Below are 110,665 nucleotides of genomic sequence, written 5' to 3' on the forward strand. Positions count from 1 at the left end.
CAGTAAAGTTTCATAGGTCTTGTCCGATACTAGTCTTCCCAAAGTAAGTATCTATGCAAATGATTATGACATTTCCATGTCCACATAGTTCAAGAAACAGAACTACTAGTCATCTTGCATTCTAGTCGTCTAATGTTTTCTATGCGTCCAATTTTATAGAAAACTCCGACTAGGGACCATTTTCAACCTTTGACATTCAAGTTCACTTGATAGACATTTCTTAGTCACAGGACTGGTCCTGACAGTCTATCTTGAATATATATCGTCAAATTTGAAGGGACTCATCATTTAATACTAAACCAAGATTAAATGGAATATGAAAAATACATTTCATATATGATAAATGTTCAACCCCAACGTTTTACAACCATGGGCCTCTAACCCATCTTTAAAACATTTCATGGAATTCAAAGCTATGCTTGATTTCCAGTGCTACAACGTGAGTGTTGCTTCTCACTTGTTGCACAGGTTTAGTTATCACGCTTTGCCAATCTTAACATCCTTTTCATCGAATGTTCTTCGAGATATGATGATAATAACTTTTGAGTATGTTTATTTTGTGATCTAGTCTTTCTTGCTACATTAGTGGTTCTACGCATTTTGCAATGAAGAACCATTAAGTCAACAGACATGTGATCTTCCCAAGTTCAATGAAGAACTCATATAAACAACTCTATTTTATTGCTTCTTAGACAATAATTATTTTTACTTCAACTGTATAGGTTGCTAGTGATGCTTTGTTTGGATCTACTTATCCAAGCAGTTCACAGATATGTGGAAGACTCTCCAACTATATCTTAGAACATAGAAATTATTATTTTAATTTCCCACGCAACAACTCATGGTCTTCAATCCATGTTGCCATTTCAAAACACGATGCTCTTTAGCTCGTCCTTGTCAATGGTTAACTCCAAAGGGTCTTGCTTGATCCTTTGCCAGTGTTTATGCATGTAGCATCAATATTTAGCATATCTTTATTTCCTTGAATCAAGAACTATTCCTATGTACCTTTTCAAGTACCATAAGTGTTCTTGATCTCAATCTAGTTGATCTTCACTTAGATCAATAGAGATTGGTATATGTTCGTCATGCCTAAAGTCATATGATACGTTTTTGGCGATCCTCATATTATATTATATACATGATAAATTCTTTTGCAGAATAATTCCCAATTGAATTCTATTCATGTAACTTTAGCTCATTCAGTTACAGTAGATACTGAATCCAACTAAATTCTTTGACATATAATATAGGTGAAGAATCTCATTAGATTCTTTGATGTTTAACTTAGTAAATGCTTATACATAGTTCAAACATTCATTACTTAGATTTATTCATATGGATCGAATATCTCCAATGGAGTCTTTCGTGTTTGATTTAGTAAATGCCATTACTAAACAATATCATAAGATCTTTGTAAATAGATCTTAATACCCAGTATGTACTAAGTTTCGCCTTGGTCCATCATTGATGAATAATTTCAAACCTAAGTCATTAGCATTTGAATGTTATTTCACAATAGAGAGATATGTGTGATACACATAGGACCAAATAAGTTTTACGTACTCCCACTAAACTTCTTATATATCTATAAGAATCATGTATATTTTATGAAACTAAAATGCTTATTAGCTTCACTAAAATACAGTTCCAATTCCCAATTGCTTGCTTAAATCTGTACTTAGATTTCATAAGTTAGCATTCCTTTTCAAGCATTTATTTGGATCCACAAATCCTATGACATGCCATGTACATAGTTTTCTTCCAACATTTGATTGAGGAATACGTTTTGTCATCCAATTTTCATATGTACCAATATGCAATCATTGCTTGAGTTATAGACTTGAGCATTACGATTATGCATGAGGTTTCAACACAATCCATGCTATGAATTTGCTTGTAACCTTTAGCAACTAATCTAGCTTTGTGTGTGAACACAATTCCATGTTTGATGGTTTTTATCCTTAAAACAAACTTGCAACCAATAGGTGTGAAACTATTCTTGCAAATCAACAAAATTTCAATTTTGTCATCAAAACATTGGTTATGTTTTATGGCCTTTAACCATCTAAAACATTTGAGTCTATATATGGCCTCTAACCATTTTAGGGAATCTGGGTTTCGTCATAGCTTTCTTACAGGTCACAAACTCATTAATCTACATGATAATAGTTTGACTGCAAGTTGTAGGTTTCTTCACTATCTAATAGAAGAATTGCATAGTTTTAGTGACCCGAACTCCATGTTTCTTCACTATCTAATAGAAGAATCTCATAGTTTCAGTGATTTGAACTCTATGCCTACTTGGGTATAGAACATCAAACAATAGAATATCAATAGCCACTTGAAAGTCCTTTGAATATTCTGTTCTCCTTGAAGCACTTGTAAAGTCTTCTAAGAGATGTCTATTCTTTAAAGCCACTTCTAAAGTCCTTAAAGAATAAGTTCGGATTTTCTGAAGCACTTCGAAAAGCCTCCGGAATGTCCGTTTATGTTTGTTGTTCGCCTCGAAAACTTTCGAGGTCTATTTTCTCCCACTTGTTATTTTGGAAACGAATCTCCAAAAGGACATTATTTCGATCAAACAAACATTATGTTCTCAAAAATTCGTGGTAGAAACAATACCCTTGTGTCTCATTTGAATAAATCACAATGAAACATATATCTATACTTGGGCCTTAGTTTGTTGAATGACAAACACTAAGCTCCTACTGAGTCTAGCAACTCTCTAGATATATATATTTGAAAAGATATTCTGATATTACTTTTCAATAGCTTTGACGAATTTGGTTTAGTTGGTGGTAGTTGAGCATTTTGTTTTAGAAATTATAGGAAAAGTCTTTATGATTCATCATTGATCGAATCAATTACTAATCGACTTCGATCATTCTAACTTAGATATGCCATATCTTATGGAGTAGATTGTGAATTTTACTACACATAATCATTGATGATCATTCTTGACTTAAGTAATCATCAACATGATCTTAACCTAGATCTTTATGATTTCTTGTCAAGTGGGATTTATACTTCTGAATCTTTGAACTAGCCAAACAGATTCAAACTTATATCACATTGAGTAAATAAACCTATATTCACTCAAATCTGTGTGAAATAATAAAGTCATAAAACCTTTCTTTAGCTTTGAACTCTATTGTCTAGGCGTTCTAACAATAGTTCATATCTTTTGTTACTTTCAACAAGTAAGACTAGCTTGTCTTGAATGATCTAGAAATCAATCAACTTTCAAAAGTCCATCAAAACAGAGCTTTTGAATGTTAACTTGTTGACATGGTCTAAGTAACAATGCCAAAGATTAGTAGAACACAAATCAAGGGGTTGATTTGAACCTAGTAAAGTTCTTATTGTTAAAGAGTTATTTGTTTTAATCAAGCATATTGACTCAACCCGTAATTGACCATTTCATTCAAATAAACAAACAAACATTGTTTTTGTTTTTCTGAATGTGAGTCTTTCTGTGTTTGTAAACAGAAATTTAGGTATGCTGATTATGGAACAAAATAGCCGTTAAGTTCCAGCCTTTGAAAGGACTTAAAACAAACTAGATGACCCTACAACTAATGTAGCATTGCCATGCTTCATTTCCCACTTGTAGGTCATTAGTGTATCCTAGCTTCCATTGTTTGAGTTATTACCGAAGTAAGAACCTCAAGCGGTATATGATACCAAGGAAGTTTGATTGCTAGGTCACTTCTCTTTAAACATAAACTTATAGGTAGAAACGGAATCGTATATTCCTTTCATTTGTTCCTTGTTTTCCTATTTCTTGTACCCTTTCTTATAGTTTTAAGAATTGAATTCTCTAGTGTTGACTTTTATACTTTGTTAGACATGTCCAATGTCACCAACAAGGTTCTTTACCACTTTAATTTATGTTGAATATTTTGTTTCAACTAGATGATCTTACTAGAAGCTTCTAAAGTTCTCTAAGCATCGATCTACTCGAATGTCTAGGGACTAGACTCATTCGAGAATTAAATGGGAAAAATATTTTAGGTTGTTAACCATTGGTAAAGCTGAGCGTTTAAACTCAATGCTTTATGATCTCAAAACTACATTGTATTTTGAATTCACAAGCACCAATTGGTTCGCCATTCGACTTTGATACTCGAAAACAACCATAAAAGTCGCTAAAAGAAACGTACATTTTAAATTGCTCATTTTCTCTCATTTCCGTGAATCGTTCTTGAATTCACTACCAATCGAGGAAATTTACTGTTACCTTTCTAAAAGGATTTATTGCAGTGCAAGCTATTTAATTATAAACAATAATTAAAACATACATTGAAGCATGCAAAGTCTAAACATTTATCATGAGTAATAACTTTGAAAATTAAAGCAATCATGCAATTTCAACAAGTTATTAGCATTTTATTCGAATTTATTGTTCCGGCAGGTGTGAATAAAATGATTCCAAGACCCTAAAACCATTGAAGAATTAAGCACAGTTTGTCGACTCAATTCTAAAACATTTTAGGTAAGCAAAAGACTTTTGCTAATAGTCTAGAAACTACTCTTGGTTGATAGGTACGTCTAAGAACTTATTAGGTAAACCTATCGATTTTGCCACGACATAAAAGGACTCCTTACTTATATCGTTGAGTTTCACCAAAACTAACGTGTACTCACAATTATTTGTGTACCTTGCCCCTTTAGGACCAATAAGTAACACCTCGCTGAGCGAAAACTATTACTAGATTGATGTAAAGGATATCCAAGCAAGTGTATATTTTGGCATGGCACCTTTTAACTCAATTTTTAAGTTTGGAACTTAAGGCTCTTACTATGTTGGTTAGATTTTAAGTGAACTAAAATCCTTAATCATGCAACATAATCAAGCTTTGATCTCATGCATTTTAAGACATATTTAAAAGCAATAAATAACTTAAAACATGCATAAGATAAATGTGATCTAGTATGGCCCGACTTCATCTTGAAGCTTTAACTTCAAAGTCCGTCTCGAAAATCTCCGTGGAAGGCACCATTTTCTTCAAATAGGATAAGCTATAATTAAAACTAATTACAACTATTTGATGGTACGCAGACCATATTTGAATTGAAAAACAACTTTGGTACTTTAGACCAATTACATTCAAATTAATGGTACGCAGACCATATTTTCTATCCTATTTGGGCCATACTAGTCACTTCATAACCTGCAAAACAGTACATATACAATATATACCATTCACCCATTCATTATCATGAATGGCCCACATAGCTGGTTAGTAAAACACATTATGCATCACATAAACATTTGCAGCAATTATTCAAGGGCACCAATAATCTACAAATTATTCAGTCCTTATTAATTCTAATCAAGTTGTTTTAACCTTAAGGATTTGTAGACCTAATCAAGAGTATATGACTAAAAAGAGCTCCCACTTAAACCAATAAATTCATATGCTTTACTAATTTTAAACATAAAAATGTATTTCTAGTCTAACCGGAAACATACAAATTTAATTAAAATTTAAAGCTCATATAAATTTATAATTGAATTCATAAATTTAATTTAATTTCAGTCGTATTTAAATTAATTCATGATTTTAATTTTAGTAAAATAATTAGAATAAATAAAATTTATTATAATTACAATATTCAAAATTAAAATCCAAGAAAATAATTTAAATTATTAATTTTAAAATTAATTAAAATTACGTAAACTGAAAATTTCAAATTAAAATTTCAAAACGATCTAATCGCAACGCAACAATCCCACGCAACGCACGCCCATGGGCCACACGCACATAGCCATCGCTGGCCATGTGCGCGCAGCCCATGCGCTGCGTCGCATCGCTGTTGCTCAACATCGCAAGGCATCAATCGAACACGCGAGCCAGTGCTCGCTGCGCGCGCCAGCGCTCGATGCACGCGAGCCATCGCTTGCTGCGCGCCCCAGCGCTCGATACATGCGAGCCATCGCTCGCTGCGCTCGCTTGCCAGCGCTCGATCCATGCGAGCCATCGCTCGCTGCACGCCTGCCTTTATCGCAAGCGAGCTTGCGCTCATCGCACGAGGCAGCGGCATGCGAGCTGGCGCTCGCTGCGCGCGAGCGATCGACGCTGGGCGTAGCGCTCGTGGCACGCGAGCTTGCGCTCGCTGCTCGCGAGGCTCCGCACGCTTGCGCGAGGCAGTGCGTGCTGTGGCGCAGCTCGCTTGCTGCCCACACGCGACTGCTCGTGCCTTGCTTTCGCCCCTACCCACACGCCCATTGCTCACAGCCCACGACACAAGGCAGGGCTACTGCCTTGTGCTCGTGCACCATGCCCTTGCTCGCTGCATTCGTACCGCATGGGCGACGAGCTCCGTTGCTCGTCGTTGCATGCCCGCACTATACAACACCCCTTAAGGGTTACACGTAGCGTCCATTGCTTTGTGCGTGCAAGTTATATGAGCGAGTCGCATAAAAATTAAAAATTTATATTCAAAATTAATGACAAATTAATAAATAATATTAATTTCATAATTTTAGGGCGAAAAATCGAAAATTTATTATTTAATTGATTTCCGATTAACATGGATTCAAGTCTAGGTCATAAAAATTTAAAATTAAACATAAATTTACAATTTTTATGGTGGTTTTTAATCATAGGTATCTAATTAAATTATAACTAATTATGAAAATCAAATTAATTCTAAATTATTCCAATTTTCAACAAATTAATCATAATTACAAATTAGATTGCATAATTAACAAGGCTAGGCATTCAAACTTGTTAAACATATACAGTAGGTCAATCAAAAATTCAAGATTTATCAATAAGAATCGCAAATATTTAATTTAACATCTTAAATTTACGAAATTTTGCATTCGAAAAACTAAAACCTCCGAAAAGTCATAGTTAGGCTTCGAATTTGAGAATTCTGGGTTCGGCCGAAACTGCCGAAAAACTGCGTACGTATAATTAAATAAACGCAATTTGCAATTAATTAACAATTACGAAAATTAATCACCCCTTTTAATTCTTGCAAATTTGTAATATTTAACCATGTTTATGCAATTTAGATTATGAAAATAATAAGAGGCTCGTGATACCACTGTTAGGTTATGATACATATGACAATTCATAAATCATGCGGAAAAACCATAAAGCCAGGAAAGCATATTATTTACACATAATCATTTAGCATAGTTTAGATGCATACACTTTGTTGCGTGCCCTCCCTAGCTGCGCCCGAACCGAACAAGAACAAGTCTTTAGGACTCCAAGTGTCGTCCCTCCGTAGATAGTCCACAGCACGTCCGGATCCGCCTTAAGCTTGACCAACTAGGATCGCCCTTAAGGTACTTAGAATTTTCGGCTAATGTAGGCAATTATATGACTGAATTTTTGCTCTCAAAAATCACTTTGAATACTTGAATACTCTATACAAAATAATGACCCTAGGCCTTTATTTATAGAGGTATGGAAAGGGAATTGTAATCCTATTAGGATACGAATCAATTAAACTAGAATCCTAATAGAATTCTTATTTTAATTAATTCATCCTTTTAGGTTTAGGAATTTAATCATATGTCGAAACCTGATAGCTTTAGGATTCGTATAGCACATAAACACACACACGCACGCACAGCAGCCCACGAGGGGCGCCATGCGCGCGCACGCAGCCCGCGAGCTCGCAGCCCATTGCCACGAGGCCCACACGCTGCCGCAGCGTTGGCGCGCGCTGGGCCTGTCTTGCGGTGGGCCTGGCGCAGCCTTGGCTGGTGCGTTGTGGCGCGCTGGCTTGTTGGGCGATGGCCCGGCTTCGTGCTGGGCCTTCGTCTGGCAGGCCTCGTCCGATGCTAATTCGTACGATACGCTTCCGATTAATTTCCCGATTCCGGAATTCATTTCCGATACGAACAATATTTAATATTTCCGATTCCGGAATTAATTTCCGTTTCGAACAAATATTTAATATTTCCGTTTCCGGAATTATTTTCCGATTCCGACAATATTTCCGATTCTGACAATATTTCCGTTTCCGGCAATATTTCCGATTCCGGCAATATTTCCATTGCCGATAATATTTTCCGATACGTACCATGTTTCCGTTTCCGGCAACATCTACGACTTGGATAATATTTATATTTCCGATACGATCCATATTTCCGTTTCCGGCAATATCATCGTTTCCGGAGCATTCATTTCTTGCCTGTGACGATCTCAGCTCCCACTGAAACCAAGATCCGTCGATTCCGAATATCCATAGATGGAGTATTTAATGCCATTAAATACTTGATCCGTTTAAGTACTATTTGTGTGACCCTACGGGTTCAGTCAAGAGTAAGCTGTGGATTAATATCATTAATTCCACTTGAACTGAAGCGGCCTCTAGCTAGGCATTCAGCTCACTTGATCTCACTGAATTATTAACTTGTTAATTAATACTGAACCGCACTTATTAGACTTAACATAGAATGCATACTTGGACCAAGGGCATTATTTCCTTCACCAACTTCCTTGGAAATCAATGACGCATGCCCGAAGCATGTCCTCCAGGGTTTGGATAGTCCTTTCAGTTTGTCCATCCGTGGCTGGGTGGAAGGCTGTACTCATTTTCAATGTCGTACCAAAGCTCTTCTGCACACTTTTCCAGAAATTTGAAAGAAACCTTGAATCCCTATCTGATACGATATCCTTAGGAACTCCATGTAACCTCACAACATTCTTAATGTAGGCTTTAGCAAGTTGTTCCATTTTCCAGGTTTCCTTCATTGGTATAAACACTGCTGACTTAGTCAACCTATCTACCACAACCCAAATTGTATCATTCCCAGTCTTTTACTTAGGTAAACAAGTGACGAAGTCCATAGAAATACAGTCCCATTTACAGCTTGGAATCTCTAAAGGTTGGACCTTCCCTTGAGGTCTCCTATGCTCAATTTTAACCTTCTGACAAGTCAGACATCTAGCCACAAATTCAGCCACTTCGTTTTTCATCCTTGGCCACCAATAGACCTTTTTCAAGTCCTTATACAACTTGTCACCACCTGGGTGCACAGAATATGGCGTATTATGCCCTTCTTTCATCAATCTCTCTTTCAGTTCTCCACAATTTTGAGGCACGCACCACCTGCCTTTGTACCTCAAACTTCCATCATCATGGATTCGGAATTCTAACTCCTTCCCTTGCGAAATCTTTTCCTTGATTCGCTCTAGCTTCACATCACCAGCTTGATTCTCCCTAATCTCATCAAATATTGACGGCTGGATGGTTAAGGCATTCATCATTCCCTCAAGGCTTTCACCACTCATTATTTCAAGTTTCAAACGCTGCATGTCCTTACACAGCTCGTTAGCAACTACTAACGCATTAACACTATGACTTGATTTCCTACTCAAGGCATCCGCAACTACATTGGCTTTTCCTTCATGGTATTGGATATCCAAATCATAGTCCTTAATCAGCTCCAATCACCTTCGTCGGTGCATATTCAAATCCTTCTGTGTGAAGATGTATTTTAAACTTTTGTGATCCGTAAATATCCTACACTTCACACCATACAGATAATGTCTCCATATTTTCAATGCAAATACTATAGCCGCTAGCTCTAAATCATGGGTAGGGTAATTGGATTCATATGGCTTCAATTGCCTTGACGCATATGCAATAACCTTCCCGTTCTGCATCAATACACACCCTAAACCATTCTTAGAGGCATCACTATACACATCGTATGCACCACTCTCATCTGGTAAGGTTAATACTGGCGCGGTTGTCAATCGCGTCTTTAAGGCTTGGAATGCTTCTTCACACTGGCCACTCCATTCAAACTTGGTTTCCTTCTTCATCAAGGTAGTCATAGGCTTGGCTATCCTAGAGAAGTCTTGCACAAAGCGTCTATATTAGCCAGCTAATCCCAGAAAACTACGAATGTCAGTCACACTCTTGGGTGTAGGCCATTCACTAACAGCTTTGATCTTAGCAGGGTCAACTGCCACTCCTTCTTTTGACACAAAATGTACCAAAAATGCATCTCTTTCCAACCAAAACTCACACTTTGAGAACTTGGCATACAACTGGTTATCTCTCAAGGTACTCAACACCGATCTCAAGTGTTCCGCGTGATTCACTCTTTGAATACACTAGGATGTCATCTATGAAAACCACTACAAACTTGTCCAAATAGGCATGGAATACACGGTTCATTAAGTCTATAAATATTGTAGGGGCATTGGTTAACCCAAAAGGCATAACAGTGAACTCATAATATCTGTATCTAGTCCTGAATGCGGTCTTTGGTATGTCATGGTCAGCGATTCTCAATTGATGATAACCCGAACGCAAATCGATCTTTGAAAAGATTCCTGCTCCTTTTAGTTGGTCAAATAGGTCTTCTATCCTAGGTAATGGATACTTGTTCTTGATTGTGACCTTATTGAGCTCCCTGTAGTCTATACAGAGCCTCATACTTCCATCCTTTTTCTTCACAAACAACACTGGTGCTCCCCAAGGCGATGCACTTGGCCTAATATAACCTTTCTCCAATAGATCCTCTAGTTGGCCTTTTAACTCATTCATTTCTGCTGGAGCCATTCGGTAAGGTGCTTTTGAAATAGGGGCGGTTCCAGGCACTAAATCTATGGTAAAGTCAATATGTCAATTGGGAGGCATCCCCGGGATCTCTTTTGGAAATACATCAAGGAATTCATTGACTACTGCAATATCCTCAGGCTGATCCTTGATCACATGTTTTAGGTTTCTCACATTACATAAGAAGGTTGGGTTCCCTTTATTGACTAGCTTCACGAGTTCCATTGCCGTGATGATTCCTATGTTCTTAGGCTTACCAAAACGGCGATATGACACTACTTTGCCTAGGCTAGACCTCAAGTGAACCTTCTGCTTCTCACAATCTATTTTGGCTTTGAACTTGGCCAACCAATCCATCCCTATAATTACATCTAGCTCTCCTAACTCAAATTTGATTAGGTTAGATAAGAATACGGTCTTGGCTATGGTCAAAGGCACATCTCTATAGATTTTGGTACACTCCACTATACTATCAGTAGGTATGACTATAGGTACTTCAATTGATTCAGGCTCTTTCAACCCTAGTTTCCCCAAAGCATCTACTGATATAAAAGAATAAGTCACACCAGAATCAAATAGAACTTTAACTAGAACAGAATTAATAGAAAAAGTACCCGCTATGACGTCAGAGGAAGTCTCCGCTTCTTGCCTAGATATCACATTCAACTTTCCTTGGGCAACTCCTTTGTTATAGCCACCTCCATTGGTGTTCCCATTGTTGTTTCGGTTCCCATTCTGCTGTTGGTTCCCTCCAGGTTTTCCATGGTTCTGGTGATTGCCATTACTATTGCCATTGTTACCACCTTGGTAGTTCCTTTGGTTTCCACCTTCATTTCCCCCATTCCGGTTCTGATTATTCCGGTTATTGCGTTGGTGATTACCTTGGTTAGGTTTCCCATTCTTAGAATAACATTCATACTCCCTATGGCCTAAATTCTGACAAAACCTACAAGTCACCAAGTTTCCATCACAATCCTTTCCAGGGTGATTCATGTTACAGCGCCTACATTCGTAGGTCCGTACTCCATTCCTTCCAGACTGATTTCCACCACCTTGGTTGTTGGGATTACCACCATTGTTAGCCCTAAACTGGAAATTCCCATTTCCTTTGTGCTTCTTCAAATTCCCCTGATTCTGATGGTTATTCCCTTGATTCGAACTTCCACCATCTTTTCTCTTTTCGGCACTACCATTCTTCCTTTGCTGTAACCCATACAGGTGAGCAGCTTTTCCGTACAGGGTGTCTAATGAGGTAAAGGTCTCTCCAGACAACAACAGCTGTAAATCCATGGTTAAACCATTCTCAAATCTTTGAGCCCTGAGCTCCTCCGTTGCCACCACTTCAGGTGCAAACCTAGATAGCTCTATAAACTTAGAATAGTATTCCGTCACAGACAGACCTCCCATTTTGAGTTCAATGAACTCCTGCGCCTTTTGCTTCTTCAGGTAAGGTGGGTAAAACTTGTTCCTTAGTGCAGTTTTGAATGCTGCCCCATCCAAAGTTAGGTGTGGCTCTAAGGGTGTTTTCACATCGTTGCCACCATAAATCAGCTTCACCTCTTAGGTAGTACACAGCACTATTCACCCTAAGGTTTTCGGGATAATTCACAGCTACAATGAGTTTATCAAACTCTCTCAACCAGTTCTCAAGCACACTGGGTTCAATATCTCCGCTATAGAGTGGAGGCTTGCTTTGAGCTATTTTCTTAAATATTTCCCCAGCCGGATCATGCATTGGGTTGGCTCTGGTTTGAGCTAGGTCTCGAACTACCTCGGCTAGTTGTCTAACCACTTCAAAAATCTCTTGGCTAGCCATATCCCTTCTCCTGAATAAATAAAAAGGCTAACTTTAATATTGGTTGGACATGACATCACTAAGGCACTAGTTCGACAACGAACCTACTCACAACAAGAACACATTTACGCGCAACCTAGGGGAAGAGTTGGCGCCATTCTTGGGCCTTCTCACCCCACTATTCGATGCAAGTAAATTTAGATGGTTGCTACTAAACCACCTTGCACATAAAATTTCATTGAAGAAATAACAAATAATCCCTTTGCGATACCCACAAGACTTAGAATTGAGAATTAACTTAAAGGATAACGAAAAGGAAATTCTATTCTTTTATTAAAACTCCAATGAATAAGTCTTACATCCACCAATGCCATAGCATTTATTCTCCAACTATAAAAAAACTAAAACCATAAATAGTAGCTTTGCCACTTTATTAATCAACGAAAAAAAATAAAACTAAGGATTACATTTCTCTAGAGACTAACGTCATCACGACGATCATTTCTTTCTTTGTATTGCTCTGGAGTAAAGTCTTGATCATTAGGATCATCCAAGTCTTCTTCCGGATCTGAGTCTTCATCCATAGCCTCATCATTTTGCTGTGGCTCACTATCAACCACATTATTCTCTTCAAACTCATCTTCAGATCCACTGGATATCTCAATAGTGGGTTCAGGAACTATAGGGTTAGGATTTTCAATCTCTACTACATCATCATCACTATCCTCCTCAACCTCACTAGTTGGCTCGTCATGGATCATGCCATCCTCACCATCACTTTCTACTCCTCCATAGCCCATACCTAGACCCGCAGAATACTTCCCATCCTCATAGCTATTTTCTGTAACCTCTAAGATAGTAGCAAGAACCTCAGAGTCATACTTCCACCTACCATCACTAGTCCCATATTTGTACCAATTAGGGGTACCATCACCAAAATGCATGTCACTGGACTTGTTCTTGAGGTCTATGTAAGGGTTCTTATGGAGTAAACAATGTACAAGCATACTAGCCATCATATCTTTGTGCCTAAGGTGGGGCATATTCTTGGTCGAAGCCAAATAGTCACAAGCAAACACGATCTTCTGAACATACGTGCGAGGAGTCTCATTATCCATCTTCTCTAAGTATCCTAGACTGGTGAACTTAGAAGGTAGCATCCTTAATTCCTGAAAATTCACAAATCAAGAGTCTTACTAACGCGTTTCCATAGAAATTTCAACCCCAAAGGATACAATAAATAATTCGTGGAGCCATACAATTTCAATGCACAAATATATGCTCAACATGAAATATGATGCAATTAATCACATAAAGCAAGATAAAACATGGTTAGAACATATACATGGCACTTAATAAATCACATTGACACATAATATGCATTCTTAGACTAATATGCCCTTCTTAGTCTACCCATTTCTCACTGGAAAATAATATTAATTTTCGAAATTAATTAAGAAATAACTCCTAACTTTGTTGAAATTATTTAAATTAAAATCGAAAATTAATAAAAATTATTAATTAATTAAACAAATTAATTTCGGAAAAAAAAAGGTCCGAAAAAAAAATGTAAATTCGGAAAAAAAAATATTCGAATAAATAATAAATAAATAAATAAATAAAATAAAATGAAATAATTCGGATATTTAGGAAAATCCGAAAAAAATAATTCGAATTTATTTCGAAAATTTCAAATAATTAAAAATTTCGAAAAAATTTAATTTAATTAAATAATAATCCGACTTTTCAACTTATTTCAAACGACCCAAAATAATTGATATTTGACCATTAAAATATTGAGTACTCAAAATAATACGTTTTGACTTTAGGAAAATAATATTTAAAAATCCTAAAGTTCCGCATTAGTCTCCGATTACCACTTTGTAGTATTGCTTACTACAAAGAAGGAATGAAACTAAGCTCTAGTATACCACTTTCTGAGTGATAACCTAAAGCTTCTGATAACCACTTTGTAACACCCTAATAATTCCTTGCTTTTATAAAACCATTTTCCAACTTAAAATAAAGGAATTACGAAAGCATTACCGCCACCGTGATAACGGTTAAGGCTATTACCAGAATTACGCAGCGAAATTAAATGTCAACTAACTTTTAAAAACCATAATTAATGAAATATTGAGGCCTCCTACAATTTGGAACCATGATGGCCCAAAAACCAAAGTATAAAGTTCAACAAATTCAAACATAATTAAAGTATTAAATAAAATAGTTTCAAAGAACGAAAGCATGCAACTCTCTCAATCATCCCAAGCCACATGATTTCGATCGTACTTGATCTACCAACCTGCTATATTATTCTACTCCCCAACAATGCAAGTGCAAATGATGGATCATCATAGGGTCATTAAGGCAAAGGCCATGACCAGAAACACACAAAGCACTTAGTCAGCAAAAGCTGAGTACTTACAAGCATAGAGTGAATGAAACTAAAACATGCATCACTCACTAAGTGCTAATCAACATGCAAAAGCCATATAATAATAAACAATCAATCATGAATACAAGACTCGACCCTTGACTCGACTCTTGACTCATAATTTAATTAGAATAAGCTTCGAACGGGCCAAAAGAATAATCCACAAAGGGAAAAGGTGATGGGAGCCAACCATACACCAAATATATAATAATAAAATCGGGCCATACCGAGTGTCAGGCCATACCGACGGAATTCCTGCGCATAATATAAATGAAACAACGTCTCGTATCATTAGTAGGAGTACGAGCTTTCCGGCAAGACTCCCCCCATTGTTCATACTCAAGGTATATACGTTCCAATTAATAAGTTTTGAAGCTTGTTCTGGTTGTTCTTTGAAGTTTTGAAGCAAGAGTTTTGAAGCTTGTTCTGGTTGCACTTTACGTTTATTAATATTTTATTAAAGGCGAACTCAAGACTCGACAACATGCATACATACAATTAATAAACAACAACCAAAACAATCTTATTTTAATTGCTTTAGGACTTGTGATCAACAAGGCAAGACACTTGTGATATTACTACCATGTTCCTCCTCACCAAAGTGAGACTCCACATCATGCACATTAACATGAGGGTTGTGCCCTTGCACGACAAATCCTAATTCATTTCATACAAAATATTCCCAACTGAACCCTACATGTGCGGTGGCTTACGTGAGCTAACCCTTCACATGTGGTAAAATAAATGGTACAACGAAGTACGAATAATTGGCTCAAAGTATGCTAGACATCCCGTACAATAGCATACCAATAAATAATCCATCCCTTGCATGTGAAATAAACCATACATGCATAAATATTGAACAACATGATTGACAATGGAATCCATACTCATAATAATTTCAACATGCTTGTTCAACAATTAATCCAAATAAATCCAACATCACAAATCACATGCTCGTTCACCAAAATAAACATGATTCACATAATGTAATTCACATCATCAACAATCATGTAATGTCATTGACAAAAGGTGTGGTCGCCCTAGACTTGTACGTACCTTGAATACCTAAGCATAGGGGCCACTTTGCAATAACGAGCACTCAACTAGAAATCACCTCCTATCATCAAAATAATGAAACTTAAATTATTTCCATGTTCATTAAATTTCCAGCAACTTTATAAAATTTAAAACCTCCTTTAAACTTTAGAATTCAATCGTTTTTCAATAATAAAGTCGTCTCAATTTGCAAAATCAATCCCTAGTACGAAAACATACTTTTTCCGCCTTTAAAATAAATAAAAATCGACACTTTAAACTTTTATTCAAATCTGAAAATATAATTGATCATCATAATTAAAATCATCACCTAATTATGCTAATCAATTGACTCATTAGGTCTAGGTTAAAACCCTAACTTGAAAATCCCAATAAAACTAGTTTATTATCATAAAAATCAATGCTTTAATAAATAAACAAATCTGAAAATTCATCCTTTAATAGTTAAAACCAACCTAATGAATCACAACACACAAATCCTCAAACCACGGTATTCATAACCGGTTCCCAGCATTTTAATTACTCAAAACAATATTAATATAATAATTTAAAATACGGAATTTAAATAGAATAGGTAAGGAAGAAGAGAATTATACCAATCCGGCCTATAGCACGGAACAACCACGAATTAATTGTGATTGGGCGAAAAGAGATTGGAAAAACGAACACGAACAACACACACACACACACACACGAACGTGTGTGTGCGTGCAGCGACGAGGGGACGAGGCAACAGGGGCGCGCGCTGCGACGAGGGGACGAGGGCAGCAGGGGCGCACGCTGTGCGCGAGGGAAGGCGAGTGAAGCAGGGACGCGCTGTGCGTGAGGGAGATAGGAAAAGAGGGAGCGTGCGAGCAAAGGGCGCGAGGCACGCAGCTCTGGGCGTGAGGCCGAGTAGCACGAGCGCACGAACACTGCTGTGCGGGCGTGCGGTGTGCCGAGCAAAGAGGAGAGAGAAGGAGTGGGGTGCAAGCAAGCCAAAAAGGGTTTTATGAAATTTTAGGGGTTCATTTAATGATGAGGAGTCCTATTTATAGGCTCCTTATTGTTAATGGGCTAGGCTTAGGAAATTAGAATTGGGCTTAGGGAATTAAATGATTGGGCTAGCTTAGGACTTGAATTAAATTCTTTTGATTGGGCTCGTTTAATAAAACAAATTGAACTTTTCATTTAAAACCTGAAGCCTTAAAAAATCATTTGCAACTCATTTAATTTCCCGACTCAAGAATTAAATTCGTTTCGTAATTAATTAAAATAATAAATATTCTAATTAATTAAACTACATTAAATAAAATACATTTAAATATTATTTTAATGTTAATAAATCGTAAAATGCTTTATAAATATAATAAAATATACTTATAAATATTATAAAAATACGAGCTATTACACATAGTCCCAAACCCTCTTGTATTGCTCAACACCATCCTCGTACAACATCAACTTTGACCTTGCCCTAGCCTTCCATAACTTGTAGTATTCACAGAATGAACCCGTTTCTCTCAAGACTCTCTCACCAAACCCTTTGACAAGGTGCCAACCAGGGTCAGATCTCCAATCCTCAAGGTATCCGTGTGCTAAATGTTCTGAAGTCACCTTTCTATTCCGTACTTCAGTTCTACAAGTGTGTTTAAGTCTCAAGCTTCTAATATGGAAGGACTCCTCAACCTTAACCTTCTTTGCCAACACTTTAAAGTTACAAAGCACCTTTCCACAAGTGCATTTACTCCTCTTAGCCCTTTTAGGATCCCAAGGGCACATACACCTATATTTACAGTAAGCTTGTACTCTTTCCTTGCCATTGTGTAGAAAATAATAGTCATAATTATTTTCAATAGCATGATCCCTCAAAGCTCTTATGAATACCTGAACGGAAGGAAACTTCAACCCCACCCTCAACCTAATTGGATGGTCGAAATCAGTTTCTGCATTGAACACAGGGCTTTGATCTACCTCCCCATTTGATCCATCTAGGCTTCCAGGGTCCTCTGAATCATATTCGACCTCAACATCTAGGTTAAACCCCTCTCTCAGATCCTCATCAAGTCTAGCTTCACTTCTAGTCACTGTTGGGACTACCTCTACACCACCTACATCCCTCGAGTATATTCTCTAAGCCACCAGAAAATAAATCATCAAAAATTCCGTCTTCAATGTCCTCTTCTTGCAATGGACGCTTTGAATCACTCTCTTTTTCTTCTACAACATGGTTATAACTTGGACTAATTCCCTCGTCATCATCCTCATCATCATAAACCGTATATCTACCCTCCCACATATTCTTTCTCTTGTTCTTGCCGGTTTTGGAAGATGTAACAACCCCCTTTCCTTTACTGCAAGTTGTAGGCATTGTGTCTTTGTTACAAAACTCTTCTCCGGAAATGACATACTTCTTTGCAACCGTGTCAACAAGGCAAGAAGGAGCAGTGGACAACTTCCTCCTCACAGGAAGCTTTTGCTGTTGTTTTTCAGTGGGTGCTGCTGTGTTCTAGGGCAAAGTAGCTTTATGGATATTATATTTTGTGGCAGAAGTAGTTGCTGCCCTGTACTTTTCTTGTTCAACAAAGAGAGAGGTTGAAGGGTCTTTTGGGGAAGGGATTGGGATATATGGTTGGCATAAAGCAAGGGCATTAACAATGGGTGGTTTATGACTAGCTACCAATAATGAGTGAGATTTCTTAGGCCCCACATTATCCACACCCAATTTTAACATATTTTGCCAGCCATCACCTTCAAAAACAACATACACTCTCACAATATCAGCCTTATCAATGCTTTTAACCAAATCTTCTATGGCACTCTCATCAATCATCACCTTCCTCCCAGTGGTAAGATTCTTCCCGTACTTCTTTTACCAGATTTTATACTCTCCTACACTAACCTTTAACTTGTTCATCACAAACTGATTCAAGAGACTAATTGTAAATGTTCTACTGCTTATTTCACCCTCTACAATCACTCCCCCTCCTAACCAAAATGCATTGGAGTTCCTAATGTAGAAATTTCCACCAGAATACAAGCGCAAACCAACAAAGGCAGGGACTGGTTTTTCCACAACCCTGTGAAAAGAACTAGTAATTAATTAACAACACACAGCAATTACTATTATTTTCATGATTTTTAATCAACATAAAGTAATATAAAGTTTAAAGATTCGATTTTTAGGTTAACAACCAATATTCAATTCAACAACATGCGTTTCGAAATTAGCAATTACTTAATAATAATAATTTAATTAGTGTAACCAACCTCGATCCAATTAAGCGTGGAACCACCAACTTTTTCTTTGTTCCTCCACCAGTGACAATCGTTTTGTTGTCTTTCATGTTGCCACAAATCGTAGAGTTAAGGATTATTGTGTAGACTTGCAGAACTCGAGCAGAGAGGAAGAAGAGGAAAAAAATCAAGCAACTGTTCAGCAAAATAAAAAAGCTCCATTAAAGAAGAAGCGTCGAGTTCTTCATCACGACGAGGAAGATGATGAACGTACTACAGTGTAATACCCCAAAATTTTTAAACTTGATTTATTAAAATTAAAAATATTTATTAGCTTGATTTCGTTTTAAATAATTACGAATTATCGAATTCCGTTAATTTAAACGTTTTTACGATTTATTTTAAACGATAAATTTATAAACGAAAATTTATTTATTTTTCGTTAACAATATTTTTATTAAGAATTATTTTAACTAAACATTTCTATTTTTAGTAGTTTCCAAAAATAGCAACAAATTTCAGAATTTTGGCCTAATCTTGTGAAATGACCAAAATGCCCTAAAGAAACAAAACTCCATTTTTCTTTCTCCTTTTCCTGCTTTTCACGTGAACCAGAAGAGGAAGAAGTTAACTTCTCCTCTCCTTCTCATTCTCCCTGAAATTGAGCCACGTAAATGGCAAACTCCAAGTTTTCTTTCTCTTCTTCTTCATTTACAAAACCCATCTCAATTCAGAAAATAGATTGAATCACCAAGAAACCCAAAATCAATTTCACTCACTTCTCTTTCCTGATTTGAAACACCACCACCACAGCAAAACCACCTTCGACCACCACCACCACAGCGAACCACCTTCGACCACCACCACCACAACAATCACCTTCGACCACCACACCTCCCTCATCCTCTCCCTTCCCCGCACGCGTCCCCCACCCCCTCCCCTATTTCTTCCCCTCTCAGCGCCTCGCCGCACCACCCCCATCACACTCCACCACCGCACACTATCACCACCCTGCACCCTAACCTCCGCCGCCCACTTTCACCGGTGATCCATCCCCTACCTCCGCCCAGGACCACCGCAAAACACCACGCAAATCTCCCCTGTTTCTCCTCTCCTTCGCGCTTCATTTTCTCGCCCCCTCGCCGCTCCGCCGCCACCAAACCACCGCCATCACCGTCGCCCTCATCGTCGAGCCACCCCAGCCAACCCCCTTTCCTCTTTCCTCTTCCCTCCTCCTCGACCGTTTTCTTTCCCCCTCCCCTGTTCGTTCGCGTCTGTTCCCAGCCAAAACCAAAAATAATTTTTGGTTTTGATCTTTATTCCCCTTAAAACCCACAAAATAAAATTGGGCCAAATTGATTTGGGCTTTTGGGTAAGAAACCCACTTATGATTTCAGATTTTCCTAATTTATTAGTTTCATGTTTTAATTTATTTCTATGATATAAATATTTACTAATAAAATTATTTAATATTTTTCAGGTTTAATTATCGAATTTAATAAAATAACTTTCTAAGCTTTACTTAACACAAAACCGAATTTGTATATTATTTTTATGTAAATCGATTTACATAAATATAATTTGATAAAAATTTCGTTTAAATCTATTTTCATTAAATTATGAAATTATATTAATAAAACCATTATTATAAAAATTATTATTTATAAAATGTTGATTTTAAATTATTTTTCGATCTAGTACTAATTCAATTATTTAATATTTTGAAAGAAATTGGACTCGGAGCTCAGGACGAACGAACCAACGAAAATCCCTTAGCAAAATCGCGGAATCAAGGTAACGGCTATTGCTAGTACCCGCAATTCCCTTATAAATGCGTTTATGAAATTACAGTGTTAGGATTTATTTACGAATTGAATATTTTGACATGTTTTATGAATTGCGGGAAATGAAATATGATTTGATTGATTTATTTATTATAATATGATTGATTGAAATTCTTATAAAATTATGTTTATAAGAAACCATGAAAGAAATGATTTTATGCAATGCCATGAAAGAGTTGATATTTTATTGATCCCAGGATCTAAATGATGTTTTATCATGATCTCAAGATCTAAAGGCTAAAATGTAAAATTAAACGAAACATGATAAATAAAAGTGAAAGACCTAGTCCGTTTGGCGGTATATGTTCACAGGTTACGATTCTCGGTCATGCATGTACCCATGGGGCATCCGCCCATTGAGCCATGGCTCTCATGATTTCGGGCCAAGTGAAGGAAATAATGCCCTTGGTCCAAGTATGCATTCTATGTTAAGTCTAATAAGTGCGGTTCAGTATTAATTAACAAGTTAATAATTCAGTGAGATCAAGTGAGCTGAATGCCTAGCTAGAGGCCGCTTAAGTTCAAGTGGAATTAATGATATTAATCCACAGCTTACTCTTGACTGAACCCGTAGGGTCACACAAATAGTACGTAAACGGATCAAGTACTTAATGGCATTAAATACTCTATCTATGGATATTCGGAATCGACGGATCTTGGTTTCAGTGGGAGCTGAGATCGTCACAAGCAAGAAATTAATACTCCGGAAACGATGATATTGCCGGAAACGGAAAGATGGATCGTATCGGAAATATAAATATTATCCAAGTCGTAGATGTTGCCGGAAACGGAAACATGGTACGTATCGGAAAATATTATCGGAAATGGAAATATTGCCGGAATCGGAAATATTGCCGGAAACGGAAATATTGTCAGAATCGGAAATATTATCGGAATCGGAAAATAATTCCGGAAACGGAAATATTAAATATTTGTTCGAAACGGAAATTGATTCCGAAATCGGAAATATTAAATATTGTTCATATCGGAAATGAATTCCGGAACCGGGAATTTAATCGGAAGCGTATCGTACGAATAAGCATCGGACGAGGCCTGCCGGACGAGGGCCCAGCACGAAGCCAGGCCATCGCCCAGCAAGCCAAGCGCGCCACACGAACAGCCAAGGCCACCCCAGGCCCAGCGCAAGGCCAGGACCAGCAGGCCATGGCAGCGCGCGCAGCAATGGGTTGCGAGCTGTGCTGCTGCTCGCGTGGGCTTGCGGCTCGCGTGGGCTGAGCGGCCGTGTGGGCTGTGCGCGGGCATGGCCTGCACGCTCGTGGGTCATGCTCGTGTAGAGTTTGTGTTCACATACGAAACCTAAATTGTGTAGGATTTGTTTGATGATTAAATTCCTAATCCTAAAAGGATAAAATTAATTAGTTAGAGTCCTACTAGGATTCTAGTTTAACTAATTAGTATCCTAATAGGATTCCAGTTCCTTTTCCATACCTCTATAAATAAGGGCCTAGGGTCATTATTTGCAGTTGCGATTGAAGTATTCAAAGGGTAAGTTTTTGAAATAAAATTAACCATACACTTGCAAACACTAGCCGAAATTCCTAGTAACCTTAAGGGCGATTCTAGTTGGTCTAACTTGAGGCGGATCCGGACGTACTGTGGACTATCTACGGAGGGACGACATTTGGAGTCCTAAAGACTTGTTCTTGTTCGGTTCGGGCGCAGCTAGGGAAGGCACGCTACAACATGTATGCATCAATTCTATGCTAAATGATTATGTGAATATAATATGCTTTCCTGGCTTTATGGTTTTTCCGCATGATTTATGAATTGTCATATGTATCATAACCTAACAGTGGTATCACGAGCCTCTTATTATTTTCATAATCTAAATTGCATAAACGTTGTTAAATATTACAAATTTGCAAGAATTAAAAAGGGGTGATTAATTTTCGTAATTGTTAATTAATTGCAAATTCGTTTATTTAATTATACGTACGCAGTTTTTCGGCAGTTTCTTCGTTACTCATCCAAATCGAGTGATTTTTGTGTCAATTCCGCATGTAAAAGGCATTCTAAAATTTTGACAAAAATAATTATTTTCGGCCGAACCCAGAATTCTCAAATTCGAAGCCTAACTATGAAATTTCGGAGGTTTTAGTTTTTCGAATGCAAAATTTCGTAAATTTAAGATGTTAAATTAAATATTTGCAATTCTTGTTGATAAATCTTGAATTTTTTATTGACCTACTGTATATGTTTAACAAGTTTGAATGCCTAGCCTTGTTATTTATGCAATCTAATTTGTAATTATGATTAATTTGTTGAAAATTGGAATAATTTAGAATTAATTTGATTTTCATAATTAGTTATAATTTAATTAGATACCAATGATTAAAAACCACCATAAAAATTGTAAATTTATGTTAAATTTTAAATTTTTATGACCTAGACTTGAATCCATGTTAATCGGAAATCAATTAAATAATAAATTTTCGATTTTTCGCCCTAAAATTATGAAATTAATATTATTTATTAATTTGTCATTAATTTTGAATATAAATTTTTAATTTTTATGCGATTCGCTCATATAACTTACACGCACAAAGCAATGGACGCTACGTGTTACCCTTAAGGGGTGTTGTATAGTGCGGGCATGCGACGACGAGCAAGGGAGCTCGTCGCCCATGCGGTACTAATGCAGCGAGCAAGGGCATGGTGCACGAGCACAAGGCAGCAGCCCTGCCTTGTGTCGTGGGCTGTGAGCAATGGGCGCATGGGCAAGGGCGAGAGCAAGGAGCGAGCAGTCGCGTGTGGGCAGCAAGCGTGCTGCGCCACAGCGCGCACTGCCTCGCGCAAGCGCACGGAGCCTCGCGCGCATCAAGCGCACGGAGCCTCGCGCGCATCAAGCGCATGTTGCGACGTGCGACGAGCGCTGCGCCCAGCGATGGCGTGCAGCGTGCTTGTTGCGACGTGCGACGAGCGCTGCGCCCAGCGATGGCGTGCAGCGTGCTTGTTGCGACGTGCGACGAGCGCTGCGCCCAGCGATGGCGAGCAGCTTGCTTGTTGCGACGTGCGACGAGCGCTGCGCCCAGCGATGGGCTGCGGCAGCATGCTTGTTGCGTCGAGCGCTGGCGCGCGCAGCGAGCACTAGCTCGCGTGTTCGATTGATGCCTTGCGATGGGGTGCAGCAGCGATGCGACGCAGCGCATGGGCTGCGCGCACATGGCCAGCAATGGTTGTGTGCGTGTGGCCCATGGGCGTGCGTTGCGTGGGATTGTTGCGTTGCGATTAGATCGTTTTGAAATTTTAATTTGAGATTTTCAGTTTACGTAATTTTAATTAATTTTAAAATTAATAATTTCAATTATTTTCTTGGATTTTAATTTTGAATATTGTAATTATAATAAATTTTATTTATTCTAATTATTTTACTAAAACAAAAATCATGAATTAATTTAAATACGACTGAAATTAAATTAAATTTATGGGTTCAATTATAAATTTATATGAGCTTTAAATTTTAATTAAATTTGTATGTTTCCGGTTAGACTAGAAATACATTTTTATGTTTAAAATTAGTAAAGCATATGAATTTATTGGTTTAAGTGGGAGCCCCTTTTAGTCATAAACTCTTGATTAGGTCTACAAATCCTTAAGGTTAAAACAACTTGATTAGAATTAATAAGGACTGAATAATTTGTAGATTATTGGTGCCCTTGATTAATTGCTGCAAATGTTTATGTGATGCATAATGTGGGCCATTCATGATAATGAATGGGTGAATGGTATATATTGTATATGTACTATTTTGCAGGTTATGAAGTGACTAGTATGGCCCAAATAGGATAGAAAATATGGTCTGCGTACCATTAATTTGAATGTAATTGGTCTAAAGTACCAAAGTTGTTTTTCAATTCAAATATGGTCTGCGTACCATCAAATAGTTGTAATTAGTTTTAATTATAGCTTATTCTATTTGAAGAAAATGGTGCCTCCCACGGAGATTTTCAAAACGGACTTTGAAGTTAAAGCTTCAAGATGAAGTCGGGCCATACTAGATCACATTTATCTTATGCATGTTTTAAGTTATTTATTGCTTTTAAATATGTCTTAAAGTGCATGAGATCAAAGCTTGATTATGTTACATGATTAAGGATTTTAGTTCACTTAAAATCTAACCAACATAGTAAGAGCCTTAAGTTCCAAACTTAAAAATTGAGTTAAAAGGTGCCATGCCAAAATATACACTTGCTTGGATATCCTTTACATCAATCTAGTAATAGTTTTCGCTCAGCGAGGTGTAACTTATTGGTCCTAAAGGGGCAAGGTACACAAATAATTGTGAGTACATGTTAGTTTTGGTGAAACTCAACGATATAAGTAAGGAGTCCTTTTATGTCGTGGCAAAATCGATAGGTTTACCTAATAAGTTCTTAGACGTGCCTATCAACCAAGAATAGTTTCTAGACTATTAGCAAAAGGCTTTTGCTTACCTAAAATGTTTTAGGATTAAGTCGACAGACTGTGCTTAATTCTTCAATGGTTTTAGGATTTTGGAATCATTTTATTCACACCTGCCGGAACAATAAATTCGAATAAAATGCTAATAACTTGTTTAAATTGCATGATTGCTTTTCAAGTTATTACTCATGATAAATGTTTAGACTTTGCATGCTTCAATGTATGTTTTAATTATTGTTTATAATTAAATATCTTGCACTGCGGTAAATCCTTTTAGAAAGGTAACAGTAAATTTCTTCGATTGGTAGTGAATCCAAGAACGATTCACGGAAATGAGAGAAAATGAGCAATTTAAAATGTACGTTTCTTTTAGCGACTTTTATGGTTGTTTTCGAATATCAAAATCGAATGGCAAACCAATTGGTGCTTGTGAATTCAAAATACACTGTAGTTTTGAGATCATAAAGCATTGAGCTTAAACGCTCAGCTTTACCAATGGTTAACAACCTAATATCTTTGTCCATTTAATTCTCGAATGAGTCTAGTCCCTAGACATTCGAATAGATCGATGCTTAGAGAACTTTAGAAGCTTCTGGTAAGATCATCTAGTTGAAACAGAATATTCAACATAAATTAAATGGAAAGAACCTTGTTGGAGTGACATTGGACATGTCTAACAAAATATAAAAGTCAACACTAGAGAATTCAATTCTTAAGGCTATAGGAAAGGGTACAAGAAATAGGAAAACAAAGGAACAGATGAAAGGAATTTACAATTCCGTTTCTACCTGTAAGTTTATGTTTAAAGAAAAGTGACCTAGCAATCAAACTTTCTTGGTATCATATACCGCTTGAGGTTCTTACTTCGGTAATAACTCAAACAATGGAAGCTAGGCTACACTAATGGCCTACAAGTGGGAAATGAAGCATGGCAATGCTACATTAGTTGTAGGGTCATCTAGTTTGTTTTAAGTCCTTTCAAAGGCTGGAACTTAATGGCTATTTTGTTCCATAATCAGCATACCTAAATTTCTGTTTTTCAAACACAGAAAGACTCACATTCAAGAAAAACAAAAACAATGTTTGTTTGTTTATTTGAGTGAAATGGTCAATTACGGGTTGAGTCAATATGCTTGATTAAAACAAACAACTCTTTAACAATAAAAACTTTACTAGGTTCAAATCAACCCCTTGATTTGAGTTCCACTAATCTTTGGCATTGTTGCTTAGACCATATCAACAAGTTAACATTCAAAAGCTCTATTTTGATGGACTTTTGAAAGTTCATTGATTTCTAGATCAATTTAAGACGACTAGTCTTACTTGTTGAAAGTAACAAAAGATATGAACTATTGTTAGAACGCCTAGACAATAGAGTTCAAAGCTAAAGAAAGATTTTATGACTTTATTATTTCACATGGATTTGAGTGAATATAGGTTTATTTACTTAAAGTGATATAAGTTTGAATCTGTTTGACTAGTTCAAAGATTCAGAAGTATAAAATCCACTTGGCAAGAAATCATAAAGATCTAGGTTAGATCATGTTGATGATTACTTGAGACCAAATATGATCATCAATGATTGTGTGTTGTAATTTCACAATCTAGGTCCATAAGATATGGCATATCTTAGTTGGAATAATCGAAGTCAATTAGTACTTGATTCGATTAATGATGAATCATAAAGACTTTTCCTATAATTTCTAAAACAAAATGCTCAACTACCACCAAACTAAACCAAATTCGTCAAAGCTATTGAAAAGTAATTTCAGAATAACTTTTCGTAAAATACATCTAGAGAGTTCCTAAACTCAGTGGGAGCTTAGTGTTTGTTATTCAACAAACTAAGGCCCAAGTATAGATATATGTTTCATTGTGATTTATTCAAATGAAACACAAGGGTATTGTTTCTACCACGAATTTTTGAGAACATAATGTTTGTTTGCTCGAAATAATGTCCTTTTGGAGATTCGTTTCCAAAATGACAAGTGGGAGAAAATAGACCTCGAAAGTCTTCGAGGCGAACAACAAACATCTCTTAGACGGACATTATGTTAGAAGACTTTATGTCCTTAAAGAAAGTCTTCGAGGCGAACAACAAACATAGACGGACATTCCAGAGGCTTTTCGAAGTTCTTTAGAAAATCCGAACACGTATTCTTTAAGGACTTTAGAAGTGGCTTTAAAGAATAGACATCTCTTAGAAGACTTTACAAGTGCTTCAAGAAGAACAGAATATTCAAAGAACTCTCAAAGTACCTGTTGATATCTATTGTTTGATTTTCTATACCCAAGTAGGCATAGAGTTCAGGTCAATGAAACTATGAGATTCTTCTATTAATAGTGAAGAAACCTACAACTTGCAGTCAAACTATTAATGAGTTTGTGACCTGTAAGAAAGCTATGACGAAACCCAGATTCCCTAAAATGGTTAGAGGCCATATATAGACTCAAATGTTTTAGATGGTTAAAGGCCATAAAACATAACCAATGTTTTGATGACAAAATTGAAATTTTGTTGATTTACAAGAATAGTTTCACACCTATTGGTTGCAAGTTTGTTTTAAGGATAAAAACCATCAAACATGAAATTGTGTTCACACACAAAGCTAGATTAGTTGCTAAAGGTTACAAGCAAATTCACGGCGTGGATTATGTTGAAACCTCATGCATAATCGTAATGCTCAAGTCTATAAATCAAGCAATGATTGCATATTGGTACATATGGCAATTGGATGACAAAACAATTCCTCAATAAAATGTTGGAATAAACTATGTACATGGTATGTCATAGGATTTGTGGATCCAAATAAATGCTTGAAAAGGAAAGCTAGCTTATGAAATCTAAGTACAGATTTAAGCAAGTAATTGGGAATTAGAAATGTATTTTAGTGAAACTAATAAGTATTTTAATTTCATAAAATGTACGTGATTCTTATAGATATATAAGAAGTTTAGTGGGAGTACATAAAACTTAATTGGTCCTATGTGTATCACACATATCTCTCTATTGTGAAATAACATTCAAATGCTAATGACTTAGATTTGAAATTATTCATCAATGATGGACCAAGGCGAAACTTAGTACATACTGGGTATTAAGATCTATTTACAAAGATCTTATATTAATGTTTTGGATTAAGTAATGGCATTTACTAAATCAAACACGAAAGACTCCATTGGAGATATTCGACCCATGTGAATAAATCTAAGTAAAGAATGTTTGAACTATGTATAAGCGTTTACTAAGTTAAACCTCAAAGGATCTAAGTAAGATTCTTAACCTATATTATATGTCAAAGAATTTAGTTGGATTCAGTATATACTGAAACTGAATGAGCTAAAGTTACATGAATAGAATTCAATTGGGAATTATTCTGCAAAAGAATTTATCATGTATATAATATAATATGAGGATCGCCAAAAACGTATCGTATGACTTTAGGCATGACGAACATATACCAATATCTATTGATCCAAGTGAAGATCAACTAGATTGAGATCAAGAATACTTATGGTACTTGAAAAGGTACATAGGAATAGTTCTTAATTCAAGGAAATAAAGATATGCTAAATATTGATGCTACACGCATAAACACTGGCAAAGGATCAAGCAAGACCCTTTGGAGTTAACCATTGATAAGGACGAGCTATAAAGCATCGTGTTTTGAAATGGCAACATGGATTGGAGACCATGAGTTGTTACGTGGGAAATTAAATATTAATTTCTATGTTCTAAGATACAGCTGGAAAGTCTTCCACATATCCGTGAACTGCTTGGATAAGTAAATCCAAACCAAAGCATCACTAGCAACCTATACAATTGAAGTAGAAGTACTTATTGCCTAAGAAGCAATAAAATTGAGTTGTTTACATTAAAAAGTTCTTCACTGAACTTGGCTGGATCACATGTCTGCTGACTTGATGGTTCTTCATTGCAAAATGCGTAGAACCACTATTTAAGTAAGAAAGACTAGATCACATAATAAACAAACTCAAAAGATCTTTATCATCCTATCTCGAAAAACATTCGATGAAAGGGATATTAAGATTAGCAAAGCATGATAACTAAACCTATGCAACAAGTGAGAAGCAACACTCACATTGTAGCACTGGAAATCAAGCATAGCTTTGAATTCCATGAAATGTTTTAAAGATGGGTTAGAGGCCCATGGTTGTAAAACAATGGGGTTGAACATTTATCATATATGAAATGTATTTTCATATTCCATTTAATCTTGGTTTAGTATTAAATGATGAGTCCCTTCAATTTGACGATATATTCAAGATAGACTGTCAGGACCAGTCCTGTGACTAAGAAATGTCTATCAAGTGAACTTGAATGTCAAAGGTTAAAAATGGTCCCTAGTCGGAGTTTTCTATAAAATTGGACGCATAGAAAACGTTAGACGATTAGAATGCAAGATGACTAGTAGTTCTGTTTCTTGAACTATGTGGACATGGCAATGTCATAATCATTTGCATAGATACTTACTTTGGGAAGACTAGTATCGGACAAGACCTATGAAACTTTACTGTAAGAGATAAAAATCTGTCATAAGTAAATTTCATTAAAATTATTAGACACTAAATCCTCAATACCTGAGTGATTTGAGATTACTTGTTTGAGAACTGGTTGCTTTGACGTTGACCAACCGTCGCACCGTAAAAGGAGGCTATAAAGGCAACGCTCAGGTAATCACCTATCAAACGAAGTCTAATCTCAAGATCGCAAGATTGGGATTGTCCTCCCATAAATCGGGATGAGATGCTTAAAAGTTGTACAAGGCCACTCGGAGAGCTAGAAACTGTGAAATGCATGGCCGTGCTCGGATGAGTCATAGGCTATGATTATCTGTTTATTTGATCAGTTGAACTCTGAAACCGAGAAACACCTCTGGACATAATAAGGATGACAACTCTTACCTTATGTTCAAGAGCAAGCATCGAGCGACAAAGGAATTAGGAAATGCACACTTGTCCCTAAGGACAAGTGGGAGACTGAAGGAAATAATGCCCTTGGTCCAAGTATGCATTCTATGTTAAGTCTAATAAGTGAGGTTCAGTATTAATTAACAAGTTAATAATTCAGTGAGATCAAGTGAGCTGAATGCCTAGCTAGAGGCCGCTTCAGTTCAAGTGGAATTAATGATATTAATCCACAACTTACTCTTGACTGAACCCGTAGGGTCACACAAATAGTACGTAAACGGATCAAGTACTTATGGCATTAAATACTCTATCTATGGATATTCGGAATCGACGGATCTTGGTTTCAGTGGGAGCTGAGATCGTCATAAGCAAGAATACTCCGGAAACGATGATATTGCCGGAAACGGAAAGATGGATCGTATCGGAAATATAAATATTATCCAAGTCGTAGATGTTGCCGGAAACGGAAACATGGTACGTATCGGAAAATATTATCGGAAATGGAAATATTGCCGGAATCGGAAATATTGCCGGAAACGGAAATATTGTCAGAATCGGAAATATTATCGGAATCGGAAAATAATTCCGGAAACGGAAATATTAAATATTTGTTCGAAACGGAAATTGATTCCGGAATCGGAAATATTAAATATTGTTCGTATCGGAAGTGAATTCCGGAACCGGGAATTTAATCGGAAGCGTATCGTACGAATAAGCATCGGACGAGGCCTGCCGGACGAGGGCCCAGCACGAAGCCAGGCCATCGCCCAGCAAGCCAAGCGCGCCACACGAACAGCCAAGGCCACGCCAGGCCCAGCGCAAGGCCAGGCCCAGCAGGCCATGGCAGCGCGCGCAGCAATGGGCTGCGAGCTGTGCTGCTGCTCGCGTGGGCTTGCGGCTCGCGTGAGCTGAGCGGCCGTGTGGGCTGTGCGCGGGCATGGCCTGCACGCTCGTGGGTCATGCTCGTGTAGAGTTTGTGTTCACATACGAAACCTAAATTGTGTAGGATTTGTTTGATGATTAAATTCCTAATCCTAAAAGGATAAAATTAATTAGTTAAAGTCCTACTAGGATTCTAGTTTAACTAATTAGTATCCTAATAGGATTCCAGTTCCTTTTCCATACCTCTATAAATAAGGGCCTAGGGTCATTATTTGCAGTTGCGATTGAAGTATTCAAAGGGTAAGTTTTTGAAATAAAATTAACCATACACTTGCAAACACTAGCCGAAATTCCTAGTAACCTTAAGGGCGATTCTAGTTGGTCTAACTTGAGGCGGATCCGGACGTACTGTGGACTATCTACGGAGGGACGACATTTGGAGTCCTAAAGACTTGTTCTTGTTCGGTTCGGGCGCAGCTAGGGAAGGCACGCTACAACATGTATGCATCAATTCTATGCTAAATGATTATGTGAATATAATATGCTTTCCTGGCTTTATGGTTTTCCGCATGATTTATGAATTGTCATATGTATCATAACCTAACACCAAGGCCCCATGTTTTATGGACAGCGGTCCATCGTGGAAGACGTTCCACCATGTCATACTTGCCACGGCTAGCATGTGCACCCTAAAGTTATGAATGAATTAAATAAAGGACTTTATAAAATGTTTACATTATTCTATTCTCCGTGTGTTATTAAATAAAATGAATTGAAATGAATTTACGCTGCTAGAATAGTTCGTTACTGAGTCTTCGGCTCGCCGTTTTGTTTTCTGTTCTAGGTACTGTGGGGAACGATGGAAACGATTAGTGGCGAGGAATTTCACCATTATAATATTCACCTAGTTAATGTTCTAAGTTTTAATAGTTTAATTAAAGATTTTTAGTAAGTTATGTACTTTTACTTTGGGAATATAAAGGATTATTATGTTGATTTTAGAGGATTTAATAGCTTATGATTGATGGTTGTCTTGTAATTCCCAAGAGGGAGTTACGGCTGGTAATGTCCCGACCAAATTAGGTTAATTCCGCTGCTAAGTACGCTTTAATAATTGAATTAGAGGTCGGGGTGTTACAATGGAGCCGAACCTCACGCAACAAAGCCGATCGATCAATTAAATTGAAAGCATTTTGAAAATCCACCAATAACATAGATAGGCCAACATCGGCCCCACGAGCCTCAACCAACCGATTGACAGCATGGAGAATGGCCTCACCACCTGCTGGAACCCCAACTCCAAACTGAAGACCTCCAAAGTAGTTTCCTAAACGCGGACCAATCAAAGCAGCCTCGACCTTAGAAACAAGGCGCCTCCAAATAGTGCCCACAACAATAGGCCGAATACCCCCACCAGGCTTAACCAGTGGCGTAAGAGGAGCACTAGCAATGTATCCTCCAAGCTCAGCAGGACACATTCCAGCAAGAAAGAGATTAACTACCTGAGTGATAGCATCCACCAACTCATCAGAAACAGCTACAGCAACACCACCCAAGCAATCCAAAAGGTGTTGAGCACGCAAGCCATCTCTACCGCACGAAGTACCACGTGGAAAGCCCATAATCTGCTCCAAAACAACAGCGGAGGAAGCAGTAAGGTGATGATCAACAGGGATATCCGGTAAGGTAGGGACCGGAACAGAAGGGTGCTTTGCTTGCAAATCTGCAAGAGTAGCATCATCGTAAGGGGCAAGACCTGAGGAAGAAAGAACCCTAACGGCAGCAGTGTAGTGACCGTCAGAAATCTTTCTCTTGCATTGCTTAATATTACGCTCCGCCAAATCATGGTCTTCGTCAACATCCAATAGAGGGGGAGACACGCAAGCCAATGTGTCTATGACAAGTTGCTCAAAACCACCAGGCACACCCCAAGAACGAATAGCAGAGGTGATACATTCTTCCTGTTGTCGCCGCCTAACACCGGAGGAACACTCACGATTACTTCGTGGAGAAAAAGTCTTGAGGACACAAAGAGGTAACACGAGCAACCGAACCCAACAAGCGATGTCATCTGGTCTGCAAATCACCATATTATTATTATTATTATTATTATTATTATTATTTATCTTTATTTAATTTTTATATTTTTGGTCTCTTTCATTTTCTTTGTCTATTTGTGTAGGTGTATGTTATTCGGGGATCGGAATACAAGCTTCAAGATACGGGTCAAGAAAAGTCAACTCCGGCCTTAAGAACAACAAACAAGAAGGCAAAGCCTTATCCTTCACTACACTTAAGCTTATCCATCACCTCACCATCAGCACAACCGCTCCTCCCCTGCAACTCTCCATCCTCCTTCCACCAATGTTGTTCGTGCTTCCTACTACCCACCTTCCCTCACCTCGCAGCAAACAACACCAACTCGCGCACCAACAACATAACAAATCAGCCATGAATTAGGCACAAATCAACCAAAATCGAACCCAGAAAACAGAGCAAAAAGCAGAGAAAAAACAGAGCAATTGGGTTCGGTCGAACCCGTATTAAGTTCGACCGAACCCGAATTGCTGAAGTTCCTGACATGGTCGGGTCCAGACGAACCTCAACGATGTTCGCCCAAACTAGAATTGGGTTCGCTCGGACTTTTGTCGGGTTCGACCGAACTTTTGGGCGCTTAATTGTTGTACGGAATAAATGAAGATAAATGGCTGCGATTTGATGACGATTGAGCTGCGAATTGGGCCGTTCGAATGAAGGGAGCAGTAATGATGATACACGATGATGGTCGTTGATGTGTGATGGACGGACGAGGATGATCGTTGATTGATGAAGATGAACGGTGATGCTCGATGATGATGATTATCAAAGATAGACGAGGACGGCTGATGATGGTTTTGATTGGGGGGAGCTGCCAAAAAAGGAAAAAGAATACGAAGAAGATGGGCCTGAGTGCCTGACTTCCAATTTGATGGGGGGTTTCCTCCTTTTCTATTTCTTTCTCTTTTTCTTTTCTTTTTCTTTTTCCTTTTCCTTTTATTTCTTTTTCTTCTTTTATTTTTCAGATTTTGTTTTTCACTTTTTTTTTCATTTTTTTTTCTCTCTTTTATTTTGATTTTAGGCCTTGAGTATAAATACTCATTTTGGGTCATGAGATTCATTACCATGTACATAATTAGTTTAGTTCTTCTTTTTCTTAGGGTTTAGGGTTTAGCTTTTAATTAGAGAGATAAAGTGAGAAAAATGAATGAAAAATTGGGGTTTTTGAATTCAAGTGTGGCAATTTTGTTCAAGATTTCCACCATTAATCAATGAGAAATTTCTTACTCTCTCTCTTCATTTATTTCTTTATTTATTGTTTCATTTATTGTTTTAATTAGTTTAATTGTTCATGTTTAGTTTAATTATTCATGTTTAAATTAGTTGTTATTATTGTTTAGAAGCATGTTTTTAGTTGTTAATTTCTATAAATTTCATATTTTTATGTTGATAGAGTAGTTTATTGGTTAGGGTTTGGGTGAAAAACTCAACCATGAATGATTTGGGGATTTGAGTTCGAAATTAGAGATTTTGCATGATTAAATTATTCCATGTTTGAATGTACTCAAGCTTTGTTGCAAATGAATTGATCACTTGTGTGTAGCATTGAAATTGGGGTAGTCGGCCTTGGAAAATCAAGGGATTGTGACTTTGTGTTGACTATTTGTTGGTTGATGTTTAATTTACCTAAGAATGATAGAGTGTAGGATGGGAGTCCGCATTTTGTCATCCTAAGAAAGGATTCGTCTCGGGAGATGATTGGAGTCCATAATTGAACCAATATTTCATTCATGTAGTGTTTATGCATTATCGTCCCTACTTTCGGTCCTCTTATGCTTGTATCATGATCGGTTGTCGTTTGATCCCCATTCCCTAGCCTCGTTTGTCTTTGGTAGTTAGTTTAGTTGATTTAGTTTTAGTTGGTTAGTTGACTTTCCAACTCGTTCCGACCTAGCTTGTTGTTCGATTAGCATAATCTAGTGCACCTTAGTCCTTGTGGATTCCGACCCTTGCTTACCGCTTTACTTGTGTTAGGTGGTTAGTTTAGGTAATTTGTTTGATTAGGAGAGACTAGTAACGACCTAGTTTTTCCTTGATAATGCACCATCTTCTTTCCAAAGTTGGATGTATAGTGTGTTTAAACCCCTATTGAGGAAGTGTGTTTTAGTTTTCTTTGATGACATCTTCGTCTATAGTAGAACTGAAGATGAGCACTGGGCACATTTGAGACAAGTTTTTGAATTAATGAGGTTGCATAAGATGTTTGCTAAAGCCAGCAAGTGTAGCTTTGCCATAGATAAGGTGGAATACTTGGGTCATTTCATTTCTGCTAAGGGAGTTGAAACAGATCCAAACAAAATTGCTACTGTTGAGAGCTGGCCTGTGCCTAAAACAGTTAAAGAATTGAGAAGCTTCCTTGGTTTGGCAGGATATTACAGGAAATTTGTGAAACATTATTCCTTAATAAGTAAACCACTGACTGATCTATTGAAAAAGGGAGCCTTTGCTTGGTCAGATGAAATTCATTCTGCCTTTACATCTTTGAAACAAGCTCTGGTATCTGCTCCTGTGTTAGCTGTACCAGATTTTTCTAAGGGTTTTGTTGTGGAAACAGATGCATCTAAGACTGGAATTGGGGTTGTGTTAATGCAGGAGAATCACCCCTTAGCTTATATTAGCAGAACTCTTTGGACCTAAATGGCAAAAGTTATCTGTGTATGAGAAAGAGCTCCTAGCCATTGTTTTTGCAGTTCAAAAGTGGGAACAATATCTAATGAGTTCTCATTTCACCATCAGAACAGACCAAAAGAGTCTTAAGTGGCTTTTACAACAAAAGGTATCTACCCCTTTTCAACAGTTTTGGTTGTCAAAACTTATGGGATTTGATTATGACATTCAATACAAAGTTGGAAAAGAAAATGTAGCTGCTGATGCTTTGTCTAGGGTGCAAGGAGCTACTATTTTGTGTTTGGCTATTTCAGTTGTACAATCTGACCTCACTTCTCTTATCAAAGCCAGTTACATATTGGATGATCATCTCATGAGTATTTTTTCTAGATTACAGAATGCAGAATCAGTTGATAGTTATACTTGGCAAGATGGTTTGCTTAGAAGGAAGGGTAAGCTAGTGGTAGGATCTGATCATGTCTTGAAAACCAAGGTGATCACTTGGTTGCATTCTTCTCCAGAGAGTGGGCATTCTGGCAGAGAATTGACAACCAGAAGAGTACATAATCTGTTTTATTGGAGAGGGTTAACCACTGATGTCAGATTGTTTGTTAGGCAATGGAAAGTTTGTCAAGCTTCAAAATATGATACTGCGGCAAGTCCTGGTTTGTTACAGCCTTTACCAATTCCTGAAGCAGTTTGGTTTGACATTTCTATGGACTTTATTACTGGTTTACTAAATCTGGAGGGAAAGATGTTATCTTTGTGGTTGTGGACAGATTCAGTAAGTATGCACACTTTATGGCATTGTCTCACCCTTACTCTGCTATCCAAGTGGCCCAAGCTTACCTGAACCATGTGTTCAAACTCCATGGTTGGCCAAGGAGTATAGTCAGTGACAGGGATTCTGTGTTTCTCAGTCAGTTTTGAAGGGATTTATTTAGTCTCCATGGCACTGAGTTTTTACTTTCTTCTGCTTATCACCCACAGACTGATGGTCAAACTGAAGTGGTAAATAGGTGTATTGAAACCTATATCAGATGCATGTGCAGTGATACTCCTAAAGATTGGAATGCATGGTTGTCAGTGGATGAATGGTGGTACAACACCCATTTTCATTCTGCCACTAAACTATCTCCCTATGAAATTGTGTATGGACAACCACCACCCTTGCATTTGCCTTACTTGCCTGGGGAATCCAGTTTTGATGAAGTGGATAGAAGCTTATAAAGGAGAGAAGACATGATTAATTTAGTTAAGTTTCATCTCTTAAGATCTCAATCTAGGATGAAACAACAAGCTGACAAAGGCAGAACTGACAGGTCATTTTTGGTCGGTGATTGGGTTTGGCTAAAGTATTATAGACAATACACAGTCCAACAAAGACAAAATCAAAAGCTCTCTCCCAAGTATTATGGCCCTTTCCAAGTATCTGTTGTCATTGGACAAGTTGCATACAAACTCAAACTACCTAAGCCTTCCAAAATACATGATGTATTTCATGTATCACAACTCAAGCTTTTTCATGGCACACTACCTGTTGCTACACATATTCCACAATGGTTACAAGGCCAACATTCATCTGCTGATTTGGTTCCTCTGGCTATACTTGATAAGAGGATTGTGAAGTTTCAGAATACAGATCAAGCTCAGTTTTTGATTCATTGGAAAGGTTCTGAGTTACATGATGCCACTTGGGAAGTAGCTGCTTCATTTCAGACTAAGTATCCTAATTTTGATATTTCTTCACCTTGAGGTCAAGGTTTTTAAGGGGGAAGGAATGTTAAGGGAAGCTTGTAATAAACGAAAGTCAACCTTTGACTTTCTGTTGGGAGTTAGTTACAATTTTGGCGCCAAATTCTGTGCAACATAATTCAGTTGACAACTTAGCTTAGTGATCAAGCTAGCATTAATATAAATGTATTCTGGACCATTGAGTTTAAGTAATGAATAATATTACCAATCTTCTTTCTTAATCTCTTCTTACTCTCTCTCTCTCTCTACTTCTCTGTCTAAACTCTCATTCATCTTCATTTTATCAAATTGAGTCTTCATCTTTGAAGATCAATTGCAGTGATCTAAGTATCCTGCATCACTTTCGCAGTTTGGTATTGAGAAAGACAAGGATCGATTGAGTAACATTCTTTTCAAACAGATCAATTAACCAATGATGTTTTGGCTTAATGGTTAATATTAGGGGTCTGTGTCTACTCTTTGCAGCTTTTAGGAGTTCGGTATTTAGGAGAAGCTATATATCGATTAGAATGGCAAGGAGTTCGGTATTTAGGAGAAGTATATATCGATTAGAATGGCAAGGATCGAGCAGCATTATATCCTCTATTTATAACTTTAATATCCTCTATTATATATAACTTTAATATCATCTATTATGCTTCGTATATAATTATTTTAAGTTGCGTTAGTTCTTTGTTCATTTTTCACATGGAAATAATTATTGGAGTTGTAAATTGAATTGGAGTTGTGCGGCCCTTACTTGAGGTTAACTAGTTCGTGTGCCCGTTCTACGAACGGGTTTTTATTTGTTGTTTTATCGTATTGGGATGTTTATTGGTATTTGATGGTTCCAATTTGTTAGAGTGCATCTGTAGTAGTTAGTGTTGTTTTTTGTGTCCTCTTTTTTGTTTCTGATGATTTTATGGGCGGTCTTGGTAATAGTGTGAAATACAATTAAAAAATCCTTGCAAAAATTTAGACAAAAGAGCAAGCTCCAGAAATACAAAGAGTATTGAGCATTTACCAGAATATTTCCTTTCATTTAGCATACCCAACTCAGAATTGTAACATGGAAACTTTAAATCTATGAATCCTTGTCCAGTGCAAGTGTAGTACAAATACTTGAATTCTAGGAGCCCAAAAAACTAAAACAATAGAGTTTTTGGATTTTTTTTACTTTAGTGTGATCTTCATCAACCGGAGCAACCAACTCCAGTGCATGTCTCTTCGGCCACATTAGAGGTCTTCCTAATTAGATTCATAAAACATTCCTCTTTAGTAATGTAAATTAAAAAGACTTAACAAAGGTCCCTGGACTGAAATATTGAAGCGTCTTCTTATTGTGTTTTCCTGCGCATTGATTTCTCCTTTGCTTAAGTATATGTTTTCTTAAGAATCGAGCATGTCTAGAATTTTTGTTACCATCATCCATTTTCAATCTGCAAAAGTTGTGCATAAAATACATTTAGCATGGAGTACTACTACAAAGTATTTGACAATGAAATGGATAGAAGTTAAAATGGACATGAATTTTGATATGTATACGATAAAGTAGAGATAGATAAATGTAAGATTCAATTGAGCAAAGATAAGATTGTAATTTCTATTATTCATTTGGATTGCAAACATAAATTCGGCAAAATTTTAAAATAGATAATCCAACTAATATAGTTTGACTTAGTAGATAGTTTTCTACTTCTTGACTGCTTGTTTTGCTGCATCCTTAGAGGCTTGTGCAATGTCTTTGTGTTGTTTACTATAAACCTTGATTGGTAAATCTTCCTTGTTAATTGTAAGCTTCACAACAACCTTGAACTTATGTTTTTTGGCTTTGTAGTATTGTGTACAGGGGTCTAGGAAGACCATACCATTGAACAACTTGACCAAGCAACCCTGTGAAACTAATGGTGAAGAGTTTCTTGCTATTCTTCTTTTTTAAATTAATTTTTTTGGAAAATTAAGTTAATGTTTAGTCCCTTAATGGGTCTGCTTCTGTGACAAAATTCTCAAATTATCAAAAATCAAATCATACGAAATGCATAGGAGTAGAGAATTTTTTTTCTTTGTATATTCTAGGAGACAAATATACACTTACGATAATGAGCAAACTACTCATGGAAGGATCTAAGTATCCTTTATGGGACAATAAAATTTGGTTTACATCTGTCATAACTCCTCAATATAATTGGTGCCCACACTTTCATGTGATTTCACTTCGTATGTTACATAAACAACCAAATTGGAAAAGAAGGTGAATACTACATGTTACAGATAGCATACATACCGGACATAAGATTTATTGGTGACTTATGAAGTTAAGGTTTAGTCACTTGAATATACATTCTAGTCTTAATTATAATGTCAAATAAACTCTCTAAGTTGGGAATAGATTAGGCTGACGATGGTGATTATATTTGTGATTATATTGGTGATTTGGATATTTAATTTGGTAATTGAATTAGTTTTAGACTAATCAAACAAAGTTGATTGAAAGGAACATCATCTAATCAGAAATAAGAAGTTGCTGCTTGTAATGGTCTCCACAAGAACACTACCACATGATATGTTTAACTGAGTGTTTCTAATTCACATCACTCACCCGAACACTACCAAAAATAAAACTGGCATCACCCGAACACCATTTCATGAATGGGTAATAATCTAAACTAAAAGGGTTTGTTTAAATTATCATCAGCTGTGTTAGACAGTCAAAATGTTAACACTGTTGTATTGTATTTGTTCAGTACCAAAACTCAACACTTACATGTTCTACACTGTCAGATTCATCCTATATAACCATCCATGGAATGAGGGACAATGTGTACCATGCCAGCAGCCATGGGGCATATTCTTAGAATTGATCTAATTGAAGGGGAGGAGGAAAAAAATGAAGTTAAACCAGCATTTGCAGGAGTTTAAGGCAGTTAAGGAAGACAAAATGATGATTTATATGGAGTAAATGACATTATTAATGGCAAAGCACAATATAATCAAAATATAGAAATGGAAAAATTACCAGGAAAAACGAATTAAGATGGAGTAAGAATATTTTATTTTGAATCAGTTTATGACCTGCTTTCAAATTACTTTGATTGTTAATCACTATTTTGCTTCAAGGATTTTATAGAAACCTGGCAAAATTATGTGGGGGATTGATTTTATCTATATCAGTCTAGCTACGATGTAAAGTAGTGATTATATTTCTTCTTTGAAAGATTAATAATTTAGAAGAGGCTATTAGCATTAATGCAGGTAAGCTGCTATTCCTTGGACAATAAAAGTTTGTTTGCCTTGGAAATAAGTAGACATTGTAATGGAGCATCTATATATACGTCATTAGGAGCCTATGCATACTCTATGTACTTGCATATCCTCATCCTGAATACATCACTGATTCTGCTCAGTAGTAAAGAGTTTGAATTTCATGTGTCTACAACCCTTTACCGAAAGGGTTTCTTCTATTACTTACTACCATTTAGAAATTTTGGTCATTCTGGTAAAGTTTCCAACGCTAGAAGAATCATTACGAGAAGTTATATCAGGTTGCTAATAATTAAGTATCTACCCGTATGTTGCACCTACATGTTATACACTTACACATAGTACTATTTTGAGCCAGACTCTGGTAAAGTTTGCCGGTAAATTGCAAACAACTGAAGTACATTATAGTCCTCTTTCTCAAAATATCAAAAACAAATTAAAGCAAAATGCATAGTAGTGGAGAAATATGAGGATGTTGCAAACAAAGTAGAGAAAAGGGATCGCCTTTGAAAAGGCCAGTCAGAATCACTGAACACCGAACGCTGGGGTACACAATTAACCTAAGAACCTGTGTCCAAAAACAAACTTAAAACTAATTCCTGATATTAAAAAAGGACAGAACCACCAAAAATAATATCACATGAAGTCCAACTATTTAACATGAGTAAAAAAACATAGCTTATCTTTGATGGATCATTGTTTTTAACTTTCCCGGATATCAAAACCAAGAGTTCTTTTTTAAATACTCTGTACTATAATTAAATGGAAAAAAGGAACATGGCACAACTCAACGCATGAAACACATTTTCAGAACATTTGATTTGGCTTCACTATTCTGGTCTTGGTACACATTCAACCTCAATCAAACGCAATGAAACTAAGCTTCCACACATTGGGTTGGTATCTAATCTGGGATTATTAGTTGGTGTGTGTTTAGTTTCTGGCCCTTTTCATTATTGATTAGGCCAATTAAGTTGGGAAAAAGGAGTGAGATTAAGGGTTGTTTTCTGCCACCTGATTCAATCATGGGTTGGTATTTTTCTCTTGAAAAAGGAGGACGAATTGAAGCTGAGATTCAATTGAAGTGGTTTTACAATTTATGGCAAGATTAAGATTCTCACATTCCAAGTGAAGATGAAATACGACATTGATGAGATTAAAGAATCATAAAAGAATTATTAGAGTGATTTATATCTTGTAACTGATGAAATTGAAGGATGATAAATGGAGAAGTGATAGACATGGAGTAAATGGGAAGATGGTAAATGGGGATGACAATGGGGAAGTTGACAAACGGGCTTGTTGTATGTTGATCTGGGTCAACTGGTTTTTTTTATCTAAATGAGAAATTCATCAAAAGGAGGAATGGAGGAGAGAGACTGAAGAAATGGGGTGAAATTGGCCATAGCTGTTCAACATAATAAGGGATGGAACACAGAATGTCTAGCATAATGGTATTTATTAAAAGCTAAGAGAATTAAGAAGGGGATAGGCTACTGCATTTAGAATGTCTAGTTCTGAACAAAGCAATTTGGCATTCTGCACAACATCATGGCCAAATAATTTTAACCCCAACATACCATCATCAGTTCATCACAAATTCACTAAACAACCAAATAATTTGCCTTTTAAGTCGCAGGCTTAACATAAGTTGAATTCTTTAACATAGTGGTTGATACATATAACCATGGCCATAGAATTAGCAAAGCTGAACCAACTCCCAGCAACCGTGATGCTCATGCCAGGACCACTTCATTTCAAAGCTTAGTTTAAGTGTACAATTTCTCATACTAAAGGAGCATTTCCTCTCAATAGAAAACTAATACTCAAAGAAACCATATTTAGCTATAAGAAATTCTTTGTTGGCCATATTTATGGAAGCAACAAAATCTACCTACATCTAATTTCCAAAGTTTACATCTCCTACAAATTAAACAACTAAGAAACCCCATACATTAACCCTCCTGCAGACCCATTATACCCATGGGCTTACTCATCTTTCCTTCAATCTACCACTTTCATATCAACAAAATACAACAATATATAATCACATCAATTTGAAACCTGGAAAGTGGAAATCTATACATACTAAAAAAAATACAACAATTCAAAATTGGAAATTAAACCAATACGCAGCTGTATGAATTTTCCGAATTAAAATTAGAAATTAAACAACTTTTTGCCAATATTTTGGATTCAAAATTGGAAATTAAACTCACAAATTCAAAAAACGGGAACATAGCTCTATAGCTCTTGGTCGTATCATTACTCATGGAAAACCTAATACCGTTAAATAGAGTCAGGATTGAATTAAGAGATGAGAGATGGAATGTCAATGACTGTTTGTGCACACAACCCGTAACCGACACGATTTAAGGGGTTGCTAATGTCTTTGGGGAAATTAATTTGTAATTAAAGTTAGGGGGAAGATGGTGGGATCGAATTGAAGGTGGTTTTGGAGTTTGATTCTGGTTCGAGGTCGAATTAAAGTTGTTGCTGGTGTTTTGCAATGGTGGGATTGAATTGAAGTTGGAATTGAAGCCTGGAATTCAAGCCGATAGAAATTCAATGCTCGTAAATTGCAAGGTAGACCTCGTAAATTGATGATGAATAATGGCGAGGAGCATGAACCGGTCCATATTGATGCTGAATAATGGCGAGGAGCATGAACCGGTGATGACAGTAATGGAGATTGGAGAGGATGAAAGGGGCGGTAAATGTATCTCCAAGTTAGGGTTGGGTTTTGGATATTTTATTTTTTTGATTTCTTTTTCCCTACTAAATCCTGTGTGTTTGGATTCATAGGATAAGCCACATGGAGTTGTGTTTATTTTTTGGAAGGTAGCCATGTGGCTTTGTAGTGGTAGTGGTTGTGTTTTTTAAATACTAGGTATTGATGATCCTCGTTGCATGCCTTAATTTTATAATTCCAGTTTTGAAATAAGAACTAGTGTGTGGCGCGGACGTTGCCCCGGGTTTTGACTTTTATTCGGATTTATTTGTTGTAATTAAATAAGTGCCCGCATAAATTGTGTCGTCATAGAATTATGGGGGTGACACAAGATTAGCGGCCGATTAGCAACCTTCCCAAGCTGATGCCCAGATTCGAAAATCAAAACAAAGTCGGATCCTTTTCTTCATCATTAGTTGATTCATTACTCTGGACATTATTAGTGCATCATCCACCCAATGGAATTTTTATACTCATTGGTGGTCCCTATCACATTTTCTCCTCACATGTAAGGAGAAAATGTGAGAGAGTTCATGGTGTGTGCATGTATATTGTTCTATAATTACTTAACTACCGTCAATGCTTCTCCGCTTACCCCATGCATTTTTTTTTGTTTTTGAGGCTTAATCTAGGAAAATAATAATTTATAAATGAAGTAATCATTCCCTTTTTTTTGCATTCAGTTTTATTCAATTTGTTATATATTGTAAAAACAACATATATGTTTATATAGAAATATAACATAAGTTGTAGTTGGTTAATGTAACACCCCGACAATTCTCTCTTTTCTAAAATAATCTTTTAATATAAAACGTAGAGAATTATCAAGGCATTATCGCCCGTGTAAAAACGTAACGGCTTATTCAGAATTTTGCAGCGGAAAACATAAAACTAACTTTTAGGTTCATAAATAATCTATTACATATTAGGTCCAAACCAATTAACTGAAATAAGGAAATACGAATAGTACGACAAATTTCAAATCCAAGTTAACAAATTAAATCACTCAAGTAAACAAATAGAACAACAAGCTCTCTAATCCCGATCCCAATGGTGCATCATCTTCAAACCTGTAGATGGGCAACGCTTATTGATCCTTAGAGACTGCTCACCAAAGATGGGTCATCACAGGATCAATAAGGCATAGCCATGATCAACACACACAAACAAAGCACGTAATCAGCAAAGCTGAGTACTACATACTAAAACAACAACAATCCTAGCATGATACTATCAAACCAACAACCCTAACATGATACTAATAAATATAAGTAAGGACAGACAAAACATAATAATTTGACGATTATACTTGACTAGACTAAGCTAGGCTTAATAACCATAATATTATTTTAGTTGAAATAGACAATGGACCGAGTTGACCATCCAGAAGTCTTCACTAAGGAAGACGAGGTACGGGCGCGACTCCGTAACCTCAGTGACCTGCGATATCGAGGAACGTTTAAATAAAAATAGGACACGGTGATCAATCCGGTCCCAGAAAAGGCCATGGGCTACCACCATGAACCCCAACTCCTGTTTGTCCGTCACTTCAGACGTGCACAGTCTAAAGCTATTGCTATTCAGTTTCACTTTACATGATTTACAAATTGAGATTCCGTTATGACTCAACCATTACATAAGACAGACAATTCACATTTGTTCACAACTGTTTTTATCTTGGAATTAAGTAAGTGATCATAAAAGCATCAATCAAGACTCATTCCAACTTAACCAACCTTTCCTTTAACCATGAGCAACCCTGTATATGGGCATAAAGTTTCAACTTACTAAACAAGGTCCTCCGCCCTTATAAAGTAGTGAAAAGATAGAAAGGGAACAACAACCAATTGATCCAACCCAATCATATAGAATAATCTAGTGTTCCCAACCAACATGTTTGTATCAAACATCCATACTAACATGTTACAGTTCTTATAGTGCAAAATAAGTTCAATAAGTTTGTCCAACAGTATTAAACATGCACATTCAATATAACCCAGTTCGTCCATAATATCAACATCACCAAGTTCAACAATAATATCAACATAACCAAGTTCAACAACAAGATTCAACATGGTTTCATCAATTAGCACACATTCCAAGCACACAGGTATGTACGTACCTTGCATAAACAACTAATAGGCCACTTTAACACTTTCAAAAGTCGCCTAAAGAGAATTCTCCGCCTAAAACAACCAACAAGGATTCCCAATCAATTTCTAATCATTCACAACTATAATAAAGCATTCTAAATACATCCTAAACATATTTAGAACCTTCCCCAATATCCAAACTTGAATGTTTGATTTCCTAACATCATAATTATTAAATTACTGATTGAAATTCGTTGAAAACTCTTCGCAAACATCATACTTTAAATTTTCAGCAATATAACTAATTTCAAACTACTCCCAAAACTTTGAAATCATAAAAACAATAACTTTAATAATTTATAATCATTCTACCATGATTTCAAAACTATTAAACCTTTAAAACCTTAAAATTTCATGCTTTAAATAATTAAAATTCAAATTCCAATTCAATTACATAATCTGAAAATTAATAATTTGATTATGCAAAACATATAATCTGAAATTCATAATTAAATTATAAAACTATAAAATTTAATTCAAGAAAACATAAATTAAATTAATTAAACATAATTAAAACATTAAATTAGCTTAGGGTTAGGAGTAAACCAAAAAGTGAAGGGAGGAAGAGCTGACGGCGGTTGGTGCAGCAGCACGGCGATGCCACAGTGGCAGCGCGGCGATGGGTGGTGGCGCAGCAGGGTGACCGAAGGTGGCTGGTGGTGCAAGCAGGAGGAAACGCACGCAGAGGAGAAAGAAAAGGAGGAGTGTTGATGCTTCGCGAAGGAGAAGGGAAGGGGCCAACGACCGGTGCTGGTTGGTTGGCGGCAGCGACGGGGTGCAGGTGGCTGTCGCAACAAATGAACACAAGCATTAAGGAGGAGAGAACGAAAGGGAGAAGGAAAACCGAAGGAGAAAAGGAGGAAGAAGAAGTTACCGGCGAGGAAGGTTGCACGCGACGGAGGAGGAGCGTCTGAGGTGGTTGGCCGGCGGCGTGAGGGACAACAGCAAGGAGGGCGGCGGTGGCTGAAGCAGAGAGAGAGTTTGCTTGCTTTTCACGTGAATTGGAGGAGAGGAGAGAAGAGGGTTTTTGGCTTTCTTGATTTTACGTGAAGTTGAATTATGGGTTGATAATATGGGTTTTCTTGTTTTGGGCTTTGTCAATTTGGGCTAGGATTAGAATTGAGTTTGTTTGAATCCAAAACCAGTTAATATTGTTTTCCAAATTCAATCGAACGTGTTTTCGCAATTCAAATTCTTTTCAACATAAAATTCTAAAATTATTTTTTTGATTTCATAAATCGTTGAAATATTTAGAACGTATAAAAATAAATTACGTTAAATATATATTTATTACTAAACTTCATAAATTCTATTTAATTATAAATAATATACGTTAAAATATATTTAATAAAATTTATAAATTTACGGGGGATTACAATCTACCCCTCTTAAAAGAAGTTTCGTCCCGAAACTTGACACGAAATTTCCCGCATTTTTCCCAAAAGCTTTTAACTTATTCTTACTAGAGAAGTACTTGTGCCACCGATGTGCACTCTTTTGCCAACTCAAAGCTATTTGTGTTACTCATGAACACCTTTTCTTATGCGGAGAATCTATTTGCTTTGCATTAACTTGTAAAATTTGCTAAAATAAGCAATAAAATGCATAAAAATTCCATAAAATAGGTAAAAAGCGTGAATTTCTATCGCATTCTACCCCCTTAAAGAAAACGAGTTACGCCCTCGTAACTCACCCCAGGGAATGACTTTGGATATTTCTACTTCAACGAATCATGCCCCCAAAGCTATATTTCCACTAAAATCATAGCAAGTGGGATTTCTACACTTCTTTCCACACAATGCCTCAACAGGTTCCATCTTAAAGCTCGCATAGTAACTATTGTTGCAAGAAATTCAATCACTCTAGTTGGTCTTCCCAATTACCCTTAAAGTCAATAACACAGGATCTCAACATATATTCCGTTAGTAATCTCAGTCTGTCTATCGGTTGCAGGGTGGAAAGAAATACTCATTTCAATGTCGTTCCCAAGATTCACTGGACCTTTTTGCCAAACTTTCGGACTTTTATGGTCGGTAAGGATCTTACATGTTTCCCCAGAAAAGTAATGTCTCCAAATCTTCAAAGCGGACACAATAAAGTTAGCTCTAGGTCATGGGTAGGGTAATTAGTTTCATAAGGTTTCAATTGACGCGACAACAGTTAAATCTAGAAAGCTTCCTCACATTTCTCAGTTCACTTGAATTTCGATTCCTTTTTCAACAAGTTGGTCATTGGTTTGCTTTCTTCCAAAAGTCCTTCACAGCCTCCTACAATGGTCATATAGGCTTAGAAAACTTCAAGTATCGGACACGTTCTTTGGAGTAGGTCACTCACTCACAGCTTGAATCTTAGCAGGATCTACAGAAACTCCTTTTGTTCAACTTTTCCTTTTTACCGAACCTCATTATGCTTTTCATGGGTGTATAACTTTTGGGCTTAACTCTTAGCTCTTGCACCAATTCATGTATTTCTTTTCATCTTTTCCAGACAACAAATGATTTCTAACGATCCTGGACCACTGGAATCTTCTCTTAAATTTATTTCCTTACGTAACATAGTTCTCAATCAATTTAGTCCTTCACTTTTCCGTCGGTGTAACTTATACACATATGACTTCAAGATTTGTATACTTTATTTAATAAAACTAGATTCTTTCTAAGCGTCTCCAAGTAATTCTCAAGTGTTTGTCATGCTCTTTTTCATTCCTTGAACAAATCGGGATATCATCAATAACATAATAACGAACTTAATTCGGAATTCGTGGAAAATCTTATCCATCAAATCCATAATTATGGCAGGTGCATTGGTTAACCCAAAAGACATTACTCTAAACCCATAATGACAATAACGAGTCCTAATGAGGTCTTATAGGCCCTTATCAGCTATCCTCAATTGGTGATACTTCAAACACAATCAGTCTTCAAGAACACACTCGCCCAATTCGATTGACCCAATATGTCATCTATCCTAGGCAAAGGATACTTGTTCTTGATGGTGTTTAGCTCCCTAAAATCGATGCATAATTCCATACTCTTATCTTTTCCTTAACAAACACACAGGAGCTCCCCACGGTGAAGCACTAGGCCTAATACACCCCTTAACGAAACAACTCTTGCAACTGTGTCATAATTAGCTCATTTCAGGAGGTGTTATTCTATATGGTGCTCTAGATATATGCGTCATTCTAGGAACTAAGTCTATATGGGACTCAACGGCTCTTAGCAAGTGGCATACCTGCAATCTCACTAGGAAACACATCCATGAATTCATTCACAATTGGAACATCCTCGATCTTCATTCCGACTTCTTAACTCACATCTAGCTCACACAACCGAAAAAGATAGTTCACAAGGCAAGTTCTTAAACAATTTGGTACACCTTATGGTTACAGCAGTAGGAATACTAACGGGTAAATCAATCACCTCAAAATCTACTAACTTCGAACTCTTAATAAGAGATGACGAAGCAAAAGAATAAGCTTTCCCTGAATCAAATAACTTTCTAACTAGCACGGAGTTAATAGAAAAGTAATAGAAACTAAGTCAACAGGTCGTTCACCTTCATTTCGACTTATCACAGACAGTTTACCCGGGGCCTTGTTATGGTTGTTATTCTAATTAGCAGACTTATGGAGGTTTCCTTGGCTGTCTTGCGACCCTATAGGCTTCGAACTCTAATTTCTTGACTGGTTAAATCCCGACTTCACCCGGTTACCAATCTCATTACCATTTTGTTCCTTTTTCCTGCTTAGTAAAGCACTCATACTTCCTATGCCCCTTTTTCTGACAATAGTTGCAGGTCACTAATTCTCCTTTGCAGTTCTTGCCAGGGTGATTGTTATTGCACATCTTACAGTGATACACTCTTTCAGGTTGGTTCCTATTGTTGTTCCCCTGATTGTTCCTTCCTTGAAAATTTTCATTTCCATTCCCATTCCTATTCTCATTCATATTCCTCTTGAAATTCCCTTGGTTTTTCCAGCATTAAACTCTTTTCTTTTCTCCCCAACAACATTTTTCTTGTCCATTCTGGACTACAGGCCATAAATATGAGCAGCCCCCCCCATACACAATATATAAAGACGTAAAGGTTTCCCCACCTAATCCTAAGGTGGTCATGCTATAAGTCTGCATAGTATTCAGCTATGGTCATGCTCCCTATGCTAAGGTTTATGAATTCCTAAGCTTTTTGCTTTCTCATAAAAGGTAGGGTAAAACTTTCCCCTTAAGACAGTAACAATTGAATCCTAATTGAATCTCTCAGCAGCGCTAAGCCTAGCTCTATTTTCTCTCCACCATAAATCAGCTTCATCTTTCAAGTACATGACAACTTGACCCACTCTCATGTTCTCAAGACATTTTACATCCCCAAACAGTTTCTCAAACTCTCTAACCTAGTTCTCTAAAAAAGTAGGATCAACTTGCCCCTTAATTCATGGTGGCTTAACTTTGGCTAGTCTCTCAAACATGTCCCCAGCAGGATCGGGACGCTCAATTCTCTCCTGGGTTAGCTTTTCCGCCAATAGGCGAATAGCAACAACTAGGTCATTATTGTTGGTCATCCTAGAGCGCGACCTGAGATTAATATACTCTACTTTAGGTATAAACATCACTTAATAGTATCCTGTACCACGTAATATCGCCTCAACAGACATAATTCACGTAAATCAAACAATCATTTACGAATATGCAACAATTATTTCAAGGTAATCTCCTTGAACATTCCTGAACGATATTCACATAGGAGACATTCAATTGAGGAACAAGGAACGAAATTCAATCATCACGAATAATAAGGTAGAATAAAGGAAGAAAACATTCTTCATCGTGTCCCAAAATGAACTCTTGATCCTTTGAATAATCAATAATCTAACTTTTATTCCTCAAAAGAGTGTGAAGAATAATTTCTAAACCGTAATAACGCATTTGTCCTCAAAATACCATAAAGGGGCTATTACATCCTTGAAAAGAATAAAGAATAACTCAAACTCCTATTGCTTTAACTTTAAACTGTTTTAGCTTTGCTACTTATTCTTTAAAACATAAAAGAACTAACTAACTTTACAACTTCAAATACTTGTGGCATCTTGCCTATCTGTTCTTTCCTAGGAAACTTGCGGAGTGAAATCTAGATCTTCAAGATTCGTCGAACTCTTCCTCTAGCTCCCTATCTGAATCACTAGAGATCTCAATGGTAGGCTCATGGGCCCCTGGGTTAGGGTTTCTCTGCCTCAACACCTACATTCTCATTCTCCACAGCTACATCATTTTCCTCTAGGTCATTATTTACACTTATTCCCATAGGTTCTTCTGTAACTGAATCCCCAACATGACTTCCTACGATTTTATCGTCTCTAAACCCACTTTCTGCTGCTTCAATAATGGTGGTCAGAATTTCTGAATCATATTTCCATCTACCATCCCAAGTCCCATACTTAGTCAAGTTTGGAGTTCCATTATCAGAATGCATGTCTTTAAACTTTTCCTTGAGTTCTAGGTATGGAAATTTGTTAGGTAAGCAATTAATGATAGTGGCTGGTATGATATCCTTTCTCATTAAGATAGGTTGCCCTTGAACTTTAGCATAATATTCACATCCAAACATGATTTTCTTCACGTAAATATCAGGGGTTTCTATATCAAGTTTCTCGAAGGATCCTATGTTGGTATACTTGGAAAGAAATATTTTATTCCTGAAATAAACAATTCCATGTCTCACTAACGATTTTCCAACCAAATCATAAACAAAGTTCAATAACGCAATAAGTTTGGTGGAAGCAAACAATTCTTTATGCACATGTAAATGTAACACTTAAACAATTAGCACACGCACGTACATAACAATCAATTTCTAAAGTTAGCGTTGACTAGCTACTAATGCACATATAATTCTACCTTATATGCCCTTCTTATACTACCCATCTCTCATAAACTAAAGCATTGGAATAATTTAAATAACAAGGTAAAAGGACGCTAATATAATAAAATTATAACATAGAATATTAATATAAATAAAAAATATAAAATAAATAAAGTAAAATAAATTAAGGAAATGCGTAGCGAATAAATTAGAAAATAAAGTTATTAATTCGAAAAAGATTTATATTTTCTAATAACGAATTCTAACTCTTGAAACAACTTAAAAAAATGTACTCATTTTTTTTTTTTTTGAATAATAAATAATAAGAAAAATAAAAATGTCGAAAGTATCACTTTAACTTTAATAATAATTTGATTTCGAACTTAAATAAGAAATATTATATACTTTCAAACAGGATAAAAGGAAATCGGTCCCCCAAAAAAAAGTACCAATTTTTGAACACTATAATACGTAGAATCTCGATTTTTAAGAAATTTATTTTAAATAACTAGATAGTTAGGCGCCTAAAATTTATTAAAGTAAAACCTTAGCTTCTAGATACCACTTTGTAACACCCCGACAATTCTCTCTTTTCTAAAATAATCTTTTAATATAAAACGTAGAGAATTATCAAGGCATTATCGCCCGTGTAAAAACGTAACGGCTTATTCAGAATTTTGCAGCGGAAAACATAAAACTAACTTTTAGGTTCATAAATAATCTATTACATATTAGGTCCAAACCAATTAACTGAAATAAGGAAATACGAATAGTACGACAAATTTCAAATCCAAGTTAACAAATTAAATCACTCAAGTAAACAAATAGAACAACAAGCTCTCTAATCCCGATCCCAATGGTGCATCATCTTCAAACCTGTAGATGGGCAACGCTTATTGATCCTTAGAGACTGCTCACCAAAGATGGGTCATCACAGGATCAATAAGGCATAGCCATGATCAACACACACAAACAAAGCACGTAATCAGCAAAGCTGAGTACTACATACTAAAACAACAACAATCCTAGCATGATACTATCAAACCAACAACCCTAACATGATACTAATAAATATAAGTAAGGACAGACAAAACATAATAATTTGACGATTATACTTGACTAGACTAAGCTAGGCTTAATAACCATAATATTATTTTAGTTGAAATAGACAATGGACCGAGTTGACCATCCAGAAGTCTTCACTAAGGAAGACGAGGTACGGGCGCGACTCCGTAACCTCAGTGACCTGCGATATCGAGGAACGTTTAAATAAAAATAGGACACGGTGATCAATCCGGTCCCAGAAAAGGCCATGGGCTACCACCATGAACCCCAACTCCTGTTTGTCCGTCACTTCAGACGTGCACAGTCTAAAGCTATTGCTATTCAGTTTCACTTTACATGATTTACAAATTGAGATTCCGTTATGACTCAACCATTACATAAGACAGACAATTCACATTTGTTCACAACTGTTTTTATCTTGGAATTAAGTAAGTGATCATAAAAGCATCAATCAAGACTCATTCCAACTTAACCAACCTTTCCTTTAACCATGAGCAACCCTGTATATGGGCATAAAGTTTCAACTTACTAAACAAGGTCCTCCGCCCTTATAAAGTAGTGAAAAGATAGAAAGGGAACAACAACCAATTGATCCAACCCAATCATATAGAATAATCTAGTGTTCCCAACCAACATGTTTGTATCAAACATCCATACTAACATGTTACAGTTCTTATAGTGCAAAATAAGTTCAATAAGTTTGTCCAACAGTATTAAACATGCACATTCAATATAACCCAGTTCGTCCATAATATCAACATCACCAAGTTCAACAATAATATCAACATAACCAAGTTCAACAACAAGATTCAACATGGTTTCATCAATTAGCACACATTCCAAGCACACAGGTATGTACGTACCTTGCATAAACAACTAATAGGCCACTTTAACACTTTCAAAAGTCGCCTAAAGAGAATTCTCCGCCTAAAACAACCAACAAGGATTCCCAATCAATTTCTAATCATTCACAACTATAATAAAGCATTCTAAATACATCCTAAACATATTTAGAACCTTCCCCAATATCCAAACTTGAATGTTTGATTTCCTAACATCATAATTATTAAATTACTGATTGAAATTCGTTGAAAACTCTTCGCAAACATCATACTTTAAATTTTCAGCAATATAACTAATTTCAAACTACTCCCAAAACTTTGAAATCATAAAAACAATAACTTTAATAATTTATAATCATTCTACCATGATTTCAAAACTATTAAACCTTTAAAACCTTAAAATTTCATGCTTTAAATAATTAAAATTCAAATTCCAATTCAATTACATAATCTGAAAATTAATAATTTGATTATGCAAAACATATAATCTGAAATTCATAATTAAATTATAAAACTATAAAATTTAATTCAAGAAAACATAAATTAAATTAATTAAACATAATTAAAACATTAAATTAGCTTAGGGTTAGGAGTAAACCAAAAAGTGAAGGGAGGAAGAGCTGACGGCGGTTGGTGCAGCAGCACGGCGATGCCACAGTGGCAGCGCGGCGATGGGTGGTGGCGCAGCAGGGTGACCGAAGGTGGCTGGTGGTGCAAGCAGGAGGAAACGCACGCAGAGGAGAAAGAAAAGGAGGAGTGTTGATGCTTCGCGAAGGAGAAGGGAAGGGGCCAACGACCGGTGCTGGTTGGTTGGCGGCAGCGACGGGGTGCAGGTGGCTGTCGCAACAAATGAACACAAGCATTAAGGAGGAGAGAACGAAAGGGAGAAGGAAAACCGAAGGAGAAAAGGAGGAAGAAGAAGTTACCGGCGAGGAAGGTTGCACGCGACGGAGGAGGAGCGTCTGAGGTGGTTGGCCGGCGGCGTGAGGGACAACAGCAAGGAGGGCGGCGGTGGCTGAAGCAGAGAGAGAGTTTGCTTGCTTTTCACGTGAATTGGAGGAGAGGAGAGAAGAGGGTTTTTGGCTTTCTTGATTTTACGTGAAGTTGAATTATGGGTTGATAATATGGGTTTTCTTGTTTTGGGCTTTGTCAATTTGGGCTAGGATTAGAATTGAGTTTGTTTGAATCCAAAACCAGTTAATATTGTTTTCCAAATTCAATCGAACGTGTTTTCGCAATTCAAATTCTTTTCAACATAAAATTCTAAAATTTATTTTTTGATTTCATAAATCGTTGAAATATTTAGAACGTATAAAAATAAATTACGTTAAATATATATTTATTACTAAACTTCATAAATTCTATTTAATTATAAATAATATACGTTAAAATATATTTAATAAAATTTATAAATTTACGGGGGATTACAGTTAAGATGGTAGGAAGTGTAACATTAAACAAAGAGGTTTGGTGTTCGATCCTTGCTACATGTTTTTTGGTTGTCAATGACATGTCATGATGCTATTAGTGGCAATGTGGCGTAATAAGAAGGGATATACGTGACACGTATACATTCTCAAGAACGCATTTTAATATATTAGTATAGATGTCGGATGGTTAACTTCAGCGTATATGTGATAAAAATAAAAAATAAAAATATTCAGTGTATACTTATTATTTTTCAAACCAGATTAGAAAAATTAGATCAAATTAGATTAAAAAAAACAAAAATATTCATAGAAAACAATTCAGACCAGATCAGAACGGACCAAACCGAAAAGTAGAAAAATCATACCATACCACTAAAATAAATTATACGGAGTAATATCTTAAGGAGTAGTTTTTTTTATCACGGAAATCAAATAAGAGGTATCTTAGTTACGGAGTACTTTGAGAAGAAGATGCAATTGAATAAATTGATTGGTTTGTGTTTCTGCCGGAGAAACTGTGAATATAATAACTTGGGAATTAACTTAACCGACGACGTATTTGACCGTGATTTCCTTATATCCAACCACCTGTGTTTCCGTTTTTAGATAGTCCCCGAATGTATCCGAGGAACCTTCGTATTAAAATGAGATAAGTTGTTGTTAAGTGAGAAGAGCTAGAGAGAGAGAGTGACTGATTTGCTTTTTTAGGTAATGATTAGATAGATCTTATTAATGATTACAGCAGAGTATTTATATGATCATACGAGGGTAATTACGTAAATATGTCTACTTCTAACTAAACAGCTGTCCTCCTTAGTTCCCAAGACTCAAGGGTATTTTCGTCTTATTATACCGAGTTGGGCTGACCATGCATATGGGCCCAAACAATTAGCCCCACGCTTGACGTAGGAGATGGCATCGTCGGCATGTCGTATGTCGAGCGGAATCCAGTATCTGTCATTGCATGTTGTTACTCTTAATTTGTCTACGTGCAGATCGAGGGACATTTGAGTTCGGTCAAGGAGCGGCTTTGAGTGGGCTTCATAACGGTGTTGTCGAAGAAGGTCACGGGTAGGCTCCGTGGGTGCATTGTCGAGGAAGGTCCCAGCTCTACGCAGTGACCCTCGACCCTTCTCGCGTGCTGCTTGGTTGAGGAGTCAAACGGGCTCGGCCGAGGAACATCTCTTCTGAGATGGGCCTCACTTAGCGTTGTCGAGGGTCCCCCTTCCCCCTTTAAGTATTTGCGCCTGTCGAGGGACACCCCTCGGCCCTTCTCGCGTGTTGCTTAGTTGGGGGATCGAATGGGCTCGGTCGAGGAACGTCTCTTGTTAGATGGGCCTCACTTAGCGTTGTCGATGACCCCCCTTCCCCTTTCACGTGTTTGCGCCTGTCGAGGAACACCTCCCAGCGCTCGCTTGATGCTTCTTGGTCGAGGGATGCGCCTACTCTGTCCGCATGTTCTATTCGGCCGAGGAACTCTCTCTCTTTGTTGAGTGTATGACCGAGGGACTCCCTTACTTAGAGTTAAGGCCGCTTTGTCGAGGAACTCTTGAATGGGGAATTAGCAGTGGCCTCGCTCGTGGGTTGGTCCTAGGGATTTTTAGGCTCAAGGGTATTCGGCTTCATATGTTCGAAGTCTGGGCCCGTTATCTCCCTTATAACATGTCGACGGACTTCCCTTTAATCTTTTTCGAATTTTGCCGTCTTATTTGATTGGCGGTTACATTCGGCCGAGGAGAGCGCCGTATGTAGGGGTAGTTATTTTTGCCGAACGCCTCTCTCGACTAGTTGGGGGTTAATAACCCCCAAGAGTGAGATCTGAGGTACAATGTAGTCCGACCCCAATAAGGGGAGGGTGCCTTTGGATGAAGGTCTTTAGAATACTCTGAGCGATATGCTCGAGTACGCCTTGAAGGAAGGTCTTTAAGCACTTATTTGATTATAAGTGTTTCCCTTGTTTTTGTTTAATTCTCGGGCTCCGAGGAGGGCTAATGAGCCCTGCAAATTTCGGAATATAGGAATGTCGAGAGCGTGCTTGAGCCAATATGGGCGAGTGGTGTGCGGACCAGGCTCGTGTGGTTGAGTCCTGTGCGGTTCGCGAGTTCAAACCTGAGGGATATCTTGGGCTTTCTCGTGGGCTTTTTCACTTCCCTTCAGCTCCCCCAAGCCGCCGCCCCCTTCTTGACCTAATCCTTGGGATTTCATTTTATAAAAGAGTGGGATTCTCTTGTTATTCATTCACTTCTCCATAAATCCCTAAGAGGGCCATACACTTTTGATTTTGTTGGGGTTGTTCGTACAACGGGTGTTGATTGGCGGATTCGACTCATCTATCCGCCTGTATTGCCGACGCACCAACGGTAGCTTGGCGGTCAATTATCGTCGCCCACCTAGGCAGCCTCTCGACGTGTCGCTCGTCGGCTAACTCAGTCCACCGTCTGCTCAAGCATTGCCGACGCGGGTGGGTGAATCTCTGCCGAGTAACCCTCCGTCGGTTGACCCATTCATTCCGGTCGACGGGGTGACCACCGGCTTGCTTTTCCGTCAGCATACCGACCAGCAGCCTCCTTACATAGCGCCGACGCACGTGGGTGTTCTTTCGTTGGGTGACGTTCCGTCGGCGACCTTTTCCATTCGATCGGCGGCGGTCTACTATTGGATAGGGGTTTGCTGGTGAAGCTCTTCTACGACGCCTTATATTTTCGGTCAACGGGGACACGCTTCAAGAGGTATGCCGTTGTGTTCCTTCTTAAGTGTAGTTTTAACTTCTTGTAAATAAGGGTTGTTTCTTCGGGCCGAATACTGTTGTATTATGAATAAACGAGGTATTCGGTCCGAACCGATCACCCCACCTACCTCCCCCGAGAAATTTGACTTATCTCGGGAAATAAGAGTGGAGGGGGTTATAGTAGTCAATGTTGTATCATCATGCTTAGATCCCTCGACGATACCCGATGCCATACCCCTTCCTACTTCATCAGATGAGTCGATTTCGGCGGGGGAGGAGGAGCATTGTCCTTATCCGTGGGAGGTTTCAATTGCCTTCCCACCTGTACATAATAGTTACTTAGATATTCATTTGAACAGTGGTTCCGTCCGAATAATGTCCGAGGGAGAGGAGCAGACGTCTTCTAGTTTTGATGATTATCCTGCGCCTGATCCGGCCGGGGGTCCGGCTAATTTCTATCTCAAGCCTTCATGGAGGAAAACCTTGAAAGGACATGTCGATCACCTGAATAAGAAGTATTCACTCAAGGGTGAGTATATTTTGTATAGGCTGGGGGTGTTACATACTATATTGACTCCGTCTCCGGGTTGTACGGCCGTATACAAGTCGGGTCTCCAGCTGGGTCTTCGATTCCCCTTACATCCCTTTATTGTTGAATTGCTTCGTGCCTATAACTTGTCTATCTGCCAGTTGATGCCCAACTCATGGGCTTCTATAAATTCGGTGTTGGCCATTTGTGATCTTTTGAGGGTTCGATGTACTTTGACGTTGTGGCGGTCGGTGATGAAGTTGGTGGAAGTATCGACTTATGAGTATGGTCCCGGTTGGTGGTCATTCCAATGCCGAGGTGGTTTTAAGGTCGTTGACACCGTTCCTTCAAATCATAGGGGTTTCCGCCACGAGTTTGTTTTTGTGTATTATGGTGGAGAGTGGGGCATCCCGTGAAGGAAATAATGCCCTTGGTCCAAGTATGCATTCTATGTTAAGTCTAATAAATGCGGTTCAGTATTAATTAACAAGTTAATAAATTCAGTGAGATCAAGTGAGCTGAATGCCTAGCTAGAGGCCGCTTCAGTTCAAGTGGAATTAATGATATTAATCCACAGCTTACTCTTGACTGAACCCGTAGGGTCACACAAATAGTACGTAAACCGATCAAGTATTTAATGGCATTAAATACTCCATCTATGAATATTCGGAACCGACGGATCTTGGTTTCAGTGGGAGCTAAGATCGTCACAGGCAAGAAATGAATACTCCGGAAACGATGATATTGCCGGAAACGGAAATATGGATCGTATCGGAAATATAAATATTATCCAAGTCGTAGATGTTGCCGGAAACGGAAACATGGTACGTATCGGAAAATATTATCGGAAATGGAAATATTGCCAGAATCGGAAATATTGCCGGAAACGGAAATATTGTCAGAATCGGAAATATTACCGGAATCGGAAAATAATTCCGGAAACGGAAATATTAAATATTTGTTCGAAACGGAAATTAATTCCGGAATCGGAAATATTAAATATTGTTCGTATCGGAAATGAATTCCGGAATCGGAAAATTTAATCGGAAGCGCATCGTACGAATAAGCATCGGACGAGGCCTGCCGGACGAGGCCCAGCACGAAGCCAGGCCATCGCCCAGCAAGCCAAGCGCGCCGCACAAACAGCCACGCCAGGCCCAGCGCAAGGCCAGGCCCAGCAGGCTGCGCGCAGCGCGCAGCACGCATAGCGCGCACAGCACGCGCAGCGCGCAGCGCGCGCGGGCGCTGAGTGGGCTGCTGCTCGCGCGCACGCATGGGGCCCATCGTGGCTGCCGTGCGTGTGTGTGCAAGTGTTTGTGTTCGTGCACGTTTCCTAAAACATGCAGAGTTCGGTTAATGATTAAATTCCTAATTCTATTTGATAAATTAATTAAATTAGAGTTCTTGTAGGATTCTAGGTTTGATTAATTTGTATCTGAATAGGATTTCGATTCCCTTTCCATACCGCTATAAATATGAGGCTAGGGCTCACAATTTATAACACAAGTTTCAAAGTATTCAAAAAGTGAGTTTTTTGAGAGAAAATTAAAACACACATCTTGCTCCAAAAGTGCCGAAATTTTCTAGTACCTTAAGGGCGATTCTAGTTGGTCAATCTTAAGGCGGATCCGGACGTGCTGTGGACTATCTACGGAGGGACGACACTTGGAGTCCTAAAGACTTGTTCTTGTTCGGTTCGGGCGCAGCTAGGGAAGGCACGCAACAAAGAGTATGCATCTAATCTATGCTAAATGATTATGTGTAAATAATATGTTTTCCTGGGTTTATGGTTTTTCCGCATGATTTATGAATTGTCATATGTATCATAACCTAACAGTGGTATCACGAGCCCCTTATTATTTTCATAATCTAAATTGCATGAACATGGTTAAATATTACAAATTTGCAAGAATTAAAAGGGGTGATTAATTTTCGTAATTGTTAATTAATTGCAAATTGCGTTTATTTAATTATACGTACGCAGTTTTTCGGCAGTTTCTTCGTTACTCATCCGAATTTAGTGATTTTTGTGTCAATTCCGCATGTAAAAGGCATTCTAAAATTTTGACAAAAAAGAGTATTTTTCTGCCGAACCCAGAATTCTCAAATTCGAAGCCTAACTATGACTTTTCGAAGGTTTTAGTTTTTCGAATGCAAAATTTCGTAAATTTAAGATGTTAAATTAAATATTTGCGATTCTTGTTGATAAATCTTGAATTTTTGATTGACCTACTGCATATGTTTAACAAGTTTGAATGCCTAGTCTTGTTAATTATGCAATCTAATTTGTAATTATGATTAATTTGTTGAAAATTAGAATAATTTAGAATTAATTTGATTTTCATAATTAATTGTAATTTCATTAGAAACCTATGATTAAAAACCACCATAAAAATTGTAAATTTACGATAAATTTTAAATTTTTATGACCTAGACTTGAATCCATAACAATCGGAAATCAATTGGATAATAAATTTTCGATTTTTTCGCCCTAAAATTATGAAATTAATATTATTTATTAATTTGTCATTAATTTTAAATATAAATTTTAAATTTTTATGCGATTCGTTCATAAAACTTGCACGCACGAAGCAATGGACGCTTCGTGTTACCCTTAAGGGGTGTTGTATAATGCGGGCATGCGACGACGAGCAAGGGAGCTCGTCGCCCGTGCGGCACGAATGCAATGAGCAAGGGCGTAGTGCACGAGCACAAGGCAGCAGCCCTGCCTTGTGTCGTGTGCCACGAGCAATGGACGAATGGGCATGGGCGAAGGGCGAGCCAAGGCAGTCGCGTGTGGGCAGCAAGCGAGCTGCGCCACAACGCGCGCTGCCTCGCACAAGAGCGCGCAGCCTCGCGCGCAGCGAGCGCAAGCTCGCGTGCCACGAGCGCTGCGCCCAGCATTGCTCGCGCGCACAGCGAGCGATGTCGCCCGCCCAGCGAGCGATGTCGCGCGCCCAGCGAGCGATGTCGCGCGCCCAGCGAGCGATGGCTCGCGCGCCCAGCGAGCGATGTCGCGCGCCCAGCGAGCGATGTCGCGCGCGCACTGCGAGCAATAGCTCGCGTGCGATGAGCGCTGGCGCGCGCAGCGAGCACCAATGCGTGCGGAGGCTTGCGATAGGGATGCAGCAGCTATGCGACGAGCGCATGGGCTGTGCGCACATGGCCAGCAATGGCTGTGTGCATGCGGCCCATGGGCGTGCAATGCGTAGGGTGTTTGCGTTACGATTAGATCGTTTTGAATGTTTAATTTGAAAGTTTCAGTTCACGTAATTTTAATTAATTTTAAAATTAATAATTTAAATTATTTTCTTGGATTTTAATTTTGAATATTATAATTATAATAAATGTTATTTATTCTAATTATTTTACTAAAATTAATATCATGAATTAATTTAAATGCGACTGAAATTAAATTAAAACTTTTTGGATTCAACTATAAATTTATATGAGCTTTAAATTTTAATTAAATTTGTATGTTTCCGGTTAGACTAGAAATACATTTTTATGTTTAAAATTGGTAAAGCATATGAATTTATTGGTTTAAGCGGGAGCGCTTTTTAGTCATAAACTCTTGATTAGGTCTACAAATCCTTAAGGTTAAAACAACTTGATTAGAATTAATAAGGACTGAATAATTGGTAGATTATTGGTGCCCTTGATTAATTGCTGCAAATGTTTACGTGATGCATAATGTGTTTTACTAACCAGCTATGTGGGCCATTCATGATAATGAATGGGTGAATGGTATATATTGTATATGTACTGTTTTGCAGGTTATGAAGTGACTAGTATGGCCCAAATAGGATAGAAAATATGGTCTGCGTACCATTAATTTGAATGTAATTGGTCTAAAGTACCAAAGTTATTTTTCAATTCAAATATGGTCTGCGAACCATCAAATAGTTGTAATTAGTTATAGCTTATCCTATTTGAAGAAAATGGTGCCTCCCACGGAGATTTTCAAGACGGACTTTGAAGTCAAAGCTTCAAGATGAAGTCGGGCCATACTAGATCACAAATATCTTATGCATGTTTTAAGTTATTTATTGTTTTAAATATGTCTTAAAATGCATGAGATCAAAAGCTTGATTATGTTGCATGATTAAGGATTTTAGTTCACTTAAAATCTAACCAACATAGTAAGAGCCTTAAGTTCCAAACTTAAAAATTGAGTTAAAAGGTGCCATGCCAAAATATACACTTGCTTGGATATCCTTTACATCAATCTAGTAATAGTTTTCGCTCAGCGAGGTGTTACTTATTGGTCCTAAAGGGGCAAGGTACACAAATAATTGTGAGTACATGTTAGTTTTGGTGAAACTCAACGATATAAGTAAGGAGTCCTTTTATGTCGTGGCAAATTCGATATGTTTACCTAATAAGTTCTTAGACGTACCTATCAACCAAGAATAGTTTCTAGACTATTAGCAAAAGGCTTTTGCTTACCTAAGATGTTCTAGGATTAAGTCGACAAACTGTGCTTAGTTCTTCAATGATTTTAGGATCTTGGAATCATTTTATTCACACCTGCCGGAACACATAATTTGAATAAAATGCTTAATAAACATTGAATTATGCATGTATGCTAGAATTTAAGTTTATTAAGAGAAACTGTGAATGGTTATTTATTTGTTTATTCTTTTCAATTGTAGTTTTTAATATGGCAAACAACAATTCATTCAACATTCGATCAATTCTCGAAAAAGGAGAAGTTGAACGGGAAAAACTTCCTTGACTGGCAAAGGAACTTGCAAATAGTTCTTATGCAGGAAGAAAAGGAGTATGTCCTAGATGAGGCGATGCCCGAAGCTGCAGGCGACGGGGTCACTCAGGCAGCCCTCAATCGTTGGATTGATGCCAACAAGGATGTGAAATGTCTAATGCTCGCCACCATGAGTGCGGATCTGCAGAAAACGTTCATCAACTCAGATGCTTTCACAATCATCAGTGAGTTGAAGAACATGTTCCAAGATCTGGCTCGAGTCGAAAGATTCGAGACTCATAGGCAAATTCTTGAGACCAAGCTTAAGAAAGGCGAGCCCGTAAGTCCACATGTTCTCAAAATGATTGGACTCATTGAGAATATGAGTCGGCTGGATCAGCAATTTTCTCAGGAAATGGCTATAGACACCATCCTCCATTCTCTTCATAGCGGGTATGATCAGTTCAAACTGAACTACAGTATGAATAGTCTGGACAAAACGCTCACTGAGCTTCACGGTATGCTGAAGACCGCTGAAAAGACGCTCAAAAGTGATAAGCAGGATGTGCTTATGGTGCGTGGGGGCAAGTTCAAGAAATCTGGAAAGAAGAGGAATGCTAAGAAAGGTGGCAACAAAGCCAGCCCAACTAAGCAAACTGGCGCCAAATCTGCAAAGAGGAAGGTCAGTCAACCCACTTCTGAATCCGAATGCTTCTACTGCAAGAAGAAGGGGCATTGGAAGAGAGATTGCTTGAAGCTAAAGGAAGATCAGAAGAACGGAACAGTCGTTCCATCTTCAGGTATTTTCGTTATAGACTGTATACTTGCTAATTCAACTTCTTGGGTATTAGATACAGGTTGTGGCTCACACTTATGTTCCAATCCACAGGGACTAAGAAGAAGTAGAAAGTTAAGCAAGGGTGAAGTCGACCTACGAGTGGGAAATGGAGCACGGATTGCTGCATTAGCTGTAGGAACTTACTATTTGTCGTTGCCCTCCGGGCTAGTTTTGGAACTGGAAGAATGTTTCCATGTTCCAAGTCTTACTAAAAACATCATTTCAGTTTCTTGCTTAGATGCTAAGGGATTTTCCTTTATAATAAAAGACAATAGTTGTTCGTTTTATTTTAAAGAGATGTTTTATGGATCTGCTAGATTAGTCAATGGACTTTATTTATTAGATCACGACAAACAAGTATATAACATAAATACCAAAAAGGCCAAAAAGGATGATTCAGATCTCACCTATCTGTGGCATTGTCGATTAGGCCATATAAACTTGAAACGCTTAGAAAGACTTCAAAGAGAAGGAATTCTAGAACCATTTGACTTAGAGGATTATGGTAAATGCGAATCATGTTTACTTGGCAAAATGACGAAGCAACCTTTCTCTAAAGTTGGAGAAAGAGCAAATGAACTATTGGGTTTAATCCATACAGATGTATGTGGACCAATGAGTACAAATGCTAGAGGTGGTTTCAGCTACTTTATCACTTTCACTGATGACTTCAGTAGGTATGGTTATGTCTACCTAATGAAGCATAAGTCTGAATCCTTTGACAAATTCAAGGAATTTCAGAGTGAAGTAGAGAATCAATTAGGCAAGAAGATTAAGGCACTGCGGTCTGATAGAGGCGGTGAATATCTGAGCTATGAATTTGATGACCATCTGAAAGAATGTGGAATTCTATCAGAATTGACTCCTCCTGGAACACCACAATGGAACGGTGTGTCAGAACGGAGGAACAGAACCTTGCTAGACATGGTCAGGTCAATGATGGGTCAGGCCGAACTTCCATTAGAATTTTGGGGACATGCACTAAATACAGCTGCACTCACTATAAATAGAGCTCCGTCTAAAGCTGTCGAAAAGACTCCATACGAATTATGGTTTGGAAAGCCTCCAAATGTGTCTTTTCTTAAGATTTGGGGATGTGAAGTATACGTCAAACGATTAATTTCAGACAAACTTCATCCAAAATCTGACAAATGTATCCTTGTGGGCTATCCAAAGGAAACAAAGGGGTATTACTTCTACAATACATCTGAGAACAAAGTGTTTGTTGCTCGAGATGGTGTCTTTTTGGAGAAGGATCACATTTCCAAAATGACAAATGGGAGAAAAGTAGACCTCGAAGAAATTCGAGTCGAACAACAAACTCTAGAGAATGCTCAAGATGACATTCAGGATGAAACTCAGAGATCTTTAGAAGAATCTGGTGAGAATCATGGTCAATCTAGAAATGTTACCCCGCGTAGATCGCAAAGATATAGATCTCAACCGGAAAGGTACTTAGGTATTTTGACGAACGAGAGCTATGACGTTCTATTACTTGAAAGTGATGAACCTGCGACTTACAAGCAAGCTATGACGAGCCCTAGCTCCAAGCAATGGCAAGAAGCCATGCAATCTGAATTAGACTCCATGTCTGAAAACCAAGTATGGGATTTGGTCGATTTGCCAGATGGCTACCAAGCCATTGGAAGCAAATGGGTTTTCAAACTGAAAAAGGACAAGGATGGGAAACTTGAAGTTTTCAAAGCTAGATTGGTTGCAAAAGGTTACAGGCAAGTCCACGGTGTGGATTACGATGAAACCTTTTCACCAGTTGCAATGCTAAAGTCTATTCGAATAATGTTAGCAATCGCTGCATATTACGATTACGAAATATGGCAGATGGATGTCAAAACTGCTTTCTTAAACGGCGTTTTAACAGAAACTGTGTTTATGACACAGCCTGAAGGTTTTGAGGATCCAAAGAATGCTAAAAAGGTATGCAAGCTAAAGAAGTCAATCTACGGATTGAAGCAGGCATCCAGGAGCTGGAATATACGTTTTGATGAAGCAGTCAGTGACTTTGGTTTCATCAAGAACGCGGACGAATCTTGTGTATACAAGAAGGTCAGTGGGAGCAAAATTGCTTTCCTAGTATTATATGTCGACGACATATTGCTTATCGGAAATGACATTCCTATGTTGAACTCTGTCAAGATTTGGCTTGGGAAATGCTTTTCGATGAAGGATCTAGGAGAAGCACAGTACATATTGGGCATCAAGATTTACAGAGATAGATCTAAAAGGATGATTGGACTTAGTCAAAGCACTTATATCAATAAGGTGCTTGATAGGTTCAAGATGGCGGACTCCAAGCGAGGCTACCTACCCATGTCTCATGGAATGACTCTAAGCAAGACTCAGTGCCCAAAAACACTTGATGAGCGTAGACGAATGAATGGGATTCCATATGCATCATTGATTGGTTCAATAATGTATGCTATGATATGTACACGCCCGGATGTTGCGTACGCACTCAGTGCTACGAGCAGATACCAGTCAGACCCAGGAGAGGCGCATTGGACTGCTGCCAAGAATATTCTGAAGTACCTGAAAAGGCACAAAGATGACTTCCTGGTCTATGGTGGAGATGATGAATTAATTGTTAAAGGCTATACGGACGCAAGTTTCCAAACCGACAAAGATGATTTCAGATCACAGTCTGGGTTTGTCTTCTGCCTCAACGGAGGAGCAGTAAGCTGGAAAAGTGCTAAGCAAAGCACCATTGCGGATTCTACAACTGAAGCGGAGTACATTGCTGCACATGAAGCAGCAAAGGAAGCTATATGGCTAAGGAAGTTCATAGGAGAACTTGGTGTAGTCCCCTCCATTAAAGGACCAATAGCCCTGTATTGTGATAATAACGGAGCTATTGCACAGGCAAAAGAGCCTAGACACCACCAGAGAGTCAAGCATGTACTTCGTAGATTTCACCTTCTACGAGAGTTCGTTGAAAGAAAAGAAGTCGAGATAAGCAAAATTGGAACTGATGACAACATATCAGATCCATTAACTAAACCTCTGCCGCAGGCGAAGCACAACTCGCACACTGCAGCTATGGGAATCAAGCATATTGGAGAATGGCTTTGATGTCTCTGTTTAATGTTTTAAAGTTTTAGAGTTTAAATCTTTGTAAAACATTATTTAATCATTCACAATAAATGAAAAGAATTCATTTTTCCATTTAATTTGTGGTTTATTAAATGATGAGTCCCTTCAATTTGACGATATATTCAAGATAGACTGTCAGGACCAGTCCTGTGACTAAGAAATGTCTATCAAGTGAACTTGAATGTCAAAGGTTGAAAATGGTCCCTAATCGGAGTTTTCTATAAAATTGGACGCATAGAAAATGTTAGACGATTAGAATGCAAGATGACTAGTAGTTCTGTTTCTTGAACTATGTGGACATGGCAATGTCATAATCATTTGCATAGATACTTACTTTGGGAAGACTAGTATCGGACGAGACCTATGAAACTTTACTGTAAGAGATGAAAGTCTGTCATAAGTAAATTTCATTAAATTATTAGACACTAAATCCTCAATACCTGAGTGATTTGAGATTACTTGTTTGAGAACTGGTTGCTTTGACGTTGACCAACCGTCGCACCGTAAAAGGAGGCTATAAAGGCAACGCTCAGGTAATCACCTATCAAACGAAGTCTAATCTCAAGATCGCAAGATTGGGATTGTCCTCCCATAAATCGGGATGAGATGCTTAAAAGTTGTACAAGGCCACTCGGAGAGCTAGAAACTGTGAAATGCATGGCCGTGCTCGGATGAATCATAGGCTATGATTATCTGTTTATTTGATCAGTTGAACTCTGAAACCGAGGAACACCTCTGGACGTAATAAGGATGACAACTCTTACCTTATGTTCAAGAGCAAGCATCGAGCGACAAAGGAATTAGGAAATGCACACTTGTCCCTAAGGACAAGTGGGAGACTGAAGGAAATAATGCCCTTGGTCCAAGTATGCATTCTATGTTAAGTCTAATAAATGCGGTTCAGTATTAATTAACAAGTTAATAAATTCAGTGAGATCAAGTGAGCTGAATGCCTAGCTAGAGGCCGCTTCAGTTCAAGTGGAATTAATGATATTAATCCACAGCTTACTCTTGACTGAACCCGTAGGGTCACACAAATAGTACGTAAACGGATCAAGTATTTAATGGCATTAAATACTCCATCTATGAATATTCGGAACCGACGGATCTTGGTTTCAGTGGGAGCTAAGATCGTCACAGGCAAGAAATGAATACTCCGGAAACGATGATATTGCCGGAAACGGAAATATGGATCGTATCGGAAATATAAATATTATCCAAGTCGTAGATGTTGCCGGAAACGGAAACATGGTACGTATCGGAAAATATTTTCGGAAATGGAAATATTGCCAGAATCGGAAATATTGCCGGAAACGGAAATATTGTCAGAATCGGAAATATTACCGGAATCGGAAAATAATTCCGGAAACGGAAATATTAAATATTTGTTCGAAACGGAAATTAATTCCGGAATCGGAAATATTAAATATTGTTCGTATCGGAAATGAATTCCGGAATCGGAAAATTTAATCAGAAGCGCATCGTACGAATAAGCATCGGACGAGGCCTGCCGGACGAGGCCCAGCACGAAGCCAGGCCATCGCCCAGCAAGCCAAGCGCGCCGCACAAACAGCCACGCCAGGCCCAGCGCAAGGCCAGGCCCAGCAGGCTGCGCGCAGCGCGCAGCGCGCACAGCGCGCACAGCACGCGCAGCGCGCAGCGCGCGCGGGCGCTGAGTGGGCTGCTGCTCGCGCGCACGCATGGGGCCCATCGTGGCTGCCGTGCGTGTGTGTGCAAGTGTTTGTGTTCGTGCACGTTTCCTAAAACATGCAGAGTTCGGTTAATGATTAAATTCCTAATTCTATTTGATAAATTAATTAAATTAGAGTTCTTGTAGGATTCTAGGTTTGATTAATTTGTATCTGAATAGGATTTCGATTCCCTTTCCATACCGCTATAAATATGAGGCTAGGGCTCACAATTTATAACACAAGTTTCAAAGTATTCAAAAAGTGAGTTTTTTGAGAGAAAATTAAAACACACATCTTGCTCCAAAAGTGCCGAAATTTTCTAGTACCTTAAGGGAGATTCTAGTTGGTCAATCTTAAGGCGGATCCGGACGTGCTGTGGACTATCTACGGAGGGACGACACTTGGAGTCCTAAAGACTTGTTCTTGTTCGGTTCGGGCGCAGCTAGGGAAGGCACGCAACAAAGAGTATGCATCTAATCTATGCTAAATGATTATGTGTAAATAATATGTTTTCCTGGGTTTATGGTTTTTCCGCATGATTTATGAATTGTCATATGTATCATAACCTAACATCCCGTTGGTTCCGGGGTCCGAGGGTCCGAACTTTTCCCTCAATAGGAAAGTGCCGATGATGTCGATAGATGAGGCGATAGTTGCTATATATCTCCAGAAAGTGGAGAAGCGGGTAAAGGGTCAGCGGTTCCTGGTTGCCCCATTCTGGTTGCCGAGTTCACGGGAGTTGAGTGACGAGCACTTCTTGTCATCATTTGGTTTGAGCCCGGCTTATCCCAAGGGTAGGCGCCGAGGGATCTTTGTCGTACTTCGCTTTCCTAACTTTTCCTTCTCCCTTGTGAATTTTGTTGATTGCTTGTTGGTTTGCAGATATTGCCCGGTTGAAGTTGGACGAGGAAATGGCGGGGAGGATTAGTGCTAGTGCTCTTCTTGCCGCACAGATAAGGAAGGACCTGGCCGCTGGATCGATGAAGGTTCCTGAACCTCCGAAGGTATGTTGATTTTTATTTTCCGATGAATAAGCATCATTCTTCGCTTTCATGCTAATTTTTCCCTGGACAGGATCCCAAAAAGCTGAAGAGGAAAAGGGCGCCTACTGATCTGGTTCCGACGGTCGCTCTGACCGAACATGCGCCGAAGAAGGTTTCTCGCGCTGTGTCGATGACTGCTGCTTCGGGGTCCAAAGGAACAAAAGCTGCCAAGAGAGTGGTTCCTACCCCTCTTAGGGTTTGTTATGACGAGGAGGAGGGACATCATGCCCCCGTATCCGAGGATGGTCGTGAACAGTCTATTGAGTATCTCGCCGAGGAGGCTCCCCTGGCTCGGGGGTCATTGATGTGTCTTTCGACCGATGATGGGAGTTCGAAGCCTTTTGCAGAGCTTCCTGCCAATCTGAAGAATCGGCGTATGAGCAAGGCGATGGGTGAGTTGTTTACTCCTGCCGACGATGCTCACTTGTCCTCCCTTGGGAAGTCTGAGATCGATGCCCTCCATGAGAGTTGGGCCGAGGTGAGTCCTTCGATATAGTTCCTTCTTTCTCTTGCTTGAATTTTATGATTTTCTTCCCTTCTAACTAGACATTGTTTCTCAGTTTTCCATCAGGATGACGGCTTACACCCGCCGATGCTACAGTGGGGATTCAGATGAGGTAGAGAGGTTGCGGGATGAGATCGGGAAACTTCAGGAGAAAGAGAAGATGCATCTCTCGGAGGTGAGTGAGCTGAAGAAGAAGCTTCATTGGACTGAGTCTGAGTTGGATCGTGCTAAGAGATACATTAAGAATGACGAGGGGGAGCTCCAACAGGCCAAGGTTGATCTTGCCAAAGCCAAGGAAGATTCGACGATTCTCACGAGCCAGCGTGATTCCGTTAACCGGGCGCTGAAGGATGTGAAAGCTGAGTTAGAGGCCGTCAAGGGTCGGCTTAAGACTTCCGATGCTAGGATTGGTGAGCTTTTGAGTTCGCAGAACCGTCTGAAGGAGAAGATCATCGAAGAATGGAAGAATTCCGAGGAGGGTGAGGCTCATAATGTTGAGATAGGCCTTGAGGCGACTTCTGTTGTTACTTCCGACACATTGCGTCGAGTTCAGCTTGCTTTGGCTGAGTTTGCGCCCAATGTAGGTTGGGATGAGATACAAGGAAAGTATGATTCTATCTTGGCCAAGGAGCGAAAGGATCTCAGAGCTCAGCTGGTTGCTCAGGACAAGGGCGATTCGTCTGATTCTGATTCTGCTAGTACTTCGGGTTCTGATTCGAGCAGCAGTGGTGATGATGACGCTGGTAGCCATGTTGATGTCGTCGACCCTTAGGCGGATGGTTGTAATTTTCTTGTGTTGCTTTTGTTGCTTTCTTTTCGCGCCTAGTATGATGTAATCTTTGAAGTAGAGGAACATTGATATTGAACTGTATTTGATCCTTCGTAGAGGAACTTTGTTAAGAAATTAAATCTAAGTACTTTTCGAGATCTTGCCTCGCAATTTTTCTCTCGTTTCATTCAACATAGCCTTGCACTTTATTTATTACAATGATGAAATTACTTATCATTTGGCGTCAATGCCCCTACCATGCCCCTATTACATCATTGAAACTTAAATACATACCAAGACACTTTAGATGTAGAATTTCTTAAGGTTGTCGGCATTCCATGGTCGAGGAAGTTGCTTGCCTTTGGTGTCGACGAGGTTGTAGGTGCCAGGTCGAATAACTTTTGCAATCTTGTAAGGACCTTCCCAGTTAGGTCCCATTTTTCCGAGGGTGCTTCTTCGGCCAGTTGCTTCAATTTTCCTCAGTACCCAATCTCCTTCGTGCAATGGCCGAGGACGAACTCTTTTGTTGAAATACCGAGCAATCTTCTGCTTATAGGCAATGGACTTGAGCAGAGTGTTTCCTCTTGTTTCGGGGAGCAAATCGAGATTCACCCTTTTTCGACTTCATTTTTCTCGTAATCATAGTAGGTGACTCGTGGTGAGGGAATGCCAACCTCGACGGGAAGGACGGCGTCGCTTCCATAGACAAGTGAAAAAGGAGTTTGCCCAGTCGATTCTTTGACAGTGGTTCGAGCCGACCATAAGACACCGGGCAGGTCATCGACCCAAGAACCACTAGATCCCTCGATCATTGTCTTGAGTCCATTCAAGATAATCTTGTTAGCAGATTCTGCCTGACCATTGCTTTGGGGCCGTGAAACCGACGTGAACCGAGTCTGTATGCCGAAGCGATCACAGTATCCCTTGGTGGCCTTGCTATCAAAATGTCGACCATTGTCTGATATTAGTGTCCGAGGGACCCCAAATCTCGTGATGATATTCCTCCAGATGAATTGTTGCACTTGCTTGTCACTTATCTTTGCCAGAGGTTCTGCCTCGATCCATTTAGTGAAGTAGTCGACAGCCACAATTAAGAATTTTCTCTGGCCGGAAGCCACTGGGAATGGGCCAAGGATGTCCATCCCCCATCTGTCGAAGGGTAAAACAGCTTGAACGGTTGTTAGGTCATTGGCCGGCATTCGGGTGAGATTAGCAAACTCTTGGCATCGACCACATCTTTTAACTAGGTCTGTTGCATCATTTCTTAAAGTTGGCCAATAGAAACCCGACCGGAGCGCTTTTCCTGCAATGGTTCTTTCCCCTTGGTGGCTCCCGCACGCCCCTTGATGTATTTCCCGGAGTATGTAATTTCCTTCCTCTGGGGTGACACATTTGAGCAAGGGGTGGGTGTATGAAATCTTGTAGAGAGCCTCATTATGCCAAAGGAACCAATCTGCTTGCTTCTTGATCGATGCCGCCTCTTTTTCACTGTCAGGGAGCACGTTGTCTCTTTTGTACTTTATGATTTTCTCCATCCAATCTGGACCTCTGTCTAAGCTCACGAATGCCTCGACATTTATGTTAGGCTCTTGGAGAACTTCCCAAATAATTGTCCTAGGCTCCATCCCCTCTGCGGAACTCGCTAACCTTGAAAGGGCATCGGCTTGTTGGTTTTCTGACCGGGGAATGTGTTGGATGGTGAAACCCTGCAGTTGGTCGATGACTTTCCTTGCCTTTGACAGGTACATTTTCATGCTGTCTTCTTTAGCTTCGAAATCCCCTTGAATTTGTCCGACAATGAGTTGTGAGTCGGACTTGGCTTGCACAGAGACAGCCCCCGCGGCTTGACACATTTGAATTCCGAGGATGAGCGCTTCATACTCTGACTCATTATTGGAGGCTAGGAATGAGAACTTAACAGCATATTCGAGCCGATCACCGTTGGGTGTTTTGATCAGTATGTCCGCTCCACATCCTGTCCTAGTGGCCGACCCATCAACATAGAGTTCCCACGACTTTTGGCTCGTCGTTTCTCTTTCGGGTGGCCGATTAGTGCATTCGACGATAAAATCGGCGAGGGCTTGTGCTTTGATTGCCCTTCTCGGCTCATATTCCAGGCCGAAATCCGAGAGCTGGTTTGCCCATTCAGTCATGCGGTTCGAGTGATTTCGACTCTCAATGACCTTTCTCAGAGGTTGGCTTGTCAGTACCTTGATTGGATGTGCCTGGAAGTATGGTTTGAGTTTTCGACTGGCCATTACTAGGGCGTATACTAATTTCTCAATGAGTGGGTACTTGGCTTCTGCTCCTCGGAATGCATGGCTGATGAAGTATACTGGGTGTTGTTGTTTCTCTCTTTCGGCGACAAGGACCGCGCTAAGTGCATACTCAGTGATGCCCAAGTAAAGGTATAAAGTTTCCCCTGCTAATGGCGAGACCAACTTGGGAATGGTCGAGAGATGCGCCTTCAGTTGTTGGAAAGCGGCCTCGGCTTCGGCATTCCAGCTAAACCCCGCTCCTTTCAGTACTTTGAAGAAAGCCAGACTTTTATCGGCCGATCGGGACAAGAACCTGCCGAGGGCTGCTATGCATCCAGTGAGTCTTTGAACTTCCTTGACTGACCGGGGGGATTTCATGTCGAGGAGCGCCTATATTTTGTCAGGATTTGCTTCTATTCCCCTTTCATCCACAAGGAATCCGAGGCACTTCCCACCTTTGACTCCAAATACGCATTTCTTTGGATTGAGCTTCATGTTGTGTAGGCGTAGGGTCTTGAGTGTTTCTTCGAGGTCGGAGGGGTGCCCTTCAGGGAGTTTGCTCTTAACGATCATGTCATCAACGTACACTTCGATGTTCCTCCCAATCTGTTCCCCAAAGATTTTGTTAACTAGTCTCTAGTATGTTGCCCCTGCATTTTTTAGCCCGAAGGGCATCACTTTGTAGCAATATACTCCTTGGCTGGTGATGAAAGCAGTGTGGGCCTGGTCTTTTTCGGACATGGGAATCTGATGATAGCCTGCATTGGCATCCATGAAGCTGAACAGGCCGTGTCCGGCCGTCGAGTCGACGAGCCTGTCAATTTTTGGCAGAGGGTAGTCATCTTTTGGGCAAGCTTTATTTAGGTCTGTGAAGTCGACGCACATTCGCCAGGTTCCGTTCGGCTTCTTTACCAAGACCACATTAGAGAGCCACTCTGAGTATTGACACTCCCGGATGAACCCTGCCTCTAACAACTTGTGGATTTCCTCAGCAGCAGCTTGGTTGCGTTCTTGGCCTTGATGCCGCAACTTCTGTTTGATTGGTCGATGACCTTCTTTGATGTTCAGTTCGTGCACCATAATCCGTCGGTCGATGCCCGGCATTTCCTTGACCGAGAAAGCAAACACATCCCTGTATTCTCGCAAGATATCAATGATCTTGCCTCGCAATTCTTCGCCTAGGTTCTTTCCAACCCGGACGGTATGGAGTGGATCTTTGTCAAGCACTATCTCCTCATCTTCCTCGGCTGGTCTAGGCCGGGCATAAAATTTTGGATCTTCGCCAAGGAATACACCTAGATCGTCAGCCGGAGACTCTTTTTCCTCCACACATCTCTTCTTCCAAGGGGGTTCTGTGTTCGGGATTGAATTTTTCTCATTCCTGAAGCTGTTGTTATAACATTGCCGAGCAGACCGCTGATCTCCATAGAGTTTTCCGACTACCCCGCTGTTCGTTTCATATTGGAGGAGGAGTTGGTAGGTTGAGATTGCAGCCTTGATTTTGTTTAGCAGAGGCCTCCCCATTATTATGTTGTAAGGCAAGGGTGTGTCAACGACCATGAAGTCTATGGGAAGGTTTCTTCCTTTTCCTTTTTCTCCGATACGGACGGGGAGCTTGATCATGCCGACGGGGTATACAGATTGACCTCCGAATCCTACGAGAGGTTGGCTGATGTCGACGAGGTCACTTTTCTTGTAACGTAGCCTCTCGAGGCATTCAAGAGTTAGGATGTCAGCCGAGCTTCCACTATCAATCAATACTCTTTTAACTGTTCGGTTGGCTACCTTAATTTCGACAACCAGGGGATCATCATGGGGACCATGAATTACTCGGGAGGAGTCCTCTTGGAATGTTATTGTGGGACATTTGAGATTTGATGGAGGTGCTTCGACATCGAGGATCTGATGGGTTAGTGCGTGTAAGTGCCTTTTTCTGGCGTTGCCGGTTAGGCCACCAGATGCGAGACCCCCTGCTATCACCCCAACATATCCCTCGGTGTGATCACTATGGACATCTGATCCCTTGTTATCTTCCTTCTTGTCAGAGGAGGAGCCCTTCAAAAATTTGTTCAACTTTCCCTCGTCGGCCAGTCTGTCCAAGGCCCTTTTCAATTCTCGACAGTCCTTGGTAGTGTGTCCGCACTCTTTGTGGAACTCACACCAGAGGCTCTTATCTCTTTTGGACGCGGGGGTCCTGATCGGGGTCGGACTTGGCAACAATGACTTTTCCTTGATGTCAAGGTATATCTCCCTCCTGTTACTGTTGTACCGAGGGTCATTTCCGTTATCAGTCTCTTTGGGTCTCTTTTCTTTTTCTCGTCCAACAACCTCTTTTTTCCTCTTAAGGTCAGTTTCTACCGACGGATTGCAGATTTCCGCGGACTGAATGTACCTTTGTGCCCGGACCATTGCTTGGGGCAGGGTTGATATTTGCTCGTCGGCCAAGACCCAACGAAATCGGCTTCCTGCCTTTAGCCCGGTCATGAGTGCGGTGAAGGCAACGGAATCTTGCAAGTTCGGTATGTTCAGGGACTCGTCATTGAATCTCTTAATGTATTCCTTGAGACTTTCGTTGGGTTGTTGTCGGACGGACATGAGATGCATACTGGTCTTCTTGTATACTTGTCCGGCAATGAATTGTGACTTAAATAGAGCTTCAAGCACTGAGAATCTTGTGATAACACCAGCCGATAGCCCAGAGAACCATGAGAGGGCCATCCCTTTGAGAGTGGCCGGGAAAAACCTGCACCATGCCGCTTCATCTCTCGTTTGGACAGTCATTCGGGCCTTGTAGGCATCCATATGGTCGTTCGGGTCAGAGGTGTCATCATATGGGTCGATGGAAGGCACCTTGACTTTGTTCGGGGTCGGTGCTTCAATGATCTGTCTGCTAAAAGGACTTAGGAAGCTGAGGTTGCCGAGCTGCACCTCGTCTCGAGGGGGAGTTGGCTCTCGTCTCCCAGTCCGAGGAGGCTCTCTCTCTGTTCGGGTGTGTCTATCAGCCCCTCTTCCAGATGTGATTGAGTTTTCTTCTTGATCTCGTTCTCGAGAGGACCCGTGCCGAGATCTTGGAGCTTCCACTGGGGTGAGGGAATGTCGAGGGTGATCAAGGGATCTTCTCGAACTCTCATGTTGAGAGCGAGCAGAAATCCCCTCGGCATCTCCCTGTCTCCCCTCGGTTCTTCGAGAGTTGATGATTTCGCGGGCGTCGAGCTCACCTCTCCTGAGTCTTCGTCGGACAATCACATTTCGAGCATCGCTTCGGCCATGCCTCTGGGGTGGCGGGGGGAGGCTTCTCGAAGCCCGATGTTCCCCTGGGTGTCGAGGAAGGTTCAGTAGTGGTTCATGGTCTCTTTCTGCCCGAGGAGGGCCTCTTGTAGAGAGTGTGCTTCTTGGTTGCCCCCTAGGTCGAGATGGGCCTTCATTGCCATCCCAGAGGTTCAACACGGCGGCCCTGAGGCTACACTCTAAAGTGTCGTTGAACTGTTCAGCCAGTCTCCTTAAGTCTTCCTGTGTGACGGGCAAAGGTCCCTCGACTTCTCCGTGAGGTTGCGGGTCACTGGCATGGATCGACTCGAGCACGTGATCGTGTCGAGAAGACAGCACTGGACCATGACGCGACCGATCGTCCACATGTCTGGAGGCCGAGGACCTTCCTTGAGAGGGTGACTGGGTAGGCGAGGGATGTCGAATGGGTGACGGTCGTCGAGCACGTCTGGTGTTCACCATGGCTTTTTGTTAAGCGTTCCCCACAGACGGCGCCAAACTGTTTCTGCCGGAGAAACTGTGAATATAATAACTTGGGAATTAACTTAACCGACGACGTATTTGACCGTGATTTCCTTATATCCAACCACCTGTGTTTCCGTTTTTAGATAGTCCCCGAATGTATCCGAGGAACCTTCGTATTAAAATGAGATAAGTTGTTGTTAAGTGAGAAGAGCTAGAGAGAGAGAGTGACTGATTTGCTTTATTAGGTAATGATTAGATAGATCTTATTAATGATTACAGCAGAGTATTTATATGATCATACGAGGGTAATTACGTAAATATGTCTACTTCTAACTAAACAGCTGTCCTCCTTAGTTCCCAAGACTCAAGGGTATTTTCGTCTTATTATACCGAGTTGGGCTGGCCATGCATATGGGCCCAAACAGTTTGAGTTTATTATATGGAGAACAAATTAGCCAAATAGTCAATTTTAGTTGTTCTTAGCCAAACGACCAAACAAATGAACCATTGATATTATGAACCTATAACCGTTATAGGTATGTCATTTACAAGTTTAAGTATTATGATTATCTTAATTAAGAAGAAGAAGGAGAGAGAGGGAGCTGCTTTTTGTTTTTTTTTGTTTTTTTTTTTTTTTTGACATAGGAAAAAGATACAAGAAAAGAAAAACTAACTAAACATAGACCTAACATCAAAAAGATTAACGAACTGTAGCCCATCCTTTGCTGCTGTTGTTGCCAGAACATGCGCCGAATGAACTTGATCTCGTTGGACCTTGTTGATCACACAACTCCTAAAAGTCTTACCTAATTCAAAAATGGACTGCACTGTCCATTTAATACTAACATCCGGAATGACATGTCTCTGCAAAAGCGAGACCAAGATAGTTGAGTCAGTATACACAACTATATTAGCCAGGGAAGAGTTTTTTGCCCATTGAAGTGCACGTAAACAAGCCATTGCTTCAACATGTAATGCTGATTGTCCTAAACCATAGGCACAACCCCCAACGATTTCTGACGCTGCAATTCTTGGTTGTTGAAGAACCCAACCCATTCCCGCTCTTAACGTAGTCTTATTCCATGATCCATCAATATATATCACCATACCAAACATAGCCGGAATTTCGAAGCCTATATTTGCAAAATCAAAACCTGGTGGATAAACAGGCGAGTATTCTGGTGGATGAAGAAAACCCAAATCTTCATTAACTTTCCCAATAAAGGCCTGATGTTGCTCTCTAGCTATCTTGAATTGTAATTGACAAGCCTGTATATCACCCTCATCTGATCTAAAAACTCTTGCATTTCGAGTAATCCATAAACCCCACATAATTGCAATGAAAGTAACTATGCGGTCACTTCCCTTTCCATCCAAGCTAATAAAAAGCTGGATATATTTAAGAATCCAATCTTGAATTTCCAGATTCTCATTAAAGTTTGAGAATATGCCTAGCATACTACTCCTCCATACATCTTGAGCCAATTTACATAGTCGGAAAATGTGTTGTGCGTCCTCACAAACATCTATGCATAAATCGCAAGAAGTATTTAAAGTTATACCTCTTCGACCCAAGCCTTTTTTAACTGGAAGACCGTCATGCATAATTTTTCAGATAAACAACTTCCACTTTGGCAGGATTTTTAGAGCCCAAAGTTACTTGAAAAAAGGAACAAACCTATTTTGACCAAGACCAGTGTGAGAATTATTGTTAATTTCAGCCTCTCGTAAAAAAGCGTAACCAGATTTCGTTGTGAAGTATCCAGTTTTGTATTTAGTCCAATATAACTGATCCACTGCTGATCCTGCTGGAAGCTCCAGAGACAAAATATCATTTGCATCCAAATTATCAAAGCTGTTTCTAACAAGTCCCGCATCCCAGCTTCGATGACTTGACTTAATAAAATGACTTACCTTCCAAGATTTTGCATCTGTAAGACGAATATGAGAAGCAAAAATAGGCACCCTTCCATTGACCCACTTATCTCTTCCTGCTTTGATAATTTCCCCATTTCCCACCTTCCAAGAACAACCTCGAAGTAAAACATTCTCAGCTCTACGAAGGCCACGCATTCCCCACGAGGTACGACCAAGAAGACAATTTGGTTTTCCCGTAGCTAAGGCAAAATCCCTTTTGCAAGAATACATTCTTGAAATTAGTAACTGTGGATTTTGATGCATTCTCCACACTTGTTTCATCAGAAAAGCAGAATTAAGTGTGGATAATTTACGAATACCTAAACCTCCCATCCCACGAGGCAAATGTAAAGTATCCCTGCGAACCCAGTGCATTCCTTTATTTCCTTGTTTAGCCCAGAAAAAGATCTCAATCATAGAATCAATTTTATTTGAAATTGATATTGGGATTTCCAAGCTCATCAGAACATGAGACACCGTTGCCACGATGACAGTATTGATCAGAACTAACTTCTGTGGTTCAGATAACAACACCCCATTCCATGAGGTGATTAAGTCAGCAACCTTATCTATCAAGTAATTGAAATGAAGACGTTTTGAAACCATACAATCAACATGTACACCCAAATGCTGTCCAAACTGAGCCACTTTTGGCATCTTTAAAATTGACTTGTAAATTTGCTGATGTGAAAGAGAGGTATTAGGACTAAACTTGATAAAAGATTTTGCAAGATTAAGTTGTTGACCTGAAATTCGACAATATCGATCTAGAATACCCCCAACATTTGTACATGATATTTCCGTTGCTCGGAAAAAAATCATTGCATCGGAGCTGCTTTTTGTTGGTGTGTGGCTGTGTGCTCTCAAAAGTATCACTCTGCCGAAAATCTAATATACATATATAAAGGAGGCATATTTGCTGAAAGATTAGAGCGTCACCTAGGATTACTAATGGTTTCGGCCAATGAAAAATAAGATTTCTAATTTCTTTTTGAATTCAAAAAATCAAGTGACACGTAGATAATTAATAGGTGTCACGTAGATATTTTAATTGATTAATTACTAATATATACAACTCCATCGAAAATCAAACACTCTAATAATTAAAAACTAATCGATTTCCAGGTAGATAATTAATTAGGCGCCACGTAGATATTTTAATTAATTAAAATTAATTACTAATATATACAACTCCGTCTAAAATCAAACACTCTAATAATTAAAAAATAAATTTAAAATAAAATTCATCCAAAATAAAACAATAATCTAAAATAAAATAAATAAAATTCAATTTAAAATCAAACATTAATCCAATATTAGAGCGTCACGTAGAAAAAACTAATGGTTTCGGCCAATGAAAAATAAGATTTCAAAATTAATTTTAAATTAAAAAAGTCGAGTGCCACGTAAAGAAATGATTAGTGTCACGTAGATATTTTTTATTAATTGATTATTAATATTACGCATATACAATTTCATCCAAAAACAAACACTCTTATAATAAATAAATAAAATCTAAAATGAAATTCAAAGCAAAATTAAAAACTAATCTAATCTGATATATAAAAGTGGTATATACACAGGAATTTTATTTAAACATAACAATTTAATAGAATCCGTGCATCGCACGGGCTAAAATCTAGTTAAAGTAAAAATAAAAATAATTTCAAGATCGAAGAATTCAATTAGGACTGAACTATGGATTTAGAGTATTCTACAAGACTACATTATGGATTTAGAGTTTGTGTTCAATGAAGATATTAACACCAATAAAATTTGTTACTAGTCGTGGGTCATGGGCCGGCCTGGGCTGTAATTGCTTTTTGGAAAAAGCACGACAAGTCACGATACAACTCGATTCGATCCGACCTAACACTACAAATCACACTAAATTTGGTAAAATTAAGCTTAGGCATGACGAACCGGCCAAACACGAGGGCCCGTGGACATGAGCCTTATCTTGAAATTTCCGGCCCAGTTCGATACAGAGTTGGCTTGTGGGTTCAGGCCTATTCAGCCCACGATCCGAAGCCCGACTACATCCATCTATGGGCACGTACGCCAACACATCAGCTGTGATTACATAGCATCAGAGAGAAAGAAAACTCCACTTTTAGAAATAGAATAGACCTGATCAAGACATGCCCGGCCCGTCGACCCAACCGAAATTTTTGCGGGTTTGGGCAAAATTTTCCTGTCAGGCCCGAAAATTTTATTTTTTTGGGCGGGTTTGGGAAACACAAAACTACACTTTTTAGTTATAAATTTGACCCGACCCGAATGGCCCAAAAAGCCCGGTATTTTAAGCCCGAAAATAGCGGGTTTGGACATAAATTTTTGGCCCGAAATTTGGCCCAGCCCGACATAATGGGCTGATATTTTATACCTAGGCCAGCCCGAACTCGGCCCGTCCAGAAAGCCCGGTATTTTAGACCCGAAATAGCGGGTTTGGGCACAAATTTTTGACCCGAATTTTGGCCCGACCCGACATAATAGGCTGATTTTTTATGCCTAAGCCTGGCTCGGCCCGCTATTTGATCAGGTCTAAAATAAAACAAAGGCATTATTTAAGAACTTCCCATAAGCAGTATACATCAGGGCCTCAGGCTTTGAAATTACAGAAGTTTATTCTAAAACAAAAGGTAGAATAATCGTGTAATGAAGTGTATTTTACGTACTCTTTAATGTATGATAGAAAGAGCTTATATATAAGCTTCATAGCCCAGTAACCTCACCAAAAACATCTATTATCTATTACTATATATTAAAAGAGACACCAGGAATGACACGTGTCAATTCCTGGTGCGATTTTTTCCCGCCAAAAACCACTTTCCCAAAAAAAGTGTTTCTATTTTATTTTAGGAATTTTTCATATTTACCACCTTTTAAGTTTCATGTTTTTGTATTTACCACCTTATAAAATGTTATTTCATATTTACCACCTTAATTTTATGAAAAGTTTCGTATTCACCACCTTTTAACGAATTTCATCAGATTTTTCATCCATGTGAACTCCACTTAACCAACTTCTTTAACTTTTCTCATCTTTTAGTGGGTTTTCAATTGAAGAAGTTAGTTAAACAAGGTTCACATGGGCCGAAAATTTGATGAAAACTGCTAAGAGGTGGTGAATTTAAAATATTTCATAAGATTAAGGTGGTAAATATGAAATAACATTTTATAAGGTGGTAAATACAAAAACATGAAATTTAAAAGGTGGTAAATATCAAAATATCCTTTATTTTATTCTCTACCTTTATTTATAAACTATTTATGTATGGAAACAAAATTTAGTTTATAAATTATGGCAATAATAGATACGACGTAATAATAATTATTCTACATTTGTAACATTTTAGTCAAATCGTTGTATTAATAATGGAAAATATATAACTCAATATTTTGATAAAATTACCATATTAGCATTTTAAATATGCACATTAAATGAATAAATTTAAACGAGTATATGTTAAAAATGTTATAACTATGCAATAGTTTGGAAGATAATCAGTTAATATTTTGTGGAAAAAATTATCAAAATCCGTGCGTGCACGGGATCTAATCTAGTTCAAATCTAAACCAGACATTATATAGAAACAACAAATAGTCTGCATATGATGAGTTGTGATCTACTTCAACAAACATACATACTCCCTCAGTCTCATTTTACTTGTCCCATTTTGACTAAAAAGCTCTCACAAAATCTGATCAAATGGGGCAAGTAAAATGAGAAGGACGGAGCATCATAAATGATAGCCCTTAGCTTCTAGTTTGTCCAGTAATACATTAACAATTATAAAACGATAAGCCATACGTAGTAAGTAGTATACAATCAACACCCTTATACCACCTACCGTTATCAAGCAAAATATTTACGAAATTGCCATTCTATTGGAAAATGTTTTCAATCACTAAGATGAACTGGGAATTTCTCCAAACAGTCTGCATATGAGTTATGATCTGCTATAATAATAATTTTGTCACCTGTGATTACATAGCATCAGTAAGAACGAAGGGTTGCTAATCGCCTCCACATCATTTGCTGAAGTGATGAATTACATTGGACATATATACACACACAAAACACAAAAGAAGGTCATCTGGTTTTATTTTTCAGTGGGTACATAGATATCGCCTTGGCTAGCTGCAGAGTTGGAACATAATCAGCAAGCCGATCAGTAGTCTGAGCAATCAGCACATCCGCGCATAGCGGCATTCTAAGACGGTCAAAGCCTTAGTAAAAATGAAGCATACTTCAACAAACATACTCCCTCAGTCTCATTTTACATGCCCCATTTTGACTAAAAAGCTCTCACAAAATCTGGTCAATTGCGACAAGTAAAATGAGACGGAAGGAGTATCATAAATGATAGCCCATAGCTTCTAGTCTGAGCAATCAGCACATCCGCACATAGCGGCATTCTAAGAAGGCCAAAGCCTTAGTAAAAATGAAGCATACTTCAACAGACATACTCCGTAGGTATCATTTTACTTGCCCTATTTCGACCAAAAAGCTCTCACAAAATTTGGTCAAATAGGGCAAGTAAAATGAGACGGACGGAGTATCATAAACAATAGCCCTTAGCTAATGTAAACATTAGGGATATGGCGAAGTTTGGGCCAGTCCTCCCCATCTATTTGGTGGCATCTTTTCTTGAGGTCATTGCTAGCTTGTGTTATTTCCAGTATAGTTAAGGAGGTGAGATGACGCATTGCTTCTGGTAGTGATTTCAGGCTACAACATTCACCAATATGCATTGATTTCAGACCTGTTAGAGACTTGATCCATTCAGGAAGAGCCTTCAAGTTAGGGCACCCTACAATTTGGAGGGATCGGAGAGTTGTTATGTAGCCAACACATTCTCCAAGTTCCTTCAAGTTGTAACAGTATCTAATTTCAAGAGATTCAAGGGAAGACAAGTGAATAAACCTCCATGGGAGAGTTTCAAGCTTTCCAAGACCATCTAATATCAAGGAAGACAGGTTTTCAAGAGTAATATGTCGCGCCCCCAAACAATCCAGTTGACCTAAATCCAAGTTATCACAATTCTCAATTGAGAGGGATTGTAGGTTGAATAGATGCTCTATTCCACTTCCTGATAGAGTCTTCAACTCCTTGCATGAATTCAAAGTTAAGTCTCGAATTGAAGATTCACACATTTCAAAACCCTTAGAGACTGTCCCCATAATTTCTACTTGAACAAAATGTTCTATGTGGATATCAACAGCTCCTCCAACAAAATCCTCAAAAAGAGAGTTAAATATCCTTGGATTGTCTATGTTGAGATACTCTAAACATAAACTGGAATCTTTTGTGACTTGACTTGGATGTAAGTGTACGCCTCCCTTCATACAAAAAGTGAGTGCATCATTGACACCATAAAGTTGAAGATCTTTTACATGTGGACATGGAGGAAAGTATGTCATTCTCTTGCAACGTCCAATTATTAATTCGTGGAGACGAGGAAATGACAAGAGATGGATCACATCTTGTTCCACCACGACACCACCACTGTCATTGACCAAACAACCACCACCACCACCACCTGTTTCCATCTCCGCCCATCTTAACCCTCTCCACCACCCCTTCAACTGCTGCATCCTGAAAAGAGTCAGCTTCTCAAGAGACGGGAAGAATGTCGTAGCCCTTGATGTTGAACCAGAATCAGGTGCAGCAATACTGTCCATGTACTCGACCTTGGGGAGTTTCAAAAGTTCAAGATATTTCAGATGACAAAGTTGGCTTAGTGATGGAAGATGACGCAGCTCGTATAAATATGACAACTTGATACTTACAAGCCATGGAAGAGAATTCGCCATCCAACTTGGCAATTTTACCCCTTCATATCCCTCTATAAAAATCTTGCTAAGGTTGTGGTTAGGGTGCAATCCCTCCAACAATGTCTCATGAACATCACTTTGATCAGAGAAACCACCACAACAACTTATTTCTAAAGCCTTCAAATGGGTATTCTTTAATATATTATTACAGGCTGATCTTTCTGTAACAATTGGCCTATTATTGTTGTATGAAAATTCTCCCACTTCAATGCAAAGATCACCTTTGAGATTTACTAGATCTTTCAAGTCTATGAGCTCGCCTTTTTTACCTCGGTTTGAATCATCCCCTCCCATAACAAACTTTGTCAGCGTGTGAAGAAATTTCAAATTACCCATCCCTGCTGGCATATGAGTCAAACTGTAACATCCATCCAAATCCAGCATCCTAAGATTTACTAGTTTGCTCATATCCTCTGGTAACTGTTTTAGCTTCCGACAATAATTTAGTTTCAATATATATAGATTATGAAGCTTGGTAACTGAAGAAGGGAGCATCTCCATATTTTCGTTGAAAGAGAGATCAAGATACCTCAAATGTAAGAGCTTACCTAGTGTATTTGGTAAAGTTTCAATGGCCAAATCATGCAAGTCAAATACCCTTAAACGTCTACAATTCGAAATTATTGCACCCACATCACCAGCAGAGTTTTTATACAATTGTAAAAAGGTGCGCAATGTAACAACACTCGGGCTATAACTTGGACTGAACAAGTTATTGGAGGAAAATGCATTTGTTGTTGTTGACAGATGACGAATTGTCCATCCGAAATGGTCTGTAATATTAGATGTCAATATTAAGGACTCCTTTCCTGCAACCTCTAGAGCAAGGTCATGTATGAGATCATGCATTTTGAATGAAATGACTTCACCACATTCGTCAAGTTGTACGTCATGGAAAAAGCATCTTTGCAAGAGAATTTTGAAATGTTCTTCACCAACATCTTCCATGCTTTTAATTTGACCTTGATGACATGGAACAAGATAACCTAGTGACAACCATAGATTAACTACTAAATCCCTTTTCATGACATAACCTTTAGGGAAAAGTGAGCAAAAGCTAAAACAACTCTTTAACTCAGGAGTAAGTTGATTATAGCTAAAAATCAATGTTTTTGACATTACGCTATTTTCATCATCTTGCCTTATTTCTCCCAAATCAATATTTTTTAACCATATCCACTTTCTTTTATCCTGACCATACAATAAGCCACCTATAACCCTTATAAAGAGAGGAGCATTAACACATTTATTTATAATCTCTTTGCCTATATCAACAAGATCAGGATCTTCTTGCTCTTGCTCTTGCCCTTGTTTAAATGCTATTCTCTTAAACAAATCCCAAGAATTCTCTTCTGATAAACCTTGTAACTTATGGATGATACCGTCTCCTATTACGTTTGCAATCTCCAAGGAGCGACTAGTTACCAACACCTTACTTCCCTTTTGACATAGTCTCAAGAACTCCCTCAACTCTGCCCATATTTTACAGTCATGACTCCGTACATCATCTAGAACAAGCAAGTGCCTTTTCCTTTGTACAGGACTACGACCTATGTTCGGCTTCTCAAGGAATTCTTTCAGTCCAAACCCAAACCCAAACCCAAACCCATCAGATACATTGACCCAACTCATCCAGAATCCAAATACCTCTTTAATCCTATCATCGTTATAGACAATTTGGGCAACCCTCCCATTCCCACAATAGTGACAAAAGAAATGTTGTTTGACAGTAACGTACCTACAATAATCTCCTTGTCTGCCTCTCTCCCAATGATACTCTTTTCATATACAAATGAACATGTTTCTTCCTCTCTTCTGTTCACATGTTCATACATGTCAATACTATTCCCAGATTCTAATACCTCCCTAAGCTTCTTAATCTCTCGAGACATATTTAAAGCAGAGACCAGTTGGTTCTTAAGGGAGAAGTAACGTCGTACCTTTTTGGAGATCTTACCACCAGGCATTCCTTTGAGTTGTTGTGCAATGGTGGTGAACTCGTCGAACAAATCATCTGCATCATAAACAGCATCTTTGAGCTTGTCAACCCAGTCGTCAACAATGCCTTCTTGATTAGTGAGTTGACTCAGTTCCTGGTGCTTAAACTCTGCATCAAGGAGGATGGCTTTGATGGAGGTGACTGAGTGCCACAACTCCTCAAGTCGGGACACATACCCAAAAATTGAGCATAGCTCTCTCAGTTCCTTGTTTTGTAGTGCTGCAAACAAAGTATTAAAAGTGGCCATTTATAACTGATTTTGTTGAGGTGGGGAACAGAAACAGAAACAGAAACAGGAAAAAAAACAGGGATGACTAGTTTGGATGAATTGTTATGGATCTTCTTTCTGTTTGGGGGTGGGGGTGGGGGTGGGGGTGGGAAATACAAGCTTTGATTTTCTCTTTAAATAATTGACAGTTAAGAGTTCAGGCTATTATTGATAGAGGAATCAAACATGTATAAAGTATTCAGACTGCAGACCACAATATTCGAATATTTTTAGGAAAAGATCATTAAATATTTATTTATTTATTTTTTTTGGTGTACCATCCGGTTCACCCTTAGGGCTAATCCGGATTCGGGGCGAGTTCTGAGTGGATAGGTTCCATTCCCCTCCCAATTGTTGTTGCGGGGGATCGAACACAGGTCCTCCCTACCAAGTTCAGCCTCAATCACCACTGAACCAACAGTCAATTGGTATTAAATATTTATTTATTGACGGGAGTGATTTAAACAAAATATTTAAGTCTAAGTAAGTGTTAGCACGTTTTATTGATCAGGTCAATTGTCTGAAAATGTAAAACTATGATTTAACAATTTGGAAGGACCGACGGACGAGTTTTTGAGTTATACAATAGCTGACACATCCTCTTCAGAGTTGAGATCAAACAACATATCTTTTTCTTGCAGATTATTTTCCAAATTAGGGATTGCATATGCTTTTACACGAGTCAAAAGTCAAAACAACAGAGATGCATCAAATGTGTGAAGTAGAAAAATACTCCCTCTGTCATTAGTTTTGACTTTTGACACTTATCAGGGCACATAGATAAGTGTCAAAACTGTTCTGGGACGGAGAGAATAATAATCGATCATACCAAATAAGAGATGGGAGGGGAGGAGAAGTACCTATGACATGGTGCTGCTTCAGTAATCAGTATTCAAACACAAATGACGCCGGAAGCAAAATGTGAATATGAAATTTACACAAAATAGCTGCAACCTACAATTTTACACTCTGGATTAATCTAGTCGATTCTCGGAGCATACAAAATGGTTAAACCAGAGAATTATACAGGTTGGGAACTTTGGGTTGTTTAAAAGGCAATATACTTATTATAGAGAACAGGGTTTTACTGAAAACGCAAATTGCATGTATTTACTGTAAAGATTTACATGAGAAAATGACATAGACCAACATCTAGCAAACATTTATCCCCTCTTCCATTCAGGCTCCGTTTGTTTCAACGGAAAAATTATAAAGAAAAAGAACATACAAGTCCCTCCTTCAATTCAGGCTCCGTTTGTTTGTTTAAACGGAAATTCAAATCAGGCTCCGTTTGTGCAGACACGAAAGGGGCATGACAAGACTTACTTCTGCTTGAATTCTGTCCAGGGGCATTGTTTTTTCTGACATCAGAGATATTTTCGATCATACTGCAGCTGTTATAACATAAATCATTGATCGCGGTTGAAGACACTGTATGGACATAGGCAGAACTGTGGTCACAACTCACAAGCAATAAAACCTAAATTTGCAACCTAGTGCTTTCTCTACTACTAAGCCAACAAGGCCTAGTTCTAATGGCAAGGAGTAATAATCTATGTATTTATATATCATCACTCGAACTCCCCACTCAAGGATACGCGCGGAATAACGAATCTAAATCTCATGTGTCACCAATTCGCCATTGCTGTACTTTTCTTCTTCCCTTCAATTAAATACTGGGTTCTGTGTTCTTTGCGAAAGAGGGAACAAGTAAAAGATTTGTTGTTGATATATGGGCCTGGGTTATCTGTTTTTTTTTTTTTATTATGAAAGCTTTTTTATTTTCGGGTTCTTTTAACTCATTTTTTTTTGTAGTATTTTTTCTTTAAGTCATTGTATAAGGAGTATTTTTTTTATGCGTCGTTTGATCCTGATTTCTATTAATTTTGATTTAAATTTTTTTTAGTTGCTACCATGTCGTATCTACTGTAAAATTTGGAAAGTTTTTCCGTTCCTGCCTTGTTCCATATATGTTCTCGATTTCTGCTAATCCTCCGTGCAACTTGGCTTCTAAGATAATTAAAGATATTTATTTTTTCATAATTAATTATGTTAATCAACTTGAAAATTGTTTAACAAATTTGGATTGTTTAATCTAATTGTAATTGTACCGAATATTAATTTTTTTAATCACGCATTCATTATTGAACTATACGAGATCGGTAGACAATAGTGACCCACCATCCGAAAAATCCTAGATCCGCCACTGCCGGTAGGACACCCCATATATACAAAAGATAAAGAGCCAAAGAGTTAAAGAAGAACACCGTTACCGTCGGTATTTGGGCCTGGATAGCTACAGTCGGCATTGTGTTGTCGTCATAAGTATCTCGGTTTCTCGCAGGATGGTCCAAGGACCAAAGGGTAAAGACCCGTACCATCCGTACAGGTCACCCATCTATATATATGGACCCAATTCAATGCCAAAGGTATGTAATCTCACTCAATCATTCTTATAAGCATTTATTACACAGCAGAATCTGACTTAGGCATCGGAGGGGTAATTCTCGGATCACCCCGAGGATAGTTAACCATTTCATTGTGCAGGATACAGTCAACATTGAGAAGCACAGACAGTCTAACCCTAACACTATTCCAAGTACTCAACCAGAACCGTTACCAATATCAAATTAATGGGTACCAATAAGAGCAAGATCAGCCCTAAGTCTTAAGACTTGGAATGACATCATCAAAATTATTTTAAGACAAGACTTCCATAATTTCACCAATTTATCTCCTTTTGTCTTAACAAAGTCTTAAGTGGAGTCTTGATTTTTCAAGACTCAATTTAAGACTTGGACACTCACATGGTTGATGTCATCCTAAAAGTGGGTGATGTCATGTACATGTATTGAGAAATCTTAATTGAGTCTTAGGGGTGAAGAGAAAAATTTAGTTGAATTTTAGCAAGTCTTAACACATAAAAAATTATTAAAAGTTAGTAGAAAGCTGATGTGACATCTGAAGTAAGTCTTAAGATAAGACAGGGCGGAACATGCTCTAAGAGTCACTTTGAGTTTATTCTAAACACAAGCCACCTGAGCCTTAGAGTTACTCATTTAAAACCTGAGGCTAAGGCAGGGGCACTATTTCTCTCCCTTAGTTCTCTCTTTTTCTCTCTCCTTCACTGATGATCATATATTATACAATTTGAAAATAGGAATATATTATACAGTTTGAAAATAGGAATATTATACAATTCATAATCGTATACGGAGTATTATACAGTTTGAAAAATGATTGTAAACACAAATTTACGAGTCTGCAAAAATAACAGAATCAAAATAAAGTGAACAAAATATATTTTATTGATTTTTGAAGTTTCTGGGTACAATCTCTAATATTTTCTCCTCTGATTCGATCTCCACTTTGTATTTGAATTGGTTGACGGACTGGATTGATTTGTACTTGAATGAGGGCCTTCGTGCTTGATCTCGTTCAAGAATGTTGATGTAGAAATAGAACGGCACGTTAGTTTTGTATGCTTGTTGTTCTTCTTCCACCGGGATTATTTGATGTTGATTTGATGTTGCTCACGAACTGGCTTGATCTTCTTGAATAAGGGCCTCCGGGCTTGATCTCGTCCAAGGTCGATCTTCTAGAATGGAACGACACGTCGATTTGAATGCTGGATGTTCTTCTTCTAGGGAGAGAGTTGTGACTTGACTGGCAGGGAGAGATTTGAGATTTTTAGGTTTTGCCGTCAGTTTCTCCTCCTCCCGAAATGAGGTAAAGTACTCTATTTATAAAATGAGAAAGCTTTTAGGGTTTTGTTGTACATTGGGCCTTTTTATCTGGACTTGGCTGCAATGACCCATTTATAACAGTTTTGACCCATTTATAAACGGGTTTGAATAAAATAATTAAAATAGGCTAATTTAATTTGTTCACCCAAATTAATGAATTTTAATTGACCGTCAAATAATTAATTACCGAGTCAATGCTTTGACTTTTAACCCGAATTATATCCAACGTGGCACGTTAACAAATTTTTCGTGCCTACAAATTGCCCCCTTAAAACTAAGTCACGTACACATTTTGAGTGTTTACTCGTAATTGAGTCTCAATAACTCCTTTTCTAATTGGAACTTGTACAACCCAAAACTTGTTGAGTTAATCGATTTTTTTTTTCCAAAAGGGTACTCATAACTCATAAGCTGAATATTGGTCTAGACTCCTTGTAGGCTGTAGCAATCAAGGTACGAAGTTAGAAACTTCATATCTGATACAAATATACAATGCAGCGTCTTTCTTCTTAATTTTCATCAAGATAATGTTTATCTTAATTGCTTTTACAAATAAAATAAGAGTCCTTGCTTGCTGCAACCTCACGGCAAAGTCTACACTTTTGAAGATATAATTAATTTGTTAATAAAATATATCCTGTTTTTGGAGTTTTACATTGTGCGACCTTCTTGGAGTATCACTATTGTAGTATTGTACCCATGTTTTTCTTTTTTGTTTTGATTTGTTGCAGGTTTATCACTATGGAGAAGCAGCACGGCAACCTTATATTGCCTCGACACCATTTGTTGGGTGTTAAAATGGGCCCACCATTTTAACCCAAAAGCCAATAAAACCCACTCAAGCCCAATATCCCTTACAAGGCCTCAAAGGCCCAACAAAGGCACTATATATACCCCTCAAAGGGCAAGGTAAAGGGGTCATTCTCTAACCCTAGAGAAGCCACCCTACTCTCTCTCCCCTAAACACCTCATTTTATACATCAATTGTACTGACTTGAGCGTCGGAGGCTCCGCCTCGGGGACCCCCCTTGGCCCGGAGTTCATCTTGCAGGCACCGTACGTGATCGGAACTCAAGACATCAAGGAGCTTCCTCAATACATAGTCCAAACCCATGCCTACCAAGTGTTTGATAAAATGCTTCAAAGACCGATTACAGATGAAAACTCACCTCCCGAGCTCAATGCCGAAGCTCATTGCCGAGGCAAGTACATGGAAATCCGAAGTTGACCCGCCGAGGCTAACTCGTCCGAAGGTGGAGCCACGGTCCGAGCCTGCACTCCCGGGGCTAAACTCCGTACCTGAAGGTTGATGACAGGGTCACCAGCATAAAAGCTCAGTACTGAACATGTAAGCTCATTGCCAAAGCCAGCAGTTCCCGAGCTAAATGCCAAAGCTCAATGCCGAGGCCAGTCTCCCGGGCATTCCGAGCTCAATGCCGAAGCTCCAGAAGCAAGGCCGAAGATCTCGAGCAGTGCCGAACAGCAGTGCCGAAACTCCAAGTCGAGCTTAGGGCCGAAGTTCCCGAGCAGTCACAAAGCTCCCGAGCAATGCCAGACAGTAGCCTAGCCTTGGTTGATAATGAAGGTAATATCAACCCAGCATCAAGAAAGCATACTAAATTGCTGAAAAAACATGAGTTTCAGCATTCTGAGATCGACCGCCGGGGCAGACCACCGAGGTTCAGGCACCGAAGTTGACCATTCGAAGTCAATCACCAAAATCTGCCTGAAATAATGAGGAACTGTATTTATCATTCCTAAGTTCATTTCTCTGAAAAGCGATGCATATCTATTCACCAAGATATTTCTATCTTCAATGAGTGTTGTGATATCAAGCATGAGCGGTGGCAATGGTTTGTGATATCAAAATGAGCGGTGGTAATGATTTGTGATTTATGACAAAAACGAGGTGGCTATCAAGAGGATCCTGTGGTTATACATACCTCTGTCATCTTTATCAAAAAAATAATAATTTCTTACTTTTGGATTATTTGGTGACATAATTAGTCACAAATAAATGAAAGTAAAAGTCAAAGGGATCCAAGCAGCAAGCCAAATCTCATTTGCCGACTATATTAAATTGGTGTTAGCTCATGCATGATCCATCTATACATTTACCCAAGTGGATGCTACATAAGTGGATGTCATTCGCTTGAATTCATCCGACTACAAAGCTAAGTCTTCTATTTATTTAAGTTTTGTACTTTATATTTTGTCAGCATATATAATTTACTTGACTTGATAGATTTGGTAAAATGCTAATATTCTTGGGAACTTAATTTGACAGACATTGTCTAACAATAAGTCATTTTGCAAGAGCATACACCTCAAATTGTTCATGATGTTCAAAACGAATTATAAATTCATGTTTGACAAACATAAATACATCAAATATTGAAGATCAAAATTGTGTAGCAAGTCTCCGAACAAGTCTACGGATTTGAAAGAAGACTAAAAAACCGCTCCGAGATTACAACTCGAACCGATGTTACAATCCGAGCCGATTTTAGAAGCACGTTCTTGAACAGATCTCCGGATTTGAAGAACGAGGTTAAAAATCGCTCAAAGATTACAACTCGAATCGATGTTACAATCCGAGCCGAAGGTAAAAAGCCGCTCCGAGATTACAACTCGAACCGATGTTACAATCCGAGCCGATTTCAGAAGCACGTTCTTAAACAGATCTCCGGATTTAAAGAACGAGGTTAAAAATCGCTCAAAGATTACAACTCGAATCGATGTTACAATCCGAGCCGAAGGTAAAAAGCCGCTCCGAGATTACAACTCGAACTGATGTTACAATCCGAGCCGATTTTAGAAGCACGTTCTTAAACAGATCTCCGGATTTGAAGAGCGAGGTTAAAAATCGCTCCGAGATTACAACTCGAATCGATGTTACAGTCCGAGCCGAAGGTAAAATCCGAAGGATAAAACCGAGCCGAAGGTAAAAATCCGAAGGATAAAACCGAGCCGAAGGTAAAAATCCGAAGGTAAAAATCCGAAGGTAAAAATCCGAAGGTAAAATCCGAGCCGAGATTACAACTCGAACCGATGTTACAATCCGAGTCGAGGTTAAAATTCTGAGCTGAAATTGACTTTCACTTGGAAGTGATCAAAATCAAAACCCAACCCATTTTTCAAATAGAATTGGGCCTGGGGGGCATTTGTTGGGGTGTTAAAATGGGCCCACCATTTTAACCCAAAAGCCAATAAAACCCACTCAAGCCCAATATCCCTTACAAGGCCTCAAAGGCCCAACAAAGGCACTATATATACCCCTCAAAGGGCAAGGTAAAGGGGTCATTCTCTAACCCTAGAGAAGCCACCCTACTCTCTCTCCCCTAAACACCTCATTTTATACATCAATTGTACTAACTTGAGCGTCGGAGGCTCCGCCTCGGGGACCCCCCCTTGGCCCGGAGTTCATCTTGCAGGCACCGTACGTGATCGGAACTCAAGACATCAAGGACGCTCCTTCCATCGTTTCAACCCCGGAACACCATTTAATGAGACCCGATTGAAGGTTGGCGCAATACAACTAGTGCTTCCACTTCTACGAGCCATAAATACTCCATGTCATGCCATGGTATGGTGGGAGAAGGGTGAGAGGCCATGCATCTTCTGTTTGAACGTCCGCGTTCACCGTCCTAGAGTCCGAGAGGAGCTCTGAGTCCGTATTTGTTTGAGCCCCGTGTTCACCGTCCTAGAGTCCGAGAGGAGCTCTGAGTCTGTGCTTGTTTCAACGTCCACGCTCACCGTCCTAGAGTCCGAGAGGAGCTCTGAGTCATTTCTTGCTGGGCGATGGCCTGGCTTCGTGCTGGGCCTTCGTCCGGCAGGCCTCGTCCGATGCTTATTCGTACAATACGCTTCCGATAAAATTCCCGGTTTTCGGAATTCATTTCCGATACGAACAATATTTAATATTTCCGATTCCGGAATTAATTTCCGTTTCGAACAAATATTTAATATTTCCGTTTCCGGAATTATTTTCCGATTCCGATAATATTTCCGATTCTGACAATATTTCCGTTTCCAGCAATATTTCCGATTCCGGCAATATTTCCGATTCCGGCAATATTTCCGATTCTGACAATATTTCCGTTTCCGGCAATATTTCCGATTCTGACAATATTTCCGTTTCCGGCTCTGAGTCTGTGCTTGTTTCAACGTCCACGCTCACCGTCCTAGAGTCCGAGAGGAGCTCTGAGTCCGTGCTTGTTTGAACGTCCGCGTTCACCGTCCTAGAGTCCGAGAGGAGCTCTGAGTCCGTGCTGCCGACTATCCGCAGGAGGAGCTGTTTAAAAACACGAAAGAAGAATAACCCAGTGGAGATCAACACCGAACCATTGTCGTCGAATAGTCCATGAAGGAGCTATCCTTGAGCAATTGTTCTTGTCCCTGGTGTACTATCCTTGTTCTTGGAAGACCGTAGAAACTAGAAAGAGCAGTTCGTGAGTCCGTGAAGGAGCGTCGCTGCTACTGTTGTTGGGGGTCACACTACCTTACACCGAGCATTACTACGGAGGCTAGGTATAACTTGAACTGAGTTGTTTCGATTTCCATGGTGTTTATTTGAAACCTCTATCTCTGCTTTCTTTCGTTTCATGGAGACCTTGCTTTTTGTTTGTTCTTTTACAGCAACATGTTATAGGTGATAAATGCCTTCATTAATATGCCAAACAAAATTTGTCTTTCTCCTTACCTGTTTTACGTGAGCTAGTACCTCTCTTTTTTTTCTTTTTTTTTTTTTTTTATTTTTATTATTGTTCATAATGATGGGTGAATGGTGATGCCTTGATGGTGGTCCAACTCCCAAGGAAACTTGTCTTATACCTATTCACGTAGCTTATTTGATGGAGTATTAACTTTTGATATACAAAAGACAATTTTTTTTTATTTTGATAATCAAGGCATTATCACACATCCCGTTTTTCTTTTAGCAGCTTCAAATGCATTTTACTTGATACGAAGCATTTTTTTTATGCCATTATATCAAATAAGGTTCCCTTGTTGACTTCAGTCATTAAGCTTGATCGTACTTGAATCAAAATATCTCATATTTTTGCATTGTTAAGCACGCACTAACTTGAAATATTTTATGTATTTTGTAGGAATAAAATAAACATGTTTTATTTCAAATATCGTGATACTCCTACAGAAGAGGCATTGTCACTCATAGAAGATGCTAATGTGGTAGATGGAAGACACTTTCGTTCGTTTCCTCCTGTGATCGGTCCTTTTGCAAAAATCAATCATAGTACGTACGCAGTTCTTAAGCCCTGTCCTTCTAGACGCTTTCTATGCATTTGTCCCGCAAAGAAACAAAATGGAGGTCCAACTCATATCCTTGATGTCGATGAGAGATTTGGTGCTTAATTGGAAGCTTACTCCAAATCTTGATATTTGAAATATTGAGTTGATCCCGGTGTTGAAGAATTTTGGTTGAAGCTTGGTGCATACATCTTTCTCCAATATTTACATTCAACCTTTGGGCTCCATGGTGCTTGATGACTTCTCTTCAAGATAATTTGGTGAAGTTTTGGTGATTTTGTGATGGTGTCTGGCGGCTTTCTCCGTCCTTCAATTTAGTTCTTTTGCAAATTTCTGGTGCTTGGAAGCTTTCTCCAGATCGCAATGTCGTTTTCGGAAACCCCTGGTGCTTGGAAGCTTTCTCCTGATCTTTGGATCAAGGTGTTTGGTGCTTTTGTCCAAGAAATTTGACGATTCTTTCAGATCTTCAAGAAAATTTGATGAATCTTTGGCCCTTTTGAGCTTTGATACTTGATGGTGCTTGGAAGCTTTCTCCATCCTTCACTGTAGTTGAACCTCTGGTGTGCTTCGAAGCTTTCTCCAGACTTCAAGTAAATGACGACAAACTTTTGGATCATCATTTGACAAAATTAATTTTTGAAGACAAAGTAAAACAATTTGATTTTTTTTTTTTACTCATGTCTCCGCCATCATACTTTGTTTTACAAACATTTGGTGTTTTAAAAGAACATTTGTAATCCTTTGAGTTTTTTTTTTTTTTTTTTGTTTCTGGAATACAATTTCAAATTATGCTCCAAAAATATTTTCAAATTTTTTGATATGGCTGCCCTTGAAATTTTTCATTATCCAAGATGCCTACGTACCAAAATAAGTGATTTTTTTTCTTCACTTTTTTTTTTGGATCAAGCCAAACGTAGTTCAAAAAATTTTGCAAAACTTTTTTTTGTTATGTAGTTTAGGCTCGTGCTTAGGAGCTTTGAGGACGATATTTTTCACCTTTGCCCCCAGGATCATGGTTGAAACTTCTTGCAGACTTGTGGACCAAAATCGTCGAAGTCTCAACAAACGCCCGACTAATCGGATTTTTCTTCATGATTGGCTATCGCAACCTCCATTTCGTGAGCTTGAGATGCCAAATCCCGAAATGTTTTGGGCTTCATTCCTTGCAAGATATAAACCAAGTCCCAATGCATGCCTTGGATGCACATGTCAATTGCAGAAGTTTCGCGCAAATGATCCTTGCATTGAAGACTTAGTGTCCGCCAGCGATCGATGTATTCCACGACCGGTTTATCCTCCAACTGGTTTGTTTGTGTCAACTCCAGCATGCTGACAATACGACGAGTGTTGATGAAGCGATTCAGGAACAATTCTTCCATTTGGTCCCAGCTATCAATGTATCCAGATTCTAATTCGTCGGCATAACAATCGAAGGCAACTTCTTTTAGCGATCGAACAAACTGTTTCACGAGCAAGTCTCCTTCGGTGCCTGCGCTATTACACGTTTCAATAAAATGTGCAACATGTTGCTTCGGATTGTCTTTTCCATCAAACTGCATGAATTTTGGAGGTTGATAAGCGTCAGGCATCTCCAATGCATCAATCCTTTTTGTGTACGGTTTGATGTAATGACCACTTTCGCCAGGATCTACGCCAAGTTGATGTTTGATAGTTTTGGCTATCATATCTTGAATTTGACGTAAGTAGAACGAATCACCATGGGGATTTCTTCTCCTTCTTGGCTTGGACTTCACAGTCGATTTAGATTCGTCGCTTTTGCCTTCACTTTCGGTTTCACCATTTTCATATGATGCACCAATTGGACGTTTTTCAAGTTTCTTCGTCAAATTGGCAAGTTGTTCGTCTTGACGTTTGATTTGGGCTTCCTGTTTCTTGCCATCCTTGACGAGTTTTCCAAGGACTTTCTTCATATTTGCCAATTCTTCCTCGATGGTGTTTGCTTCAATCGTCATGACATTTACAACGACAACGGTTATTGCTCTATTGCTTGGCTCCAGTGACGGACCCTGGACCGCTCCGTTGCTTGGCTCCTGTAACGGACTTTGGAATGCTCCATCGCTTGGATCTTGTACCGGACTTGGGATCTCTCCATCGCTTACCTCATGCAACGGACCTTGGATTGATGTCGAAGAAAAGGACTGGTTGCTTTTGTAGTCTCCTTCTAGATTGAAGATTTGATTAGCAGATATGGATTTCATCAACGCCATTATGGCTGGATTTTCTTGCTTCATCATTCTTCGATTTGCACCTTGGAGGTTCTTCAGTATTTTGATTTGCGGAGAAAAAGATGAGAGGTAGAAATCGTCCCACCGAGCGTGCCAAATTGTAAACACAAATTTACGAGTCTGCAAAAATAACAGAATCAAAATAATGTGAACAAAATAATTTTTTTGATTTTTGATGAATTTGGGTACAATCTCTAATGTGTTTATCCACTTATTCGATCTCTACAACCGTAAGAACTTGTTTTGTCAGACGTCTTGAACGAGGGCCACCGGGCTTGATCTCTTTCGATTACGTAGTATGGAGGTAGAACGGCTTTTGTGCTTGTTGTTCTTCTTCCACCGAGATTTGATGTCAGACTTGTGTGCTTGGAAGCAGTCTTAGGGTTTTCTGAATATTACGTTCCGTCCGCCAAAAGACTTAGAGAGAACTTTTTATATCCTCTTCTTAGGTTTAGGGTTTTATCTTTTATGGATCAATGGGCCTTTTACTTAAGCTCATTTAAATAACCCACTTTTATTAAATGAACGTCATTTGATTAAGATGGGCCTATTTGATTTATAACCCAAATTTATCTGACATTTAAATAATAAAAAGTCAACATTTGACTTTTTCGGGACAAGAAGGATGATGCGGCATTTATCACATTTTTAATGCCTACAATGATCATATATTATACAGTTTGAAAATAGGAATATTATACAATTCAACAAAATCATGCGATTATTTTTTATCATTAGACAAAGAATGTGAAATCAATCTGATGTATTTACCTTGATTGGAGTTTTTTTTGACCTGATTATGAAATCAGAAGATTCAAAGCTAGCTGTTGAATTCGCCTCCACTGATTTTGTTGATTTTAATATGTAGAACTTCGAAGATTTCTCCGAATTTACTTTTAATCAGTAATTCGATTTTGGGATCTGATGATTTTGAGTTATGATTTAGGTTTTGGACTGCGATTGTCCTCGAGAATTTTCCTCGGTTTCAAAGTTTTAATGCTTGGGGTTGAAGTGTTGAACATGGACATTGGCGGGATTAGTCTCACTATACGGAAGAATTGATCAAATTTTGGGCCGGGCCGGACTTTAACACAAAAACTTATGTCCAAATTTATAAATTTGGTGCAGTTTTTTGCAATCGCTAACTGCTGTACCCGGGTACAGCCAGCTCTGGCTGTACCACCAAAAACGACGCGCTCATATTGTTTGTTCATTCTTGTCGACTGTTTGTTCTTTTTTATTGTACTGTTTGTTCATTCTTATTGTACTGTTTGTTCTTTCTTGTTGTACTGTTTGTTCTTTCATGTTGTTTTTTAAATTCATCATCAAATTTTCATAATTGTTGTATTTTTTGTTCTTTCTTCTGGAATTTTATGTTCTTTTTTATATTGTTTGTTCTTTCTTGTTTATTTGTTTGTTTATAATAATCATATGGTCAATGTTCATAATTAAACTCTTCATTAATCTTTTATTCTTTCTTTTTGTATTGTTTGTTCTTTCTTGTTGTACTGTTTGTTCTTTCTTGTTGTTTTTTAAATTCATTCATCAAACTTATTGTTGTATTGTTTGTTCTTTCATGTTGGCTTTAAAATTCATCATAAAATTGTTCATAATTGTTGTATTGTTTGTTTTTTTTTTCTGGAATTTTATGTTCTTTTTTATATTGTTTGTTCTTTTTTGTTGAGTTATTTGTTCTTTCTTGTTTATTTGTTTGTTCACAATAAATGTATGGTTAATGTTCATAATGAAATTGTTCACTTCATTGGTCTTTTATGTTTTTACAAGCGCCTATATTGTTTATTTCCAAATAAATAAATAAATGTTCATTTCCAAATTAGTAAATGTTCATTCCAAATAAATAAATAAATGTTCATTTCAGAAATAGTAAATGTTCATTTCCGAAATAGTAAATGTTCATTTTTGTAGTTTATTTCCAAATAAATAAATAAATGTTCATTTCCAAAATAGCAAATGTTCATTCCAAATAAATAAATAAATGTTCATTTCCGAAATAGTAAATGTTCATTTTTGTACCAGTATTTGTTCTTTTTGTTGTATTGTTTGTTCTTTCATGTTGGCTTTAAAATTCATCATAAAATTGTTCATAATTGTTGTATTGGTTGTTTTTTTTCTGGAATTTTATGTTCTTTTTTATATTGTTTGTTCTTTTTTGTTGAATTATTTGTTATTTCTTGTTTATTTGTTTGTTCACAATAAATATATGGTTAATGTTCATAATGAAATTGTTCACTTCATTGGTCTTTTATGTTTTTACAAGCACCTATATTGTTTATTTCCAAATAAATAAATAAATGTTAATTTCCAAAATAGTAAATGTTCATTCCAAATAAATAAATAAATGTTCATTTCCGAAATAGTAAATGTTCATTTTTGTAGTTTATTTCCAAATAAATAAATAAATGTTCATTTCCAAAATAGTAAATGTTCATTCCAAATAAATAAATAAATGTTCATTTCCGAAATAGTAAATGACCATTTTTGTACCAGTATTATGTTCATTTTAAACAACACAAAACGACATCGTTTTGGATGGGGGTACAGCCAGCTATGGCTGTACCAGGGTATAGCAAAAAAATTGCGGTTTTTTTGGTCAAAACCCAGATATTTTTAGGCTAGGTTTGGGATTTAGTCTAAAAATATGTATTTAAGGTTTTACTAAATCCGTATTTTTTCGGATTGGGTATGGCCAGGTTATAGTTGATCATGTCTAGTTCAACTACGGAGTAACGTGTGAGCTAGATTGTTATTGTTGATGTGGTCGCTTGATGTGCAGTATGGAGTAATAAAATATGCTGACTATATTAGGTCTCGTGCTACGGATATTTTAAAATTATTTGATTACCCTCTCCGTCTCAATTTAATTGTCACATTTCCTATTTACGTCCGTTTCAATTTAATTGTCACATTTTTTATGGCATGGACCCACTGATATTTTATTACCTTTCACTTTCCACTATCCAAAATTATGATTTCACATCCTCTCACATCTATACCTAGTATTTAAAAACTGTAACCATAGGTGACAAAATGAAAAGTGTCATCACCTCATCAATCTACCTTTTTTCTACATTTTTTATAATTAAAATAAAGAAATTTCAAAAGACACCCTTATTAAAATAAAAAACTAACTAAATAAATAAATAAACAACTCAAAAGACACACATAACATAAACATACAATAAATAATCATAACTTAATAAACTAACTTAAATTATATTAATCAACTAATATTCCATAACAATAGCAATAACAATAAACATTAAACACTAATACTTACTTTGTAATAGTCTTTTTGAATTCTTAAACTACAAAAAAGAGAAAACTAAACATTTATACCTAGTATTTAAAAGCTGTAACCATAGGTGACAAAATGATAAGTGTCATCACCTCATCAATCTACATTTTTTCTACATTTTTTATAATTAAAATAGAGAAAATTCAAAAGACAAAGACACACATAACATAAACGTACAATAAATAATCATCTCTATTATATAAGCCAAGAGGGAAGGGGCAATACAGTAACAACACTTTTCGTGTCCACAAGCAAAAATACGAAAATACCCTCAGATTTATGTTTCTCCCCTATTGTTTCTTTATTTATGCGTTAATTTGCTGAGCCTCTCCACCTCTCACTTTTCTCTCTCCTCGGTTTTCTAGGGTTCTTCCTCGCCATTCTCGCAGAGATGGTCTCCAACCGCACCCTCGCTCTTTCTCTCTCTACTCCATCTTCCTATCTCTTTCTTTCGATTTCTTCTGCTTTTCAAAACCTTCTCTCCTCCGTCTCTCGCCGTCGCCTCCATCGGAAACCGCGACGGAGGAGATCGTAGTCGCCACCATTGTTCAAGTTCGTTGAAAAGACGACCTCCACATCGGAGCAACGATTTCAACGCTATACAATGCCACCGACGCAATGGAGAATCCTGCAGTTCCAATTCACCCTCCTTGAAATTCAAAGTAATTATCTCTTATTTTTAATTTTCTGGGTTTTATCTTAGTTTTAGGGTTTTAATTACAATTCCAATTTTTTATTTCAGTTTTGTTGCAGGTTACAATTGATTGTAATTTGTTGAGTTTTGCTCAGTTTCTTCATAAAGAGCCTCCTATACGAGCTATTGAACTTGAGAATGCGTAATTCAATACGGGTGAGATTTCAATAATTTTGTTTAAATTTTCATTTTTTTTCCAATTGATTCTGAAGATTTTTTTTGATTTGGTGTGTTTTTCCCGATTTCATTTGACTTCCCCCTAACAGGCTCAGGGATTACAGGCGTATCAAAAGCTCCTTGTCAATTTGAGCAAAGCTCTGTGAGTTTTTTTTTTCAATATGTGTTGGGTTTTTGAAATTTATTTTGCTTGATTTCTGTAATTTAAAATGGATATTTTCTATGTTTTACAGTGAGCAACCAGTTGTTGGTTTTAATCAAGTGGCAAATCATGCTCATCGGTTTAAGGGGAGTAGTTCTAGGTATTTCCTAACTCTCAATCTTGAATTTTGTATTCCCAGGTTCCATGTTTTTTTTGAGCTTTGAATCTGTATTTTGAATAAAAAATGATGTGACTTTGTTTGCTATTGAATTAAAACCGATACAATTTGAATATGTGTGTCAAATTCTCGATTCCCTGCTCTCTATTTTCTCTGTGTCTGAAGAGATTAATCAAGGTGTAGTGGTGGTGGGTGGTATGGTGTTGATGGGAAGAAAGAAGGGAGTAGTGGTGGGAGCGAAGCGAATTTAATTCCGTCTCACATTTACCTGGGCTTGGAATTTTTTTGTTGTTTGTGGTCTTATGGCGTCTGTTGATTTAATTCTTGGATTATTTCCCGAATCATATAGTTTATGGATGTTAATCTATCATATGCTGTCATTAGAACTTTTCTTGCTGGAGATTCAGTAAATGCATATTACAACATAAGTGTCATTAGGTAGCTCCAAGATTAAACCATGGTCATTCAAGTGATTCTTGCTGCAACTTCTCAACGTCCTTTGTTTTCTGGTTTCGTTGGCGGTAGCTGCTGCTTCTATCCAAGGCATTGGTGAAGCTCTTCGTACTTCCAACCCTTTCGGTTCAAAGAATAGTCACCTTTTTGTATTGACAAAAGTAAGGCAATTGCGCAATACTTTTAGTATACTTTGTATTTGAGGTCATTATGTTGTACGCTCGGAACCAACCCAAGTATACGAGATAAAGAAATCAGTTATACCCCAATTTTTTGGATCAAACTTTATTTGTTTTATGCTCTTTTTACCTATATAAAATTACAACATAAGTGGTTGATCTCCATTAATAACCTGTTTATACTGATCGTGGTTTACAGTTACTTATTCAATTCAAACATTTTTTCACAGAGTTTTTTATTTATTTTGATGAGAGAAGCAAGGAGGTCAACCTCTTTCAAATATACAACACAGATTCTGGCAATGCAATGTAGTTGGACTCTCATGTCTATCCGAATGGAATGAATCATCCTTTCCACGGAGGTAAATCTTTGCCTGCTAGGCAAGAGGATAGCAAGTTACAAATTTTATTCCAGATTTGCAAGGAGATATGATTATTTAATTTACCCAATATATTGTCTGAATTCAAATTGATGAATTCTATTTAACATGCACTACCATCTGATCTCGATATTTTTCATCTTAATCCAAATTTTTAAGTTTTGTGTGTGATCGATGATGAATTTATTTGATAATTGTTGCAAAATTTTATTCATGATGAAGATATACGGCTTGATACGATCAAAGCTAGATGTAATTTCCTTTAATTTGAGCTCAATTTTGTTTGATTTTGCTTATAATTGATGAAATCATGAGATGTATGTATTTTGAAAGGGTTTTTGCATTGTTACAGTTAGAAATCTCATCAAACGACGTGCTGAATTGACGGAGCCATTTTCAAGGTATGAATTATTCGAAATTGCTAATGTAATGTGGATACACCGTCAAGAACTTAATTAGAGAGTTTGGTTCCCAGATGTAATGAGTCTTTAATGTTCTTCTTGATCATATATGATGGTCTTTAATCTTTTACCAAACGATTGGCACCGTTGACTTATTCTTTCGTTGCATCGTTTACATTACGTCTATTTGAATGTTTTCTGCGTCATCTATATATCCAGAATGGTTCCTGTGAATTTACACCATATCCATAGAAATGATAGGAATTTTCCTAATTTGTTTTCCTAATTTGTTTTTCTGCAAATTTATCTGAACATGCATTCAAAGAAGCCGATGTAGATCTAGACGGAAAAATTTGTAGATCTGAATGGCATCAATTTGTTTCCAAAAATCCCCAATTGTTGAAAATAATGATTCTCCAATATCTCAGGTATGTGTAATAATCTACTCATACTAAAAAATTTATAGTATTAAAAAAAATTGCAATTAGTAGCATGCCAAATATGAAACGCATAGCAGGCAAAAAAAATTGAACTATGTGGTTTGTTTGCTGCTACAAGTTATACTTTTGATTATGAGATTATGTTCTTTTATTTTTATCATGTTTTCTTTAATTATAGCTGTAATCTTTCATCCATATTCTATAGTCTTTCATTTGCATTTGAGATTTCATTTTCTGAACTACATACTATATTCCTGTGGCTGCCAAAGTAGATGCCAGATTTTTTCACATTTAGTTGCATAAGACCATACATGTTAGCCGCACTCTAATTCTTTCCATCTCTCTATTTAATAGTCGATCTATTACTGCTTTTAAGTTATTGTGAGACCGTCTCGGAAATGTGATAATTTGGTGGGTTGAGTAATAAAATCATAGAGATCCATTCTAATAGCCGGTTTATTTTTTTTGGTAAAATAGATATTTTTTTACCAAAAGGTAGGAGATACAAAAAGATCCAAACAAGGAAACAACAAAACAATTAAGGGAAGGGAGCACAGCCCGCCCTCTACAGACAAACACAAAGTAGCTACAAGAAGAACAAACAACACAGCATGAAGAAAAGCTAGCTGCTGAACACTGCAAACACAACAACCTGACTGGCTGCACTGACTGACTGGAAAAGCACAGCTGCTGCCTGCTGCCAACTGAAACCCACCAAAACTGCATCAGAAATACCCTGCAGAACCTGCTCATTGAGGACATTAGAAAAGAAAACTATGCACAGTTTCGAAAACTATGCACGAAAAGTCTTATATGCCTTAGATTCTTGGTAAACTATTTGCCTAAGAAAGTTTATGCCAAAAGAGATGAGATCATTGAGGACATGCGAAAAGAAAATGTACGGTTTGAGGGTTTCATGTTGCAGCAGCAGAAAGAGAAGAGAAAATTATTTTCTGCCGCAGAAAAGACATTGAATTGAAGCGAATATGGTAAACTCCGATCTTGATGCAAGTTCAGTTTCTTATACGCTGAACTTCTAAAAAAAATTCCTTTAACCTGTCCTTCGTTTGATTATTTTGCTCCTTTTAATGTAATCGGTGCTTTGATATGTCAAATCAGTTTGTGTAGATGACTCAATTTGTACTGAAGTTCTTTGTAAATTAGGCTTCCAAGCCACTTATGTTGTAATTTTATTAATGGTGATTCAGTAAATGTAGTAGTGTAGAATAAACTTTTATCTTTAGGCTTCCAGGCCACTTATGTTGTAATTTTATTAATGGAGATTCAGTAAATGCAGTAGTGTAGAATTAACTTTTATCTTTTCTTTCTGTTTTCTTCTATTTTTCTTGAGTTTTGGAGACATACTCGATCAAAAGTGTAGATGAATCAAGGAGAAGAATCAACAAATTCGGAAAAATAATAGATCTCATACATATAATGGAATGACCTCGAAATAGCACAATTTTTTGCTTTTTAGCTTTTAATACTCCCGCACGCATCGCGTGCATATAAGACTAGTAACTTAATAAACTAACTTAAATTATATTAATCAACTAATATTCCATAACAATAACAATAACACTAAACATCTATTATTACTATATACTAAAAGAGACACCAAGAATGACACGTGTCAATTCCTGGTGCAATTTTTTCCCACCAAATTTTTTTTTTCTTTTTTTTTTTCTTAAATTCGTTTTAATATATTCTCCAAAGATTGCTTTAATATATTTCAGCAATAATCTATTATTATCTTTGTTTCCCTTAAATTACTAATCTATTACTTCCTCCATTTTTTTATTATTGCACCATCTACATTGGGCACAAAGATTAAGAAATGAGGTAAAAGGTGAGAGATTGACAAAAATACCCACGTGATTTAGTACAAATTTTGATGTAAAGAACAAGTGGGGTTTGGTCCCAACCACACATATAAGGATAGAAATGTCATTTCATGGGGTAAACTTACTAAAAAAGGAAATGGTGCAATTAATATGCAACTTCCGAAAAAGGAAAATGGTGCAATAATAAAAAAATGGAGGAAGTATTAAAGAAATAAAACAGGTTCCTGCTGGAATATAACGTATACTTAAAAATAAAATGGTTTCCTAAATTACCATTTGGAAAATATATTAAAGCAAAGTCATATATAGTAATAGATAAAAAAAATTATCCCCTTACCTTAAATTCTGGTTTTCAGTAATAATAGCAACCTTTGGAGAATATATTAAAACGAAGTCGTACTTTCTTCAAATGGTCATTTTGGATTGCTGAAATCGGGTACGACCTTACATAAATAGATTGCTTAACATAAGTACACTTGATAACATTTGACCTTAATTTCTGGTCGTAATTTCAGAGATAATAGCAATCTTTGGAGCTAAAATATATTTAAGTAAGGTCGTACTTTCTTTAAAATGGTCAACTTAGATTGATAAAATTGTTGAAATTACGAGCTTACATAAATATGGTCAAAATTTCATCGATTTTTTTGGAGAATATATTAAGCAAGGTTCATTCGAAAAAAGGAAAAACGATAATAGAATAATAATATACAGTGCACATTATGAAAATTAGATATTACCATAAAAAAAATACAAGGATATCTTGAAAATCCATCCGAAAATTATGACACGTGACTTTCAGCTACATTCTTGAAAAAAAACGCCTATAAAAAAATATTTGACATCTTTAGATTATTGAATAAAATCTTTAAAAATATTCCATGCATGCAGTATAAAAACCATGAAGGTGTACCATTAAAAACCCACGAGTTCATTGATAATATTATTCTTAAAATTACTGGAATACATGCGTCTCAAGCAATAAATCAACTCATTTGTTTACTGATGTCAACTCAAGCGTTCCGAACCCGCCCCAGATGGAAAAGCGGATACTTTTCACTATCATTATCAAAATTAATAGAATTTTTCTGAAACTTTGAGAAGGAATTATACTTGGAAAAGGAACAAGAACCAGGCTATAATAAGTGGCCTTTAAAGTTGCGATTAGGCGTTTAGTTTGACAGTTGAGATGAATATATTTTTGAGAAATTTCTGTGAATATGACTAGAAGCTATGGTGATTGCGTTGGTTGGAGAAGATGAACGTGATTATTGATGGCGGTGGAAATTGGAAAGTTTCCCACTCATTTTTATTATTCTCTTTTTTGTTTTAGATATTATCCCGTAGTTCCTTTGTTCCTTCTTCCTAACCAACTTAATTACTACTTAGTTCCTTACATATTTATTTTTATTTTAATTGTTATTTTTATTAATAAATTTTACATTTTTATTTTTTTAAACGAGTACAGCTTTTTGGTCAGATGAAATTACCTAATCACAATTCTATGTTTTAGTTATTTTTAATACTAAGTTATTTACATATTTTTATTAAATATTAAAAAAAACGATTATATAGACTTATAATCAATAATTAATGTTATAATCCCCGTGGTCATAGAGAATGGTGGGATATAAAAAAAAAACTATTAATTTATAATATCCTTACATTTTGATGCAGATAACTAACTAAGCTTCATTCATTCTCTCATAATTAGCGAGATTATGGGCTTAAGTAACTTGGTGTCTTTCAAGCTTATTACATACGTAGTATTACAACAAGATACAACCAAACATGTTCACCTATTTCAAAATAATATGCGCCATTTACTTTTTAATGATCTATCTAATACATAAATATTTTCTTCCACTTCTTCCACTTTAGCTATTTTAAAAAGTTTAGGTATGAAAAAAGTAATTGTTATTTTTAAGGAGTACCTTCTAAATTATTTTGGATTACCGTGGGTGGCACGGGTCCTAAACTAGTTAAACACTAATACTTACTTTGTAATAGTCTTTTTAAATTCTTAACTACCAAAAAGAGAAAACTAAACATCTATACCTAGTCTATACCTAGTATTTAAAAACTATAACCATAGGTGACAAAATGACAAGTGTCATCACCTCATCAATCTACCTTTTTTCTACATTTTTTATAATTAAAATAGAGAAAACTCAAAAGACACCCTTATTAAAATAAAAAATTAACTAAATAAATAAATAAACAACTCAAAAGACACACATAACATAAACATACAATAAATAATCATAACTTAATAAACTAACTTAAATTATATTAATCAACTAATATTCTAAACAATAACAATAACAATAAACATTAAACACTAATACTTACTTTGTAATAGTCTTTTTAAATTATTAACTACAAAAAAGAGATAACTAAACATCTAATCCAAATAAGCCATCAACCTCTCATCTTCCTCGCACTCATTATAAATAAATTGAACTATCAACCATTTCATCATATCACAACACCATCAACTCTATATCATCATCATTTTCAACAAAAAAATATCATCATACATTTTTCCCGAGGTATGTGTGCGTGTTTTATGTTATGTGTCACATGTATCTTCTTTAATTTTCTATGGCCAAATCTCAATTTTCGTCCATGTTTATTATGATTATTTTAATAATCATTTGTTTTTCATAGATATTATATTGTACAATATATTATCACGGTTGTTGATTGTTTTCTCTAAATATTATTTAGATTAATTTAGTAATAACCTTAAATGTTATTTATTTTTATATGTAATCTTACAATAAACAAAATTTATGAATTTACATAAATAATTTAAAATTTCATAATACCTAAAAATTTTTGTATGTCAAGCAATGTAAGTTATTTTAACACTTTATAAATTGCTTTCGTGCATCGCACGGGCCAAATTGCTAGTTCAATTAAAACCTCCTTTCACTATCTCCCACCCACCTACGTTTCTATTAAACTACTCCGTATAATAGATAAGCCTATAACAACTTATCTCATAAACCTCTGTAAAAGCTTAGCACGATGACTAAATTGTGACAGATTCCTTTAAAAGACTTATATGACCTTATTTGGTCAGAATGTCAGTTGTTAGTTAATCGTCTTTCGAAAGGTGATGTTCATTTCTCTGACCTTGATTCTGTTATAGGAGAAATTTTTGCTTTGTGTGTTTCTTTCAATTATGTTAAATGGTCTCATGGCCAGAGGGAGGGTGATTTTGTAGCTCATCACCTCGTAAAACTAGTGTCATTTTGTATCCAACAAGTGCGGGGGAATCATTGTCCTATGAGATTTTCTCATATGTACTCATGGACAATTTATTCAGAAACTAATGTACTAACTTGACATTTTTTTCAATAAATAAATAAATAATTTTTATTTAAAAAAACAAAACAAAAACCCACCACACCCCTACTAAACCAAGAACAATCATTCCTAAACTCGACCACACCTAGATGTTCGACACAACACTAGCAACAACATCATCACTGATTCACCACGACGTCGAAACTCTGACCCACTCTAACATCATCACCAGTTCGTATTGTGCACATACCACCAGCCCTAACCACTAGATCAAGACATTATTAGTACTTTATATTTCAATGTACTTGTTTTTTTTTTATTCTGCTACGAGAATTTCCCACCGCTTTCAACAAGTAGACTAATACTTCAACATACTCCCTCCGTCCCTTAATACTCGCACTCTTTCCTTTTCGGGTCGTCCCTTAATACTTGCACCGCTTCTATAAATGGAAATCTTTATCAATATTATATTATTTCTCACACTTACCTACTACCCCACTTACACCCCTACTTCCTACAAAAAATCATTTAAACCCCTCACTCACTACTCCCCACCCCTTACACATTTTCCACTAACTATATTAAAAAATACCCCACTATCAACAAACACCCATTAAATTAATAAGTCAATTCAAATGTTTTAAACTCCGCACCGGTCAAACCGGTGCGAGTATTAAGGGACGGAGGGAGTACTTGCTAGGAAGCACGAACCCACCGTCTGACCCGTGTGTACCGCGTCGGACACGTATTGGAAATGGATACTCCGTAGACACGGGAATTTATGTGTTCGGTACGCGAAATCTGAAGGAAATAATGCCCTTGGTCCAAGTATGCATTTAATGTTAAGTCTAATAAATGCGGTTCAGTATTAATAAACAAGTTAATAATTCAGTGAGATCAAGTGAGCTGAATGCCTAGCTAGAGGCCGCTTCAGTTCAAGTGGAATTAATGATATTAATCCACAGCTTACTCTTGACTGAACCCGTAGGGTCACACAAATAGTACGTAAACGGATCAAGTATTTAATGGCATTAAATACTC

The 110,665-nt window shown here is 38.0% G+C and overlaps 2 protein-coding genes, 2 long non-coding RNA genes and 1 other non-coding gene across 5 annotated transcripts; 2 read left to right on the forward strand and 3 right to left on the reverse strand.

Annotated features, from left to right (window-relative positions):
• Positions 1-35,293: 35,293 nt before the first annotated feature.
• On the forward strand, positions 35,294-35,866 carry LOC110805698 (uncharacterized mitochondrial protein AtMg00860-like). The gene has a single exon (XM_022011323.2). The coding sequence runs from the start codon at positions 35,294-35,296 to the stop codon at positions 35,864-35,866; it is 573 nt and encodes a 190-aa protein (XP_021867015.2).
• Positions 35,867-38,601: 2,735 nt separating this feature from the next.
• LOC110805704 (disease resistance protein RGA2) lies at positions 38,602-86,935 on the reverse strand. The gene is made up of 2 exons (XM_022011331.2): positions 86,516-86,935; positions 38,602-39,009 (listed from the first exon to the last, which is right to left on the reverse strand). Exons 1-2 carry the CDS (start codon positions 86,819-86,821, stop codon positions 38,995-38,997), a joined length of 321 nt encoding a protein of 106 aa, XP_021867023.1. The 5' UTR covers positions 86,822-86,935; the 3' UTR covers positions 38,602-38,994.
• LOC130467739 (uncharacterized) lies at positions 44,405-47,151 on the reverse strand. Its single transcript, XR_008927454.1, has 4 exons — positions 46,590-47,151; positions 46,262-46,500; positions 45,685-45,748; positions 44,405-44,666 (listed from the first exon to the last, which is right to left on the reverse strand). It is a non-coding gene; the product is annotated as an uncharacterized lncRNA (long non-coding RNA).
• On the reverse strand, positions 52,223-54,724 carry LOC130467740 (uncharacterized). Its single transcript, XR_008927455.1, has 4 exons — positions 54,408-54,724; positions 54,080-54,318; positions 53,503-53,566; positions 52,223-52,484 (listed from the first exon to the last, which is right to left on the reverse strand). It is a non-coding gene; the product is annotated as an uncharacterized lncRNA (long non-coding RNA).
• A 16,731-nt stretch (positions 86,936-103,666) lies between the features above and the next one.
• Positions 103,667-103,754, forward strand: LOC130468344 (small nucleolar RNA Z195/SNORD33/SNORD32 family). The gene has a single exon (XR_008928734.1). It is a non-coding gene; the product is annotated as a small nucleolar RNA Z195/SNORD33/SNORD32 family (small nucleolar RNA).
• The last annotated feature ends 6,911 nt before the right edge of the window (positions 103,755-110,665 follow it).

This window comes from Spinacia oleracea, chromosome 2 (assembly GCF_020520425.1).
Source record: "Spinacia oleracea cultivar Varoflay chromosome 2, BTI_SOV_V1, whole genome shotgun sequence".
Classification (NCBI taxonomy): domain Eukaryota; kingdom Viridiplantae; phylum Streptophyta; class Magnoliopsida; order Caryophyllales; family Amaranthaceae; genus Spinacia; species Spinacia oleracea.

Bases quoted from the DNA above. Each gene is read 5' to 3' on its own strand.
- LOC110805704 (XM_022011331.2), bottom strand. From the start codon at position 86,821: ATGGCCACTTTTAATACTTTGTTTGCAGCACTACAAAACAAGGAACTG.
- LOC110805698 (XM_022011323.2), top strand. From the start codon at position 35,294: ATGTATAGTGTGTTTAAACCCCTATTGAGGAAGTGTGTTTTAGTTTTC.